The sequence below is a fragment of the Poecilia mexicana genome, unplaced genomic scaffold, assembly GCF_051168715.1.
Source record: "Poecilia mexicana isolate PSO_F unplaced genomic scaffold, ASM5116871v1 scaffold_16, whole genome shotgun sequence".
Classification (NCBI taxonomy): Eukaryota; Metazoa; Chordata; class Actinopteri; order Cyprinodontiformes; family Poeciliidae; genus Poecilia; species Poecilia mexicana.
This window is the reverse complement of record NW_028263385.1, coordinates 2,747,832-2,892,010: the sequence shown is the minus strand read 5'-3', so window position 1 is coordinate 2,892,010 and position 144,179 is coordinate 2,747,832. Positions and strand designations below refer to the sequence as shown.

The window sequence follows — 144,179 nt, the reverse complement described above, 5'->3', positions numbered from 1 at the left end:
TCCACCTGAATAATGTGTAGTTGCACCACTGGCCAGATCGATACTCCTCAACTTAGAAGCTGCATCATATGAGTTTGAAAACATTTCTCCGCCGTGCCTGCTGCTAGCATGTGCTTGTTCTAAATGAAAATTAGCGCGTTCTTCTTTGATTTCCAATTTTGACTTCCAATGATTGACTTCCTGCTAACGAGCCCCCTGGTGGTTGAAGAAAAATCCACATAAAGCTGCATGTTCAAAGTGTAGGAAAAAGGTAGCAGCTTATAGTCCAGAAAATACGGGAGGTGAAAATGGATAATTTCCACGGCACACCTGACGATCACTCACGGCGCACTAGTGTGCCGCGGCACAGTGGTTGAAAAACACTGAGTTAAGGGAACAAAATATTTATTTGCCCAAGTGTATGTAAATATACATTTGGGCAAATACATTTAAAAGATATTTTGTGTATATTTTAAAATATATGCTCAAAATAGAATTTTTTTAAATTCACTTAATGCTACTTTAAATTATTAATTTCAGTATGTTTTAAATTACATCTGAGTTAGCCACTTTAGGCTAATAGAGTATGCCTTTTTTGGTGCTTTAATAATCTTTTACTACTTTTGTCATTGAATAAAAAAAATATAATCCTGATGTAATGTTGTTTAACAAAGTAACTAATGTGTTCATGCCTCAAAATATCAAACATTTACAGATTAGTGACAGAGGTGCTACAACAAAAACAATATTTGTCCTCAACTGTAAATGTAGCAGGTATCCTCAGTTTTACATCTCTCCCAATATGATCTGTTGTTTTCAGTGTTTTAACTAAAACACGGAAGCTGTCTTTACCCAATCCATTTTCAGATATAAGGTCTATAAGTCAACGGCAGTAGCTCCAGTTCACACTCCAGACCAGATGGTGGCGGTGTTGCACACTCAGTTTTTTGAAAAACGTCATAAAAAGAAGAAAAGCCATGAAGCTGCTGAAGATAACAGATGCTGTTCAAACTTTTACTCTCATAATATTGCCTTAAAAGTAGAGCGGGCCTTGGCAATAGTTACAAATTTTGGTAAATTCAAGCTGGTGACATCCTAATCCAAGTTAGACGACAACACAACTGGACAACCGATGGAAATGAAATGAGGGTCACAAAAGGAGCCCGGAGGGACGAAGGATGCTAACATTGTATTGTTTTTGCATTTTTGTCAATATTTCAGGCTAATGTTGGTGACCAAGCTTTACAATAAACATCCAGTCAGAGAATGGTAGGTTTATTTGTTGGCATTGAATTACATTACTAACACATGCACCAATGGGCGGCAATTACACTTAAAAAAATTTACTCTAACATAATGTCACTCAAATAATATATATATATATATATATATATATATATATATATATATATATATATATATATATATATATAAAATGTAACATGTTCCTTTTTTTGTTCATTGCCAGATAGTCTAACATAGTCAGTATTGATGAAAATGTTTTTGTTCTGCAGATGCTGCTCTACAGCTTCGGAGGTGGCCTAGCTATCCATTGCAAATGTAACAATGAACACTTCATTGAAAAAAAAAATAGAAATGAGAGGTTCACATTAAAATGTTTTTATTTTAATTCTGTTTTTGAATTTTAAAAGTTCTTTTATTTTTGTTCTTTAAAATAATACATTTTTTAGTCACACTTAAATTTTCATGTTCATTGTGTGCACTTCTGACTTGTAAACTGATTATTTATGTAAAGTTTATAAAGTTGAGTAATATTGGACAATTTTAAAACGGTAATAAAACAAAATATTTGAATTACCTTGAACATCTTGTGTAATTAATCTTTCCATGCAATTGTAGTGTAGTTATGCATGTAATGTACAAAATAGGAAAGTAGGAATAAAGACCTTTGAGTAATTAAAATTGTACTTTATTAGCAATAGCAGTAAATCAAAAATAAAAATTAAGTGCAATTTAAATACATTACTAATACATTACCAGTATATTTAAAATTAGAGATGTGCCGATCAGGTTTTTTCCTGCCGATACCGATCACCCATGAGGGCTGATCACCGATACCGATCACCGATACCGATCACATTATTATTTATTTTTATCATAAACCCTACCAGTTACATTATATGGAAAAAGGAAGCATGAATTCACCTTAATTTAGACAAAAACTTGTTTTTAATAACTTTTTCCAAGAAGAAAACTAAACAAAACAGGCATTGTGCAAATTGACCCTTTTCACAGTGACGTCAGACAATGGCCGCCATAACTCAAACCTGGGTATCTTTACTTCCGGTGTGATTTTGCCTTGGGAACCAAGCTGAAAAATTCCCGCATTCTCATAATCTTAAGGATATAATAAAAGGTAAGTTTAATAATAACAGCATTTAAGTGTTAGATAGCTGTTATTAATTATTGTAAAATCACCATTCTCTAACTGTGTATAAAATAAACAGCCTCCGATCGGAGAGTAAACCACCTAGCAGCAGCTTTAGCCACATTTAGGAAAAAATATACTCTCTGTCAGCGCTGTAACGTTTAGAGGTTCACTTTCTGTATTTTATAAAACAGTGTTTACGTGTTAGATAACCGTTATTAGTCATTGTCCATTCACCATTCTCCAACTGTATTCAAAGGAACCAGCCTCCGATCATGACCAGCTAGCAGCAGCTTTAGCCACAGTTAGGAAACATATACACCGCCGCCTGTCAGTGATGTAACGTTTAGAGGTTCATTTTCTGTATTAATGGAAAATAAAGGACATAAAAATAACTTTAATCTGATTACTGGATTTGAAATACGAGCTCGTTAGATTATTCGTTACCGGAAAAAGTGGTCCGATTAGAGGAAGGCATTACAAAGCAGCGGCGGCACCGGACATCTCTGCTTATAACAAACAAACCCTATTTTATGGGATGAGTGGCAACTCCAGTCTATAATTTAAGAATCTGATCAAGATTAGAGCCTAAAACGTTATAGTTCAAAAACAGTAAAACGTTCTGGTTAAGGAACAGTTATGTCAGTAGTTAGCTAGCTAACAAAATTCACTAATGCTAAGCTAACGGTTACGCAAAACAAAAATACCTACCTTCATAGTCAAACAGGTTTTGTTCGGTGAAGAATTTCTAGCCTTTGTCTAATTTAGATTTTGTTGTCAGAGAAAATTGGTTTGCAAATCGTGATCTATCTTCAAATCTTATTTTAGGCAAATGTTTTAGAGACTGTAAACTCCATGCTCCGGTGTTCTGTCTGATCAACATATGCTGTCAGATATAGAGATATATATATATATATATATATATATATATATATATATATATATATATAAGGTCGTCCGCACAGAAGGGGTCTCACTCCCAGAGGGAACAATAGCAGACATAGAGCACAGCTACAAGTACCTGGGAATACCACAAGCAAATGGCAACCTCGATGAGGTCACAAGGAAAGGAGCCACAGCCAAATACCTCCAACGAATAAGGCAAGTCCTGAGAAGCCAGCTCAATGGCAAGAACAAGATCCGTGCAATAAACAGCTATGCCTTACCAGTAATCAGATACCCTGCCGGAATAATTAGCTGGCCAATGGAAGAGATAAAGGCCACGGATGTTAAGACTCGGAAGCTACTAACCATGCATGGAGGGTTCCACCCCAAATCCAGCACCCTGAGACTGTACACAAACCGTAAGGAAGGAGGCAGAGGACTAGTGAGTGTGAGAGCCACTGTCCAGGATGAAACATCCAAGATCCATAAATACATCAAGGACAAAGCCTTAATGGACGATGTGCTCAGCGAATGTCTCAAACAATGGGGAACATTGTAAGGTCAGGGGGGAGTTAACTACAACTCCCCACCCCGAGACTGGGTATGCAGCCCCAGTAATGAACGAACTATCAAAGCTGAACGAGACAGCAACTGACCTGAGAGACAGAATCATGGCCCGAATGAACACCAGGCAACCCCGACGCCAATTACAACGGCTGAGTGAAGTACCATCAGAAAGTCTCATTGAAGATGTGAATGCAGCATTGAGAACAATCCCTACCAACACCATAACAGAAACCCATGAGCTGATATACAACTCAGCATCAGTGATCCTTGAAATGCTTGGCTATAAGATCATCAAATGTGGCATATACCAAGGAGATGCTCTGTCCCCACTGCTGTTCTGCATAGGCCTGAACCCCCTCAGCCAAATCATCAACAAGACTGGCTACGGATACCGACTCAAGAATGGGGCCACAATCAGTCACCTCCTCTACATGGATGACATCAAGCTGTACGCCAAGAGCGAGCGAGACATCGACTCACTGATCCACACCACCAGGATCTACAGCACTGACATTGGGATGTCATTCGGACTAGAGAAGTGTGGCCGGATGGTTACAAAGAGAGGGAAGGTCGTCCACACAGAAGGGGTCTCACTCCCAGAGGGAACAATAGCAGACATAGAGCACAGCTACAAGTAGGGCACTACGAATAAGGCATCCAAGATCATCAAGGACAAAGCCTCAATGGACGATGTGCTCAGCGAATGTCTCAGACAATGGGGAACAGAGGACGAGGTGCTGGAGGAACCATCATGGGAAGACAAGCCCCTACATGGGATGTACCACCAACAAATAACTGAAGTGGCTGATATCAGGAAATCCTACCAATGGCTGGAGAAAGCTGGACTCAAGGACAGCACAGAGGCCCTCATCCTGGCCGCCCAGGAACAGGCCCTAAACACCAGAGCAATAGAAGCTCAGATCTACCACACCAGACAAGACCCAAGGTGTAGGTTGTGCAAGGAGGCCTCTGAGACAGTCCAGCACATAACAGCAGGGTGCAAGATGCTGGCAGGGAAAGCGTACATGGAACGACATAACCAAGTGGCGGGCATAGTGTACAGGAACATCTGTGCCGAATATGGACTGGAAGCCCCGAGGTCAAAATGGGGGACACCCCCAAAGGTGGTGGAGAATGACCGAGCTAAGATCCTGTGGGACTTCCAGATCCAAACAGACAAGATGGTAGTGGAGAACCAACCGGACATTATGGTGGTGGATAAAGAACAGAGGAAAGCCGTTGTGGTGGATGTAGCAATACCAAGTGACCACAACATCAGGAAAAAGGAGAAACTGGAGAAATACCAGGGCCTCAGAGAGGAACTGGAGAAGGCCTGGAAGGTGAAGACCACAGTGGTGCCTGTGGTCATCGGGGCCCTCGGGGCAGTCACCCCCAAACTGGAGCAGTGGCTCAAACAGATCCCAGGAACAACATCAGACATCTCAGTCCAGAAATGTGCAGTTCTAGGCACAGCCAAGATACTGGAGGAGAACCTGAAGGTCCCAGGCCTCTGGTAGAGGACCCGAGCTCAGAGGATGAAAGAGACCACCCGCGGAGGGTGAGAGGGGAATTTTTTATTTTTATATAAAAATATCTAAATCTCTCTTTCTATATATGTCTCTATATAGATATATATAGATATATGTGTCCATTTTACATATATATATATATATATATATATATGAAATAGACAACTTTATCGTTACTTACTATGTACACCGGAACTAAGGATACACAGCTTCGAGCCAAAACGGAGGTTGTGTGACGTCATGTGAAAAGGGTCTATTGTACTGCTATTGATAAAACTACCTTTAACAGACTGATAACATATGAAGGCTCTGAAGAGGCTAAATAATACAAAGAGCCAAAATTAAACCTCTCAACATTGCCAAGAAGTTGAAGTATAAAACTTAACATTCAAAGGCAAAAACAGGTTCCATTACAATAAACAATCCAGAGTTACTGAATGAAAACTTCCTGTTAGCATGGCGGCTAGCTGATTACTGCTAGCTCTGATTGGCTGTTTCTGACTGAGCGGAGTAATTATGCAGATCAGGGAGGAGATTCAGAGATTATCTGTCTCATGTTAGGACAGCAAAGTTTTAATACGTATGTAAAATTTATTTTTTAAGTTAGATGCTGCAGCTTTAAGCAGGTTCGGTGTGAGAGTCACCACCAGGTGGAGCAGAAGCGAAGCTCCGTCTGTCAGATATTACTACCTGTAGCGTAGCAGCGGTTCAACAGGAGAGCAGAACCAGCGTCTGACATCGCAGCTCGAAGACTTAAATAACTTTCCAGGTTATTTGTTTAGCTTTCTGACCGTCATGCTAATCCGGGTGAGTGTTTGTAGCTGTGCGCTGCTTTACCTGCTATCTGATCCTCCGTATGTCTTTTTTACTGCAGTGAGCCTCGATGTAGCCAAACTCCGTCCAGTATCTCATTGGCAAGTTTTTTGACCTCTACAAATCACCTTAGCTTCTGCCCAAACTTGAAAAGGGCTTGCTCCCATCAAGAAATCCAGGACCAACTCTTCTCAGTGTCATCTTTTTATTTTAAGTGTCATCAGTGTCATCTTTTCTCTTTTTTTCTTTGAATCACTGTACTTTTCAATACATGACACCCAAGCAGGTTGAAAACCTACAAACAAACAAAACAAATTACAAATTGCTTTCAAGTCATCAATAAATAAACAAAATAAACTTGGTCCTCTGAATGCAGGTTGAATGTTTTAAAGTTCAGTTCCTACCAGTGGTGTCTCTGAGGGAACTTGAAGATGAGGTTTCTTTGTCTGTAAAGGTCATACTGAGCACAGGTGTGCTGAGTTGCCTTATATGCTCCTGATGGGCTTAAGAAGAGACGGGTGAGTTTGATTTGCTGTGAGGTGCGTGCCAGTTGGGTGGAGACGGTAATACTCTCACAAATACACCATTTACTGCTTTAACTTGACACCTCCCACTTGAGCTCCTGGTTTTTGAACCCAAGGAGGTCACGCCTCTCTCTCTTCACCAGATCTTGTCCCAGCAGGGTTTTCTTGTTCTTCTATTGGCAGTAACACAACAATGCGCCTTACATCTCTGTGAAGTATTGTTGAGGGTATCTTCATTTGAAGTTCCTTCCTCGTCTTCCTCATTTGTCCTCCAGCTCTCACAAGTGGTACAGGGTAACTTGGATAAGTTCGTACATGTACATCTCTTACAGTCCCCTTTCCGTCACTGTTTACACTGATCACTCTGCCAAGTTTGTACTGACTTCTCAAAGCATTTTGGTCTGCAAGCCAAATAATGTCTCCGACAGCAACATTTCGCTTCTTTGAATGCCATTTACTTCTGACAAACAAATTTGGTCCAGCTAGTTGACTCCATTTTCTCCAGAATCTGTCCACTTCTGTTTGAATGAACTTTAATCTCTTGAGTGGATAACTTTTAAAGTCAAATCCACAGTTATCACTTTTTAGATCAGTTCTTCCAAGCAGCAGAGAGTTTGGTGTGATGTAGCTTATGCAATCTTCTCGACTTTGAGTTCTTGCATCTATTGGTCTTTCATTAGCCAGATTAGCTGCCATATACAGGAATGTTTGAAATTCACTCCATGTAAAAACTCCATCTGATCCTAGATTGTGCAATGCTTGCTTGACTATCTTTACAGCTGCTTCTGCTGCCCCATTCCTATGGGGGGAGTCTGCAGGGTGTATTTTCCAGCTCCATTCAGTTCCATGTTCCAAAGCTTTATGTTGAATTTGCTCTTTGTTTAATTGGTCCAAGAACTGATGAAGATCAGCCAGGACAGGTTTAGCTCCAATAAAGTTTTTTCCGCCATCTGACCATAACTTCCTTGGATGTCCTCTTAAGGCTGTAAATCTTTGGTATGCTAACAAAAAGCCTTCACTTGACTGATCGCTTACAAGATCTGTGTGAATAGCTCTAGATGACATGCAACAGAAGATGATGCCCCACACTTTCAGCTCAACTCTTTTCCGGGCCTCATCCCTCACTTCATAAGGTCCAAATAGATCAATAGTAGTAAACTCAAATGGTCTGGCAGGCAGTGTTCGTTCTGGTGGAAGATCACCCATTATCTGTTCACATCTTTTTGCCCTGATTTTCCGGCACGTCACACAGTTATCCACAACTTTTTTAGCCAATCTTCTGCCTCTCACCACCCATGCTTTTTTCCTCATCTGCAGTAATGTTCCAGCAATGTCTTCATGATTTACTTCATGAGCTTCAAGAGCAACCAATGTGGATATCCATGAGTCATATGGTAAAATGGGAACAGCTCTTCTGTCTTCATTAAAGGATTGAATACGACCCCCACATACCTGAAGTCCAGAATCTTGTTCTTTAAACACAACTAGTCTGTTTAAAGTTGTGTCATGGAATGAGATATTCTCTTGTGCAGCCAGAAAAACCTCTCTCAGTGCATTCTCACACTCTTTAACACTAAGCCCGGGATGGATGGTTGATTGTTTGATGTCTGTTGAAATTTTTACTTTCACTTTTCTGCCACTATGGTGGGTTTCTAAAGTGAGTTTCCAGTTTTCAACAGCTCTTCTCACCCATGCAATAACTCTGACTAGTTTAGAAAGACTGCTGTATCTTCTCTCTTGAATTAACTGCTTGGCAATGAATGTAAGAGATGAGACTTTGAGCTCCCTGACCCTTTCTTTACACTTTGTAACTTTTGGAGCATTCTTTGTCACCTCCTCATCACACAATTTTTCTTTAGTTTGCTTAGACTGTGCTCTAGTTATTACTGCTGAGAAAGCTTTTCTTTGGAGTTTTTCAACACCTTCTTTTGCACTCATAGCAATGTCTTTGGCAGATCTTTTTGGCCATTGGTCAATAGGTTGCAACAAAAATTTTGGTCCATTTTGCCACTGTGAGTCCTCTTGGAGGTGCTCAGGACCTGCTCCTCTTGATGTAATGTCTGCAACATTGAGCTCACCTGGAATCCACCACCAATCTGCAACAGGCCCAGTTTTCTGTATTTCACCAACTCTGTTAGCAAAGAAAGTTTGGTACCCATAGCTGTCACGCTGAATGGCTCCTAGCACAGTTTGGCTGTCTAGAAGATGGTACCAGCCACCAATTTCCATCCTACTGTGCTTTTCAACATACTTCCTCAGACGAGCTGCAAACACAGCACCACAAATTTCTGCTTTTACAGGTTCTCCTTTCTGGTCGAGTGGAGTAAGTTTTGCTTTGGATTCTACAAGTCTCACTTGGATCCCTTGCTCTGTCTCCCATCTAAAGTATAGAACTGCACCATAACTTTTGTCACTCCCATCAGAGAAAGTTATTCCAATGGGCTTTCCAATCCAACTGATTGGTGTTAAACTCCTGTGAAATTTAATTTGGCCCAGGCGCACATACTCCTGGAACAATTCAATGGCTTCATTTCTTAGCCCATCAGAAAGTGGTTGATCCCAAGTATCACCTGCTTTGCCTGCAGTTCTGGTTTCTTGAAAAGCCTTTCTTACTAGAATGGCTCCTTTTTGTTTGGTGGGTGTGACTAGCCCAATGGGATCAAAAAGACTAGCTACTTGGCTAAGGAGTTCTCTCCTAGTGAGAGGATTTGGAGTATTTACTCTCACTTCTCCTTCTTCTAGGTTTTGTCCCATCTTCATTTTTTTCCTCCTTTTTGAGAAGTTGATTGATGTCATCACATATAATTTATCCTCCTCCACCAGATATCCCACTCCCAAAGCCTTATTATCATCCTCTTTCAACTGATTAGGGAGTGTAAGGATTTTGTCTCTGCTAGGTAAGGACATTTTTTGCCTCCCACTTTGACCTGATAGGACCCATGGTTTCAAACAGAATCCCCCAGCTTGTAAGATCTCTTCCACCTTCTTAATGTGTTTATGCAAAAGTTCTGGGTCATTGTCAGATGTTAAAATGTCATCGACATAACAGTCTTCTTCCAGGATCCTCCGCTCCTCTTTACAGCTGTCAAACATGGGCAGTTTTGCCGTCTCTCGCATTGCTACTTGGGCAATACATCCAGCAGGTCGATCCCCAATGTTAACTCTGGTAATGGCAAACTCACCGATCTCCTCTTCTGAGCCGTCTCTCCAGAGGAACCTGTGTAGATGTCTCTCCAGGTCCTCTAGCCACACAGAGTTATACATCTTTTTAATGTCTCCCAGGGCAGCATGCAGTCCCCTTCTGAACCTGAGTAGAACAGCACGAATGGGATTTAAAACATCAGGACCTTTCAGCAGAATATCATTCATACTTAGACCTTCAAATCTTTGACTGCTGTTCCATACTAAACGCACAGGAGTGGTCACAGAATGAGGATTTGGCGCCACCTGATGGTTTACATACCATACTGGTCCTTTCCAGTTGTTTAGAGTGTCTTCTGTTAGTTTTATTGCTGCTTTTCTCTCCACCATTTCATGCACCTGGTTTGCATAGACAGTTTTCCATTCAGGCTCTTTATTTAATCGTCTTTCTGTTCTTAAGAAAGTTGATTCAACACTTTTCCTGTTATTGGGAAGACAAACGGGTTCTACAATCCAAGGATACTTTGCATCCCAGTGGGGAGCATCACTGTGGTTATCTGCCTGCACATAGGTAAGACCTTGTTTAATTATTTCAAGTTCTTTCTCCTCCATTAATGTCATATCTTTCCCACCTGGTTGACATGTCCCACAGCGACATCCACCACACTTTGGTTCACAAGCTGCTCCTATGCTCTCCCACTTCCACCAATCAATGAACTCTTTATTGGTAGTTGTGTTTTTGCTTTCTGCTTTAACTTCTTCGAAACTGCATACTTCTTTATACTTTACAGCAGCAATACGCATAGAACGAGCAAAGTGCGTTTCTGACCTGTGTGCTGCCACGTCGACGTCTTCACAAAGATCCGGATGAGCTCCTCCCACGGTCATGCCGAGTGGACTGTTCCACAGGACCAGGTCTCCAACAACCTTGACTCTTTGAGGGGCCAGTCTGCCTTCTCTGTGGCTTATTAGCAGATCAATGGTATCTGGTCTTTTAAGGTCTTCCAGGCCAACATCTGGGAAAAACTTTTGCAGCTGCAGTGGTTGAATGACTTTATGCACTTTAGCAATTTCACTAAGTCCATAACAGATGAGTTGGTGAGCTTTCACTGTGCCTTTGGGGGTTTTAACTCTCACTTTTAACAAGTATCTCTTTGTTCTAACTTTGACTGACATTCCCCCAACACCATGAACAACTAATGTTATGTTTTCACCTTCTAGGCTCAACTTTTTAGCTGCTTGATGAGTAATGTAATTAGTATCAGAAGCCAAGTCAATCAAAGTGCCAATTTTCTGGCCTGCGTTCGCAGTGACTTCCAATAGCATTAGAATGACAGGTTGCTCTTTCAGTCCATATGACTCCATAAGCCCAGGGACTTCACACTTTGTGTTCTTTGTTGAAGCAGTCACATTTGAAAAGGCTTTTCTGCATTCTCCTGCTAGTTCTAGCGAAAGTCCAGCTATGAATTTTTCCTGCTCTTGTGTCAGTCTATTTTCCCTTCTTGGTTTATCAGTCTCAACCTTTGTAAGCTCACCCTTTGGGCAAAGGAGGAAATGGTGATCTGAAAAGCTTCTTTTCTTACAATCTTTATTTCTACAAAGGTAAGTGTTGATGCAATCAGCATCTCCATGCTTTCTCAAACACCTTTTGCATATGTCCAACGTCTTTACAATGTTGAGCTTTTCAGGTACATTCATTGCTTTGAACTGCTTGCAGAAGAATATTTTATCTCCATGTCTTGCGTCTCCACACACAATACAGGCATGATTCTTTCTTGTGGATCGAGTAAAAGCATGTCGTTTCTCAAACTTCTTCTCAGCCTTTTCACTCACTCCAAGTTGCTCTAATTTCTCTAGAACTTCTTCCTGTGTTTTTAAAAATTTGAGAAGACTATCAAAATGGTTATCTGGTGTAACTGCATTGGCAGGATTAACCATAAAAACTAGCCAGTCTCTCTTTATAACATCAGGTAGTTTACTCTCTAGAGATTTAATAACCAGAGGATTTTTCATTGCTCCAATGTTACCTAACTCTGTTAAGTCAGCTAGAGCCTTTTCAATTGCTTGAATAAGATCTATCACTTTCCTTGGCTGGTTTGCTTTCAGGGGTGGAGTCTTTTCAAGCTCTTCAATAATTTCCAAAGCAATGCTTGACTTGTCGCCATACCTATTTTCCATCACTCGGAACATATCTGCAGCAGTATCATAAGCAGGCAGGTGTAATTCATTACAGATCCTTTCATCTACACTATCCAACAACTGAAACTTTTTCACTTCCACTGAGCCACTTGGTTCTCCCTGCTTCTGCAGACTTTCCCAGTCTTTTCTCCATCTGTGAAAGTTTCTTTTACAGCCATGAAATTTTGGTAGACAAATGGGTCTGATTTTTACACTGGGTGCAGGTTGAGCTAGTATAGGTAAAGATGTAAGGTCTGATTGAGCAGCATCTGATTTCCTCTTCTCCTCTGCAATCGTTTGTGCTATGGCAAACTGCGATTTTCTTGTTTGAAGTTTATTTTTCATCAATTTCATTTGTTTTACTCTGCCTTCTAAATTGTCCCTTTCTTCTACTGGAATCCACATTTCCCAGGTCACAAAACTTTTAATAGACTCCTGGATCACATTCTCCACAAAGGACAGCTGCACTTCATATGCGCTTTTGTTCACAGTTAAAACTTTTATGTCAGAAGCATCATTACATGCCTTTTCTGCCTCTTGGATTGCAGTATAGAGTTCATCTTGACCATATCTTTTCCACAAACTAGACTGAACTATTTGTTTGACTTCTTCTAATTTTGATTCACAGTCATTAATAGTCTTTTCCAAATCAGCTTTTTGCTGTTTATCAAGTTCATCAGCTTCATCTCCCACCTCTGCCAGTAGTCCAGCTTCGTAATCATCATTTGAATCACTTACATGTCTGGCATCAGAAGTTAGCTTTTTAAACTCCTCTCGCAGTTCCATCTCTGTCATGTTGGAAGCTTTTCTGCTCAGGAAGTTTGCTTGCTTGGTGAAGGAAGACTTTGCCATGGTGCGATCCAGCTTCAATTGTTTCACTGACTTTCCAAACATTTCTTCAGCCATTGTGGATTGTATAGATGAGATGACCTGATGTTCCTCCTTGAGTTGATTCGTCAAAGCTCTTTTCTCAGGACTTCACTGTCATCTGATCTTCAGTTGGTTTCCATCTGGTTCCCAATTAGTTCAAACGGGTTTCCAGCTGGTTTCCATTGGTTTTCAACTGGCAAGTTTTTTGACCTCTACAAATCACCTTAGCTTCTGCCCAAACTTGAAAAGGGCTTGCTCCCATCAAGAAATCCAGGACCAACTCTTCTCAGTGTCATCTTTTTATTTTAAGTGTCATCAGTGTCATCTTTTCTCTTTTTTTCTTTGAATCACTGTACTTTTCAATACATGACACCCAAGCAGGTTGAAAACCTACAAACAAACAAAACAAATTACAAATTGCTTTCAAGTCATCAATAAATAAACAAAATAAACTTGGTCCTCTGAATGCAGGTTGAATGTTTTAAAGTTCAGTTCCTACCAGTGGTGTCTCTGAGGGAACTTGAAGATGAGGTTTCTTTGTCTGTAAAGGTCATACTGAGCACAGGTGTGCTGAGTTGCCTTATATGCTCCTGATGGGCTTAAGAAGAGACGGGTGAGTTTGATTTGCTGTGAGGTGCGTGCCAGTTGGGTGGAGACGGTAATACTCTCACAAATACACCATTTACTGCTTTAACTTGACACTCATTGTTTTTATGTCGTATTAGCTTCGTTGTGTTGATGCATTTTGACCTGCTTCAATTTTCCGTCGCAACACGCAAACTTCCCCATTCACTCAGTGCGTTATAGTTCCACATCGCTTTGGATTTGTTGCTGCGCGTTTGCGCAGTGAAGGAAAGAGGAGACCAGCTGCACAGGCAGGCTGGAAATGAGATGATCGGTATCGGCAACAAGAGCCAATGATCGCTGATCACCGATCATGCACTTTTTCACGGATATCGGCCCGATTATGATCAGTGACCGATCGATCGGCACACCTCTATTTAAAATATACTTAAAGTATATTAAAAGTATATTTTTAATATAATTCTATGACATAATTAGTACACTGAAAATATACTAATCAAGCTCTTGAATACTACATAAAAAAGTATACTTAAAGTATACTAAGTACAACTTGAAGTTGTTCTAAAAAAGTACGTTTAAGTATACTAAGTATACTAAAAATTGTAAATTAATACTATTTAAATACTATTAAAATATACTAAGCACAAAAAAGTTGTTCCAAAATAGTACAGTTTAAGTACATTAATAAAAGTATGCTAATGTATGTTAAAATTTAATATATTAAAGTATACCTTTTTTTTTTTTACAAGAGCAGTCCTCAAGCAACAAGAGCTCAGAAATAAAAGATGAAGAATATGAAGCAGAAATCCCGACACGACATTCCAGGCATAGTGCACAAAGACTCAACAGGGTCACAAGTATTCAGCCCACACCATCAGTCCCATCATCCTGCTGCCTCCTCCGCATGTTCGCTTTTGTTTGGACCCAAATGAAGGCAGGATGTAAAATGAGGAGATTTAATGAAGAAAACAGTCCAAAACCTCCAAGCTGTCACAATGGGACCAGGAAATAAAGTGGAAACCAAAAAGGTAAGCAACAGTGGTGGGTGCTAGTACGCTAATGTGCTAATAGTGTTGCTAATTATTGTTTAGTGCCGTAATGTTTTTGATAACTTTGAAAACATTTAGTGCTATTAGCTTCCCCTAAGCTAATTTTCCCCCAAAAATTCTAATGCACAGAATTACTTTTGTAAACTTTAATCCTCTGGAGGGCGATGTAACACGTGTGTCACTGACACAAGGCGGGTAACAGGGTTGAAGTTAGCATACTAGCATTAGCTTCTACTAGGTATCATTATTAGTCCTTTATACAGGAAAATCTCTTCATACTGTCAAAACAGACCCGTTAACAAGAGATACCTGTTACTATGTTGCTTTAGCGCTTTAGCATTAGCTACCACTAAATAACATGTTGGTACAATGTCTTAGTTTTCACATGGCCATTGTTTATGCTCAGTGTTTTAAGTAAGTGCAGCTAGCTTTGCCGTTAGCGGTGAGTGGAGCAGAGGAACAGGAAGGAAGAAACATGGAGACAAAAACACATTCCAGGACTTCAACAGATTATGGTTTAAAAAACAGAAACTTTAACCCAGTTGTTGCCTCAGTTGTTTCAGTAAATCTTTCTTAATTAGAACAAAATAGGAAAATTCTGCTTTAAAAAAGGCATTTTAAAATTATACTGATTATATTGTTTACAATTATGAAGAAAATTTCCACATTGATCCATTTTCATGATTTATCTTTGGTTTGTGGTTGAATAACTATAAATATGATGTGAATGACACCAGGATCTTGATTTATTTCATGGCACTGACATAATTTTTCATATGAGTCGATGATCTCATTGGACGCAGATGTTAAAATGAAGATGAGTTAATTAAAGTCAGACTGAACCATTTTAGAGCCACATCTCCTGGCTGCTTCATCCCGTTTCCCAGCAGCGTTTCCTCCTCTCAGGTCAGGGGTCAGAGTGACGCCTTGCAGGAACCGCAGCTCGCAGAAACAACCGTAAATCTGTTGCAGTCACAGGAATCAGCTCACAACCACAGGAAGTGATGTGGGTCACACATCGCCGGAGGAGCCGGTCCGTCAGGCAGTTTAGTTTTGATTTGGGCGAATATTCCTGAGCGATGCCTGCAGAGAAGCTGCATCTCATCATTACTGTGGGCTCTGCTGCCCATACATCGGACCAAAGGCGACACATTTACAAATTACATTTAGATTCTTGAATCTGCTCCAAACAGTCACTGCAGGTTTTCCAGAGCCTCGAAAATCTTAAAATTAAAACTTTCAGCTGAAGCAGGAAGATGGAGGACAGACAGATGGGAAAGAGAGAGACAGCAACACCATCGTCACAAATCCAGCTTCGGTTCAGTGATTGGTTCATTTCTTTATTGGGGTCAACCACCCCTACTAATGGGGTCAACCACCCCTACTAATGGGGTCAACGACCCCTAGTAATGGGGGGTCAACCACCCTTAGTAATGGGGTCAACGACCCCTAGTAATGGGGGGTCAACCACCCTTAGTAATGGGGGGTCAACCACCCCTAGTAATGGGGGGTCAACCACCCCTAGTAATGGGGGGTCAACCACCCCTAGTAACGGGGTCAACCACCCCTAGTAATGGGGGGTCAGCCACCCCTAGTAATGGGGGGGTCAGCCACCCCTAGTAATGGGGGGGTCAGCCACCCCTAGTAATGGGGGGGTCAGCCACCCCTAGTAACGGGGGCCAACCACCCCTAGTAACGGGGTCAACCACCCCTAGTAATGGGGTCAACCACCCCTAGTAATGGGGTCAACCACCCCTAGTAACGGGGGGCCAACCACCCCTAGTAACGGGGCCAACCACCCCTAGTAACGGGGTCAACCACCCCTAATAACGGGGCCAACCACCCCTAGTAATGGGGGGTCAGCCACCCCTAGTAACGGGGCCAACCACCCCTAGTAACGGGGCCAACCACCCCTAGTAATGGGGTCAGCCACCCCTAGTAACGGGGCCAACCACCCCTAGTAATGGGGGGGTCAGCCACCCCTAGTAACGGGGTCAACCACCCCTAGTAACGGGGTCAACCACCCCTAGTAATGGGGTCAACCACCCCTAGTAATGGGGTCAACCACCCCTAGTAACGGGGGGCCAACCACCCCTAGTAACGGGGCCAACCACCCCTAGTAATGGGGTCAACCACCCCTAATAACGGGGCCAACCACCCCTAGTAATGGGGGGTCAGCCACCCCTAGTAACGGGGCCAACCACCCCTAGTAACGGGGCCAACCACCCCTAGTAATGGGGTCAGCCACCCCTAGTAACGGGGCCAACCACCCCTAGTAATGGGGGGTCAGCCACCCCTAGTAATGGGGTCAACCACCCCTAGTAACGGGGCCAACCACCCCTAGTAACGGGGTCAACCACCCCTAATAACGGGGTCAACCACCCCTAGTAACGGGGTCAGCCACCCCTAGTAACGGGGCCAACCACCCCTAGTAACGGGGTCAACCACCCCTAGTAACGGGGCCAACCACCCCTAGTAACGGGGTCAACCACCCCTAGTAACGGGGCCAACCACCCCTAGTAACGGGGCCAACCACCCCTAGTAACGGGGCCAACCACCCCTAGTAATGGGGGGTCAGCCACCCCTAGTAATGGGGGGTCAGCCACCCCTAGTAACGGGGGCCAACCACCCCTAGTAATGGGGGGTCAGCCACCCCTAGTAATGGGGGGTCAGCCACCCCTAGTAACGGGGTCAACCACCCCTAGTAATGGGGGGTCAGCCACCCCTAGTAATGGGGGGTCAGCCACCCCTAGTAACGGGGGCCAACCACCCCTAGTAACGGGGTCAACCACCCCTAGTAATGGGGTCAACCACCCCTAGTAATGGGGTCAACCACCCCTAGTAATGGGGGGTCAGCCACCCCTAGTAACGGGGGGTCAACCACCCCTAGTAACGGGGGGTCAACCACCCCTAGTAATGGGGGGGTCAGCCACCCCTAGTAATGGGGTCAACCACCCCTAGTAATGGGGGCCAACCACCCCTAGTAACGGGGGGTCAACCACCCCTAGTAACGGGGGGTCAACCACCCCTAATAATGGGGTCAACTTGTCACTAAGTTGGTATTTTCTGTCCTCTCCTCTCTGAGTCGCTCTCAGCAAATAACTGAATCTCTCTGAAGCTTCAATAGAAGATCTACGTGGGGAGATCTATGCAGGACTCAGACTTGGTGTTTACCGATCAAGAGGAACCCGCCGTTTTAATGACTCCTGACTGATGTGGGCCCAACTTGGGTTCCTGCTGGTGAGAGCAGGGAACTCTGTGGCTCCGACAGCTTAATGAGCCTTAATGGTTTCTCCATGGTGAGCGCTGAGCCTCAGCATCTGGCTGCATTTACTGCCAGGAAGCTCCACTTCCTGCCGAGCGGCTTCACTTCCTGTGGTCTGAGGGCATCAGGCGGCGTCTCGCCTTGGAAAGGATGAGCAGAAAATCCTTCCTGAGAATCAGCTTCATGGAGAAACTGCTGCTGAACATCTCCGCTGCTCTCAGCCGGCCGCTTCGCCCACACTGGGCCCAGTCTGTCCCAGTCTGTCCGGTTCCAGCGTTGGTCTGGTTCCGATCCGGTTCTGGCTGTGAGTCCTCAGCCTGTTTAGTCCTGGGGCCCCTTTGGGGGGTCCATCTGCAGCCAATCAGAGGCCTGCGGGCCGTTGGGGCCCCTGTGGGTCCCGGTGTTGTTTACCCATCAGCTCTGTTTACTAGAACCTCCAGAGGCCCGCCATGTTTACAGTTTGGACCTGAGTGTGCGTTGGCGCCGCCGGCCCGTTTAATCTCTGTTGGAGTCCCGCTCCGAGGATCTGAAGGACGTCAGGCGGTTCTGATGCTGGCCGGGTCCAGAACGAGGTGCTCTGGTTCTGGGCCAATCTGAGGCCGGCCTGCAGATGTTCCTCATTACAGCCTCATTATTCCTCCTGGTTCTGTCCTGATCCGATCGGCAGTGAAATCAGCAGGACCAGGAGAGAGGTTCTGGTCATCTCCCATAGTAACCGTTTCCATGGCAACCTGCTGACCAAACCTACAGGCTGCAGGTAAACGTTGGAGCCTCAGAGGGAAACAAGATTAGAAAGAAAAACAGAAAATTATTTCAGAAAAACAATAAAAAAAAACTGAAAGGAAGGAAAAGTTCTGAACCGGACCTCTGGGTCGGCTGGGTTCTGGTCCAGTCCAGACATGGACGTGGTTCTGATGGTAAGGAGAGAACCCTGTTGCCCGTTTCTATGGAAACAGATGCCGCCCACTCTGACGGGAAGGAGCGGTCCAGAACCAGAACCTGGAGGTGCTGTAACATCTGGAGCGGCGGTTCTGATTGACCCGTTGCAGTGCCAAATGTTTGCTCTCTGGATAATCCAAACACGTCGTATGGAAGGTATACGGGCCGGCCCGGCCCAGAGTAAACTGCTGTCAGGATGTGGTTTACATCTGAGCCCTGAGGCCCAACAGAGCCTTCGGACGGTCCCGATGACATCACAGCGATGACATCACAGCGATGTCACATCCAGGAAGCAAATTGTCAAAAATATAAGAAACAGCATTGAGTATAAAACGCTCCACCACACAGAAGTCCTCCTGACCACCAGGGGGAGCCGTCCACCAAATTGTATTTGACCAGAACCTCGGTGAAGATGGGACAGAAGCTGGAGGAAGAAAGAAATCAGCCTGATGATGACCGATGCGCCTCTGATGTTGTGAAACTTTGTGTGGTTCAGAAAAACATGGCAGACGTTAAAGAGCGCCCCCTGCTGGAGGTTCAGAAACAGATGGACCCAGTAAGAACACCAGGCTCACAGGCGAAGCCTCACTGTGTTCTGTGAGTGATGCGTTTCTTCCCCTGGAGTTCAGGAAGAAGCGTTTGTTCCTCAGCGGGGCTCACATGCAGAAACGGTGGGTGTTGTTTCCGGATGATTCCCAGCTTTTCCATGGAAGCTTCAGGAAAGACGTGGGAGGAGGAGGGAACAGCTGGCCGCTTCCCGCTCCGTCCCATCGCAGCGTTCCCCCCAACGACACAAAGATCACAGGCCCGCCAGGTTCTGATCGGGTTCTGGAAGAGGTTCTGGGCGGGTTCTGGAAGAGGTTCTGATCGGGTTCTAGAAGAGATTCTGATCGGGTTCTGATCGGGTTTTGGAAGAGGTTCTGATTGGGTTCTGGAAGAGGTTCTGGGCGGGTTCTAGAAGAGATTCTGATCGGGTTCTGGCCGGGTTCTGGAAGAGGTTCTGATCGGGCTCCGTTGGCTGAGATATTTTTGGTTTTTACTCTCTGCTTTGCCTGTTCCTGATGGAACGGACCAATTAAAGTCTCGGAACCAGGACCCAAAGCGGCTCCTTGTGAATCGCTGTGTTTGTTCTGGACTCTGTCGGTTCTGGTTCTGTTGGGTTTTGGATTTTTATCCCATGAAGAAGAAAAATGAGTCAGAAGAATAAAAACTAATCTCTGAAGGAAGCAGGACAGTCTGGTCCGATGTGCTGCTGCCACGCCGGCTCGGTCCACCTTGACTACAGAACCGGTTCTGATGATGCTCGGTTGGACCAGAACCAGGGAGATTTATTGTACCGAAGACCAGATGAGAGACAGGAAGTGATGTCATCTATCTGCCTGACGAACAAACAGATCTGAGCAGAACTGCTCCGGTTCCGCCGGTTCTGCTGAACCGGGATCAGTACGGCAAGATGTTTACAAATTTATTAGCCACAAATTATGGGCTGCCGTTTGGAACGTTACAGTGGAAAATTAACGGCAGTAATTTAGATAATTTAAAACACGGTTCATTCGTCCAACATTTAACCTGCTGGATTCATTAAATATCTAACTTGCAAGCTACATATTTAGCCAGCAGGTTGGATGTTCTGTTTGTAATTTAAATACTTAGTTGCAAGTTTAATGTTCAACTAAATATTTAACTAATTTTGACCCAAATTATTGCGATTCATTTTTGACGGACTTTATAAAACGGTTTTCTCCAACATGGTCCTGCCAAGCTAACAACATGAAGCTGCTCCAGCATGTTATTAAATATAAAACAGCTTGCCCTATGCTGCAGGCTCTTCGGTTCCAGTCCAAAGCAGCAGCTGTTGTAGCTGCACGGCGGCGGTTCTGTTCAGTCCAAATCCAAACCAGCAGCAGCTCCTTGTTTCTGACAGCTGGAACATCTGAGAACTTCCCACATCTCCATCCAGAACCATCAGGAGGTTCAAGGCTTCGGATCAGAACCTGAGCCAACCGGGAAGCCAGGAAAATAGTTTAACTGGTCTGAGAACCAAGAGGCGGTTCTGATGGAGCAGCTGCTGGGTGAAGAGGAGGAGGAGGAAGAGGAGATCACTGTGCGCTGCAGCAGGAAGGAAGTTTGTTCTGGATGAACCTCTAGTGAAGCAGCACATGGAGTCAGAGGTGATGTTTGCTTCAGATCTGAGCACACACACACACACACACACACACACACACACACACACACACACACACACACACACACACACAGCCTGTTGGTTTCCAGTCCTGATTTAAAGAGGCGCTAACCTCCAGATCAGCTAGCTTTAGCATTCGTAGCTGGAGCAGTGAGCATGAGGGTGATTGACAGCACTAAGACCCTCCTCCTGGCTCTGATTGGTTGTTTCTGACTCTGGTGGATTTCTGTAGTTACTACTGGGAGAAGCAGAGGAGCTCATTTTTTCCCACAGATTGTAATGATAATATTAACAAATATGTAAAAAACATATTTTTATACAAGTTAAATACTGCAGCTCATATTTCAATGTTTCTGTGCAGATTTTAACATTTTGTTCACATTTGATTTTGTAATATTTTGCCTGAAGCCGCCTCAGTGCTGCCCTCTTCAGGTTGGATGATGGTACTGCAATTGAGTTTTCTGAAGGTCCAGCTTTAGCGTGTGTGACTCAGAGGCGCCCCCTGGTGGCGAGCAGGTGCAACAGCTAGCATGGTTAGCATTGATCGATAGCGTCAGCCATGCTGTGTCTGCAGGTGACGAGAATGAAAACGGTACCTGGTGCAGGTTCAACGCCCGGCTCAACAGCAGCACAGCAGGAGCCTCCAACCGTCCTGCAAAACCAGAACGCAGCAGTGAACAAATGAGATCCTCCAACATCGGATCAGAACCGCACGGAAACAGCAGAGATTTCTGAAATATTCACTTTCAGGTGGAGATCAGGGATTATAAGGTTTTAATGTCCTGAACGAATGTTTTCTTTTTCTCATCCACCTGTGAAAGGATGAGTGCCAGCTGCTTCCAGCTGCTTCCTCTTTATGAAGTGTGGAAAGATGGAAACACAGCAGCAACGAGAGCGATGCAGAGAAAGAAATGAAAAGAGGAAACGTTCATCAGACGCAGATAAACGTGTAAAATCTTTTTCACAGAAACAAGATGGCAGCCAGTGAGGTCGAGTGAAGAAACGGGTAAAGAAAGGCTTTGCTTCAGGAAGCAGCGGCTTGTTGGGCCCAGATTGAGGCTGGAGGGATCAGACCGTCCCCTGAGGTCCAGCTCCATTTTCTGAATCGTTCTCAGACTGGAATGCGAGCAGCTGGACCAGAGCTCCCAGTAAGCAGCATGAAGAATTGGGACCTGGCAGCATAAACAGGAAAACACTCATCAGGTCTGGAGGACCCATAAACATGAGCGTGACCTCTGACCTCTGCTGCCGCACCTAATGGAGGAAAGAGTTCAGACCAGAACGACAGAAACAGATTCAAGGTGCTGAAGAGAAACGCTCCAGGTCCGGTCCGGCTCTGACCATCAGAACCAGGCACTCCCAGGAAACCTTCACCAGGGGCCCGAACCCAGGCCCCTGGGAGGACGGTCGGGGTGAAACCGCCAAAATAAACCAACCAATATGTTCATATTATTTTAAATAACTACGCAGGGCCCCCTGGGCCCCCTTTGGGAGCGCCTCTGCTCGTTCTGCTCCAACATTTCTCTGATCTAAACTTTCTGATTGATGTAGTTACCGAACAGTTTCAGGTTTTTTCTTGCAGTGGAAACTCTGTGGAGCAGAAAGATTTGAAGATGATGATGAAGGGAGGAACCTTCATCATCATCAGGATGAAGGGAGGAACCTTCATCCTGCTGATCCTAATCTGATTGGTTCCTGGCGCCGCCGGCTCCGGCTGACGACTGAGAGCTGGAAACGTAAACTCTGACCAAACAAGGCCTGCAGGAGGCACACACACACACACACACACACACACACACACACACACACACACACACAGGACAAACACACACACACACACACACACACACACACACAGGACAAACACACACACACACACAATGGCAGCAAAAATGTAAACGATGCAGGACTTGGGAGCTCGGAACGTTTCAATGACTTATTGAGGCGAAGCTTCTGCCTCAGGGCCGGTCCCGGCAGTGTGGGGCCCGGGGCCGGTCCCGGCAGTGTGGGGCCCGGGGCCGGTCCCGGCAGTGTGGGGCCCGGGGCCGGTCCCGGCAGTGTGGGGCCCGGGGCCGGTCCCGGCAGTGTGGGGCCCGGGGCCGGTCCCGGCAGTGTGGGGCCCGGGGCCGGTCCCGGCAGTGTGGGGCGGTACCAGTTCTCATCTGGGCCCCTGATACCAACATGTCGGCTCCAGATGCTTCATCCCTCCTCAGCTGCTCTGTGTGACGTAGCTCTTAGCACTACAGGGTTCCCCCACTGCTTTATAAGCCTGGCAACTGCCATGCTTTCCTGGCCCCCACCAGGCTGAGTGTTGCTTTTTTTTAGGAAAATAATTTTTAAAAATATATATTTTATCTTCTTTTAAAGCCGGATTGCAGGCATCTGTGTTGCTCTGAACTTTTCACTGGCGCAGCAGATTTATTCCTAAAAACAAATCTGCTCTGATCAGTTAATAGTTTATGCATTTAAAGCCGGCAGAGCGGACCAATCGCACCGCTGGAGCCTCAGCGCGCTGCCGCTGCTTGATCTTTTAAGTTTACCTCAGCGCGGATCAGGCGCTCCTCTTTTCACTCAAACTGGACCCAGGCTGACCTGTATGGATATTTACATCAACCACTGTGAGGAATTATGATTCTTTGGAGAACTCCACATCAAGGTAGGAGTTTAAACCCACCGTGTTAGCTCTGGTTGAGCAGCTCTGTGTGAACCACAGGAATAACGTGGCGCTGTCTGCCCTGTAAAGTTCATGTCTGTGATCCTGGTTGGTTGGAGCGTTAGCGGCTAACAAACCAGCGCTAACCCCATCTTGCAGGTTCAGCCCAGTGAGGAGCTTTCACGCTGCTTTTATTTTATTTTATTATTATTCTTCCGGTTACACGAAGCATCAAACCATATCAGATGCTTTGTCCACTTAGTCAGCCAGAGTTAATGAGCGAGGAGATCTGAGGAACTCGTCCCATAAACTCCAGCAACCAGAACAGTTTCTGTGACGCTTATTAAAACTCAACAGACATGAAATGTCAGAGCTGCTAAAGCCACATTAGCAGCATTGAATTAAATCTCCCGTTTGTTGCGCATCTCTGCTTAGTGCAGCAGATTTAACTCATCTCATAGTTGTGGGTTTAAATAGCGTTTCACTGGAGATGTTTTCCTGTAACATATAATTATCCAGTAATATTTTTATGTTTCCTGTCAACTTAACATCTTTAATACAAAAACACGGCGGAGCGCCGGGCTGAGCAGGTTTACTGGGGGAAACCCTGCTAAAACCTGCATTAGCATCTTTTCTAATTAGCTTACATCATGCTGGTGTTGTTATGATCTGAACCTTACAGGAGAAGCAAACTAAAAAATAAATATTTTGATTTAGAAATGCCGAATTGTGTTTCAATGTGTCGTGTTATTTACGGCAGGGTGTCAAACTCAGTTTCATTTGATCAAAAATCTGAATGTTCTTAAAGGGCCGGTGGTGCCAGAATGCTTTGGTAAAACCAATTAAACTGTGAAAATATGAAAAAATGGCAGCTCCTCCAAGATTTTACAGTTTTTGTAATCAAAATCACATAATTTGTGAAGCAAACTTAGAAATTGTTGTAAGGAGAAAATAGCGGCAGAACATCGTGTAGTGTGAACTACTGCATCAGGTGGTCGGATGTGCCCATTAAATCTACTGATTACTGAAGGCCAATACTGTATACAGACTTCATGATCTGCACTCTTTTGGTTGAATGCAGTTTTTATTTCCACTTTGGCTTCATGTTGTTCAGTTTTTATTCAAGTACGTTTTTTGTTAATGGAGACTGAGAATCCATTTTATTTTTGTTCCAGTGTTATGTGTTCTTTTGAAAATAAAGTGTATCTATGGCAGGAAATAGTGTGTATTATTAGTCATTTCCATTAAATCAGTGTCCAAAGGTCTTGAAACAATATTATCGTTTATCGCAGTAATTTTTTTAGACAATCGCTCAGCAACATTTGTTATCATGACAGGCCTACGTGTTATATTTCTCCAGCAGTGGCAGCAGGAAGAACTAAACATGATAAAAATAAAATGTAAACTGTTTTTTCGTGTGAGCATTTAGTTCATTTGATTCAACGATTTGTTAAATAGATTTCTTACAGTGTTGGAGTATAACTTGGGCCGGCTCGGATCAGCACTGATGATTCCCTTTAGATTCATAAATCTCCAGAACCCGAAAGCATCGCAGACACTGAATGAAACTGAATGAACGGAAATCAGAGAGAACATTTGCCTCGTCACCTGGGGAGCAAATAGAGCAGTGGGGGGCATTCGAGGGGCAGGTGGAGGGGGGGCAGAGTTAGAACCGCTTATAGAGAAACGTCAGAGATTAAAACCGAGCGGCTTTAATCTCTGATGGTGAATAATTTCTGGCTTTCAAACCAACATGAAGCTGCAAATAAAGACGAAACTATCAGAAACTGGAGTTATTAATATTTCTGAACATAAACAGATCAGAGGAATACGAGGGAAAACCAGATTGATATTCAGAGCTGCTTTGGAAATAATGATAATAATAATAATGTATGAAACTTTTCAGATTGGATGAAATCTCAGCATCAATCTGCAAATTCATTGTGTAAAAAGCTCCAAAATTTGCAAACATTTCTCAAGTTTATCTACAAAAGTCAAGAGACAACTTTGATTCTCCTTAAATGCATGAAAATAAAACCTTTAAATGCAAGAAAAGTTGCAACAATCTGCACATAAAATGATGCATATTTGGTTTTAATGCACTAACTTTGGGTTGAGTTGTGCAGATCTACAGCGAGTCGGGAACAAAGAGCTGCAGCGTTACTTACAGACGAGCCGCTCTGCGTCCGCTCCCTGCAGAATCCAGACGCCCAGTCCCACAGCCATGGAGGAGGAAACGGCTCCGGCCAGAGGCTCCACCCCCTGCTGGGAGGCCCGGCGCTGCAGAGCGACGGCCGCCGTCAGGTTTCTGATGTCTGCAACTCCGCACTGCAAAAAACTGCCGTGGAGTTTACATTAAAACTACGTAAAATCACAACAGAACAATATCATAAGGTGGAAAACAAAAATGTTTATGTTGTTTTTACAGCAAAAATAAGTGAATATAACCAAATTTATCAGTTAAAATTACAAATGGTGAAAGAAAAATTTCTGAGAAGTTATGAAAGTTTTGCAAAATGTATGTAATGTCAATGAATTTATAATCTACTGATTAACACATAAAAAAATACAAATGGTAGAAAAAACCCTGAAAAATATTGTAATAGTCACTCTGTGAATTCAGGGTTTCCCCCAGTAAACCTGCTCAGCCCGGCGCTCCGCCGTGTTTTTGTATTAAAGATGTTAAGTTGACAGGAAACATAAAAATATCACTGGATAATTATATGTTACAGGAAAACATCTCCAGTGAAACGCTATTTAAACCCACAACTATGAGATGAGTTAAATCTGCTGCACTAAGCAGAGATGCGCAACAAACGGGAGATTTAATTCAATGCTGCTAATGTGGCTTTAGCAGCTCTGACATTTCATGTCTGTTGAGTTTTAATAAGCGTCACAGAAACTGTTCTGGTTGCTGGAGTTTATGGGACGAGTTCCTCAGATCTCCTCGCTCATTAACTCTGGCTGACTAAGTGGACAAAGCATCTGATATGGTTTGATGCTTCGTGTAACCGGAAGAATAATAATAAAATAAAATAAAAGCAGCGTGAAAGCTCCTCACTGGGCTGAACCTGCAAGATGGGGTTAGCGCTGGTTTGTTAGCCGCTAACGCTCCAACCAACCAGGATCACAGACATGAACTTTACAGGGCAGACAGCGCCACGCAGTGGCGCAAAAAGTGGGTATGCAGCGCATGCAACGCATAGGGGCGCTGCACCAGAGGGGGCGTCAAAACCCCGTCTGGAGGGGGCGGCGCCCCGATGATGCCTTCACTTCACCACGCCCTTAAGCTCCTTCACCTCGAGCACATGTAAATGTAAATGTAGCGAGTTTTACCTTTCACATGTCTTCGTCTCGGGGGGAGGGTAAACATACGATCGCTCACACGCATACGGATAGAGCGACCGTATGTTTTCTACGCTCCTTCACCCTTGCGTACCTTCCTTTGGGGGTGGGGGCGCCGAGTTATGTTTTAGCATCCACGTGAATAATATGTAGTGCGTCCCTGGCGCCACGTTATTCCTGTGGTTCACACAGAGCTGCTCAACCAGAGCTAACACGGTGGGTTTAAACTCCTACCTTGATGTGGAGTTCTCCAAAGAATCATAATTCCTCACAGTGGTTGATGTAAATATCCATACAGGTCAGCCTGGGTCCAGTTTGAGTGAAAAGAGGAGCGCCTGATCCGCGCTGAGGTAAACTTAAAAGATCAAGCAGCGGCAGCGCGCTGAGGCTCCAGCGGTGTGATTGGTCCGCTCTCTGGCTAAGCAATAAAACTTTCAGAAATAAATCTGCTTCGCGAGTGAAACGCTCAGAACAAGAGTCTTGCAATCCGGGTTAAAGATTTATCTAAAAAAAAAAATTAAGCGAGTTTTTTTTTTTCATTTAGTTTTTCTAAAAATAAAAACAAGCAATGCTTAGCCTGGTGGAGGGCCTAGCAAAGCATGGCGGGCTGCCAGGCTTATAATATACTGGGGAAAACCCTGGACTTTGACATTCAAATACTGGAAAAATCTAAGTTATTTCTGAAAATACAAAACATATTAGTGACCTTATGCTGAACGTTTTACATGACATTTCTGCAAAATTAATGTTTGTAGATTAAATAGATTATTTCTGTAATTCACCTGGGATTTTCTTAGCAGCATTAATTACTTCCTATCTGTCATTTGTACAGGAAAACCACAGCTGCCAACAGTTTTTACAGTGCAGATGCTGATAAATGTGTGGAAGAGCCAAAACTTTCTCCAGCTGATCAGAAACTGAACTTATTATCTCAGACCTGAAGAGGAACGATCTGGAGTCAGAAAAAAATGTTATTCCACTGTGACACATCAACTCTGCTATGGACAATGTGTGAAAAAAAATCTAAGACTAAATTATTTTTATTTCATTACACAAACTGTGTTAAGATACTGAATTTGAAAATTCACAAAGTGTGTAGGAGCCACTCCCTATTTTCAGTTAAATCTTAGAATTTTGATTATAAATTTATTTTTATTTACTTACTTTCAGGTTAATTTATAATTAGCATTAGCTCTCTCGCATTAGAAAACCTGCAGTATGAAAAAAGTTAGCTAAGCCTATAAAATTAAAACCAGAGAAGTTACTTTAGGCCAATTTAGTTACATAGAAAATAATGCAAAGAAATTCTGCTAGTGAAATTGTTATCTTCTTACATTCTTACCTGTGAAAAGTAACGCTAATGGCTCCAGTCTTACTGTAAAACGGTTGAAACAAAACCACGCAGCACATGGAGGATCACTCTTCTGCCACATTTCAAGATGGCGGCGACGTAACGTAGGCCTCGGCGTCCAATGAGGCGTCGAGTATTCATGTCTGTATCCAAGCGGTAGGAACAAAACTATGATTTTTCTTCTATATATATAGATTTTGGGAGGAAAATATCACCTTGCAAATATCCCCAAAGTAGACCTGAAAAATCTTATTTGAACTGCAAAAAATAACAAAAACAATGTTGAAATCCTGGAAATTTCTAAAGAAACATCCATGTGTTTATCTTCAGTCGCATTTTTTACTGCAGCAGCACCTGCGCTTCCATTAACTATAGAATTGCGCAAATTGAAATTACGAAAATAAATTAGTGTAATGACTCACGTGTTTTGATAAAAGATTTACGCTGGGGTGAGATTTTTCAGCCGTGCGGAAAAGCTCTTTACGTCACACGAGTCACGTGCTCAACAGAAGAAGAAACGACCGGAAGTAGCAGGAGGTAGATTGTTTCTGTTTTGTTGTTTCTTTTTTTTTTTTGGACTTACTTACCGCGTGAACAAGCTTATTCACGTGTGATTTAAACGTAATGTCTTATTTAATGGAAACACCTTAATTGTGATATTATTTTTTTTTTTTTTTTGGACATTAGCAGAATTAAGACAAACATTTGTAATGATCTGGTTCTGGTTCTGCTCTGCATTCAGAACCAGAGCCAAACATGGAAAAGCATCATTCAGCTTCTATGCACCATAGATCTAGAACAAACTCCAAGAAAACTGAAAAAGTGCTGAAACACTGAGTTCCTTTAAATCCAGGTTCCTTTGACTAAAGTAATCCCAGTTGGTTTTAATGTTTTTATCTTTTTAAATCTTTTTTTTCAAAATCTCTTTATCTTTCTTACTGTTTATTCAGTGTCACATGCTGGTTTTTTATTATGTAAAGCACTTTGAAATGCCTTGCTGCTGAAATGTGCTATACAAATAAAATTTGATTTGTTCTGAGGCTGTTTATATTCAGGAAAAGCTGAGATGCTGGAAATATTAAATCAGATACATTTGTTGTTTATATTGAAATATGAAGACAACATTTAGATTTGATGTTTTCATGTGAGAATGAAGGCCGACCACAGAAACCTGGATCTGATCACATATTTATTACAGATTCATGAAGTCATGATGGAAGAGACAGGAATCTGGAAACTACATTCTCTATTGATCCAAAACAGATGAAGATCTATATAGTTGCTGCTGCATCTCAATAAGTTAGAAAAAACACTTCATTTGTTTCAGAAATTATATGAAACATTAAAGGAAAAAGCTTATTAAGCTCAGAGGGAGGAATCTGAAGCCTTTTACTTTATTAATGTTTAAACTCATGAATCTGTCATGAAAATGAAACCACATGAAAAATATATTCTGAAATTTAAATAAGAAGGGAAACTTTCAGACCTTCAAGGAGAACAAACAGAAACAAATAAACAAATTATGTAATTGTCTACCTGGATTTATTTTAGTTAAAATTGACATTTTTAGTTAAAATATATAGTTTGTGGACTACATATTTAGTTAGCAAGCTAATTATCGAGCTTCTGTATCTGTAGCTAAATATTTAGCTCACAAAGCTAAATATTCGACCTCAAACTAAATATTTAGCTTACTCACTAAATGTTAAGTTATCAGGCTAAATATTTACATAGATAATCCAAATGATTGCTGTTATTTTTTGACGGAGCTGCTCTCTGTGGAGAGCAGAGACTTGTGGCTCAGCAGCGACGGAGGCCTCCGGGTTTATGGCGTTCAGGGCGTTTTCCTGTCGAAGGGGCTTTAAACGATTTTTCAGGGTTCTCCAGGTCCGTTGTTATTATCATCCTGAAGTGAAATGAATCTGCAGCAGACATCATAGACACAATAATAAAAGACAGCGTCACATAAAACATAAACAGTTGTCAATTTCAGGTCCATGATCCTGGAGTCTTCTGTGTGGGATGAAGAAACTCTGGAGGAAACAAGAAAAACAGAAACTCGTCTTTTCAGGAGTTTGGTCTGAATTTCAGCAGGTTGTGTTCGGGTCGCATGGAGCTGTGGGAACCGCAGGCTGCAGTGATTTATGTCTGCAGTTATCGATGTGCTGTCGTTCCTCTCAGAAGAATAAAGGCTGTTTGAGCAGAGAGCGGTTTCCACTCCCTTTTAGGGAAACAACGAGGCCTCAGCAGAGAAACTTCTCATTTCAGCAGGAGGCCGGGCTGGAAGGTCGGGGTGACGTTTTCCTTGGACGCCTCTGACTCTGAAGTGACAGAGTTCATGTTTCTCCCTGCAGACACGGAGCAGAAGCAGCTGGATCGGAGACGGGAGCGAGTGGCCAGTCGGGTCGGTCACTGGGTCAGAAACCGACATGCTTAAATGTTGGACCTTCGGTCAGATCTGAGGATTAATATTAACTCTGGGAAACAAAGAAGATGTCAGACTGCTGCTGGTCCACCTCCAGGTTCCCATGAAACACTGAACCCAAAATGTTTCCATCTGAACTTTTTTTTTTAATACATTTTATTTTAAGTTTTCAAAGTTTAGAACAAACAGTTAAACAAGGCCCAGATGCACAGGTCAGAGCATAAGACATTGTGGTTGACATGCTGTACACACACACAGTAGTGGCGCACATTATTCAGGTGGATGCGAAGACATAAATCCCCCCGAGGTTTAGATTCACCTCATTATGTGCGAGAGGTGAAGGAGCGGACGGCGCGCTGAAGTGGATGGGAAAACATAATCGGCCCCCTCCAGACGGGGTTTTGGCGCCCCCTCTGGTGCTGCGCCCCTATGCGTTGCATGCGCTGCATACCCGCTTTTTGCGCCACTGCACACACAGCACATACCAGGGTACACATACACACACTGGAGGGCGACCGAGGGGAGAGACCATGGAAGAGTTTGATCAGCTTTGTCTTCGCAAAGTGTTCCAAGAAGGGAGAAAGTGTCTTCAGAGTCTTTCCGAAGTCTCTCCATCTGTATCATGGACATCATGTCCGTCTCCCACAGGTGGGTGACGTAAACACAGGACCTCCAGTCTCTTAGTCTCTTGGCAACAATCAGTCCCAGTTCCAGTGGCTGCTGCATTACAGCAGGTATAGACCTGGGCACCTGGGGGCATCCAAAGATTATGAGTCCTGGTTCAGGCTGTAAGAGAGTCTTATATGCCTTGGAGTACCAATCAACTATTTTTGACCAAAGACCAGTTAGTGAAGGACAAGACCAAAAAGCATGAGACAGTGTGCCGTCAGACATGTTACACCTGTCACACATTGGGGAGACAGAGGGGTAAATCTTGGCAATCTGACCTTTGAATAGTGAAACCGATGTGTGATTTTAAACTGAATTAACTGCCTGCTGTTTATTGAACAAGAGCTGATTTTAGAAAGGCACCTGTTCCACAAGGGTTCAGGGGTTGTTAACCCCAGCTCCTTTCCCCAGGCCTCCCTCATTTTTGTGGTGTGTGCCACAGTCCGGTCACCAAATAGATGTATAAATACATCATATGGAATGGGAAAAATGCTAGGATTTCTAGAGTACATTTGCAGAAGCCGAGTTAGGAGGGAGGCCTGGGCCTTCCTGTATTTAGCTGGCGGGCAGATGGCGGACCGAACTCAGTCAAGTTGCGGCACCTCCACCACAACAATCATTACACTGATAAATGAACTAAACGACTCTACCAGATAAGCTTAGAATGTGTTTTCAGAAAGAACAGACCCGGATCTTTCAAAATGCACTCAGGACGTCTGCATGTTATTAGAAAATATAGTTTGCCAGACGAACCACAGCTTAACGGAATTAGCTCGCCTTCAGACTGCAAAGAGAAAAAGCCAAAACTAAATAAATGTGCCACACATGCTCACTAGTCCTTTACAGTCGTGCTTCCCTTCCTGCCTCTGCCGAGCCGGGTCACTGAATCCCTCAGGGGGTCGCCATCCTGCCACTGTGCCAGCAGCCGGGCCGGTAGCGCAGCTGGATCCTGATCCCATCCCCTCTCAAGCCCAGCATCATGTTCCGAAAGGCGCCGCTGGCTCATTACTTGGCTGGTGCAGTCTGGGGAAACTTTGTCCCCCTTGTCCTCCATGGGCTGTGTCCTGGCGAGGCGTAGAATTGGCTCTTTGCTGTGAAACTGATGTATTCGGGCTGTGATGGTGCGTGGTTTCTCACCCGCCACAGAGCGGTGCGCGGCCAACCTTCAGTGGATGCGGGAAATGTTGTTGCCCAGTAGTTTGGGGACGAGCTTAGAGACAAACTCAGTCGGCCTACCTTCTTCTGAGTTTTCCTTGATGCCGACAATTTTGATGTTATGTGTTCGGGAGTGGGCCTCCAAGTCCAGTAACTTAGTTTGCTGCTGGGCTACAGGCTTTGTGAGCTCCTCACATTTCAGCTCCTCTGGTTGCTCATTCTTGGCCGGCCATGCGGGTCTGCAGGTCAGTCTGCAGCGAAGCGCTCATCCAATTTCTCAAGAATTAACGCCGACATACACAGCAAATCCAGCCGGCCCAAATTAACTCTGAGATTTGATTTCAACACCTTTAAAGTGTCTATATGGGTCCACACCAGAAAGTGTTAATTTAACTCTTTTTGGAGAGTTGGTACCTTAACTCTAATTAAGTGTCAAATATTAAATCTTCTGGAGTTAATCATTTAACACTTGCTAACACTACCTGAGTGTTGGAGCCTAAATATGAACTCTACAGGGAGTTTTTTTGTAACTACATAAGAGTTATATGTAATTATTACTAAAAAGGTGAAAATGTTATTGTTTTGAAATTTTAGAAATTCCTTATAAATTCATTGAAATAAACATTTAAGAGGCGATGATTTTTCTGAAATGCATTTATTCTAAAACAGCACCACACTTTAAACTTTCTGAAACATGTAACAATATGGAACAAAGTACATGTTCTCACCTTCATTACATTATTGTTTGTCAAAGGGTTTTATGTGAGTTGGTCAATGCAAATGTTCATCACTTTGTTCTGTATGAATGGATCATCAAAGGTTATGATATGAGCCCATGTTGTTCATGTACAATAATGAGGCAAATTTTCTTAAAGATCACTAAACATCCATTACGTAAGTAAAGACCAACATGATATTCAATGCCACACATTTTTACCCATTTGTGGTGGAAACATACTTAATAATAATAAATGTCCACCTTCCAAGGTGTTAACCGTTCTCAACTTTAAGGGACCAAACTCAAATCTTGTAAAACAATACTTTTCATAATTAAAGGCCAATTGATGCTGATGCTTCTTTACACGAGACTTTTTAAGGTTTTTAAAATTTTTTATGGACTTTTTAAAAAAGTTGTGCTTGGCTTCGAAACGCATACACCGTATGTGGATAAGAGGGCCAATTTTCTTAATACACCTTGGATAGTGAATCATTAGGTGGTGTTTAGGAATTAACTTTTGGTCAGGGTACAAGTTCTTAAACCTGTTATGGTGACCACAGATCAGATGTTTCAGATAACATCATGCCATCAGTAAGGATGGGGATAAACACAATGTCAACAATCTGCAACAGGAGAACAAGGTTCAGGTGGCTATCGTCGCTCAGCTATAACTGGGGAGGCAAAACAGCATTTAAACCTAAGTGCTTGCTGTTGTCATCTATTTTAACACACTTGGTTTATTTTGGGCTCCACAAAGCCATAATTAAAACTTTGGATCCTGTCTAATAATGTGCTAATAGAATATAGCCATTTTTGATCATGTATTGGAAAAAAAGTTTGAGCTCCTACTGTACGACCCCTTCTAACAAATCATGCATTTCAATAGCATAATTGTCAGTACTGTGAAAATATTCTAATGAATTGAGAACACAAGGTCTTCTACCAGAAGGGTCTTCACTTCATGCATCACAATGTTCAGAATGACGTTTTCTGGAGCGAAGAGCATTAAAAACAGGCTGAATTTCAAATCTGAACCAGTGTGTTGCACCAAATGACTCAACAAAACCCAACAAGCCATTTAAAGCAAGATTGTCACCTGTAACTTGAATAACAGAACCAAACACTGGAAGCAGGATTCCTTTGGTTTCTACAATTTTCAAGTCATCAGTCATCAATATGGTTTTGAAGTATTTCTTCAAAACCATATTTTTTAAATCTTCTGTGTAGAACAGAGCAGCCAAATGCACATTGATTAGCACAGAGTTTGGTTTAGTATTGTGAAATAAATGCAGCCCAATTTATGCATCCCTTTTTTGGGTTAGCAGTTTCAAAATCATCATAATAAAGCAAAATTTGTAAAGCATATTTCTGTTGTGAAAACAGAGGATGATTTTGGAAATATAATCCATCAGTAATGTCTTTGTATAAACCTGTTTGTCTTTGTTTCTCATGCAAGAAAAGTTCTCTAATTTCACTATTCTTAAAAATAATTTATTGGACCTAAAACAGGCACATGCATGTATTTGTCCCTTACAGGGATTTGGCTATAAACACCTGTAGTTCTACATGTATCCAATCTACACCAAGTACAAATTCTTTAGGCTCAGCTATGTCCCATTTTTTATCAGAATATTTTTGTCTTTTTTTTCAGTGTTAAAATTTGAAAAAGGGTTTTGTAATTGGTTTAAACTGAAAATGTTTGGAGTACTGCTTCACTGAAGACTCTGAACATCAGTGACAAGTTCCTCCACAGAAGAAATGACTGAACAGCACTTCCAGGAAGTGAGCGACTATAGAGCGAGTCCTGTGTGCGAACAGCAGGAACTTGTTTGTATGACAGCTTCCTGTTGTATCCCTACGCGCTTATCATGATGACTGTGCACATTGTGAAGATGTTTTCGAAAGCCATTGTAAGTGCAAAAAGATGAAACACAACCCTGCTCTCCACATTTTAAACGTAAACTTTTAGCAGGATATAAACCATGATGAAATGTTGACAGTTTTGTGGTGGATTTTACAAACACAGCATATGAACATTGTCAAATGGATTTTAAGCCGTCCTACACCCGTCTATATTCTGCGGCATTTTGACACTTTCAGCTCTTAAAGCTCTCGAGGAGACGTGCTCTCAGCTCCTGGACTTTCTCCTGTTCCCAACATCAATATTGTAGATTGTAGTTTGAACGAAGGTATAGAAACTGGAAAGAGCTTCATCATACGAGAGGCTGAAGACGAAGTGAGCTTTGAACAGTCCATCAAAAGCAGCCACTGAAGTTGGAGCAGCACATGGAATACCAACGATGAAGAACCTCAGAATGTTCTTCTTTTGTTCCCCAATGCCTGGTGGCAACTTTCTCCAGGAAGGTAGAGAGACTGACTGCTTCCTGTAATCTGGATGACAGGCATCAGTCATGAGTAAAATTCAACTGTTAACTTTACATATAATCTCTACAGGCCCAAGCAAGTGACCTGTCTTAACACAGTACAGTAAAAGATCAACCTAGTAATGCTTTTTTAATTTCTTTTTGAACAGCCTATGAGTTTACTGACCCCAGATCTGTCAATTAACTTTTTTTAAAGCAGAGCCATAATGGTATTTGTTGATCCCTTGTCTGATCAATAGATAAGACATCATTTCATCTTTCATGGGTTTATTTCAAGGCTTACCATTTTTACAAAGTCATGCAGATGTTACGGCCCTGGGCCTTGTAGGCTGGGCTGCAGGTGTTGCTTTTGTCTGTCTTTGTGCTCCTCCCCTTTGCAGGTGTCTCTGGTTCATTGATTGGGAGCGCAGAGTACTTGGGCCTGGCTGTCTCCGTCTTCTGGGTCGCCTTCAGCGTCCATCTGCCGATTGACACTAGTGGTGTTTGTTGCCAGGCCTCAGCTCCCCTCCTTTTTGCACATTTGAGTTTGTCTTTGTTTTTGCACTTCAACACTTCCATATGCACTCATGCAACACATCCAAGCATTTGCATTACACCACTGATACTGATATCCACAATCCATTGTTGTTTTTGTTAATAAATATTAATTTAAATGCACTTTAACCCCTGCATGGTCTCCCGTTTTGTTATGACCTTGAGCCAGTCGTAAACAGCATACAGGACAGAAATCATTCGCTACAAAGAGGTTTACAAAAAGGCTAATGGTGCTTAGCTTCAGGAATCTTACTACATGATTGGCTGCTGAGCTAATCTTTGCTGATTTTTGTGGCCTCTTGATGTGGGGGGGGTTGGAGCTGCAGTTACAGTATTAGAGCTGCCAGGTCACCATCTTTGAGACAAAAGTTTAAAAATGAACTGGAAAACAGAAATCTTGAAATTCAGGTAAAAGATCAAGTTTGACTTCTGAAAACAAAGGTAAGTATAAACTGAAACACTGTCCCAATTTACCACAGTGATTTGAGGGCTCTGGGTCAAAAGAAGCTCGTAACTCAACAGAAGGACTTGATGGGAGACTTTGGCTTTCTGCAATGACTTTTTGTTTCAAATATGAAGACCATTTGGAAAGAAATCTTCCCGAGACTTCGTCCCCAAGCATCATTGAGAAATCCTGGTCAATCTTGTAATAAGAAAAAACAGAAACCAAATACTGGTTACTTTAGTGTCCTTTGGGATATTTTCTTCACTTTTTAGATTTAAAGTGAAATATCTATAAATATACTCACCAGCCCAGGGGTATCAAGGAAACGAGGGAAGATATCCAAGACTGGTGATGCAGCACCGGGTCATGAACCATCTTCTGTCTGTCTAATGACAGACGGGCCTCCATGCACTCCTCCCCAAACAGCTGTCCACCAACGAGCAAAGATCCTCTTTCTGTTGTTGGGCCATCTGGGAAGTTTTGCTTGGGAGACCCTTGTGCTCCATCAAAGGTGTTTCTGTGATCCATTTCTCTGGATGACAGACATGGATGTACATCAGCCACACACACAATCCAACAAAAACCATACGCAATAAAAAATGGAACAAAGGAAGACCTTTTCAACTATCTTTCATCATCCATCAATAATAGAGACATTAGGTTTCATAGATATTAACACTTACGTAGCCATTTTTTGAGTACGGATCTTGGAGATATGGAAAAAGCGTTACGATCCCCAGTCCGAACACTTACAGGTGGGATCCTCCTATCAAAAACAAAAATAATTGCTATGCTGCTCACTCAACACTGCTTTCTGTCATCAAGAAGTCTTACCCGTGTGATTCTATCATATCTGCAACCAGCATGTTGACCATTTGTCGACGAGTTGCATCTGACAGTGTTTTAGTTTTGTATTCACTCATGATTTCCTCACCCTGTGGGTCTGACCCCAGGGCAGTGTGCACCTTCTGTGAGAGATTAAATCCAAACTCCCAAAATGTTAGTGCTTGTAATATTCATTTAAGCACTGGAAATAACTTTTGGCTTTTTGCTTCCTCATGACCAAGCTCTCCAAGTTCGTTCTTACAGTTCTTAGAACTTTTCAGAATAATTGTGGAATCTGGGGAACTGATGATGTTGGGCGGACGAGAGGGATTGTTACTGAGGATTGTGCTTCATCTTCCACCACACAGATCTCAAAATCTAGAAAAAAGACCATAAAATAATTTTTTTTTAATTACAGCAAAATCCATGACAATGCAAAACACCTGGAATAATGCCCGACAACACAAATTATGTCTGGTGAGCATTCAACATGTTAGAGGATTTTACAGTTTAAAAAAAAACTTGGGATCTTAATTGTTGTTAAATCTGACCAACATTCATCCAATATCAAGAAGAAGCCTAAACCAAATTATCATAGCGTCGTTTTACCTGAGGTTGGCTGCTTTTTCTATCCAACTTTGAAAGCTTATGTAGGCCCAAGCAGCTCACAAGACAATTTTAGAAACGATTGTATTCTCAAATTTAATTTGTTAAAATTGTCTTGTCTTAATGCACAATAGTTAGTGCCAAAATAAATACAAATCCTCAACCTTTTATTTTACTTAAACGATGTGGACAAAACTCTGGAGGAATTTAAATGTGAACTCAGAACCGAATCAGAACAGCTGCCCTGGTTAGCTTCGTGTTCGGAAAGTATCGACATGACTGTCAGCCTTTCACAATATGAAACTTGCATAAGATGAATTTAAGTTAGCACAAAAGAAGTCAGTGTTCATCTGCACGCATTTTTCAATGCTATAGTTTTACCTGCAAACAATGAATTTCAGCTACTGAATAATGAATTTATGCCGCATCACCGCCCGTCACATAGGTTAGTTACTAATTCCATTTTAACACCTTATTTTAACTACTAATATTACACACCCGAGAGTTACATTAACAGAATGTTAGAGTAAAATTAACTCTGCTTTTGAAAAAAATCTACTAACACCAAAACATTTAACACTTTTGAATTTGCTGTGTAGTTTTACATATTTCCTGGCACATCTCGAGCATCCGGGTCTTTCCCTGGAGCCAGTCTCTGGGTCCGCTTGTATGGCCACTACTTACATTAGCATTAGCCTCGGTAGCATTAGCACCGCCAATGTACCCGTCCATAGTCTTGTTTTTCCCGGAGTTTGTGGCTTTCTTCACTAGAGCCCCCCCCATCTGAACTTTTAAAAGAGGAAATAAAGTTCAGCTCGCAGCCAATAAAACCTGCTAGAAGGTCAAAAAGCTGGAACTCTGATCATTAGTGCGCCTACGAGGTAAACTGGGTCAAAGGTCAAAATTAAACCTCAGACTAGAAACCACTCCAGTCCTAAAATACTTTGAATCTGATTTTAACTCTTTAAAAACACACAACAGATTCAAACCTATTATTCAGTAAAAACTTTCAGCAGCCATAGAACCCGTGTTAAAGTCAAGGCCCGCGGGCCGAATCCGGCTCACCACGGCCACTTGTGTGGCCCTCCAGACTCTAGATGAGTTACAATTTAAAGGGCCAGTATCATGTAAAATCAATTTTTTAAAATTGCTCTATCATGTTTGAATGTTTTTTCCAGGAGTGTTGCCTTCATTCTTTCAGGCAAAACGCCTGGGTGGACCAAGCCCCGCCTCCGAGGCGCTGCTCCTCCCCCAATCAGCTCCTTCAGACTAGCCAGCAGCAATTAGCAAACAGCTGCTGAGCTCATTAGAGGAGCTGCTGCTCAGAGGAACGCTGGTAAAAACATTAAAGGGTTAATAGAGGAGCCATGTTGGGATGATTTCCTGGAGGCGGAGCTTCAGGAAGAGCAGGAGCTTCTTAAAGAGACAGAGACCCAATTTCAAGATGTTAAATCAGGAAATGAAATTTATTTAGTCATATTTTATATATTTAGTATTTTATAAGAACTGAATGCAACATAATTACTGGACTGTAAAATGGAAATATGTGAATGGAAAACAGAATAATGTTCCTTCAACACAACCAGAACCAGAACCAGCCAGAACCATAAACCAGCCAGAACCAGAACCAGCCAGAACCAGAACTCAGCCAGAACCAGAACCAGGCAGAACCAGAACCCAGTTAGAACCAGGACCAGAAACCAGTCAGAACCAGAACCAGAAACCAGCCAGAACCAGAACCAGAACCAGTCAGAACCAGAACCAGAAACCAGCCAGAACCAGAACCAGGCAGAACCAGAACCCAGTTAGAACCAGGACCAGAAACCAGTCAGAACCAGAACCAGAAACCAGCCAGAACCAGAACCAGAACCAGTCAGAACCAGAACCAGAAACCAGCCAGAACCAGAACCAGAACCAGAACCCAGCCGGTCCTCCTGAATCACGTTTGTTGGGTTGTTATTCTCCTTGAATTGTCAAATATTGAAGTTCTGGTGAAGCTGTTTACTGTCACCTGCTGGACAAACCGGTGCAGTGCAGCAGCTGGGAGAACTGGGAGAACTGGGCAGACTTCCCAGGTGCTGAGTGAATCAGCAGGACTCGGTTGAATCCAGAGAAGATGAACAAACATCTGGAGCTCTTCTACGGAGTGCCAAAAGGGACAAAGCTAAATGTCATCCTTAAATTATTACATGGAATAAAGAAATGTTTAATATTTTATGTTTCTTTAACATCAGATCATTAAAATGCAAACTGAAAAGAGCCGATATGGATAATTAAATGTGTTCCTGCAGCATCGCTTTGAATTTATCTGTCAAACTAAAGTAGAGGGGCGTGGCTATGGGCGGGACTAACGTCCTGGGATAAAACAATAGATCTAATCTGGGCTCTGATTGGCTGATGCCAGACGACGGCAAACCGAATCCTCCTCAGTGGATCAAAACGAACTGATCACCAAATCCGGTCTGCGTTACCTTCAGAAGTTAGAAAATAATACATGTAAAATGACTAAAGAAATCTGACTTTATAATTTAACACCTTAAAATTGGGCCTCTGTGTCTTTAAGAAGCTCCGCCTCCAGGAAGTCGTCTCAACATGGCTCCTCTATTAACCCTTCAATTAGAGGAAGTAGTAATTCACAAAATAAAGCTCTTCAAATCAAGAGCCTGGCAGTTACTGCAGAACTGAAGTGGTCCAGATGTTGGAATAGGAAGAAACCAGAAGCAAAACATGAATAAAGTTAAAAAGTTTATTAAAATGCAGCAAACAGAGGAACAGGAAGTTACACTTCATATAAATCATAGAAAACATTTGATTTGGCTCTGAAGAGCGACACGCCGATACAAAACAGGATCGTCTGACAGAAAAACCACTAGCATTTGTATTTTTACATGATTGTCTTTATTGGCAATAAAACAGATTCAAACGTGTTCAGGTCGATCAGGAAGAAACTAAACCAGGAGAAACAACTGCTCTCCTTTAACTTGCAGTCCTCTCTAGTCTACGGGCATAAAACCAACAATATGGAGATAAAACCAACAATATGGAGATAAAACCAACAATATGGAGATAAAACCAACAATATGGAGATAAAACCAACAATATGGAGATAAAACCAACAATATGGAGATAAAACCAACAATATGGAGATAAAACCAACAATATGGAGATAAAACCAACAATATGGAGATAAATCAACAATATGGAGATAAAACCAACAATATGGAGATAAATCAACAATATTAGCATAAACGGTTCAATCTGAGGGATTACTGAACATTTATAAAACAGCAGAAAAGGCTGAAGATCATCCTGAAGGCTGAAACTGTTGTTTTCTATTAAAAATCAGGAAGTGGCTCCCTCAGCCTGACAGGAAGTAGTTTCCTTTAAGACGATTAAAAGTGTAACAGCAGGACAGACGTTGAACCCGGACCAAACCGAAGATCCGATATGATCAGTTTCTGTCTAAGCGACAGAAACATTTAGAAACACGAAGCTGCTGGCAGCAGGATGGAGATAAATCCCGACGGGTCAGAGGAAATCCCACCGGCTGCAGGAACTTTACACGGTTCAGCGTTTCATGTTTCAGATCAGAAGAAACTGATTTCAGGGAAAATTGTGGAAAACGACTCAAATCAGATTACAGCTCCCCCTGCTGGACAGCGAAAGGCATTTCACTTTAGATCTTCAGGTTCCTCCTGATTTCAGTGAAACCTGCAGATGATTGACATGAAATTTTTCATTTGGACATAAACAGCTGAACAGTTTCTGTCCGATTCATTTAGAAAAATAAACATTCATCTTCTTTCAGGGAATAAAATAAACTTCCTAAAGCGATCCAAGTGGACAAATATACAAAAATCAGAAAATTTACAGAAAAATTCATTTTTTAAAACATTTTCTAAAAACGTCAAGAAATGGTGGCAAGTTAATAAGGAGCTTAAATCATTTCTACAAGATAGTGAGAATTTTAAGGCAACTGTTAAAATGCAAAGCTGGCAGAGCAAGAGAAAACCAGTCAGAACCAGTTAAAACCAGTCAGAACCAGTTAAAACCAGTCAGAACCAGTAAGCCGTGTGATTCCCAGTGGAGCAGAGTTTAGTGGTTTGGTTGTTTTAGTGTCTGCTGGTTCCGAATCTTCAGTAATAAAACCAGTTTGTGTCTCAGGCGGTTCTGATTGGCAGGCGGAGCGCCCCCTGCAGGCGCGGTGTCCTACGCCTTTCCATTGGCGTCTCCGTTCAGCTTCTCAGCCTCAGGTGGAGGAACGGCGCCGTTGGTGGTGGGCGGGGCCTTAGCACCCTGGAAGGGATTACCTTTGACCTTCAGGAAGACGAAGAAGTCAAAGATAAACGCTAACATGGCCAGGAAGCCGAACACCTGCAGACAAAGAAAATAATAAATGACAAGAAAAAAAACCTGAAAATTACAAGAAATAAAAATAGTTGATTTAATAAGAAAAAACAGATAGTTTCTAAATACAGAAACGATTTCAAGGTCGTCTGCAAGACCTGAGGTATGGAGGACCAAACCTGACGTAATAAGAAATAAAAGCATATATATATATATATATATATATATATATATATATATATATATATATATGGATCTTGGATGTTCAACGGACGATGTGCTCAGCGAATGTCTCAGACAATGGGGAACAGAGGACGAGGTGCTGGAGGAACCATCATGGGAAGAGAAACCCCTACATGGGATGTACCACCGACAAATAACTGAAGTGGCTGATATCAGGAAATCCTACCAATGGCTGGAGAAAGCTGGACTCAAGGACAGCACAGAGGCCCTCATCCTGGCCGCCCAGGAACAGGCCCTAAACACCAGAGCAATAGAGGCTCAGATCTACCACACCAGACAAGACCCAAGGTGTAGGTTGTGCAAGGAGGCCTCTGAGACAGTCCAGCACATAACAGCAGGGTGCAAGATGCTGGCAGGGAAAGCGTACATGGAACGACATAACCAAGTGGCGGGCATAGTGTACAGGAACATCTGTGCCGAATATGGACTGGAAGCCCCGAGGTCAAAGTGGGGAACACCCCCAAAGGTGGTGGAGAATGACCGAGCTAAGATCCTGTGGGACTTCCAGATCCAGACAGACAAGATGGTAATGGGGAACCAACCGGACATTGTGGTGGTGGATAAAGAACAGAGGAAAGCCGTTGTGGTGGATGTAGCAATACCAAGTGACCACAACATCAGGAAAAAGGAGAAACTGGAGAAATACCAGGGCCTCAGAGAGGAACTGGAGAAGGCCTGGAAGGTGAAGACCACAGTGGTGCCTGTGGTCATCGGGGCCCTCGGGGCAGTCACCCCCAAACTGGAGCAGTGGCTCAAACAGATCCCAGGAACAACATCAGACATCTCAGTCCAGAAATGTGCAGTTCTAGGCACAGCCAAGATACTGGAGGAGAACCTGAAGCTCCCAGACCTCTGGTAGAGGACCCGAGCTCAGAGGATGAAAGAGACCACCCGCGGAGGGTGAGAAGGGAATTTTTTTTTTTTTTTATATATATATATGTAGGGGACACAGAGGGACACAGAGGGACACAGAGGGACACAGAGGGACGGTGTCTCACCACGGCGACGGTCTCCACTGTTGTCTTGCCGTTGTTGGCTGCAAACACGCAGGAGGCGACTAAGAATAAGACGGCGATGAGGAGCGTGTACAGGAAGTCCTGCAGGACAGAAAAACTCATCACTTCAGTAGTAAGACAACAGGGACGGACAGAACCACAACCACAGCAGAACCAGAGCAGAACCTTACCACTTTGGGCCAGCAGCTGATGCCCACCCTGCTGTACAGCGTGGTGGACAGGAGGAAGAGGAGCAGCGCCGTGAAGAGGAAGGCTGTGCAGCTCACAAACTCAAAGAAGTAAAGAGGAGAGCAGCTCAGGCAGGTGGACACCGTCTCCTCCAGGACGAAGGCCACCAGGGACAGCAGCTGGGGACACACCACAACAGGACCATCAGAACCAGAACCACAGTTATGTGATGTATCCAGCCCAGAAAGGGCGGCCATCTTAATCTGTAAACTACCAGCTATCCACGGTGATGCTAGTTGATGACATCATCAGCCGGCGTTAAAACAGACAAGAAGAGGAAGTGTCATGTGGAGAGCGACAGGGACAGAGCTCGTTCTAATCTGGACCTGGTTCTGGTTCAAGCTGGGCTGTTAAGGCGTTTTGGTCCAGAAACAGGTGAAGGCAACAATTTTACACAACGCAGGTGAATCTGGTGGAGCTGCTGGCAGCACTGCTGCTTCCTGGGCTCGAGTCTGTCTGCATGTTCTCCCTGTGCATGGTTGTCTCTCTACGGGTTCTCCGGCTTCCTCCCAGTCCAAAAATATGACTGTCAGGTTAACTGGTCTCTAAATTGTCCCTAGGTGTGAGTGTGTATGTGGTTGTTTGACCCCTTTGTCTCTGTGTTGCCCTGCGACAGACAGGTGACCCGTCCAGGTGACCCGTCCAGGTGACCCGTCCAGGTGACCCGTCCAGGTGACCCGCCTCTCACCTGAGAGGCATCAACACCTCATGACCCACCAGGGACAAGGGTGGAAGAAAATGGATGATGGATGAATCTGGTCACCTGTCGGACCTGAAGCTTCTCCTGGTTCTGCATTGTGGAGAGGCAGAGCACCAGGCTAGCATGTAGCTGCTAACAGAAACTACTGATTACCCTTCCTGAGTTCATACTGAGTTTCGTTTGAAACTGCATGTTGGAGCCAACGATCTGGCAAAGCAGAAATCGGAGATTCTGAAAAAGGACTTTAATATTCTTCTGGACACTGCTGGGAAAATTAAAAACGAAGTTATTTCTCAGTTATTCCATCGCCTCAATGGGGAGACGAAAAACACTCCAGGCTGGGCATGATAAACAAATGGCTGATTAAAACCTGCTCTGCCAGCTCAGTGACCTTCATCGATAACCTCTGGATCTACTGGCAGCGCTTTCACCTCTAGGAAGAGGAGGACGCAATCTGAACAAACATGGGATAAGGCTGCTCACTGCAAACATTTTCATTTCATCAACAAGAACAGCAATGTGACCATCGCTTCAGAAGAACAGGCTCAGGGATGTCGACTAGGATGGATCCCTGCGCTCATCAGAAGCAAAGTGTCCCAAAACAAAGTGCTGGGGACAGAATGACTGGTTCCCCTCCTCCATCCCTCTCTGCTCCTACACTCACTCACAAGAACAGAGTTTCCCAGGAAGTCAATCACTAAAGAGAGCCGGGCTGCACCTGAGCCGCCTGAAGATGCTGGTGGAGGATCCGGGTCAGAAAGGAGGACGGACTCCTCCTCCTCCCAGCAGGATGAAATGGATCAACAGGTTCGCCTCGGCACGACTCTCCTTAGCGCTAACATAGCAGACCTCACTTCATCTAAGCCACCTGCCTCTGACCTCCCAGAGGATCCGGCACTTTGCGTCTCTGAGGTCTGAGACCGGGGTCCAGATACTATCACTACACCCGTCTTCCACCAGAATGTGTCTGGCCCCCCGACATTTCATAGCAGGACATTACCTGTCCGGATCACTACAAGAAAAATTACAAAACACAGAAATACAAAAAGCAGCGGTCTTAATTCAAACCTCAGACTGATCCCCTGCCTACAGAAACCTCAGATTGAAGAACTTTCAGCCTCCAAGTCGCTTAAACTGGCTCTTTTAAACACCAGATCTCTCTGTGCTAAAGCTCTATTAATTAATGATTTCATCACTGAGCATAATATTGATGTTTTATTTCTGACAGAAACATGGTTAAATGACAATAATGAAGCAATCGTACTAATTGAATCAGCGCCTCCTACATACAATTTTTTAAGTGAGAATAGAAAACACAAAAAGGAGGAGGCGTGGCTTCAATATTTAAGAATACCATGAACTGTAGTAAAATCTCTCTGGGTCATTTTATGTCTTTTGAATATCTTGGAATTGAGGTAAAAGGCCACAAACGAACTTTAATACTAACTTTATACAAAACCCCAACATATGAGGAAAATTTCTTTATGGACTTCAATGAACTTCTATCTCTCATATGCATTGATTACAATTGTTTGATAATTGTCGGTGATTTCAACATTCATGTTGACAACCTGAAGACCGAGGGGCAAAAAATCTGTTTAATATATTAGAGAGTTTTGGTTTAACACAACATGTCAAACAAGCAACACACACTCCTGGACACACACTGGACCTGGTTATCAGAGGGTGTGAATATTTCCAATGTCTCTGTAACTGATGTCGCCTGTCGGATCACTTTGCTGTTATCTTTGAATGTTCTTTATCTGTTAACCCACTTAGACAAACAACTACTATCACTAAATGTACTTTCACAGAAAACACAGCAGAAACATTTAATCAAATCTACTCTTCTTCCTCGTCCTTAAGCTATAATGACGTAGATAAGTTGGTAGATGATTTCAGTGCAAACTTTCAGATATCATTGATTACATTGCCCCCATTAAAGTAAAGGTTGTGACTGGTAGGAAGAAATCTCCATGGAGAAATGCACAAACAGTTCAATCTGCAAGACAACTCTGCCGTAGGGCCGAACGGAAATGGCGTAAAACTCAACTTCACGTTTATTATGACATCTATAAAGAAAGACTACGTAACTATCACTCAACACTAAAACATGCAAGAGAGGCTTTCTTTGCAGATGTCATAAACAAAAACATTAACAATGCTCCAGCTTTATTTGCTACTGTTGAAAGGCTCACAAACCCTCCTATGACGTCACCACCTGAACTTCAATCTAATGCCACCTGCAACAAGTTTTCCAGTTTCTTTTCAGAGAAAATTCAAAAGATCAGAGGATTAATCTGCACATCCACTCCAAAGCCAGTACCAATGCTGTGCCCAAACAAAACAAATGCAGGAACAATGACCCAGTTTCAACTACTTTATTATAAAACCCTAGAAGAAATTATAAGTCAATTAAGCTCCAGTTCCTGCTGTCTGGATGTCCTACCCACACATTTCTTTAAGAAAGTCCTGCCTGTCGTTGCTAATGATCTGCTCCATATAGTAAACACATCGTTGTCTTCAGGTGTTTTCCCTCAGGTTTTGAAAACAGCAGTTATCAAACCACTGATAAAAAAGAACAATCTGGACAAATCACTGCTGCAGAATTACAGGCCGACCTCTGACCTCTGACCTCCCATTCATCAGCAAAGTTACTGAAAAAGCAGTTTTTAAACAATTAACTAACTTCCTAACAATAATGAATCGCTTTGACTCCTTCCAGTCTGGTTTTCTTGCTCACCACAGCACGGAGACGGCCTAGTCAAAGTGCTCAATGACATCCATATAAATACGGACTGTGGGAGAACCACAGTGCTGGTTCTGTTGGACCTCAGTGTTGACCATGATGTTCTACTGAATCGACTGGAGAGTCGGGTCGGACTCTCCGGTCCGGTGCTCAACTGGTTTGAATCTTACATAAAGAACAGGGATTTCTTTGTTTCAATCGGAAACTTCTCATCAGAGAGGTCAAAGGTCAGGGTCAGGCGACCTTTGACCCCATCCAATCACTGAACAGATGCTTAGAACAGATAAATGTGTGGATGAGCCAAAACTTTCTCCAGCTGAACAGAAACAAACTGAAGTTATTATCTTTGGACCTAAAGAGGAGCGAACTAGAGTTAATGCTCAGCTTCAGTTATTACAACTGAAAACCAGCGATCAGCCCGAAACCTGGGAGTAGTGATGACCTCTGACCTGAACCTTCAGAGCCACATTAAGACAGTCACAAAGTCGGCCTTCTATCACCTGAAGAACATCTCCAGGATCAGAGGACTGATGTCTCAGCGCGATCTAGAGAAACTCATCCATGCGTTTATCTTCAGCCGCATTGATTCCTGCAGCAGCGTCTTCACAGGTCTGACTAATAAATCAATCCTCCAGCTGCAGCTGATCCAGAAGCTGCTGCTGTTCTCACTAAAACCAGGAAGATGGAGACATCACACCAGTTTTAAAGTCCCTACACTGGCTCCCTGTAGCTCAGAGGACAGACTTTAAAATACTGTTAGTTTATAAATCACTCAACGGTTTAGCACCACAATACATTAAAGATCTGTTGTTGCTGTACCAACCGTCTAGACCCCTCAGATCTTCTGGTTCTGGTTCTGCTCTGCATCCAGAACCAAATGAGGAGAAGCAGCATTCAGTTTCTATGCACCACAGATTTGGAACAAACTTCCAGAAAACTGTAAAACAGCTGAAACACTGAGAGCCTTTAAATCTCAACTAAAACCTGTTTAGAGTCGTTTATGGCTAAATTAGGGTTAGACTGTGGGTTTGATGTCTTCGATGTTTTTATCTTTACTTTTCATCTAGTTATTAACTTCTTTTAATTTCTCTTTCACACTGTCTATGTAAAGGCCCCCGGAAAACGTCCCAGTTCAACGAATCTATATCTAGGGGTGTGAGAATCCTTGTTAAATGACATTTAACTAAAGTCCTTCGGGGTTTAGAGTCCCAGTTGACGGCGTTTCAACTAAAATCCTGGAGGTTGGAGTCCTTGTCAAACGGTGTTTGTGACTAAAGTCCCAGAGGGTTGGAGTCCCAGTTAAACGACGTTTAACTGAAGTCCTAAAAGGGTTTTAATGTTTTTATCTTTTTTAATCTTTTTCAAAATGTCTTTCTCATTGTTTATTCAATGTCACATGCTGTTTTTATTTTAATGATGTGAAGCACTTTGAAATGCCTTGCTGCTGAAATGTGCTATACAAATAAAATTTGATTGATTGATTGAAACCAGTGAGATTAAACTGGTTTTAATGGGGAGCTGCTGACAAAAGTGGCAGCAGAAACTAAAACATTACAGACCAACGACATCCAGAGGCTTCCTCAAAACAAATCTATTGTATATATATCTATGTCCTCCACCTGAAGGGGGCGGAGCCTCTGCTCTGTGTTGGGTTAGAAGCTGCAGAACCGGTCTGGAGCAGAACCTTTGTCCTGCCTCGTCACATGACCAGCTGAGCTAGAGACATGTCCTCCGTGTCCTCACTGTCAGAACCAGGTCCAGTTTCAGACTCGCTGCTGTTTTTGTTGCATTAGTTTCCATTCCCTGCAGTGTTTATCGTTTGGTTGATTTTAGTTTTTCTGTTGAGTTTGGTTTTTGTGTCTGCAGAGTTTCTAATGTAAAAAACCTCCAGAACCTCCAGAACCTCCAGAACCTGGCCTTCTTTCCCCCTGAAGTCTCTGGACCCAGGATGTGAGGAAAGAGGAAGGATTTTATTGTGAAAGGTTGCGGCAGAAAGTGCTGACTCTGCAGATTTGATCGGTTTATTCTGATCCCTTCCTGAATCAGTCAGAGGTCCGGTTCCAATCCGGGCCCAGTGTGAGGCACTGCAGAGCCGCTAGAACCGGGTCGGGTCACCAAACATAGAACCAGAGGAAGGTTTTGGATGGACCGGTCCTCCAGAACCGGTCAGATGGAGGTCCAGAGCTCTGAACATCCTGTTTCTGCAGCTGGTTCTGTTCGGCCCGGATGCCCCCCCCAGGCGCCATTGCGACAGCCGGCGGTTCTGCTGACCACAGCCAAACGGTCCTGCAGAACTTTCACTTCTCCATCTGCCGCTTCCTGCTGAACAGCAGAACCAGAACCAGAACCGGACCTGAACTTTAACGGCCAGAACTTTGACTTGTAATCTGAATTTACTTAAAAAACCCAAACTGCTTTCATCTGGTAACCACAGAGGAAAACCAGAACTTTGACCCAAATTCTGGTTTAATTTCCAAGAAGAAATTTAATATTTTTCTTCAGATGAGCTCAGAATAAAAAAACTGGATCAGAACCACCACTAGTTCTGGATCTAGGATCAGGATTCTATTTTTATGAGTTTAGGTTTTAAAAATGATTTTTGGCCCAAAGTCTGGACTGCTCTGCTTCAGTGTTTTTTCCTCTTGACTCCCGCAGCATGATGCTGCCACTGCCTGGTCGCAGCAGATGTATGGAAGGCAACACGTGGTTCAGGACCAGAATGTTCTCTGTGCTTTATAGAAACGATCCTGAGCCGAACCAGAACCAATAAAACATGGCCGCCCGGGTCTTTGACTGGCTGTATGTAAACTTCTGGCCTCAGCGTCACTCTGAGCCGACAGATTCAGCAACTTGTTGCCAACTGGGAGAGGCGGCAACGTGTGAAACGAACCGCCGAACGGCAACTTCCTGTGACAACAACCAAGGATTCAGAGAAGAAGAAAAAGAAGAAGTGGCAGGAAGTGTGATTCAGGGGCGCCGACCACGGAAACCACGGCAACGGGTTCAGAGCATCATGGAGTGAACAACAGGAAACCAGCGAACCAGACGCAGACTGGGGACTGGTCCAGTACTGGGAACATGCACAGAACCTTTCACTGGAATCATCCAGACGGGATTATTTTAGATCCAGAATGAAACTAAAAGGTTTTAATTTAATCTGATTATCATTTTATTTCTGACAAAATTGGACCAATTGGTTCTGCAAAGTTTCTCCAGACGACAGTAAAGAACTGAAACAGATTCACAAAGCACAACTGAACCGAGAACTGAATCATGAACTGTAGGGCTGTATCGATTCTACGATATTTACCGATTTTTCATCCGCGAGTATCGATACGTTAGAACATAGGGGTCCATAGCCTTACAGCGTCTTTTTAACACGTCTGGTTTGTTACGGCGTAGCAGCCAGACTCCCACAGTCTCACTTTCAACTTGTGCTTAAAGAGCACATTATAAACTACACACCAGTTTTTAAATTGTGTTAATAGGCCAAATAAAACCGGAGTTATGCTAAAATAAGTCAACCGTATTTTTCTGAATGTCAGAGAAATGTCAAAAACTGTCTTTTCTGGTTATGTGACAGGAAATGAGCTTCCAAAGGTAAAAAACGAAACTTAACAGATTCCTTTGGTTTTAGAAATCTCAAATCTTCAACAAATAATTATGGGATGTATTTTGTTGCTAAGAAACCAAGTAAAGTTTCTTAGCAAAATGAATGCAAAGTTTGGATGCCGGAGCGATCGGTGGCATCCGCTGGGCGATTTGTTTTTAGCCTAGTGGTTTCTGTCTGTATGTAAAGGATTACCTGAAGAATCAACGCGCAGCAGCAGCGGCGCTCTGCTTGGAGCAGGAAGACGGAGAGGGGAAACCCGCAGCCGGAGCCTGGGGGGTGAGGGTTGCCATGACGACGATGGCTGATCGATCATTCATATTGGTAACTGACAAACAGTATCAGAGACTGAGAACGATGAGAGGCAGATACTCAGAGATCAAGCAGGGGAACGGCGGCGCTGCGCAGCTGCCAGGACTCGATCACTACGGGGTTAGGCGGAGCCGCAACCCCAGCAGTTAGTAGTAAACGGCTTACAGACACGGCCAACTCTGGGAGACAAGGTAGAAAAATATTTTCACTATAGTCCAAAAGACTTTATTTTACCCTCCTACCCCAATCAGAGCCAGGTATTGTGTAGCTGATGCTTTTAATCAGTTTTCAGTTAATTAAATCCAACTGAAAACTGATGAAATCCAAGTCTATGGAACACAAACCGTCACCAAAATCACTCTGTCCCTCTAAAATCTTTCAGAAAATCATAAAAGTGTATCAAAGCGTATCGATCGCAGAATATCGTGACATATATCGCATCGTGAGATTATTGTGTCATTACACCCCTAATGAACTGAACCGAGAACTGAACCAATGAACTGAACGGTTCTCGGCTCGGCTCAGTGATCCTGGTTCAGTTCCGGTTCTGTTCTGGTTCTGATCCAGCCGTGTTTATACATCTGGACCATTGGCACGGTAACCAAGGTAGCCTGATCAGAACCTGGGCGGTTCTGTCCAGACAGCATTAATCAGAGCTGAGTGAACTTTGACCTCACCACTTCCAGCATCTTCAGGCCGAAACGCAGCATGTCCAGATGCTCCGACGCCGGGCCGAGCCAGAACGGCGCCTTCGGGTTAGAAACCGTCGTCGCTGTGTAAACTTCGTTGGCCATGATGGAGCTGGAGACAGAACAGGAAGTCGCATCAGAGTCCAGATCTATGACCACTTCCTGTTGGAGCCAACACTCACCAACACTGACCTCTACACCATTAATCAACAAAGTTCTTTATTTGAAGCAGAAGAGACGCGTAACCTCCTGAAAATTCAAAAGTCAAAATAAAAGAGTGAATTAAACGATAAAACAGGAAAAAATCTAAACGATGAGTGGAATGTTTCTCTACATTGAAACCATTTTTCTCATGAAGTATTCTTCAGGGTGTCATGAGCGATTCATTTGCATAAACTTCATAAAGTTGTGAGCGCAGACATCAGGTCGAGCCCCAAGAGTCAGAGCGAAGCTTGACCGTGACGAGCGTTTAAGCACAAATTATTCTTCGTTCACACAGAATTAAGTCTCGCTGTACAAATATCACACGTTATTAGCAGCAGGGAGTCCAGGTTTTCTCACTGAAACCGTTTGTCTTAAAATGCCCACGTTACCCCGGGGGCAGGAGGGCGACGCCCACGTTACCCCGGGGGCAGGAGGGCGACGCCCACGTTACCCCGGGGGCAGGAGGGCGACGCCCACGTTACCCCGGGGGCAGGAGGGCGACGCCCACGTTACCCCGGGGGCAGGAGGGCGACGCTGGACCTGGCCGGTTGAGGCTCCTAGTTGGAGAATCACAGATGACTTTCAGAGGCTCAGGCTTCAGCTTTGCCACATTTTGTCCTGGTGACCAGCTGGGCCAATCAGAGGGCGGGAGGTCCCGCCCTTCACTGTGATTGGTTTAGACCTCATGTGTCTGTTGATGAACAGGGAACATTTTAGACTTCCGTTTTTCCTCTAATGACTGGACGCACTGCTGAAACTTGTTAGATTCTGGATGTTCCTGGCATGCCCTGAACGCACCACGGGCTGAAGCACGACCCGGTTCTGGTCCAGATCAGGAACAGCAGCTGAACAGTTGGACCAAGCACATTGGGACTAAAGTACAAATGTTAAAGTTTCTGATCCAGAACCAAAACGTTTGAGGCTCTTATGACCCAAAACCGGTTCTGAGACACAAATTACTCTTTTTTTTTGTTTCAATTCTATCTATAAATAAACCAGAAAATGTCAGAAAAACCAAAATGAAGATCAGATGAGACAGATTTCTAAATAAAAACATCTGTAGGAAGACTGGATTTTCACAATATCAGTATCAATGCATGTTTTGGGTCATATTAGAATAATGATGCATTTAAATGCGACAGGACTGCAGACTCTGAACACCCGCTTCCTGACTGGGCAAACTTTACTGCAATAATTATAACAATATTCAACATTTCAACGCCATTTATTCCTAATATCATGCAGCTCTACATGTTGAACTAAATGAGGCTGCAGGGAAAAGTCTGACCTCTGTTTGGGGATTTATGTGAGCATCAACATTCAGATGAAAACCAGAGTTTAGCTTTAATTTTCCAGATAAAACCAAAAACAAACATTTGAAGGGGATTTCTGTTTTCTCCGCAAGTGAAAGTGAAAAGCAGCAACCATGTGTTCAATTTCAAACTTTCCCATCATCTCGGGTTTAAAACACCAAACGTGATTCAGAAATATAAGAACAAAACCGTTTTTTTATCGCACAGGAACGAATCAGAGCAGATCTGAAACATTTAACCTCAACAGAACGTTCTGGGAAAATCGGAAACTTCATCTCCACCGAACTCCAACTGTAAAACTTGACAATTTAAATCAAAACGTTGGTAAACACCAAACTAAACAGTTAAAAAGATGGTTTATGAATTGTCTGTAAAGCAAGGAGTCCTGCAGGAAGTTCGGCCCTCATTTTATCCGGCAAAAGTTTTATTTTAATGGATCCAGCAGCTGTCTCTGGTTCCAAAGCCAAGGGAAGGGATCGGAGCGGATGTTGACTTTTTCAGAGAGGAGAACGGGATTAAACTCAATAAATGAAGATAGATTTTCTAAAACACAACTGAGATTATCAGAACTAAGAAAAAAAAGTACTTTTAAACTTTTAATTGTATGTCAAACAAGAAACTTTAAGACGTTTGGCATCAACTTCAGCGGCCTAAACGTGATTAACTTTTATCTTTCTGAACAAAAAGATAAGGAAATGACAATTTAAAAAATACGTGACGTCAAATGTATAAAACTCACGGTTGTGTTGTCTCGGTTCACAGGAAAGATGAACTTTACAGTTAAAATCTGACTCCGTCACCTCTAGGCTTTGTTTGTGAGCCACTTCCGCGTTTCAGAATTTTATAAAGCTGAACGTAACGCAAACTTAACTTCCGGTACCTACCGGAAGTTTTCGACGTTGCTTTATTGTGAAGTCTAGAACGATTAGTTTACCTTTAAGGTACTTTTGGTTTCAAACTCACATTAAGTCCGACCCATAAACACAAAAATCAGCACTTTTCATCCACAATAAAGGTTAAAGAGTCGAAAGAAAGTGACTAAGATGTTCAAGGCCGATTTCTGATGAGAAAAGCCCAGAGTTTGGTTTTTAACACAACACCGACATCTAGTGGTGGGAAACAGATGGAAGTTGAATGTTTGAAATAACCACTTTTTTCCCTTTAAAAGGATTAAACCAAAAACTTTCTGACTATTTAACTTTACATCAATAACATTACATAATTTTCTTATTTCTCCCAAATTCAGATGAAATATGTGATGGTTTACATATTTTCACCATGTAATTCAAACATTTTTAAGTGTCATAGTTCCAAACTAAATATATAACCTACAACCAAAATACGTAACTTGTAAACTAAATATTTAGTTAGCAAACTATATACTTTGTTCTCAACTAAATGTTTAGCGTCCAAACTAGACATTTAATTTCCAAACTTGGAACTGTGAGCAGTTAGACAGTCACCGAACAACTAATATAATATTGTTTTCCGAAGATCTTTTATAAGTGTTTTTTTTTGTAACTGAAGTACAACAGAGGAGAAAACATGCATTACTAATTAGAGCTGCACTGAAAGATTATAAAGCTCCACATTTGATCAACTGAAGAAACAGTAACAGATGTCTAAGTGTCGTTAAAATGCATAAAACTTACAAAAACGGGAGTTTTCCCAGGTCCATGGCGTAGAAAGTCCATTCAGAGCCGGTCTTATGCGAAATTCTGTTCCATTTTCACGGCACTTCTGATCGATTTCTCGGTAAAAACTACTCATATAATCATGTCAATGTTGCAACTTTCAGTTTAATCGGCAGCTATAAAAATAAAATAAATAAATAAACGGGGTCTTCTGTGGAGGTCTTTTTACGCTGCTTTGTGTTATTTTAAACGCAAAGAGAATCAATCATTTTTCAACTTTTCAGCCACCTGAAATAATCTGTTCCCCCTACATAAAATGGAAACAAATTAATTTACCTGCAAGTCCTTAACTGTGTCGATTCCTCTCTTCATCAACAACAAATTTTGATAACATTAGCTCTTTATTTCCCAAAGTTAGGAGGGGGGAACAAAATATTTTAGCTCTTTCAGCTGCCTGAAATAATCTGTTCCCCCTACATAAAATGGACATGTACAGTGAATTACTTTCTTTGTTACCCAAACTTTGAACCATTAAATGAAGCTGTTTATTTCAGTTTGCAGAAAAACTCCTAGCAAAAGAGGTTGTGGATTTTCCTGTTTCCACTGCGGCGTCGACAGCATGAGGTTTACGTTGCTGTGAGATTATTCTTAGTGCACTGAAAAAATGAGAACTGAGGGGATTTTGGATTTGCACAAACAAAATAAGTTAATACTACACAATTCAGTCATCTTTCTTGCATTTACACGATTGAATAAAGAACCATTTACTTAATTACCAACAATAATGAAACTACTAATTTTTCTTATGTTGATTTAATGTAATTAAATTAGATTACTAAAACCATTGTAATCACGTTTTATCATCACCGGAAATGATGCAATATAACAGAGACAATACTTAAATATGATTGGACAATAATAAGAGCGGGCTTTTGAATCTTAACCAGTAAGAAGCCAAACAAGATCATTTTAAAGATATCGCGATTGCCGCGCAGTTTCTTCTGACTATTCAGCTACAAGACCACAAGACAAACCTTTGGACGCCCACCGATTAGGTAAGTGATCTAAATATTATTTTTTGTAGTTGGGAATGTTTCCACAAAGATTATCGTTCTGTCTGAGAAGTCATTTGTAAATATATTCTTATTTTGAGTGTTAATGAAAACTTTTGTCATGATTACTATAATTTGTATGTTTTGATAAAAAAATATGTACTTAGCCAAAACTTAATACATCAACATGGAACATAAAAACAGCTTTTTAAGAAAATTGTTTGTCTATAACTTAATAAGTACAATAATTTCATTTTCTATAGTTATTAAAAGTAGATGCGGCTCTTCAAATCTGGACTAGATTATTCTCCTCTTCAAGAAGACTCTTTATAACCATGTTTGTGATTTGTGAAACTTTTATCTGATTAGTGAAACTTCAAAAAGGGAAACTTTTGCCCTTTTTTTCGGTTTCGATCACACAAGATCTGCTCTAATTCCAAAACTACGACACCTAGACTCTTCAAACCTGGACTGGGTTATTCTGCTCTAATAGCAGAATGTTTATAACCATGTTTGGAATTTCTGAAACCTTTTTCTGATTTTGGCTAAGTACATTTTTTTTTTTTATCAAAACATACAAATTATAGTATGTTTTATAGTGGGCGGCTGAAAGAGCTAAAATATTTGGTTCCCCCCTCCTAACTTTGGCAAACAATGATCAAATGTCACCAAATCCACAGGATTTGTTGTTGAAGATGAGGGGAATCAACACAGTTAAAGACTTGCTGGTAAATTAATTTGTTTCCATTTTTTAGAGGAGGAACAGATTTTATCAGGCCTCTGAAATATCCATTCTCTCCTCTCCTCCCCCCATAACTTTGGGAAATAAAAAGCAACTGTTTCCAAATTCTCAAAAATTATTATGTGTGATAGCATACTAGACATTTCCTTAATCCAGTAATCTGTCATATTTTACATTAGAACGGGATTTACCAAAAAGTTTACACTGATATTTTCAGGAAGTCTTTATTTTGGTGCCCTGCTATCAGCCAGCTTCCCTCCTCTTGTATCAGAAATGAAAAATTATAAATGCACACTACGTGTTGGGAACCTGTGTTTGTTGACTGACTTTTATTTGTCAGGCTTAAGAGACAAAAGTTGAAAAATGATCGATTCTCTTCGCGTTTAAAATAACACAAAACAGCGAAAAAATACCTCCACAGAAGACCCCGTTTATTTATTTATTTTATTTTATTTTATTTTGATAGCTGCTGATTAGACTGAAAGTTGCAACATTAACATGATTATATGAGTAGTTTTTACCGAGAAATCGATCAGAAGCGCCGTGAAAATGGTCAGATCCGCCGGATCCACCTCTCTGGCTGCAATGCGCGCTCCCGACACAGGGGGCAGAATTTCACAGGGAACAGAATTTCCCACAAGACCGGTGTTCTGACAACACCTGTTGCTTTCTCCTAACTTCCTCCATTCCTGTTGACACGCTACCGGAGAAAAATACAGCTAAGATAGTTTGCTGCTAAGAGCGCTCACTCGGTCGTATGTCTACAAATGCAACATGAAAACGGTCGTTTGTAACATATATGACACATTCTGATCAAATTTCAAACCCAAAATTTGCTTAACATGAATTTAGTCATGCAATTTGCCAACTATGTAGTTATTTACCAACTTATTAATGTAACTCATTTCCCCTATGGACGAATTTACTGCATTTGACCAAAGGGAATCACATTTATGCTCTATGTCTGTTAAATCTGGAAACATATGTCTTGGTCAATACAACTGGGGGGGGGGGTAGTTAAGAAGTCAAAGTTTGATTTCAGGTGAGAAAATGAGGCTGTGGTTCTGTTTTCAACTCAACACCGACATCCAGTGGCGGAAAAAGCTGAATGTTTTTAAATCGTTCGACTTGAGATTTTTGGGACGCTCAGGTCAAAAGTTCATCTGAGGAGGAAAATACAAATGAGCAGACTATAAAAACCCTCTGACATCAGTTTGTCCCGGTTTATTTTCCACTTAGTCACTTTTTAGAATAAAGGTCATTACTATTTCATTTGAAACATTTCCTGCACTACATCCACTTTAGTTTTTATTATTTTCCTATTTCTGATTTGATTTTTGTGCAATAGATAAATAAACTCACCTCACTTCCTGCAGGGCAGCAGCTCTGAACACACTGGAATGGCCTAGTGAAAGTCCAGCTGGGAATCCATGTCAGGAAGCTTGATGTTCAGAGATTCTCTGGCTTCCATACTTCTCCTCATGCAGAAGCATGCCACACTTTTCAGATCAGGTCTGGCTTGTGTTGCCCAGTTCAGCCAGTATGAATACTTCTGGACCTCTGGATGCTTCAGCTCTGATCTGAAGGATGTTTCATGAATAAAAGCTGATTTTATTTCCAACTCGGCCTGTAGGGGGCGCCGCGGCCCGCTCCTCTCCGGGTTTCCCCGGGTATAAATGCGGGAGGAGCGGCTGCGGAGCGGAGAGGCTCTCCAGCAGCCAGAGGAGGAGGAAGAGGAGGATGAGGGTGAAGAAGCGGAGCTGATCTCAGTTTGGAGCCGCTGAGCTGAAACCGGAAACTTCCGGATGTTTTTCTGAAGCTTTTCCTCATCCGAACAGGTAAAAGAGAGGAAGACTGATGCTGCTGAGGAAGAGTGTGATGGTGCTGTGGTTCGGGTCAGAAATCCTGAGGTGATCCGGGTTCTGTCTGCTCTCTGCCGGTCACAGGTTCTGTTTCTGGTTAGTTTCCTCCTGAGGCAGGTTGGTTCTTATGGAGAATCAGCTGGTTTGTGTCCTGTTGGATCTGATGATCCTCAGCTGATGATGATGATGATGATGATGAAACAACCCAAACTCTTCACATAAAGCGAAATCACAGCTAGCAGTCTGTAGACAGACATGAAGGAAAATGTCTAAAGGTCAGAAAAAAACCAAGAACTGGACCGAGTCACAGATTAGAAACCTTAAAGTGAGAAACATTTATAACATTTATAAAATAATTCATTTTGGTTTCCTTATGTGTTGATCTGTTGGCAAAATCTGGTGATTTTAGTTCAACAGAAAAAAGTTCAATCAGTTTAATGATCAGAGTTCCTCTGATGGTTGGATGAGCAGTCGGTTGGTTGGATGAATGGTTGGATGATGAATGGTTGGATGAATGTTTGATGAATAGTCAATTGGTTGGATGAGCAGTTGGATGAATGGTTGGATTAATGTTGGATGAATAGTCGATTGGTTGGATGAACAGTTGGATGAACGGTTGGATGAATGGTTGGATGAATAGTCAATTGGTTGGATGAGCAGTTGGATGAACGGTTGGATGAATGGTTGGATGAATAGTCGATTGGTTGGATGAACAGTTGGATGAACGGTTGGATGAATGGTTGGATGAATAGTCGATTGGTTGGATGAACAGTTGGATGAACGGTTGGATGAATGGTTGGATGAACAGTCAGTTGGTTGGATGAACGGTTGGATCATGATAACAGCTGCAGATATTTTGGTTCTCTTGGCTCTGGACGGGTCTGTTTCCATAGCAACAGCTGCTGAGGATGATGGGAGCTGTAGTCCATGGTGTGTGGAGCTTTTTAGAGTTTTATGAGTCCCTATGTTCTGTTTCATGTTGTATTTTTATAATACATTTCATTGGATTTAATTTATTCATAAATGTCACTTCCTGTCAGAAACAACTTCCTGTCTGACTGAAGCTTTAAACCTGTCAGGTGTACGAATAATTCTGATCAGAATTAAACAGGCGGCAGCGTCACGTTTATTTGGTGCCATTTGTAAAGTTACAGTCCAAAATTTGCAGCAATAATAAATATTTAACTGGCTAACTAAATAATTAGCTCCAAGCTAATACTTCATTAGATATTTAGCTCCAGCTACTTAGTTAGCTAAGAACTAGCTCTAGATAAATATTTTCTTTGCAAAGTGAATATTTACCTAGCTCAGAGTTAAATATTTAGCTAGTATGCAAATTCACTTGTTGATGAGTGGAAGTGGACTACCAAAATAAAAGCTGACTCTGATAGCCAGTACACAAACTTCTGCTGGTGAGGCTGACTCCTCCAGTCTTCAGGTTTTATTTTGGTAGTCCATTTCCAGTTATAGGCAAGTGCATTTGTATCTTGGAGTATTTTGCTCTTAGCTAAATATTTAGGTTGCTAACAAAATTTTTAGCTGGGAGCTACTTGGCTAACTCCATATTTAGCTTGGTAACTATTTATCTTCAAATTATTTATTTAGCTCAAATTAGATATTTAGAAATATGTAGCTAAACATTTGTTAGCAAGCTGCTTGCTAATGAAATATTTAATTTGGAACTAAATGTAAAGTAAAGTAAAGCTAAACTTTTACTTTTAAGCTTAATATTTAGCTTGAACCTGTGGCATTTATCAATGAATGAAAAATGTGGTGAAAATATGACTTTTAAAAATGAACCTCCATTTTTTTTCCTCCTGTACCAGACTAAATAATCCAGATTATTGCTGTTTGTTTCTGACAGTGTAGCTTTATTAACGTCCCGTTGCAGCGGTTCCGACTGAAACTGGATCCTGGACAGCTGAACACGCCTGCTCTGGTCCTGAGACGTATCTGCTCTTCATCCTGTTATCTGAGCCGGCGGCCTGGCGGAGGAAGAGGAGGAAACCGGACATTTCCTGCAGGCGGCTCAGTTAATCAGATGATGGAGGGCAGAGCGAGCTAACTGTCTGGTTCTGATCCAGACGGATTCAGCTCTGGTTCTGCTGATTCAGAACATTTTCATGTGAAACATTTATGGAACATTTATAAAATTATAAGTTTAACTCTTTTTAGACTTGTGTCACTTTGTAAATAAAAAATGTTCAAATAATCTTGGATTTTATATTTTAGAGGTTTTTTTTAGTTTTTTTTTTAGTAAAAGCATAAATATAGAATTTTCCAAAATCATATGAACTGGTCGTAAAAGAACAATTTCAGAAGCCTGGACGCTAAAATATGACATTTTATTTTGGAAAAACGATTTAATTCTTTTCTTAAGTTTCCATTAATTTATTTGAAAATGAACTAAAAATGCTGCGTTCAGCTCCAACATGTTCACGTCATTAAACATCTGGAGGAGAATGATTCATTGTTAAAACTATCGATGAATGATGGACTAATCGATTACTGACCTGATCATTGGCTGCAGCCCTGTCCTGTGTTTTCCTGTGAAGGTCGGAGGTCAGTGGCGACCAACAGGGTTGTCATGGTGATGTGAAGGTCGGAGGTCAGCTCATTCTGCTTTTCAGCCTGCTCCGTTTTCCAGATGATTTGGCCTCATTTCTGAAACTGGAGGTTCTAACCCACTTCCTGCCTGCCCCTGCAGACTTCCTGTCCCGCCTCCGCCATGAGCGACATCTTGGGGTCGGCGGCCGGCTCTCTGGGTCTGCTCAGCAGCTCCTGCCTCACCAAGGTGGAGCTGCGCCTCACCTGTAAGGGCGTCTCGGACCGGGACGCGCTGTCCAGGCCCGACCCCTGCGTCGTCCTCAACATGCAGTCCCATGGCCGGTGGATGGAGGTGGGTCACCATGGCAACCAGCGCCGCGTGGCGTTGATGGGCCGAGGTCGTCCTCCTGACACGCCGCCATCTTTGGTTCTGTGTTGATTTGATATGGGAAAATTTTGAGTTCAGGAGAAAATTCACCAGAAGAAAAAAATTTACTTAATTTATTTCTGTTCTAATCAGTGAAACCCGAACAGAGTCTGATGAAACTCTGACGTCACATCCTGCAGAAGCAGAACATCAGAACCAAAACACTCTGTTCTGGTTCTGCTAGCTGCTTAATTAGCGCCGCAGCCTCAGCGCGATCTGGGTGCTGCTGGTCCAGCTCCAGAACCATCAGGACCTGACCCGGTTCTGATGGCTGTCACAGGTTTACCTCGCTGTTCGTCCGCAGGTGGACCGGACGGAGGTGATCCGCAGCTGCGTCAACCCCTCCTACTCCAAGGTCTTCACCTTGGACTTTTATTTTGAAGAGGTGCAGCGGCTGCGCTTCGAGCTGTTCGACATCATCAACCACAACGGGCCGAAGGAGGCCGACTTCCTGGGCTCAGTGGAGTGTACGCTGGGACAGGTGAGACAAATTATTAGTTATTTTTTCCCTGTAACTTTGCCAACAGCGCCCCCTGTCATCCAGCAGCGGTTCATCATTGATCTACCATTAAATAAAAACTCAACCAGATGTTAAAGGCACATCTTTGATTTGGAAAAGATTCGACTCTGGAAGTTTCATTTTCCACCAGGATGATTTCATTTCCTGCAGAGACCAGAGAAAACAGGAGCGGGAAGCCTGGAGACGTGTGTGTGTGTATGTGTGTGTGTGTAGGTGTGTGTGTGTGCGTGTCTGCGCACATGTGTGTGTAAAGATCGTTTTCTCTTCAATAGCATTTATAACCAGGAAAAAAAAATCTAGTGAGTGAAAAATTGAGTACTACTAAAGAAACATCTCGTTTCCATGGTGACAGTCGGCTGGTCCAGAACCAGAACCAGACTGGGTTTTGGTGTTGATGTTTCTAAGGCTTAAAGTTTTGGCAGTAACCATAGCAACCGCAGCAACGCTTTCTGAAAGGGCCACAGACTCCAGAAGGCGTCGCGGAAGTGAAGTGGGCGGAGCCAAGAGGGGCGTGGCCAGGCGTGGAGGAATGAGGCGGTTCTGTGGACGGCAGTAGAACTGTTAGCAGTATGGAGTTAGATTTGTTTCACAATTATTCAATCAAAAAAAATCACGTCAAACAAAAAAAATCTTAAAAACTTTTTAATCATAAAATTAATTTTTTACGAAACAAAAAAAATTTAAAGAGATTTTTTTAAATTGAAATCACAAATTTTTGTTTGAAACTAAGTTTTTTGGTTTATTTATTTATTTTTTTGAAGCTCCTGTTTTTTGGTTGAACTCAACGTTTCTTGATTAAATACAACTTTATTTGCTTTGGCGAAGCTTACATGAACATTCTGGGCGGGGCTTAAGGACGAGCGATGTAAGACGTGTTCCGATTGGTTAGCGCTGACTAAAGCGGATGACTCCCTGAGATCTCAGAACTCCGTCCCGAACTGCAGGGCTTCGGTGACGGGACACAGAATGTGATGGTAAGTAATCTTCACAAAACTACACCGTTTAGCAGCTTCTAAAGTGTCCACCCTGTTTCAAAGAAGAAATCTTACACAACTTATGACGACAGTCACATATTTTGTCTGCCGCGGTCCCCGGTAGCATATTGTGCTAGCTAATGTTAGCACTAGGTAAAGTTCATAAACTAGGCTTGTGTAATATTCGCCTGTCTTTATGTTGAATTCATTAACCAGCGCACCTCTGTCGAGTGGCTTTAAGAGTGGAAAATACCAAATATATCTGGAGGAAATATGTGTTAAAAACTGTTGTGTAATCCTCCGTGTGTGTGTGTGTGTGTGTGTGTGTGTGTGTGTGTGTGTGTGTGTGTTTTAACTAGCATTGAAGCTAAAGTGGGAAAACAGCAGATCGTTGCTCCAATGTTATCAGGTCCACGTTAATCTGCACCACACGTCAAGTGACTGTGCAGATGATTTATTTACCAAGCACATAATCAGTGCTGTCGATGAGGGGAGGCAGTGTAACTCTTAAATATATATTTTCTTCCAGATTAAAATGTAAAACTAAGCTGGTAGGTCACAGGCCGAAGGAGGATATTCACATAATTTCTGTTTATTATTATTTGGTGTGTGTGTGTCTTGTACTTAGTTTTATTCCGAATTAGATGTAATATGCCTTTTGCTGTGTTATGATATTAAATTAAATTGTGTTCTCCTAACTCCCCATCCTAGTATGACCAGCAGAGTGCAGCTGAAGCAGGACAGGCTTGTAGGTCTTACTGATTCCTCCAGCTGCTAGAGACGATCAGAGCATGAGGATGGAGAGACCAGCAAGTGTTGAGTCAGAGAAGGTCAGGTAGGGAAGGAAGTGTTGCTTCTAGGGGCCGGGTGTGTTTGGCTAAATATATTTCTCCAAGTCAGTTTATTTATTGGTTTTAAAACTAATGCCTCTTCTTCTATGTTACATTTTTTTGCATTATTTTTAATAATAACAATAATAATAAATTTAATTTATAATGGACTTTTCATTAATAAAAATCTCAAAGTGCTACATGGTTCATCTAAAAACATAAAATCAACAATCAAAAACAATTAAAAAGACTGTCAAATAAATGTGGAGAAGGCTTGTCTAAAGAGGAAAGTTTTCAAGCCAGTTTTAAAATCAGACAATGATTGCGGGGCTCTCAAATAGTCCGGGAAAGAGTTCCAAAGATGAGGAGCAGCCACAGCAAATGCTCGATCACCCATAGTCCTTAGTCTTGATCGAGGAAGATGGAGAAGATTGCTGGACTGGGATCGTAGGGGTCTAGAAGTTGAGTGTGAAGTAAGGAGCTCCTTCAGGTAATCCGGTGAGGTTCCATGTAGACAGTGATGGGTGATAAGTGCAATTTTATACTGAATCCTATAAGTTACAGGAAGCCAGTGAAGCTTGTAAAGAGTTGGTGTGATGTGATCAAATTTACGAGCTCTCACTAGGATCCTGGCAGCACTGTGTTGAATGTACTGAAGCCTCTGAAGGTGTTTTTGGTGGACTCCGATGAACAGGGAGTTACAGTAGTCGAGCCTGGAGGAGACAAAGGCGTGGATGAGGGTCTCAGCATCAGAACGGGAGAGAGATGAACGCATTTTGGAAATATTGCGAAGATGAAAAAGACAGGTTTTAAACAGGTGCTTAATTTGATTTTCAAATGTGAGATGGGAGTCCATTCGGACGCCAAGGTTTGTAACAACGGAGGAAATGGGAATGTCTTGTCCAGAGAATGAAATACTCGTCAGAGTCGAGGATGAACCTGATGAGGCGTTCCGATCAGTATGGCCTCGGTTTTGGAACAGTTCAGCTGAAGAAAGTTATGGGTCATCCAAGACTTAATCTCCTCCAGGCAGGACGTTAGCGCAATAAGCGGAGGTGAAGTGGAAGGTGATCCCGTTCTAATGTAAAGTTGCAAATCGTCCACATAACAATGAAATGAAATGTTATGCCGAGTAATGATTTTACCTAAAGGCAGCAAGTAAAGAGAGAAAAGCATAGGCCCTAGAACTGACCCCTGCGGGACACCACAGGACACGCTAACGGCCTGGGACTTGGAGTTGCCAAGGCAGACACATTCCAGCCTGTTGGAAAGAAAGTACAGATAATCGGCGTACTGTACTGTCTGCTGGTGGTTTAAATTGATTTCAGCTACATTCTAAAAAGTATTCAGATTTTAACATGCATTTTCTACTTACTAAATATTTCACTTTTACTCTCAGTAACTTCAGTGTTAAACCTCTGCAATATTTTTTTGCAGTTTCTCTTATTGTGATATTTTAACTGTTTCACTTGAACATTTAACTTCCTGAGATATCGTCAGTTTATTTTCAATTAAAACTCTTAAAAGACTTTTGGGCTTATTGGGTTTTGATTATGTTGTCTAGGTAAATATCATCACTTACTCATATTTTTTTTATTTTTGTTTTTCAGGTTTGCGTCATAAAGCTTCTTGATGCGTTTCTGAGCCATGATTGAGACTCTCCATGATGTTCACCCAGGACAGAGAGGAACTCGTATCAACTCCTCTCCATCGACCCCTTGAGACCTTCCTGTTGTTAAATTGCCTTTCCCTTGGATCCAAGCACTGCACCTCGCTGACCAGTACAGTGACCATCAGTCCACAGTCAGCTGGATCATCACAACATTGACCAACGTTTTATTTACAAGTAGGATCTGAAAACCGGAGGACCAGATAGGCAAAAATCTACCTGCAGACTTTAAGCAGCTACCCTGACACTGCAGTGATCCTGGACTGGGCTGAGCTGCTCTTCCTCTCTCCTCTTCCTCTCTCCTCTTCCTCTCTCCTCTTCCTCTCTCGTCATAAGTTGAGTAAGATTTCTTCTTTGAAACAGGGTGGACACTTTAGAAGCTGCTAAACGGTGTAGTTTTGTGAAGATTACTTACCATCACATTCTGTGTCCCGTCACCGAAGCCCTGCAGTTCGGGACGGAGTTCTGAGATCTCAGGGAGTCATCCGCTTTAGTCAGCGCTAACCAATCGGAACACGTCTTACATCGCTCGTCCTTAAGCCCCGCCCAGAATGTTCATGTAAGCTTCGCCAAAGCAAATAAAGTTGTATAAGCAAGAAAACTACTTTTTTGTTTGACATGATTTTTTATTTTTTATTGAATAATTGTGAAACAAATCTAACTCCATATAGCAACCATATTTAGCAACTTTTTACTCAAAGAAGCAACTAGAGACAAATTTATCATCTGTGTTTCTGGAGATTCACTGCTACCGATCAACGCTATTGATCAATGCTAGCCACCAGGGGGCGCCTCTGAGGTTTTATACCTGAACCAGACAGAGAAAGATGTAAATAAAACATTGAACCAATAGGAAAATTCGCCTGCAGTACCACTGTTCAGCCCACAGAGGGAAGCACTGAGGCGTTAGCAAAATTAAACAAATTAACAGGAAAATGTTAAAATTTGCTCATAAGCATAAAGGCAGTGGCTGGTTGGAGGGTTGGAACATCCCATAATAACCTCAGTGTGAACCTGTGTGTGCAGATCGTCTCCCAGAGGAACCTGTCCAAAGCTCTGCTCCGACCCGGAGGAACCGTCGGGAAAACCATCATCATGGTGAGTCCGAGTGCCGGAGTGCTGGATCCGGTTCAGCTGGGATCTGGTTCAAATTGGATCCGGTTCAGATGCAGTTCTGCATTCAGTCACCTGAACCTGCTCCTTTGGGCCCCGTGTTACTGACTGCTGCTGGTCCCTTAGATCTTCCTGATCTGAATATTCAGTGTTTGATTTTCCTCACCTCGTAATCAGCCTCAGATCAAAGGGATGTGTGTGTGTGTGTGTGTGTGTGTGTGTGTGTGTGTGTGTGTGTGTGTGTGTGTGTGTGTGTGTGTTCAGATCACAGCAGAGGAGCTGACTGGGAACGATGACTACATCGAGCTCTCCTTCAGTGCCAGGAAGCTGGACGACAAGGTAGCAGCTTCAGTCTCAGATCTGTTTCCAGTTTCCTGGGTTTAAATGGTCTGGAGGCTAAGCTAGCTAAAACCAGCGGTGGAGACAGCTAGCTAAGAAGTTAGCTGCACTAACCATAAAGCACTGGTTAAAAATTAGCTTAGCTAATGCTAAAGCACTATGCTAACTCAGCTAAGCTAACTCTAAAGCACCAAGCCAGTGTAGTATTGGGTGGGAGCTAATGCTAAAGTCCTAAATTGACGCCTCCATGTGTTGAGGAGGAGCTCAAAACAATCCATACATGTGAATTTTCGAACCTCAACGCAGAGGTCAAACTGTATTCAGCTGAAAGTTTACAGAACAGATGAGTAAATTAGAATTCAAACTTTATCTGGTAAAAGTAATGTAGGGGAAGCTAAGGGTGCTAAATGTTTTCAAAGTTAGCAAAGCGCTAACAGAGGTTGTTCTGTTGTGATCAGAGGCGTTTCCTGAGGTAGAGAAATGGAGGGAATATTCCTCTGCAGGAAAATCTCTCTGCTGATCCCGAGTGTTTCTGGATGTTTCCCAGGACTTTTTCAGTAAATCGGATCCGTTCCTGGAGCTCTACAGAGTGAACGACGACGCCACCATGCAGCTCGTCTACAGGACTGAGGTAGGAGATCCACAACAGAATCCAAAAATACTTCAGAGACTCGTCTCAGTGCTTCACAAATACTTCATGTTTACAACATCAACGTTAATATTCATCAATATCTGCATTTCAGAAAACGTTTCATTTCCAGTTAATCTGGTTCAGTTTGGGCTCATCTGGTTCAGTTTGGGCTCATCTGGTTCAGTTTGGGCTCATCTGGTTCAGTTTGGGCTCATCTGGTTCAGTTTGGGCTCATCTGGTTCAGTTTGGGCTCATCTGGTTCAGTCTGGGCTCATCTGGTTCAGTTTGGGCTCATCTGGTTCAGTTTGGGCTCATCTGGTTCAGTTTGGGCTCATCTGGTTCAGTCTGGGCTCATCTGGTTCAGTCTGGGCTCATCTGGTTCAGTCTGGGCTCATCTGGTTCAGTCTGGGCTCATCTGGTTCAGTTTGGGTTCATCTGGTTCAGTCTGGGCTCATCTGGTTCAGTTTGGGCTCATCTGGTTCAGTTTGGGTTCATCTGGATCAGTTTGGGCTCATCTGGTTCAGTTTGGGCTCATCTGGTTCAGTTTGGGCTCATCTGGTTCAGTCTGGGCTCATCTGGTTCAGTCTGGGCTCATCTGGTTCAGTCTGGGCTCATCTGGTTCAGTCTGGGCTCATCTGGTTCAGTTTGGGTTCATCTGGATCAGTTTGGGCTCATCTGGTTCAGTTTGGGTTCATCTGGATCAGTTTGGGCTCATCTGGTTCAGTTTGGGCTCATCTGGTTCAGTCTGGGCTCATCTGGTTCAGTCTGGGCTCATCTGGTTCAGTCTGGGCTCATCTGGTTCAGTCTGGGTTCATCTGGTTCAGTCTGGGCTCATCTGGTTCAGTTTGGGCTCATCTGGATCAGTTTGGGCTCATCTGGTTCAGTCTAACGTCTCCGTCTCTGTCCTCCTCAGACGGTCATGAATAATCTGAATCCGATTTGGAAAACCTTCAAAGTGTCTCTGAACTCGCTCTGCAGCGGAGACCATGACAGGAAGCTGCAGGTAAGACGCCACCTTCAGACGATGATGTCAGCTTATGATGTCACGGCTCCAGGTTAAATGTGGACATCTGATTGGCTGCTGTGGCAGGTCGCACTTTAGCTAACAGTGACAGGAAAGCCTTCATCTTCATCTTCCTCCGTCAGTCTGTGTGGAGCCTCACATGTTTTTTTTAACCCAGGGGTCAGAGGTCAATCTTGTGGGTGTTCCAGTGAAACTGAACCATAAAGTAACTGGGAGTTTTAGCTGTGAAAACAGATTCTTGGGAATTTCCTTGAGCAGCTAGCCTGGTGAGCTAATGTAGCCGGAAAGCTAATTGTTGGTAGCAGCTGCTAGCCAGCCGCATTAGCTCGCTAAGCTAGTTGATTTCGTGCTGTGCACATGCGCTTGACTGCAGGGCAGGTGGCATTCTGAATAAGAACTGATCAGGAAGTGACGTACGGGGTGCCATTAGTGCATTTACATCATCAGAAACAACAGCAGTGGTTATTTAGGAGCAAAATGCAGGTTCGTTTTTATTTTCACCGTGTCATTCATTCGTTCATAAACGTTTAGTTATAAACAGCAGCAGTGGTGGAGAAAGTACTCAAAAAATGTACTTAAGTAAAAGTCAAAGTACCACATTAACATTTTACTTAAGTAAAAGTAAAAAAGTACTGGCTTTTAAAAATACTTAAGTATTAAAAGTAAAAGTACCTGCTGAATGCATAACCTAATCCCTAATACAATGTCATTAAGTGAACCGATCGTATTTAATTTTAATACATCAGAAATGTGCCATTTTATTGAACAATGCCACAGATAAATGTGGCAATAGCGGTGTCTACTATTAAATTTTAAAATATTACCACCTGAGATCTTGGCCCCAGGACTATTCAACGTCTAATATCTACAGAAAGCCACGACAGGTCGGGACAACAAAGAGAGGTGGATCATAATGTTTAAAAAGAGAATTTAATAATTTATTTTTTCCAAAAGTTTAAAATAGGCCTACAACAATAGAATATGTTAAAGACAGTTTACAAACTTCACAAAATACATACTGCACACATCAGCTCTTCAGCGGCAAGTTGTTTTCAAACCCAATTAATAACTGAACAAAAAGAACCATGCAGAAAACATGCAAAGCAAATAAACGAAAAGCAAGACAAGCAAAGCACTGAACAAACTAAATAAACCAAATCATGCAAGCAATTGACAAATTAAACTTCATGCAAACAAAGAAAAGAAGAAAAAAATACAAATTGTAAATAAACGTACTGAAAAATAGGGGGACTCACCATAAACGGTTGAACCCTGGCCAAAATAAAGAATAAATCAGTTGGGTAAATGACACCCAGCTGAAAAGGCATGAAGCAAAAATAAAGACAAAACAACGGCGGAGGCGTGGCCGTGCTCCCCTTGCGCCACGGACAATTAGGCCAGGTGCGCGCACCAGTAAGCGGCAGGAGGAGGGAGGGGGAAAACCACACAACAGTCCACCGCCAAGTCCCGAACACCTCAGGATCTAAAAAATAAAATTTAAGGTGAACTATGGCACCGAGCTCAACAAGCTGTCAATGAACCCACCTACCTCGGTTAAGAGCTCCCAGAGAGCAAAACGGGACCACCAGCACAATCTCAATCCTGAGCCCAAAGGAAGCACAATCACCACAAACTAATCTAAAATCCAACAGAAGGAAAATCACAAAACTAACCTGAAGACCATTACTTGATGCTTGAGGAAAGACAGGATCACACAAGCTCACAACGCCATCTCCACAGCTCACAACAATTGTGAGTGCGGACCCCACACCTGGCTTTAAAGGGGTACGTTGGTGCCGCCCACCACTCACCTTAAAGGTGAATCCGCACCAACATACCACATAAAGCAGCTTTTTATTATGTTTACTCTGTAACATAGTTTAGACTGAAATATGTGATTCTATGCATCATAATTTCAGGGATGGAAACATCTGGTCTCCTGTCCTAACATAACATGAACTTCACTTTTTTTTTTTTTTGCCACTAGTGGCTTTTATTTCTAAAGAAATCCAACAGAAAGGAGATGGAAAGAAGGTGGGTGGAGGAGGACATGGAACCAGGAGCCAGTAGCAGAGTTGTAGTCAAGACCAGCACCCGGCGCTACGCGACACAAAAACATGAAGTTTTACCTTCAAAATTGCTTCTCAAATTGATCTGAAAGATCCACGTTCCCATAAAACACCTAGATATTAAATACTTAGAGCTGAAATGAATTTAATCAGTAAAGATCCATCCAGAAGAATCGGATCGTTCCTGAATGTCATATCAATGCAGACTTTGGTCACAGCGTTGTTCCATATATGACACCTCAGTCAACACCTCCACACAATAATTCAGCGCATGAGTGACAACTTTTTTCATCCAGATGCTACATGTGTCTCCGTACAGCTAGCTTTGCTAGCATCACGTCCACAGATCTTACCTTTCTTTAAGCTTTCCTTCCCAGTGACGCTAAAAGTTGGACTCAGTCCCACCGTGAAAGCGAAGCGCTGCTGGTTTTACATGTCGCCATATCTTATGGTTTATGCAGCTATTATATTACTGACGATCACACAGACATCTTCTCCCGCTCAGAGGAAACCACTGCGCATGTCTGGAGCTCCGCGTGCGAGTAAAGGTGGAGGCGATGGGTGACAACAGACACTAAGTCACGTTATTGCTTGGATTTTACGGCGCCACCTTAAAACCCTGAACGTCACATTTTAACGGACAAAAAGCGCAACGCGACTTGGATGTAACGAATAACGTAGAAATGTAGTGAAGTAGAAAGTACAGATACACGAAAATTGTACTTAAGTACAGTAACGAAGTACTTCGTTACTTCCCACCACTGAACAGCAGAACTAAACCGAGTCGCCTCAGAGCTGAAGGACCTGCTGGAGACGGTCGCTGTTCACACAGCGCTGCATCACAGAGAGATTATGGAAAGTTGAGTGGAAGGAAAAACTCTAAAAAAATCTAACAGTTGTTGAGTAATGTTACCACGGTAACAGCTTTTCACACACAACCAGACAAAAGCTGAACCTCCAGAACCATCTGGTTCTGTCCCCGGGTGATAAAACCACAACACTTTGAATGTAATCTTAGAAACTGTTTTCACAGAACCGGGCCGGGTGGTTCTGACCCGGTATCAGAACCGGGTCAGGTGGTTCTGACCTGGTATCAGAACCGGGTCAGGTGGTTCTGATACCGGGTCAGAACCACCTGACCCGGTATCAGAACCGAGTCAGGTGGTTCTGACCTGGTATCAGAACCGGGTCAGGTGGTTCTGATACCGGGTCAGAACCACCTGACCTGGTATCAGAACCGGGTCAGGTGGTTCTGATACCGGGTCAGAACCACCTGACCCGGTATCAGAACCGGGTCAGGTGGTTCTGACCCGGTATCAGAACCGGGTCAGGTCTCCAGTCTGCTCTGTGTCCTGGTTGCAGTGCACCGTGTGGGACTGGGACTCCAACGGGAAACACGATTACATCGGAGAGTTTGAGGCGTCCTTCAAGGAGATGAGAGGCGCCATCGACGGCCGGCAGGTGAGACCGTCCAGGTCAGGGGTCATCTGCAGGTCAGGGGTCATCTGCAGGTCAGGGGTCATCTGCTGCTGGCGTTCAGAAAAACACTGAAACATTTAGATGAATAAACTCCAGCTTCATGATGAGCCTGAAGCCCAGTGTGTGTGTGTGTGTGTGTGTGTGTGTGTGTGTGTGTGTGTGGGTGCGTGTGTGTGTGTGTGTGTGTGTGTGTGTGTGCGTTTGTTTGTAATACCTTGTGGGGACAATTTTCCTGACATATACTACGTTGTGGGGACCAATTGCTCCTAGTGGGGACCGGAGCCTGGTCCCCACTAGGAGAAACCCTGTTTTTGGGTCAGGGGTCAGAGTTAGGGCTAAGGTATGAATTGAGTTTTGGTTGGTTAGGGTTAGGAAAAGGGTAAAGGTCAGGTTTAGGCTGTAGAAATGAATGGAAGTCAATGGAAAGTCCCCACAAAGATAGCAACACAAACATGTGTGTGTGTGTGTGTGTGTGTGTGTGTGTGTGTGTGTGTGTGTGGTTAATCTTTCTGCTGTTTCTCCTTCAGCTGCACAATCAATTTACTGAGTGTCAGATGAGCGACACCATGACCCAAACACTGTAGCACACACACACACACACACACACACACACACACACACACACACTCTTTCTTGGCGGGGCTCAGCAGCTGCTGCAGGTTTGTGATTTTTCCTCTAAGTGCTCCAGAGATCAGGATCGTCCTCCATGTTCTTCAGGGTTTCAGTTTGGATGTGGATTACTGGTTTTAACTGGTTACTGGTTCTAACTGGGAGGAGTCTGATGGAGACCATGGGAATCTGACTGACAGCAGGCAGAGGAACCAGGAAAACGGCTGAAGCCAGAAATAATCATAAAAAGTTTCAACACTTTATCTTTTTTAATGTTCTTCATAATTTGTTGCATTTCTGCAGGTTTTCTTCAAACCCTCACTGTGTGAAATGTTCTTAGATTCAGACACACAGGCCCGGTTCTCCTGACGGTCGGTCTGAACAGGAAGTGACCCGGAAGGACCTTTGATGTTCACATGGTTCTGCTCTCTAAGGGTCGGCTGTAAATATGGATTTATGTCAGAACCAGAGAGATCCGACCAGTCATTCACAAACATCCATATTCTTCTGGATGTTTCCTCTGCTGAGCTCTGGACCGGACCTGGTCCGGTCAGCTTCCAGGCGCTCTGCCGCTGGTTTCCATGGAAACACGACAGGATCCCTGAGCCGGAGAACAACCCGGCTCCTTACCCGACCTCTTCAGATTAATGAACCCTGAAGTGGGCCGGCAGAGTCCTGACGGCCGAACCTCTGGGGAGGCAGGAGGTGACGGGGCGACTGCCAGAGGAGCCGCCGCACCGCCACGCCATGCTGCACCACCACGCCGCACCACCGCGCCGCACCGCCACGCCACGCCGCACCACCACGCCGCGCCGCACCACCGCGCCGCACCACCACGCCGCGCCGCACCACCGCGCCGCACCACCACGCCGCGCCGCACCACCGCGCCGCCACGCCGCACCACCACGCCGCGCCGCACCACCGCGCCGCACCGCCACGCCGCACCGCCACGCCACTGCACCACGACGCCGTGCCGCACCACCACGCCGCGCCGCACCACCGCGCCGCCACGCCACGCCGCACCACCACGCCGCGCCGCCTCACCGCCACGCCGCACCGCCACGCCGCACCGCCACGCCGCACCGCCACGCCTCACCGCCACGCCGCACCGCCACGCCGCACCGCCACACCGCGCCGCACCGCCTCACCGCGCTGCCATGCCGCACCGCCTCACCGCACCGCCACGCCGCACCGCCACACCGCACCGCCACGCCGCACGACTGTGATTTATCTGCTTCCTGTCAGCTGTTCGCCTCTGGACTACAAATCCCCGGACCCGTTTCTCCATGCCGGAATGAAGCAGAAGCTGGTTTTCCAACTTCCTAACCCTCCTGACAGATGGAGCCGCAGGCTAAGTGCCGGGCTGTGCAGCTGGCGGCGACCTCAGGGCTGTCACCGCTGCTGGATGAGGGGCGGTGCAGCTTCATTCACCATAAATTCACAGTAAAACGACCTGAAGCTTGTAGGTCGGCGGTTCTAGGGGTGTGAATACTTTATTGACTGAATTGATTTGGTAAATAATGTGAACACGGCCAAACATCTGAACTGTTCACCAATGAATCGTTTGTTCAGACGGATCCATGCTGACGTCGTGTCACTGAAATAAAATGGATCAAAGATCCAGACGAAAACCTTCCAGAGGTCTGAGTGACGCTCCTGTTTCCTGTTTCCTGTTTCCTGTTTGTGTTCCAGGTCCAGTGGCCGTGCATAAATCCCAAATACAGAACCAAGAAGAAGCACTACAAGAACTCTGGGATCGTCATTCTGAACCAGTGCAAGGTGAATTCTGCTCCAGAGGTCCGGTTCTGTCACAGCACACCGGGCCGGAGCCGCTCCGCATGCTGACCCAAACCGAACAGAACCGAACCAAACAGAACCCAGAGGGGAGCTGGTTCTGTTCTCTTCCAGACTGACACCTCTGAATTTATTCAGTTAGTTTGGGTCAGAACCAGTGTCAAGTCCAGAACCTTTGGTTGTTCTGGTAACGGTTTCAGATCATACTTCTGGTTCTGAACAAAAAACATTTTCAGTTTTTCTGTTTCCAGGCCTGATCTCTTTTTCTGCTCTTCTAATTAGTCAAACTTAATTTTTCTGATCTTCTTCATCCTGGTTAGAAACTCTTCGGCGGCGTTCGCCTGCAACGCTTGCTCTGATTGGCTGCCTTTTGATCAGCTGATGGCGAAGCTTCAGTGATTCTGTTTTCTGTCTCAGATCATCAAGATGCACTCCTTCCTGGATTACATCATGGGCGGCTGTCAGATACAGTTCACTGTAAGAGCACACACACACACACACACACACACACACACACACACACACACACACACACAGACACTCCCCTCTGCAGACATCAAGACCCAGAAAATTTCCTCCAGAACTCTCAGAATTTCTCAAAGGTCAGATCCGGATCAGCGTCCTGCTTCTCATTGCTCTCTGGGTCTGCCTGGCATTGCCATGGCAACGGTAACCAGGACAACTGCACTGGCAGCCTCCGTGTCCCAGTTAGAGCCTTACGGCTCTAACTGCTCCAGTTGAACCAGTGGAGCCAGAAGAAGACAGGCTGGTCCAGATTGACTCCTCTGGCTCTGATCAGTCGGGCCGTCAGGGCGCCGGGCCATCGGGCCGTCAGGGCGCCGGGCCGTCAGGGCGCCGGGCCATCGGGCCGTCAGGGCGCCGGGCCGTCAGGGCGCCGGGCCATCGGGCCGTCAGGGCGCCGGGCCGTCAGGGCGCCGGGCCATCGGGCCGTCAGGGCGCCGGGCCATCGGGCCGTCAGGGCGCCGGGCTTTTGAGCTGGCTAACTAAATAAGATTACAAACTCAGCATTTAGCTAGCTCAGAAATATTTCACTGGTTAATTTAGTATTTAGTTTGAAACATGATGTTTATGAATGGATGAATAACACGGTGAAAAAGTGAAGTTCAGGCTACATAAGTGATAAGTTTGTAACTTTACAAGTGGTGTCCCATAAGGACCAGAACCGTAATCTGGACGGGAACCGGAACTGGAACCAGAACTGGGACCAGCTGTTTTATGTGGCAACAGCTTCCTGTCATCCCCAGAAGAAACTTCCTGTTTTTCTCAGCTTCTGTGACTGACGCTTCCTTTCTGATCGTCATGGAAACGTCTTCCTGGTTGGTAGCCTCTGATTGGCTGTGTCCTCTGCAGGTGGCCATTGACTTCACGGCGTCTAACGGTGACCCCCGGAACAGCTGCTCCCTGCACTACATCCACCCCTTCCAGCCCAACGAGTACCTGAAGGCGCTGGTGGCCGTGGGCGAAATCTGCCAGGACTACGACAGGTGGGTCAGAACCGGTGGCGCCGCCCGGCCTGCTGCGGTCTCAAACCGTCAGGCTGGGCTCTCAGAATCTCTTCTGGACAGTTCACTGAGCTTAACATCATGAAAATAATCTGATGGTTTCACCTCCAGGTTCTATCATTTCTATAAGACTCATTAGCTTAAACAGTTTAGTTATCAGTTAATTTCAGCCCAAAGTGATGATGTCACTTCCTGTCTCAGGTTAAGTTCTGCTCCTAACTGATCTGAAAGGAGTTAGCCTGTCACTGAAGATATGCTAACCTAAAGTAGCATCTGAATGCTAACATGTAGCTGCTAATGCTAATGTCAACGTCCACAGTCCAGATTTCTAAAGAAGCTCCATGAATGATCAGAGAAACTCTGGAAAGATGAACTTTGCTCCAATCTGTGAAGAAGTTGAAGATTAAAAACTATAAATATCTTTGATGTTGACCTCATATTATTATGTTTTGGAAATTATTTGACTTCATTCATTTTAATTTATCCTCAGAAACTTGAAAAGAAACTCCAGATGTTGGACACAGAAATGTGACTAAATCAGATTCTGATGGATTTTGTCCTGAACAGGAAGTAGCCTCCCCTCAGCCAAACAGAGTCTGTTCCTGAACAGGAAGTAGCCTCCCTCAGCCAATCACAGTGTTTCTCTGTCTCCTCTCTCATCAGTGATAAAATGTTCCCAGCATTCGGCTTCGGAGCCCGGATCCCTCCAGACTTCAAGGTAACGTCCCGCCGGGCCATCCCAGCATGCACTCTGCTTAGAGAGGTTGCTGCTGCATGTCAAGCAGCGCCCCCTGCTGACCTCAGTTCCCTTCCCATGATGCATTCTGATCAGCAGGAAACTGATCTGCTCCGCTTTGGGTCCAGGCTGTTACTTCAGATCTGAATGATCAGAAACAATAAACCCATAGCCGATGAGGACGATGATGATGATCTTCCTCTCTTGTTTAATCAAAGATTAAACGTAGCTTCCTGTTTCCTGCAGGTTTCCCACGACTTCGCTGTGAATTTCAACAAGGACAACCCCGAGTGTGCTGGTAGGTTCTGCTCTCTGATTGGTCCAAATGAGAGGAACGGTTCTGCTCTCTGATTGGTCCAAATGAGAGGAACGGTTCTGCTCTCTGATTGGTCCAAATGAGAGGAACGGTTCTGCTCTCTGATTGGTCCAAATGAGAGGAACGGTTCTGCTCTCTGATTGGTCCAAATGAGAGGAACGGTTCTGCTCTCTGATTGGTCCAAATCAGAGGAACGGTTCTGCTCTCTGATTGGTCCAAATGAGAGGAACGGTTCTGCTCTCTGATTGGTCCAAATGAGAGGAACGGTTCTGCTCTCTGATTGGTCCAAATGAGAGGAACGGTTCTGCTCTCTGATTGGTCCAAATCAGAGGAACGGTTCTGCTCTCTGATTGGTCCAAATCAGAGGAACGGTTCTGCTCTCTGATTGGTCCAAATCAGAGGAACGGTTCTGCTCTCTGATTGGTCCAAATCAGAGGAACGGTTCTGCTCTCTGATTGGTCCAAATCAGAGGAACGGTTCTGCTCTCTGAGTAAACTAAATCCTGCACACAAACAAATTCTTTGCCACCCAAAAACTAAATAATTGCCTTCAAATTAAAATCCTGTTCTTAAAATAAAATTCTGACCTGATTCTTCACTCATTCAAATTTCTGTGTCCATGACAACATGCTCTTAACTGAAGTGAGTATTCCAGAAAGAGAAGAAGAAAAGAGTCTCTGCGTCCTTCCTCTCCTCACTGACCATTGATCAGATTGATCAGTGGCGGCTTTGATCCGCTCATGGCTCCTCTGGCTGTCTGCTGACCTCCAGCATGAAGTTTCTCCGTCATTTTAATCTCAGGCAGCAAACACGAGCCGCAGGGTGATCGTATCTGAGTCAAGACAAACCAAACGCTGAGGGCCTGGAGTCACAGAATATTCACAGTAAAACTCAGACCAGCTGAAACACGCAGCTTTTAGGAAACGGTGAAGAGCTGCAGCATCACACCTTCCAGATAAATTAGCTGGCTAGCCGTTAGCTTTTTGCTGCCAGCGGCTTCAATCAGACTGGGAGGAAGAAGCAAAGTATTTGATTTAAGGAAACACCTCAGACATCAGGTTTAATTTACTAATCATGAAAATAATGCTTTTTAAATCCTGAACTTTTGGTTTCTGGAGGAGCTAGAAAGTGATTTCTGGATGTATGAAATGACTTCCTGAGGAAATAAAGCGCTTTAGTTACACTATCATGTTGAAGGTTTGAGTCTGTCAGCTGCCTAAAGGTCAACCTGAGTTCAGGAAGCGGCTCTTCAGCTCTGACTTAATGAAGTCAGAGTGTTTCCCTGCAGCCGCCGGCCGCTGCACTGTCATACCGTCAATCCAGCATATTGTATAGTAATACGCACATCGATGTTACGTCACATACCGCTTACTCAGCAGGTTTCTTATAAACCCGTCATACCTGTAGAACAGGGGTGTCAAACTCCAGTCCTCCGCTGTCCTGCAGTTTTTAGATGTACCACAGGTACAAAACACTGGAATGAAATGGCTTAATTACCTCCTCCCTGTGTAGGTCAGTTCTCCAGAGTCCTGCTAATGACCTAATTATTCTATTCAGGTGTGGCGCATCAGACGCACATCTAAAAGTTGCAGGACAGTGGAGAACTGGAGTTTGACACCTGTGCTGTAGAAGTTTCATTTTGTGTTTTGTTTCTCAGAAGTTTAGCTGCTATGTTAATCAAACATATTAACATAAATGACTTTTGCTGTTTCCAAACTGTAAACAAGACTTTAGTCCCGTTTAGCGTCACTATTACTACAAATACTGTTTGACTACAAATTTGGTCGGATATTTTGTCCCTATAGCTAATCTACCTTTTTAATATTTTATTACTTCTTTAGAAAACTGCACTGAATGTGTCCTAAAACAACATGAATAACACTGGATGCTGACCGAAGCTGTTGGGCAACCAGTAGAACATCACCTCTTTCTGGACTCGGCATGGAAATAACTGGACTTTTCTTATTTTATTTTTTTTATTTACCAGAGGAATAAAACACACAAAATGAAAATTCTACAGGTATGATGGCTAAGAAACGTAACATCGATGTGCACATTAAGGTATGCTGGATTAACGAGGTATGAGACAGAACACCTCCACAGTTTATTTTTTTATTTTTTGTTCATAGAAATAAAAATAAAAAAAATCAGGGCCCTGTCAATTACAAAATCAATCATATTGTATTTCAGAAGATTGTTTTTAGCAGTAAAAATTGAATGTTCCCACTCCCAGACCAACAAACACATGTCCATATTTGCCCTGAACCCCCCCATCTGCGTTAAATGGTTTGTTCCTGCTTGGAGCTTCACTGTGACGCTGTTAGCAGCAGACAGTAAGAAACAAGAACGACTGTGGCAGCTACTATGCTTCTAAGAAAAGTTATAAAATCAGGTTTTCAAATAAAAAAAAGGAGAGAGAAAAATGCAAGTGTGTTAATTTATAACCCAGTTTTTCTCCGAGAGAGGTGAGTAGACTGTGTGAGATTATCAACCATTTAGCATAGTTAGCTTAGCTACAGACTACTGTTTGCCTCCATTTCACTAGCGTTGATGAATTTAGGAAAAAAATTACCAACATATTCATATATTGAACTTGTCCTTTGTACCTTTTAACGCTTAACAGGTCAGTCAGTCAGCAGCAGCTCTAACCCACGTCCCCCCTGACCCGTCCCCTGAGTGAAATTAAAGCTGCAGTATGTCACTTTCATATAAATATTTTTTCCATATCTTTGTTAAAACTGTCATCATGTTGTGACAGTACGGTATGAGAGGTAATCTGTGAAAAATCTATTTCCTCTGCCTTCTCCCAGTGCTAGAAACAACCAGTCATAGGCAGGAGAGTTTTAGTGCTGTCAATCACAATCTCATGTGGTGCTGCTCATCCTTCCTCCCCCTCGATTTGTGCTATGCTGCAGCTAGCATAGCCTGTTGTGAATGCTCAGTCTAGTTAGCATAGCTACCAATGATGGCAGATAAACAGTTTCTTGTAATGATAAGTTTTATTCTCCCCCATTAGCTCGTTTAGCAGTGAGTGAATGAGCTAATTGACAGCGCTAAGACCCTCCTCCTGGTTCTGATTGGTTGTTTTGGTCAGAACGGTGCATGACGTTAACCAGTAATAGTAGTTCAGGAAGGAGATGGAGGAGATTGATTGTTTTCACAGATTATCTGTCTCATAACAAACTGCTACGACATGGTGACAGCTTTAACAAATATGGAGAAATCATATTTTTTATTAAAGTTATGTTCTGCAGCTCGAATAAAATGCAACTACTAGCATTTTTAGAAGTCTGGATTGCTTCATGTGTATTTTGCACGTTGCTTTAGACCACAGGTGTCAAACTCCAGTCCTCCGCTGTCCTGCAACTTTTAGATGTGCCTCTGCTGCACCACACCTGAATAGAATAATTAGGTCATTAGCAGGACTCTGGTGAACTTACCTACACAAGGAGGAGGTAATTAAGCCATTTCATTCCAGTGTTTTGTACCTGTGGTACATCTAAAAACTGCAGGACACCGGCCCTCGAGGACTGGAGTTTGACACCCCTGCTTTAGACTGTTGCTCATGGAGAGACATTTCAGTATCTAAAACTAATAGAAGAAATTTAAGCAACCTACTTGTATACCTGATGTGGACTGTTGGATGTAAAATTCATGAGCAGTAAATATTGTGCTAATTATCAGTATTGAACCAAAGAAAGCAAGGCAGATGCAAGCCTTTAAAACTGTGACGCTTTTTATGGGTCAAATAGACTCAAGAAATTGTAACAGCAGCTACGGGGGGGGACAAACAAATTTTTTGTCATGGGGCCCAAGATTCCTGGCAGCGCCCCTGCCAGTGGGTGAACAGCTTACACATGCTAGTTGTTAGAATATTTAATGCTAGCAATAGTGAGTAGCCTCCTTCTCATTTTCCAATGCCAGCATGTCATTACTCAGATCAGTAGCTAGCTTGAGAATGGACATAGTCTCCTGCTACTAGGAAGTAGCCACTGCTGGATGGACGGTAGACTTAATTTTGCCGCTGATCCTGCACCATAAACAGCAAGGAACATGAGCTTCACTATTAAAAAGTTTTGTTGCATTTTTCTCTTTATGTGTAGAAAGTTCTCAGATTTCTTGTTATATTTAAGTAAAATGATAAATTTTCACTTCTAAAATATGCTTCTTTTGCATATTAACATCAGAAGTTACTGGACTGACTGACTCATTGTATGCGGTTCCTTTTGGACCTGCTCAGGTATCCAGGGTGTGGTGGAGGCGTACCAGGCCTGCCTACCCAAGCTGCAGCTCTACGGCCCCACCAACATCGCCCCCATCATCCAGAAGGTTGCCAAGTCTGCCTCGCAGGAGGTCCACACCAAAGAGGCCATGGTGAGACGCTGCCTTCAGGAACCTCCGGTTCCCTCCGACCCGATCTGAACTGACCTGAACTTCCTGCTCCAGCAATACTTCATTCTGCTGATCCTGACCGACGGCGTCATCACCGACATGGCCGACACCAGGGAAGCCATCGTCCAGGCCTCCCATCTTCCAATGTCCATCATCATCGTCGGGATCGGGAACGCTGACTTCGGTGACATGCAGATGCTGGATGGGGATGACGGGATCCTGAGGTCGCCCAAAGGAGAACCCGTCCTCCGGGACATCGTCCAGTTTGTCCCCTTTCGCAATTTCAAACATGTGAGTTTCAGAAAACCAGAGGAATTCATAAAAACTCTTTCTGAGACTCATTATGCCTGTTCTATGTCCTTATTGCTCTGTTTCAGACATGTTAGACCACATTTTGAACTGAAGAAGTTTTGTTCCCAGAAAACTGATTAGTCCTTAAAATAGGGTCAGGAGTTCATATTAAACAACATTTTGTTTCTTCTTGGGTCCTCTCCAGGCCTCTCCGGCTGCGCTGGCGAAGAGCGTCTTAGCAGAAGTGCCCAACCAGGTGGTTGACTACTATAACAGCAAGGGCATCAAGCCCAAAGAGCCCAGTGAATTCCAGTCTTCCAGGCCGTTTGGCCCCTGAACTTCAGCACCACAGCAAACCAACCTCACAAAATGTTGACTGTCTTGTGTTTTTTGTCAAAGCGGATGCTAAAGATGATGCACGCAGTATTTACCCATGAGGCATTGGGGTCATCTATCCTTAAACCAGTTGGCCTTCACAGTTTTATTCTGAGGGACCAAGTGTAGGAACCCCTTGGTTCCTGCTTTTGCTGCTGCTAGTTTAGTACTTTTAATGATGTCATCAACTGAAACATTTGCTGCCTTTCATATCAAATAATAATTCCCAATGGTAACCCCCTTAAGCTACACTCGTCTTCCTCTCTGGATGAAGGTGGAGATGCTTTTCAGATCTCGTCGTTGATCAGAGAGCTGCTGTTCTCCTGGTAACTGCTGAAGATCATAAGACCTGTAGATCAAAGTCCATCTGGTCTACCCTAGATAGGAATCTGAAAGGTTCAGTCAGCATTTCCATTGATCATTTATTTGTTGAGAAGAAACCTCAGTGCATTGAGAGAGGTTTTGACAGAACCAAGAACATAGTTGAACAAAGAAGGCAGTTGAACCTTCAGTGAACCTTCAGAAGGAGCAGTTTGGTTTCCATCCTGGCCAGGAAACACTGGACCAGCTCTACTCCCTCTGCAGGAAGCTCAAGGGCTTATGGGAGTTTGCCCAACTGGCCCACATTTGTTTCGTTGACCTGGACAAGGCTTTCATCCGTGTCCCTCATGGGCCCCCGTAGGGATGGAGTACAAAATCCAGGGTCCTTTATTAGGGATTCTCTGTACAGGCATCACTGACACTAAGCCAGACCTGTTTCTGGTGCATGTTGGACTCCAGTGTGGCTGCTATTTATCACCAGTCCTGTTCATGAAGGGCTTGGTATGTGGAAGGCAACGTCGCTCCCTCTCCATTTATTTCCTGTGGAACTTGCGCAATGAGGCGACAATCACTTGCACTCGTCCAGAGAAATTTGTGCATGGGAAACAAGTAGACATGTACACCTGGGCTTTTTGCTACTGTTGCTATCATATTCCTCACATCGAGCCCATAACTTGTATAGTCAGGATTTATAGGCGTAGCCGAGTGCCGGGAAGGTCTAGTTTGTTGATCGGTGGATTTTGTTCCTTGTTTTATACGAATGATGTGGTTCTGCTCGCTCTTTCTGGCTTGGAGCTACAGAATGCACAGGGACGGTTCACAGCCAAGTGTGAGGCGGCTGGAAGTCTGAGACAATGGTTAGACCAGTTTGGCCTCTCCAGGTTGGAGGGACGTTCGTCCCCCAAGTAGAGGAGTTCATCCATCTTGTGGTCTTGTTCATTAGTAAAGGGAGGATGGATAAGGAGATTGATAAGAGAAATCAGTGCAGCTGCCGCTGCAATGCGGACAGTGCATGGGTCCACTGCGGTGAGGAGAGAGCTGAGTCGAAAAGCAAGACTTTCAATTTACCGGTTGGTCTATGGTCCAACCCTGACTCTGCAATGTTGGAGAAATCCTGCCTCTTCTTTACTTACAAGTCATCACAACCACAATGACTACAACGTCAAACACATCCTCAGAGTTTTGTTGGTTCTTTGTAAGTTGGTGTTGGTTCTGTTCGGTATGCCGGTCCGATGGAAGCTGATGGCAGAAGCTGTGAAAGGTCAGCGGTTTCAGAAATGACATGTTGGGTACTTGTAGCGCCTTGTCTGATGGATTTGACCAGAATCAGAACTGGACCTTGGAATCAGTGGACTTTCAGAGGACATCCCGGCAGGATCGTTGGATGGTTGAGCTGTTTCTAAGGTCAGGAGGCCATGACACCATCCACTTCCTTTGAGCCTGCTGGGCATGCCACTGTACAGGAAGTTATTGACCACCAGGTGTCAAGCTCCACTACAATTAGTATGATGTCACTATGTTGGTCCTGAAACTGTGGAAAACAATCTCTGTGGCATCTTCACATGAATCTATGTAGGACCATAGATTCATTCATACAGGTTTCGCCAGCTGAGAAAGTCTTTGCAGTCACCAACTGGTAGAACCTCCTGCTCCCTTTAGAGGTTCACAGGTTACTCCGTCTCACCTGCTTCATCAGATTCTCCTTCCTGCTTTCTCCAAATTCAGCCTTCACCTCGCTAGATCACTGCCTGTTGCTGTTGCTGGTTGACCTCCTCCACCTTCAGGACTTGAACTCCTTCAAAAGAAGGAGCTCAGAGCAGATCCCTGATGTATCCCACCCGAACCTCTGTGGCACTACCTCACACCTCACCACAGTGTCTCTGTCCTCACTTCCTCATCCAGGACCTCAGTTCCTGTCTTGGTTCTTTCTCTGTTTTCTGTGGATCCACAAGGACAGAGCAAAACCTTTGGAGCTTCTCTATGGTTCTTCAGATCGTTAACACCAAACATGTCATCCGTAGAGCTTTTCCAGGGACCTTCAATCACCCTGTAATTTGCACAGTGTAGCTGGATTAGCTCAGGAAGTTCTCATCACAGTTTTCATCCTTTGGAGTTTCTGCAAGTGACTCATCAGGTCAACGGGCTCCATGAGGTCCGTCAGCTTGGTGACTGTTGCTTTTTGGACCAAACCAGTCCAAGTACTCCAGAACTTGTAGGATAAACACACCGTTTGCATCTGACTCTTTACACTCTGATACGACTGGACTCGCAAGATCGATTATTCATGCCAGATTATCGCTCTTAGTCGGACACTTGGAGATACACTCACAGGGAATGCTAGCGTTCTGCGAAGCCCTGTTATCTTTAATGTGTGTCTATGTACATCATCTGATCTGATATATTTTGGTCTTTAACTTTCATACCTCAGGACTATTTTGGTCAGAACGTCATGAGTACGATAGGAAGCGTAAAACAAAAGCCACACAAATACCAACTAAAATCTTTTTCTATCAGAACCCATAGCATGCTTCTGCATGTTTGGAGCTCAGAAAAGGGTGAAACTGATCTTTTCTGATCTTTCCTAGTGTTTACGTTGGCAAGACTTCTGGTTCAAACTCTGGTCTCAATAATTGATCTGACTAGTCCAGTGGTCCGTAGATCGGCCGTCGAGTCAGAGACTTTCTGACAGGAAAAATCAGATCAGAATTTGAAAAGTTGGATGGAAGCGGTGTGTTTTGGCTGTCATCCTGTAGCAGGAACATTTTGGAGGAACCATCATGAGGTTTCTGTCATACTGCCCCAGTTCAGGGTCAGACTTTAGTCGTGTGTAAAAATGCTAAGTGCAGCACCTTGAGCATCCGCTGTGCATGCAGGGCCGACGACGGCTGACAGCAGAAGAAAAGCACACAAACACAACGTGACCAATCCAAGCGCCGCCTCCCTGCAGACAGCATGCCGAGCAGGGAGGCGGTCGATGAAGGAATGTATGAACCCCTCCCAACTCTCCCTGGTGTTTTTAAAATACTGTGTTGATGTTTTGCTAAACTTTCGTAAAGTTCGTATATTACAAAGCATTTTGCAGATGAAGAGCTGCCTTGAGAGACGTTTGCATCCTCAACTGTTCCCCTTTTCTAAAACACTGAGGCAGATGCATGGCGTGTTGTTTTGCATGCAGATGTCCAGGCAGGACCTGCTGGTCTCTGCGGTTCCTGGTAGTTTTCTTGCTAGTGAGTAAATATGAGGTAATAACGATGTTTACACTGACGAGCCCCTCTGCTCTCCAGCATGTTCATGAAACGATGTGAGTAGATTTAAAAGCACAAACTGAGTATCTCTGGAGAAACCTTCTGTTGGACTTCATTCATTTCTGTCTCTGTGCTCCACCAGGTCCGTTTAGACCAGAACCCGACCAGAACCCTTCACTGTAAATTACCTTGAGAAATAATGACAGTTGGTTGTATAAGGACAGGCTTTAATGCCGAAAAATGATCAAATGTTAAAGCCATACATGTCATCCAAATGGACCAGAACCAGAGTTACATTCACCGTCCAGCGCCGGTCCACTGAGCTCCTGATTATTCTTCTCAGTCTGCTCCCTCTCTAAAGGGTCTAATCAGTTTCAGTCTGTTTATGTCACACATAAACATGGTTATGTAAGCTGCAGGGTGTAAGCAGACAGAAGAGGCTAAAAGACACAGAGGGAAACAGAATCCGTAACACTTCTGTCTGTCCTCATGTCTCTGTTTGACTGAAACGAGTTCAGATTCGGGTAGTTGGGACATTTTTTTATCTCAAAAACCTTCCCACATTTATTTACATCACCAGTTCATGGAAATTGACTCTTTGCAGCCTCTAAGCCAGGAGTTCACAAACTTTTCAACCTGTAACCCCCAAAAATAGTGCCAGAGTGCTGATCCCCAACAGCTGACCTGGTGACTCCATTACATTATTTATCTGTATTTATGTATATTTAATGGATTTGTTTTTGAAAAATGAGATTTTTATCATTTGATTTCATCATTTAAAACAGGGCTGTCAAACTAAGTTTCCTTTGATGTCTAGAGGGCCAGAGAAAAAACTAAGGTGGGCCGAATTTGGCCCCTGGGCCTCTAGTTGAACACATAATTGAATAGTTAAAACCCTCAGTTTGGAAATCGCTGATCTGAGCTAAACCTGGACAGGAAGTCCTGCTGTCCTTCACTTGTGCTTCTTTTTCTGATTTACAGTCTGTAAAAAGTATTCACCCCTTGGATGTTTTCCTCACAGCCCACAGGAAAAACTGTGGAGATAAGCTTCTTTTTTTTTTTTTACTAATTATTTAATTAAAATGTAAAGTCTGCGGTTAGTGTCTCAGAGCTGTTGCCTTGGTTACTCACCTGCATGACGCTCATTTCTCACCTGGAATCCGACCAAAGGTACATATGAGACTACAGGTCCACTAACACAACATTCTTTGCTTGGATGAGACAAAATTTTACTTGTTGGTAAAAGAAAAAAAAACTGCACATCACCACAAACTCACCTCCTCCACTATGAAGCATGGTGGTGGCAGTGTCATGCTCTGGGAATGCTTCCCAGCAGCAAACCCTGAAGTCCTGGAGGATAATCTGAGTCAGACGGTAAAGATTAATGTTCCAGCTAAAACTGCTCAGAAACAGGGAGAATGTGCCCAAGTGGCCTAGTCAAAGCCCATATATCATTGTGAGCTGATTTCCCAAGGGAGGATGGAAGAAGCCCCATAATGTGTCCAGATGTCATCCCACAGACTCCATAACTTTGCAAATGCTTGTTAAAAATGACTTTGACCATAACTTTATGCAGAAAAGCAATAAGAGGTTCAAACAGCCAGGGGTGTGAATACTTTAAAAGCTTGTACCTGCTGATCAGAAATGATGTTTTTCTCATATTTTTTCATGTTAGTGATTATTTTCCGTTCCATGTTTTGGACGCTGGAATCAAAGATGGAGGACAGGCACTGAGTCACCTGACTCTTCTTCATGTTAACCTGCGAAACAAAAACACTTAGGATAATAAAAGGTGAGACAGCAGTGAGTGGGTGGTTCTGCTGAAGCAGAGACAGTCTTCCTGTTAAGGTTCTGGTTCTGGTTCCGGTCGTGCTCTAACCCTGGGTCATCTCTAGCGTCATGCGGGGTTTCCCAGCAGCAGCAGCAGGGTTCACAGCGCTCGGCTGAATGGCGGCGTGACGGATGGAAGAGAAGAAGAAGAAAAGCTAACTCAGCATCAGGAAAACATCCAGACCTGCAGGAGAAAACCGCTCGGCTTCCTGTTCCACACATCTGCTGATAAAATTACTATAAAATAATTAAATAAAAGCTTAGCAGTTCACAACACCCAGGTTTTATTTGCGTCCAGATATTAGCTAAACTGTTAGCTCTTGATCAAGCTAAATATTTACTTTTTAAGCTACATTTATAGCTCAAATAGATTTCATACTAAATATTTAGGGTTAACAAATTAGTTAAATATTTAGCTAGCAAGCTAAATATTGGCATTAAACTAAATATTTAGTAAACAAGCTAAATAATTTGTCAACTAAATATTTAGTTAGGTTGCAGCAGAAATATTTAGCTTGGATCTAAATATTTTTAATTTGAGCTAATTTTATATGGAAACTACAATTTATAAATGAATGAATCCATGGTGAAAATATGACTTATATTTTGCCTGCTATGATAGGCTAACTAAATTATTGCTGTTAAGTTTTGATTATGTAATTTTACAAACTATTAAAACAAGTTGAGGTAAAAAGTTTTAATCAAAAATGATATATCTTTTCACTTCATAACAAACCAATGAAACCCAAACAGCATCACTGTGCTAACAGTTTAGTGCCAGAAACAGTCAGATATCCAGGAGGTGGGGCTTTTGACCAGATTTAACTGATTCCACTTCCTGTTTACCGATTCTGTTCATTACTTTCATGGACAGAATCTCTGACCAGCCGAGGCGTTGAGGGGATCCGTTTTGGTGGAACTTAGGATCGCATCTCTGCTTTTTGCTGATGATGTGGTCCTATTGGCTTCATCAGGTCGTGATCTGCAGCTCTCGCTGGAGCGGTTCGCAGCCGAATGTGAAGCGGCCGGGATGAGGATCAGTGCCTCCAAATACGAGGCCATGGTCTGGATAAGGGTAGAGAGCCTTCTCCAGGTCGGGGGGTCATCCTGCCTCAAGTGGAGGAGTTTAAGTATCTGGGGATCTTGTTCACCAATGAGGGAAGAAGAGAGCGGGAGATCGACAGGCGGATTGGTGCAGCGTCTGCTGTGAAGCGGGCGCCGTACCGGTCCGTCGTGGTGAACAGAGAGCTGAGCCAAAAAGCGAAGCTCTCGATTTACCGGTCGATCTTCGTTCCCACCCTCATCCATAGTCATGAGCTTTGGGTCATGACCTAAAGAACGAGGTCCCGGATACAAGCGGCCGAAATGGGTTTCCTCCTCAGGGTGGCTGGGCTCTCCCTTAGAGAGAGAAGCTCGGTCATCCAGGAGGGACTCAGAGTAGAGCCGCTGCTCCTCCACGTCGAGAGGAGCCAGTTGAGGCTCGGCCATCTGGTCAGGATGCCTCCTGGACGCCTCCCTGGTGAGGAGTTCAGGTCCCACCGGGAGGAGGGGAGACCCAGGACACGCTGAGGGACGATGTCTCTCTGCTGGCCTGGGAACGGCTTGGGGTTCCTGGAGGAGCTGGAAGAGGCTGGAGAGGGAAGACTGGGCCTCCTTACTTAGGCTGCTGACCCCACGACCCGACCCGGATAAGATGGATGGATGGATGGCACTTCCTGTTTACCTGCAGCTCTTCTACCTATTTCAGTTTTCTAGTTGAAAGTTAGTCTGGATTTATTGTGAATTATTATTTAAGCAGTATTTAGACGCCTTACATGAGACAGACTTGTATATGGAGCCTAGTATGATTCACTGTCTCATCAGCGTAGACAGAAACCCTGAGGAACCTGGAAGTTGTTGGAAACTTCCCAGACGTCCTCCATGTTGGAGTGACTCAGCAGAACTTCCTGTCTGCTGATTAAAGCCTAATTAACTCTGTTCAGCGGGTCTTTAATCGCCTCTGCTGATCAGCGCAGGTGACGCTTGGCTCTGATGAGGAGGTTAATGAGGATCAGCCAATCAGGAGCCAGCGCTGCAGCTGCCTGTTGTCAACTCAGGAACTTTCACCTGAAACTGGTGACTTCTGTGGTGATTTGGTCAGTTTCCATGGAAACAACACTTTGTGAAAGCAGAAATCTGTATTAATTATGTCCAGATGTGAGAGAGGAAACCTGACGCTGAGCAGTTCAAGCCACTTGGACCGATGAATCGCCAGCAGCCATTATCAATCCCCAGCTTTTATTTTGACAGTCCACTTCCCCCTATTGCCAAGTGAATTTGCATGTTAGCTAAATGTTTAACTCTCAGCCTGCTATTTAGTTCATAAACTAAATATTTAGCTAGCTGAGAGCTAAATATTGAGTTTGGAAGTAAATATTTAGGTTACTATCTAAATATTTAGTTTGCTAGCAAAATGTTTAATTAGCTTACTAAACATTTAGTCTGAAGCTGTGAGATTTATGAATGAATGTTTTTCTGATAGCTCGTATTGCTGCTGATCATGTTTGTGTAATCTCATAAATAATATCTGCAGAACATGAAGAGTTGGTTTATTAGACATGTTGATGAGAATCTTTTGCATCTACATGATTGTTTTCTAGATTCATATGTGTGCTGCTGCAGGAATCGTGGTTCTGGTTCTGCTCAGCCCATTCTGCTGCTCTGCTCCTGATCACTGTCAGTCGTCTCCCTCCTGCTTTCTGCTGCTTCCTGTCAGATCCCTGTTGTCCCTCAGCGTCTCTGGGTGTCTCCAGGCTGTTTTGGACTCCTGAACATGTCTGAGTCCAACAACCTGTCAGCAGGTTGAATAAAGCTGGACACACAGAGCTGCGTTCAGGTTGAAACACACCAACATGCTGCTGTCAACATGAGAGCTTCACAGGATTCGGTTCTTTCAGAGGAAACAAAACCCGAAGCGGCTTTTGTTCTGGAGGAGACGGCTGACAGACAGACGGACATTCCTCATCTGTATGCTGAACAAAGCTGCTGAGCGCTGCTTCAGTTGCTATAAAAATGCTTTTTACATTAAAAATTACTTAAATAATTTGACTTCCTGATTTAATGGCTTGAAATTGGGCCTCTGTCTCTTTAAGAAGCTCCTTCTCTTCCTGAAGCTCCGCCTCCAGGAAGTCATCCCATCATGGCTCCTCTATTAACCCTTTAATGTTTTCACCAGCGCTGCTCTGAGCAGCAGCTCCTAAAATGAGCTCAGCTGCTGTGTGCTAATTGCTGCTGGCTAGTCTGAAGGAGCTGAGTGGGGGAGGAGCTAAGCCTTGGAGGCGGGGCTTGGTCCACCCAGGCATTTTAACAGCTGAATGGTTGTCATGGAGATTAAAGGATTTCTGAAACATGAAACAATCAAACAGGGAAAAACATCCCAATGTGATGCAAAGATAAAAAAGAGATTATCTTACCTGATACCGGCCCTTTAACACTGTCATTTTTTGTTACAAAAATGTTGAAAATAGATTAAACTCCTTAAATCTAATGGGGGCAGTAAGAGTGTACTTAGTTTCTCACTGTTTCTGTGCAGGACAAAGTGACCAGAACTCAGTGACACCATGAGCCAGATCACCAGAATCTAACTGAACGAGGTCGTCCTTCCACCAACTTGTCCTCAATATAAAAAGTTTTCCAGTAGATTGTCTCTGGACAACAGAAGCAGAGCCGCAGGATTAGAGATCAGAGACACACACAGCTGTCGGGTCGTTCACTGATCCAAACCTGGATTATCGGATCCTCCGACTGATCAGAGCCGCTTCCTGCAGACGGGATCAGAACCGCTTCAACCCTTCACAATAAAACCCAACAAACGATCTAAAACCGAAGCATGAAGGTTTAAATCATGAACAATGGGTTTCTACAGACACACTCATGAAATGCATAAAACATTTGCATGGAGGCTTTCAGCAGCAAAATAAAACCACCCTAGTGAAAAAGTATACTGTAGTATATTTTAAACATACTTACATCTGCAGAATTACATTTTAACTATACTATTAAGAGTACTACCTATAAATATAAACAAAGTACACTAAAAGCATTCCTGTAACAATGTTGACATTATAACTTTAAATACACTTAAATATGATTGTACCAAAATACACTTTTTACAAATATATTAAATAAAAATATACTTTAAGTGAACAAAATGTGTATTTGCTCAAGTAATGAAACAATATGCTTTTAAAGATATTTTGTGTATATTTTAAAATATATGCTCAAGATAGTTTTTTAAACTTCACTTAATGCTTACTTTAAAAGTAAAGTACTAAATATACTGAAATTTCAGTGTTTTAAATTACATCTAAGTGTATAATAAAGTGCATTAATAATCTTTTACTATTTTGCTAAAATGGCAAATAAAAAAAAATCCTTATAGTGGAACTTGCTGTAATGTTGTTTAACAAAGTAAATAATGTATTCATGCCTCAAAATATCAAACATTGACAGTTTAGTGACAAAAAAAACAAACAATATTTGTCCTCAACTGTAAATGTAGCAGGTATCCTCAGTTTTACATCTCTCCCAATATGATCTGTTGTTTTCAGTGTGTAGTGGCGATTGTTTGTCAAACCAAACATCCAACAAAGTTCCAATAAGCCACTGAGACACTGGGGTCAAGTATTTTAACGCAGGCAAAGAAGGTTCAGGATCCAACTTGTAACTTGTTCTTCATGATTTATTTTGACATCTTTGCAAAACAAACAATTACAAAGTTCAAACTTCCTTTTGTTTTCTCTGCTTCCTTGCACTGGTAAAAACCATAGGCCCCTAATCCAAATGCCTGCTGGTCCTTTACCAGGCCCCTACATTTATAGAAAGCGGGCCAACCCGCATCACTTCCTGTTTACTCAAAAAATATATCAATAAGAAAAATAATAAAACAAAAAATAAATGAAATCAACAATTATTAACTTACAAATAAATTCTGTAAATAATACAAAAAATGTACATTTAAGAACAAACTAACAAAATTCAAATGGATAAAGAATATAAACAATAAATAGCTCCAACACTCCGGCCCCTAATTGTGAATAATGTCACAATTACTTTGACAAGGAAAAAGGAGCTATTCTCTCAAACGTGCTCTTGGTTCTTCAGGGTGATGCTTCCAGTAGCAACAGAAGTTTGGTCACAGGTCTTTCCAAGACACTGGTCTTTGTTTGTAGTTGCACAGAACGCACCAAGCCTTTGGCATCCTGGTTTACACTCAAGACTTTGGCCATCATCCATGATCCTCTTGGAGCTGTAGAGTCTGCAATTAAGACAACATCTCCGGGAATGAGACATCTTTTAGTTCTTGTCCATTTCTGTCTTTCCTGCATCAGAGGTAAGTACTCAGAAAGCCATCTTTTCCAAAACAGCTCTGCCATGTATTGCACCTGTTTCCACCTTTTCCTGACATAAAGATCCCTTTGGTTGAACAGTCCTGGTGGCAAAACTGGTTTGGTTTTCAGCAACAACAAATGGTTGGGTGTGAGTGCTTCAAGATCATTTGAGTCATCTGAAACTTTGGTAATGGGTCTGTCGTTTAATATGGCTTCAACTTCACAAAAGATTGTTTGAAGTCCTTCATCATCTAAAACTTGTTCTTTAAGAACAGAGACTAAAATACCTTTTATGGAACGAATTAGGCGCTCCCAAACTCCACCTTGGTGAGAGGCTGCTGGGATGTTAAAGTTCCATTTGATGCCATCCTGCACAAAAGCATTTTGAATTTTAGCATGATTCAGCTCAGCCAAACTCTCCTTCAGCTCTCGATTTGCACCAACAAAATTTGTGGCATTATCAGATCTGATGGTGGAAACTGGGCCTCTTCTACAGATAAACCTGCGGACTGCGTTTATACAGGAATCTGTATCGAGGGTGTGTGCAATTTCCAGATGTACTGCACGGCTGGTGAAACAAGTGAACAGAACGCCATACCTTTTCAGGAGACTTCTTCCTCTTTTAACACTTACAGGACCAAAGTAATCCACTCCAACGTTTGTGAAAGGAGCGGTGGTTGGCAGAACCCTTTCTTCTGGCAGATCTGCCATCTTTTGTTCAACAAACTTTCCTCTGTTACGTCTGCAAACAACACAGTGAGAGATGATTTTTCTGGCAGCTGAGTTAGCATTTATGATCCAGTATTTTTGTCTTAATCTTGACAGCATATGAGCTCTTCCTGCATGTCCCAACTGTTGATGAATGTGGCGTAAAATCAGTGTAGACACATACATATCCTTTGTTAAAATTGCAGAGTGCTTTGCTTCAACAGGCATGGCTGTTTTATTCAACCTGCCACCCACTCTGAGGACCCCAGCATCCAATACTGGGTCAAGTTTGTATAGAGAACTTCTCTTGGAGACTGCGTTAAGGCCACTGGTGATTAAAGCCATTTCAGTTGTAAACTTCTGTTGTTGTGCAAACTGAATAATAGACAGTTCAGCCTTGGCCAAGTCTTCAGGAGTCAGATTTTCTTTCTTTAGAGTGGTCTTGAATCTCTCCATTTGTTTTTCTAGTTCTTTCTTTTGATTTTCTGGATCATTTTTATTCAGGTCTGCAGCAGCAAACTCTTTCCTTTTCTGTTGCAGCAACATCAGAATGTTTTTCAGCTTCAGAAACCAGGCAACAGAGGTTTTAAGCTTTGTCCAAGATGAAAAATAATGAACCAGATAGTTCGTAGCATTTTCTGATTCCTTCACAACAACACTTACTGTAAAATCCTTTTTGACCTCTGGGTCATCTGCAGGAATTGCATGGTGATCCACATCCAATTTAGGCCATTCCTCTTCTGGTCTGTGGAGAAATTCTGGCCCATTTATCCATCTCCTGCATCTGAGGAACTCCTCGGCTCTCATGCCTCTGGATGCATCATCTGCAGGATTCTCCTTGGAGGAAATATATTTCCATTGATTCACATCTGTTGCTTCTCGGATTACAGAGATTCTGTTTGCAACAAAGGTGTGAAATCTTCTGGTTTCACTGGAGATGTATTTTAGTACCGTTGTACTATCAGTCCAGAAAACAGGTTTTTCCAACTGTATCTGCAGCTCTTTTTGCAGCAGTTTATTCACTCGGACAGCAAGAACAGCAGCTGTCAGTTCCAACCTGGGGATTGTCGTTTGCTTCATAGGTGCAACTCTTGCTTTTCCTAGAATAAAAGCAACATGTGAGATGTTATTCTTTTCCAGTTTTAAATATGACACTGTTCCATAACCGTTTTGACTTGCGTCAGAGAAATGATGGAGTTGTGCTTTGTCTGGGTTTCGGATGCAGCTTGGTTTGATGCAACGCTCCACTTTAAAACTGGATATCAGCTGGAGATCCTCCAGCCAATCAAACCACTTCCTAGACAGAGAATTGGGAATAACTTCATCCCATTTCAGATTTTGTTGACAAAGTTCTTGAAGCAACAGTTTAGCTGGCATACTGAAGGGAGCCAGGATTCCCAAGGGATCATACAGTGAGCTAACCACAGATAAAATGCCCCTTCTGGTCTGTGGGCGGTCCCGCACAGATGTTCTGAACCTGAACTCATCTGTTTCAATGCTCCACTGTAAACCCAGTACTCTCTCAACTGGAAGTTGATCTTTGTCCAAATCCAGATTCTTGATTTCTTTTGCTCTCCTTTCCTCTGGGATCGACATGAGCACGGTGCGACTGTTGCTGACCCATTTTGAAAGCTTGAATCCTCCTTTAGAGCAGAGGTCTGTCAGCCTCTTCACCATGTGCACTGCATCTTCTTCTGTGGGAACAGATTTTAAACAGTCATCCACATAAAAGTTATTTCTGATTGTATCAATCACTTCAGCTGGAAACTGTTGTGCGTTGTCATCAGCAGTTCTTTGCAGAGCATAGTTTGCACAGCTGGGAGAAGACACTGCTCCAAACAAATGAACCAACATCCTGAACTCCTGTGCAGGTTTTGATGTGTCGCCATGACGCCACCACAGGAAACGGAGAAAGTTGACATGTTTTTTAGAGACATAAACTTGGTGAAACATGGCATCGATGTCGGCCGTTAGTGCAACAGGCTCTTTTCTAAATCTGATGAGGACTCCAACCAGAGAGTTTGTGAGGTCGGGTCCCTGTAGAAGCTGACTGTTCAGTGATGCTCCTTTATAAGTTGATCCACAATCAAATACGACTCTCAACTTGCCTTTTGTGGGATGATGCACTCCATGATGAGGAATGTACCACAGTTGTCCATCATCTCTCTGTAGCTCCTCTGCTGGTACAGCCTCAGCATGACCTTGTTGCAGCATGTTGTTCACACATGCAGTGTATTCCTCCTTGTACCGAGCATCCTTTTCAAATCTCCTCCTGAGGCTCTGGAGGCGCTGCTCTGCAACACAGATGTTATTTGGCAAGCTGGGACTTTCACTCCTGAAAGGTAAGTCAATATGATAATGACTCCCAACAAGTTTGGTTGAGTTATTAACAATGTTCATGAAATGCAGATCCTCTCTGGACATTTCAGTTTTCTCCTCTGATGATCTTTCATTAAACTCATGATTGTACTGTTTGACCAGCATTTCTTGGAGATGCTCAACAGAGATCCTGTTGGCTGTTACAGCAGTGCAAACATTTTTATTTTTGCTGTTGCTTCTAGTGCGCAGGGGACCATTTATGACCCAACCAACTTTAGTTTTTACAGCATAAGGCCCACCATCCACACTGTTTATCACCTCCCAGGGCTCTAAAACATTTGAAGCATCAGTTCCTATCAGTAGCTCCACATCTGCATTGATGTTATGAAGCTTAACAGATTTAAGATGAGGCCACTGATCAATGTCTTTCTGCTGGGGAATATTCAATGTAGAAACTGGCATGGTACTTTGAGTCAAAACATCTGGCAGCTCTATGAAGTCATTTGTTTTCAGACCAGAGACTTCCAAACCAGACAAAATTTGTACATTAACGATCTTATTTTGACTCATTGTTCTTAGCAGAATATTTGTCCTTTTGCCCTTTAAGTTCAGACTTTTTGCCAGAGTTTCTGTACAGAATGTACCTGAACTTCCTGGATCAAGAAATGCATAAGTTTGTACAACTTTGTTGCTCTTTTGACTTTTAACTTTAACTGCAACAATAGAAAAAATGGCATCGTCATCATGACCGGCCCCAATATGCCCACATGTCTGAGTGGTTGCAGTTGAGAAGTTGACGTGAGACCTTGTTGTCTGTTGGATTTGTTCTGAAGAGGCTCCTGGCTCCTTTAGCTCTATGTGAAGAACCCCTGGATGCTTTTGGTGACACACGTTACAATCTAAACGACTCCTGCAGTCTTTGCTTGTGTGACCAACCTTCAGACAACCGAAACAAATCCCCTTTTGTTTAATGAAGGTCAACTTGTCCCGATGCATTTTAGCTTTAAACTGCATACAGTTTTCCAATAGATGATTTCTTTGTGAACAAAACAAGCAGCTGTGAAGAGCAGTAGACTTTGTCTTGTTTTCAGTTGAGGGAGTTCTGGCTTCTGGGATTGTGTTGACATTAGTGGCAAAACTGCTTCCTTTCTTCCTTTGCTTGTTGGAACTTGAAACTTTAGAGTTGCTCCCAGTTGGTGGGTCTTGGATGTTGCCAAACACTGGATCTGATGCTACTTTTACTTCTTTTATTATAAAAGCAACCAGATCAGTGAACAGTGCTCGGTGGCCATTTTGCTCCTGCAGCTCATAAGCAGTAACTCTCCATTTTTCCCTCAGTTTATATGGGAGTTTCATAACAATTGTTCTCATATTTAAAGGTAAATCCAACTCTCTCATGTAAACAATTTGTTGTGTTAGATTTGAACATCCTTGAAGGAAAAGAGAGAATAATTGAAGACTTTTCACATCATCACCTTTAATTGGTGTCCAACTCATAATCTTCTCCATATATGCAGAAGCAATTTTATTTTCATTTCCAAAATGTTCTTCGAGAAGATCTTTGGCCTTGGAATAACCTTGATCAGGAGGCAAGTGCTGACAACTATGCACCAGATCTTTAGGCTGCCCCCTAGTGAACTGCTCTAAAAAGTGCAAACAGTCGCTCCAGTTGTCAGTTTTAGCTTCCACTCCGTTCTCAAAGGCGTTCATAAATGATCTGTACTGCAGGGGGTCCCCATCAAACACAGGGATGTTTCTGGATGGGAGAACAGACGATAAGTTTTGTTTTACAAGTAAGGCAGTGATGTCATTTTGTCTTTGCATGATGTTCACAATATCATTCTGACAGTTCTCAGAGATAGAAGGAGATTGAAATTGTGTTTGCTGTGTTGCTTGAGTTGAAGAATCAACTTTTACTCTCAGACGATCCATTTGAAGTGGTTTCTGCCTTTGTTTAGGTCTGACGACAGGACAGTCGGATGAAGAAGCTGCTCTTTCTTTCGGAACAAACTCATCAGCGCGAGGATTTAGCAGGGACGTGTCCTTTACTTGGGCTCTTTCAAAATAAGAGTTCATTCCATCAGATCGTTTAGAGCCAGCAACTGAATTTATTTTTAAGACATTAAGTTTTGCATTGGTTGCTGCCAACTCTGTTTCCAAGTCTAATTTTTCCTTTTCTTGTCTCAGTTTTTCTTCTTGAGCTTCAATCAGATGTTTTTTGTTCAACGCAGCGAATCTCTCCATGAGCGCTGCCTTTTCAGCCGCAGCTTTAATGCGAGCAGAAGAGGTGGATGAAGTCCGAGACTCCTGTGAAGATGTTTTTGAACGTGGTTTTACACTTGAAATATTAGAGACACTGTCTTCAGGATTTATTTCATCCAGATCCGCAACAACCTGATCATCAACATTAATTTTCTGTTCAGTATATGGATCTCCTGCTTCATGCAACCAACCCTTTACATTGTCCATAAAATCAGAGAATGTCGTCACCTTCGACTGAAAATACACAGTTTGCCTTTTCACTTCTTCTTCTGGTAACGACAAACTTAAAAATGATTCATGTAAATCAGTTGCATCTTGATAGCATTTAATAAACTTGGCAAAGTTAGAAGACACTTCCGGAACATTTTCTCGTGACGTCATTAATGCGGAGATTTTCTCCATAAATTTTGAAGCTTGTTTGCACTTTAAACTTCGTTTTTCTTGACATGTTTTGATGTAAAACTCCAAACCCTTTTGTGTAAATTTGATGGTTCTTTTCTCTTGTAACGTCTCGGTGTCATCCTCTTTGCTCTTTACATCAGACATTTTTAGCGATTCTTTGAATTATTTCACACATTTAAAGGCAGCATAGTCCAGGAATCCACAAAGCACAAACGTGTCTCTTTATTTAAAGAGGTTGATTCTTGGGAACAAACATTTCCATGATGGGCGTCGGCTCACGTCTGGATCCAATTAGGCGTCAACTTGTCACATCAAACTCATCTCATCAGTCTTTGCAGTGAAATGTCTTTTCTTTAAACTCCAGTAGTTTCACCGTTTTCCTTTACGGCTTGAACAATATTGCCACGTACCAGTTTAATGAATGAGTGACGTGTCAATCCAGGCTTGACGCAGCAGTCGCTTGATTTCATCAAAGACGATCCAAAACCTTTTGTTTGATGATGATCCTTGAAATCCTTGAATCCAGCATGTCAATTGATGACGAATTGTTCCTTTTAGTCCACGGGCATCTTTACTTGATCCATAGGGAGGTTTTTACTGATGTAGTGGCGATTGTTTGTCAAACCAAACATCCAACAAAGTTCCAATAAGCCACTGAGACACTGGGGTCAAGTATTTTAACGCAGGCAAAGAAGGTTCAGGATCCAACTTGTAACTTGTTCTTCATGATTTATTTTGACATCTTTGCAAAACAAACAATTACAAAGTTCAAACTTCCTTTTGTTTTCTCTGCTTCCTTGCACTGGTAAAAACCATAGGCCCCTAATCCAAATGCCTGCTGGTCCTTTACCAGGCCCCTACATTTATAGAAAGCGGGCCAACCCGCATCACTTCCTGTTTACTCAAAAAATATATCAATAAGAAAAATAATAAAACAAAAAATAAATGAAATCAACAATTATTAACTTACAAATAAATTCTGTAAATAATACAAAAAATGTACATTTAAGAACAAACTAACAAAATTCAAATGGATAAAGAATATAAACAATAAATAGCTCCAACACAGTGTTTTAACTAAAACACGGAAGCTGTCTTTACCCAATCCATTTTCAGATATAAGGTCTATAAGTCAACGGCAGTAGCTCCAGTTCACACTCCAGACCAGATGGTGGCGGTGTTGCACACTTTCAGTTTTTTTAAAGCACCATAAAAAGAAGAAAAGCCATGAAGCTGCTGAAGATAACAGATGCTGTTCATATTCGCTCTTTTTACCAGCATAATATTGAATTAAAAATAGAGACAGCCTTGATAATAGTTAGTAGTTTTGGTAAATTCAAGCCGGTGACGTCCTAGTGCGAGTTAGACGACAAGTAGGGTTGCCACCTTGCAGAAATTAAAATAAGAGACCAGTCCCTGGGGGCAGCGTGTCGGTTAGCATAGACATACTATAAGAGTAGACCCCGCATGGACCGCTCCGGCGCAGGAAATACGGCGGCCATCTTGGAGCGGTATACCCTCCTACTTTGCTCAACCAAAACAGCAGAAGATGCCTCAGCACTGAGGGATATTGTTGTTCTGGTCGATGGATTATTGATGTGAGGGCTCCACAGACAACATTTCACAAGTAAGATGGACATATTATTGTGTATATATTGTGATTAGAATATTACTTTACTGTATTTATGTCCACCGGCGAGATACCAGCTAATATTAGCTACAGTGCTTGGTGTAATACGGGTTCAGCCCCGCTATGAAGGCTAACTGAGATTCTGTTAATATAAAGAAATTAATTATTCTCTAACATTGACTTAGATTATCTGACACAAGGGCCTATATTAGAAATGAAACAATATAACACATATTATAAAACTTATATTATGTGTTATACAGGTAATAATATTATACACAGGTGGTAAAGACTATTATTTATATTCTTTCCCTCTGTCAAAGTAAGATACATCCTAAATCTTCTGCTTTTGTTTTGAAAGTTTCCTAAAGACACGATGTGAGGAAGAAGAGGGAGAAATCTATAAAGAGAGACGGATTCACTGCAGGATGGTTCGCCATTACCATCTTGTCTGTCTGGATCTGGAAGTCCCACAGGATCTTAGCTCGGTCATTCTCCACCACCTTTGGGGGTGTTCCCCACTTTGACCTCGGGGCTTCCAGTCCATATTCGGCACAGATGTTCCTGTACACTATGCCCGCCACTTGGTTATGTCGTTCCATGTACGCTTTCCCTGCCAGCATCTTGCACCCTGCTGTTATGTGCTGGACTGTCTCAGAGGCCTCCTTGCACAACCTACACCTTGGGTCTTGTCTGGTGTGGTAGATCTGAGCCTCTATTGCTCTGGTGTTTAGGGCCTGTTCCTGGGCGGCCAGGATGAGGGCCTCTGTGCTGTCCTTGAGTCCAGCTTTCTCCAGCCATTGGTAGGATTTCCTGATATCAGCCACTTCAGTTATTTGTCGGTGGTACATCCCATGTAGGGGCTTGTCCTCCCATGATGGTTCCTCCAGCACCTCGTCCTCTGTTCCCCATTGTCTGAGACATTCGCTGAGCACATCGTCCGTTGAGGCTTTGTCCTTGATGTATTTATGGATCTTGGATGTTTCATCCTGGACAGTGGCTCTCACTCCTTCCCTCTCTTTGTAACCATCCGGCCACACTTCTCTAGTCCGAATGACATCCCAATGTCAGTGCTGTAGATCCTGGTGGTGTGGATCAGTGAGTCGATGTCTCGCTCGCTCTTGGCGTACAGCTTGATGTCATCCATGTAGAGGAGGTGACTGATTGTGGCCCCATTCTTGAGTCGGTATCCGTAGCCAGTCTTGTTGATGATTTGGCTGAGGGGGTTCAGGCCTATACAGAACAGCAGTGGGGACAGAGCATCTCCTTGGTATATGCCACATTTGATGGACACTTGTGCAAGTGGTTTGCAGTTGGCTTCAAGGGTGGTTTTCCACAGCCCCATCGGGGCTGCATACCCAGTCTCGGGGTGGGGAGTAGTTAACTCCCCCCTGACCTTACCTTTGGGCTCCTCCCTTTTGCCGTAGCATTTGTGTTGTACCTCGTCAATCTCAAGTTGTGATAGCAGTTGCCGTTTGCGGATGTTGGAACACTGAGCTACTAGTTGTTTGGCAGTCATTGTAGACTGTGGGTGTCGAAGTAACCATTCCACCCTCAGTCTTTGCATGTAACCCCTCTGACTAGGGTTACTTGAGTAGTAGCATTCCAACAGATCCATGTTTTCGTCTCTCGCCCACTGAGCTATACAGTCAGCTATATATATATATATATATATATATATATATATATATATATATATATATATATATATATATAATTATATATATAATTCAGTATTAATCATTTATTTGTGTTTGTATAGTTATATAAATATATATTGATATTACTAAATAATTTATTAAATAAATTATGAACGGCTGTGTGCTTTGTAATATGCTCTTCATACATCGATATCAGAATATTCCATTCCTATTCTATTGTTATAGCCACTAAGCATATTTAAATATGATGAACTATGTATTAAAAACATACTTAAAAATACAATTGTTTATAAATGTAGCTTTGATAGATGTTTGAATATGATTTACAGTAACAAAGTGTGTTATGATCGATTAAATCCGCTGATACGTCATTGTGCTGCTAAACACATAACGCTGAGTGGAGTGGTGGACCGCTCCAAGATGGCCGCCCTAAATCTCGTCAGCTCCAATAGGCGAGAGCGGTCCATGAGGGTCTATCCTTATATTATGTCTATGTCGGTTAGTCTGTGTTACCCAGAAAGCATTTGGGCACAATATGACAACACCGTGAGTAAAACAATGACTGGGGCAGCCTACTGACTTAACTACTTGGGGACCATTTCTTTATTATTTATTACACATACACATTTATAGAAATATGGAACAAATCGCGTCCCGTATCGGTTTAATACGGGACGCGTAGCAATCCTAACGACAACTGGGTTAACTGGACAAGAACCGGAAGGAAATGGAATGTGGGTCACGAAAGGGTCGAAGGCTGCTAACGTGTTGCTAGCTGGTGGTATGTTTGCTTAAAAATGCTAATTATCTTCGTTTAATTATAAACAGGGCAGGACACATATCAACAAACTGATGTTGGTTTCAGAAATAATTATTTTATTATTGCTATAACAATCATTCTGCTTCGTGTGTTGGGACTTTCTATTGGTTCACGTTTTGACCTCTGGGTTTAGAGGTGCAGATTTAGCTCTGAATATTAAACTGTGGTCAGTTGGAGGAACGGCAATGTTTCAGGATTGTTTTAATAAAATATGAGTTCTAATCTCCTCTGTGTCGCTGCATATATAATTTTCCATTTTTGCTGACATGATGGCCAAGTTTTAGAAAAAATTGTGGTTTTAATAAAGAAGATTGTAAGTAAAAATGGAAAGGAAGCAAAGTTTCTGTGGTTCAAAGGCTAATTTCTGATTTGATAATCATAAATCGACAGAGTTTGGAAACAAAACAGATCTTCTCATTGATTCATGGGTTAAAGGTCGAGGCTTGTGGACCAGCCTTCATCCTGCTCATCCTCCGAGCCGCTGCTGGTAAAGCGGAGCTGTGGGTTGAGCGGCAGATAACGACTCGTTTACAGCATAACGAGGCGCTGCAGAACGACGCAGTAGATAGAGTTTTCTCTGCTCCACACGTTGTTCCCATTCTGCTGCTGCTTCATTTATGAAGACCTGACGCACTAATGAGTTCATCCGCTGTTGAACACCGGAGCAGGACGCTCGTTTGAAAGAGGGATCACTGAAAAACTGCAGCCGGTAGAAACAAAACTAACAGCAATTATTCATCCTGACATAGAGAAAACAATGGAGCCATATTTTCACCATGATAATCATTTATTTATAAATGTCACATGTAACCCGCAGTTAGTCAATTAAGACTTTTATTTTTGCGGGCCCACTTCCTGTTTTCCCCAAACTCCTCAACTTATTTAAAGCCCCGCCTCCGGCCAGGTTAAACAACATCACCTGTTCACTGTGATTGTGGCTGACTGTTGGCGTCCTGCTGATAATTTCACCCTGGAAATTCAACCCAAATCTCTGAAACTACTGATTTGCACTCTTGGTGAGTTTTGTTCATAGCATAGCAGTATCTGTTTAGCATCCAGTTCTGCTTGATTGCTCATTGGAGCATTGTTTTGTTAGAACAGTTGCCGTTGTACCTGGGCGGTCACAGCTGATCGCTGTTGGGTGCGCCCCACTCCCTGCTTTAAGGTAACTAAACTGCTGGTATTGTGCGTGTTTTGGCACTTTTGAAATGAAACGTATAAAATAGGATGTAGCTACATTTACATTTTAAATTGATATTGCGCAGCATATTTATTTAATTTCTTTTCCTCACACTGCTTGAGTATTTGAGTTAATTTATTTTCTTTGATATTTTGGAAGTTAACTTTGATTTCAACTTTTCAAGTTTAACCTTAATTGATTAGTTTGAAATTATTATTCTTTATTTAAATTATGGTTAATTTAACCTAATTGAAATGAAATGTTTAATTATTAGATATTTAATAATTGCATTTAATATTGTATTTGTATGTTTGTACATTGACAACATACTTAATGGGTTTTCTGGCCTTTTAGGTCGGGTTTTTTTTTATATGATGGATCAGATCCTCTTCTGAACCAAAGGATGGCGAGCTAAAGGAAAAGAACTCTATGATCTTTGCATTTATTTTGAATTGTCTCACTGTGCATTTGTAATTGTTTTGATTGTTTGTTCTTTTTCTCCCCTTATGTTTTCCCTGTTCCAAAAAAAAATTCAATACATTGGCACGAAACACTAACTAAAACAGTTTCCTTGTGTTTTCATTCACACCTCAGGCTCCTCAAAGAACCGGTTTCTGATATCGCAGTTAGCCGCCTAGCCCATAACTGTTACACACAGCATCAAACTAAATGTTTAATTGGCTCCAGGAATGCACCGATCCACGTTTTTCACTTTTGATACCGATACCTGAGGGTTAGTGTCAGATTTTTTCAGCTGAATTGACTTTAAACGTTTCCTTTTTAAACAGATATAAATATACTGAATTACAAATTTATTTGATAACTCTGCATCAGTAACTGAAATTCACCGACAGCTTCAAGAGCTGGCCAACATGGAAAAACAAGACAACTTTAATTTAATAATAGCTCTTAACGAGCTGCTCTTAACGAGCTGCTCTTAACGAGCTGCTCTTAACGAGCTGCTCTTAACGAGCTGCTCTTAACGAGCTGCTCTTAACGAGCTGCTCTTAACGAGCTGCTCTTAACGAGCTGCTCTTAACGAGCTGCTCTTAACGAGCTGCTCTTAACGAGCTGCTCTTAACGAGCTGCTCTTAACGAGCTGCTCTTAACGAGCTGCTCTTAACGAGCTGCTCTTAACGAGCTGCTCTTAACGAGCTGCTCTTAACGAGCTGCTCTTCACGAGCTGCTCTTCACGAGCTGCTCTTCACGAGCTGCTCTTCACGAGCTGCTCTTCACGAGCTGCTCTTCACGAGCTGCTCTTCACGAGCTGCTCTTCACGAGCTGAACATTCAGCTACTCGGATGGATGAAAGGAAATGGCGTTACCCTGTTTGCTAACTTTAAAGTTGTTCAGCATCTCCTAAATAAACTTTTCCAGATAAATGCTAAAGCGCTAATTTACTCGTCATCTGTTTTGTAAACTTTCAGTTAAATAAAGTTCAGTGTCTGTCTTGAAGTTTTATTAACTGTTGGAAATTATTCATGTAGATGTAGAGAAGTCTGGGCACAGAGAGCCTCCTGTCCTGAAGGGACAGACCCGGCGGGATTCACCCTGGATTTATTCATGATAACAGGATTTCTGCTGTTTGGAGCTTGTGGATTCCTGGATTATCCACAAATTTGTGACGGACTTGGTCGAACTGGCAAACACTCAGACTGTTGGTGTGGACAGAGATGCAAGTTGGATGTGAGTCTTGCTGAGACTCGCAGCCCAGCTGAGGACTCTAAATCTCACTAAAGGGATGGAATCGATCTTGGAGAAGCTGCTAGTTTCGGTTCAGTGGAACAACCAAACTAATTTGGATAACTGGGAACTGAGATGTATCGGAGAGACTTTAGGGAAGATTGAAATTTATAATCTATCTAAGACATTCTGTATCTGAATTGGCTTTCCCCGTGTGGCCTTGGAAGGGCTGCATATTCAATCTCCTTGAAGATATGTAAACATCACGCTCCTTCCCTCCTCACCCCCTCCTGTATCCATGCAGCTGTGGAGCTGAGCGCTCCCAAGGACATTCCTAGATAACACCTTATCGGACTTTGCCAGGAGGCTGAGCAACGTGGTTTCATGGCCCTGTGACGTCAACCGCCTTCAATCATGTCTTTGTTTTGCCCTTTGTTTTGTCTGAATGTTGCCATTTGCCCTAATGTCCTTTCCTTTTTTTTGTTTTATTTTGTTAGGAACTGTGGCGTACTCACTATTTAACCCAGAAAAGGAATTAGAACAAACTTGGAATCCAGAGATTCTAGTTTATTAGTCACTCTTTAGCTTATATTTTAGAAACTGTAGAGTACTTAGATGCAGAGAGACTCCTATTATTGCAACCCAGAAAAGGAATTAGACCAGTGGATACTTGCTTATACTTATCTACCAACCCTGAACAGGAGGAGTATCTAGTTTATTTACTTTGGATCAACATTATTATCTTTTTCTTCTTTTGGTCTTTCCTTTGGTTTCTTATCTTATTCGTATGTCCTTTTAATTCCTGTAAAGCACTTTGTATTGCCTTGTTGCTGAAAATGTGCTATATAAATAAAATTACCTTTAGCTCATGTTCTACTGAACCAAACAGGAAGAATATGAGATGGAGAGTAGAAAACACGATAAACGTCTGGTCAGGATGTTAGCTTGGAGGGCTGCGGTCTATTAAAGCCAGATGTGGTCTGAATTGAAGTTAGCGCTTCAGCATTAGCTTCTGCTAAACACTGTGGGCATAGCAGTTTAGCTTTAGCGCTAATGTTTATGCTAATTGTCCTGGTGCTGGGTGACCTGCTCTGCATTTGGGTCAGTTCTGGCCTTAAACTCCTGGTTAAAGATCCTGTCAGTTTTAGAATCATCAACTGGATCGTCTGACCCAGAACTTCATACAGAACCAGAACCTTTACTTTTACACACACAGGAAACATTATCACACCTTTAATAACTTATGAGCAGCTTCCTCCATTTAATGCCATTTAATATGAAAGTAATGAACCCCCCACTTCCTGTTGACCCCCCCCACATCCTATTGAACCCCCCACATCCTGTTGAACCCCCCCACATCCTGTTGAACCCCCCCACATCCTATTGAATCCCCCCCAAATCCTGTTGAACCCCCCACATCCTGTTGAACCCCCCACTTCCTGTTGAACCCCCCCACTTATTACATTACAGTTTTAGTGACGCTCCAATCAGGTTTTCTGCTGCCGTTTCCGATCATCCATGAGGCCGATCTTTGCCGATCACCTGGATTGGATGTTAGTAGCATTTACCCTAACCCTAAATGCTACTAACCCCTAGTAGCATTTAGGTATAAATGCTACTAAGTGATCTGGCAATAAATTCACCTAATTTAGACTTAAAATATACAAAATACTTGCAGGCAAAATGCAGCAGCTACTCAGTCCAGAGGACAACTGAAAAGCCTTCAATCAGTGAAATAATATTTAACAGCCAGGCTCTCGGTGCCATAAATTATACACGAGTCAAATAAATCTCACAACACAGATATGAAATAATGTCAAGAAGAAATGAAACATTCAAAGTCAAATGCAGGTTACACCAAAAAAAATAATCCTGAGTTACTGAACCAAAACTTCCTGATAGCATGGCTAGCTGATTAATGCTAGCTCTGACTGGCTAGCTGATTAATGCTAGCTCTGACTGGCTAGCTGATTAATGCTAGCTCTGACTGGCTAGCTGATTAATGCTAGCTCTGATTGGCTAGCTGATTAATGCTAGCTCTGACTGGCTAGCTGATTAATGCTAGCTCTGACTGGCTAGCTGATTAATGCTAGCTCTGACTGGCTAGCTGATTAATGCTAGCTCTGACTGGCTAGCTGATTAAAGCTAGCTCTGACTGGCTAGCTGATTAAAGCTAGCTCTGACTGGCTAGCTGATTAATGCTAGCTCTGACTGGCTAGCTGATTAATGCTAGCTCTGACTGGCTAGCTGATTAATGCTAGCTCTGACTGGCTAGCTGATTAATGCTAGCTCTGACTGGCTAGCTGATTAATGCTAGCTCTGACTGGCTAGCTGATTAATGCTAGCTCTGACTGGCTAGCTGATTAATGCTAGCTCTGACTGGCTAGCTGATTAATGCTAGCTCTGACTGGCTAGCTGATTAATGCTAGCTCTGACTGGCTAGCTGATTAATGCTAGCTCTGACTGGCTAGCTGATTAATGCTAGCTCTGACTGGCTCTGTTTGTTTTTAAGTTACCTGCTGCAGCTCTAAGCAGCTGTTTGGTGTGAGAGTTCACTGTCTGGTGGAGGAACGATCTAGAGCGATAGATCTGGAGCTGTAGATCTAGAGCTATAGATCTGGAGATGTAGATCTAGAGCTATAGATCTGGAGTCAGCTTCAGTTCTTCTAGCTGTAAAATAGAGATCAGGCTGACCTCTGACCTCTGTCACAGTCGGCCTCCTGTCAGCTGAAGAACGTTTCCAGGATTAAAGATCTGCTGCTGCTGCATCAGCCTTCCAGACCTTCTGGTTCTGGTTCTGGTTCCGCTCTGCATCTTGAACGAGAACCAAAGCAGCATTCAGCTTCTATGCTCCACAGATCTGGAACAAACTTCCAGAAAACTGCAAAACAGCCGAAACCCTGAGCTCTTTTAAAGCTAAAAGCTGATCAGAGTTTTTTTGAACCATAAAATTGGAAAAACAGAAAAGTGTTCTGATTGCAGCTTCTGTCTGCAACCTGATGTTTGTTGTTTTTATCATGTGAACGTTTTGCTAAATGTTTGTCAGCGCTGACGTTTCCTGAAGCTTTGGGAAGCAGCAGCAGGTCTGGAGGTAAACTGAGGGTCTCCTCATCACCCTCCTCATCCTCTCTCAGCAGGTTGCATCATGGCAGCCTCACTCTGATGACAGACGGCTGAAGCATCAGACGTCGTTTGTCTCCCTCGGTGATAGAGAGCCGCCTGGATCCCCGCGGGCGACCGCCGCCGCCGCCACCCGCAGGTTTCCGCTCAGCTTCCTGCTGACAGCAATCAGCCGCGGCTAACAGAGACCAGCAGAAAGCTGCAGGGCTTCATCCGCTGCAACAGGCTGACAGCTGCAGGCGAGAGTCCAGCAGTCAGTAAAACCAGAAACTCACTGCGTCTGAAGACAAACCGCCTCAGAGAGCAGAGCTGCTGTTTGTTACGACACAGACCAGATAATCTGCTTTATTGAGGCTGAGAAGAAACACCACATCCACCATTCATAACTGTTGGTTACAAACTGAACATTTAATCAGCAGGTTAATATTTAAACTAAATATTTAGCTTTGAACTGAATATTTAGTTATTTCTTTTCCTCTATTTTTGTCCAACATTTTATCTTAAAGCCACAGATGAGCCGCTATATAGGCGAGCAAGTCGTTTACCAGCTAACCTGCAGCGACAGTGCTGCATTAGCACTGAAGAGACTATTTAGCTCAGAGCTAAATGTTTGGCTAAAACAATTAACTCCAAAAAACCTTAGCTGTAGCTAAACCATATATTTAGCCCTGAGTGAGCTAAGTATTGAGCTAGCTCAGAGCTAAATATTTGGCTAGCTTACATCTAGCTAAATAATTGGTAATTATGTTTGCCAGATCTAGATTTGCTAAACCAGAGGTTCCCAAACTGTGGGGCGCGCCCCCTAGGGGAGGCGCCGTGTCATTGCAGGGGGGCGCGGGAAGCCGTCTGGATGAAAAAAACAAAAACAAAACATGAACACTGTATGCGCTGGGTTTTTACCTTAGAATGACCAACTCTCTGTTATTCCTGTCAATTTGATACAGTAGAGGCTTCCACACTTCCCATATCTGTGTCCTCTGTCACTTTTATCAGCAGTTAAAACTGTTTAATCCGTTGTTAACATGTTGTAACCTGTTTTTCCGAGCCGCCTTTAAACGCAACATGAGCGCTACGACGCTCGCGCTGGGTTTCCACCTGTGAAGGAGACCTGCTGCTGCTGTGCGGAGCTACGTAGGTTTGTGTTAGAATCACGGCAACAAACCAGCAAAACGCAAAGAACTTTTCACAGTTTTTCCCTCCAAACTAACCGACTGAGTTGAGTAAAGCTGCTGGATGAAGGTAATGTTAGCTAAAAGATGACTAGCTAATGTTAGCTAAAAGATGACTAGCTAATGTTAGCTAAAAGATGACTAGCTAATGTTAGCTAAAAGATGACTAGCTAATATCAATACAGAACCTTAAGCTTAACAAGTACCTTGTGGCTACTGATGTTGGTGTCTATTTTCAGCTACTACATTCATTTTGCCCCCCAAAAAGTCGATGCCCCCCCCACCTCACATGCGTCGTTTCAACCAGACAGCCATTTGTAATCCATAGGGGGGGCGCAGAAGAAAACGTTTGGGAACCACTGTGCTAAACTAAATATTTCACTTAATTATTAAGTAGTTTAGTTTGAAACTGACATTTATAGATGAATGAATAACAGGGTGAAAACATGACTTTGAAAATGAACGTCTTTTTGTTTCAGTCTGGTGAAATCTGCATCAGCTCCATATTTAATGAAAAGTTTCTCTGATTTTATTTGGTTGAGGAGCAAAGCCGGTTTAAGCAGCGATGGATCTGGGTTAACCTCTAATTAACCCGTCTCACTGCAGGTTAACCAGCTAACCTCAGCTGGTTAACGGAGGAGGAGAAAGGTTTTATGATCTGCAGATGTTTATGATCCATCAGCCTCAGATATACCCGCTCTGATCAATACCAGGGCGTGAGGATCAGCCTAAATAAAGAGCATCTGGTCTGTAACAAGTTTCTGTCAGATCCGGACTCAGCAGTTCCTGCTGGAAGTGGTTCAGTGAATCCATGAGGGGATTTACGTTTAAATCCGGACGGAAACGTCTGCCTGAGGAAGAACCAAAGGTCTGATTGGTTGTCCTGATTACAGAGCCGATGTCCTATTTAAAGGTTTTTAATTTGCTGTGGAACCTCCATCGATTGCTCAGAGGCGTTTTAGGCTGAATGTTTCTGTCTCCGCACCGCCAGCGGGTCCAGTTTCAGCTCAGAACAAACCCAGACAGGCAGGAAGACGAGAAACGAGCAGGAGGCCAGGGTCCAACACACCGGGTCCAACACACCGGGTCCAACACTGGGTCCATCACCGGGTCCAAGGGTCCAACACCGGGTCCATCACTGGGTCCATCACTGGGTCCATCACTGGGTCCATCACTGGGTCCATCACTGGGTCCAACACCGGGTCCAAGGGTCCAACACCGGGTCCAAGGGTCCAACACCGGGTCCAACACCGGGTCCATCACCGGGTCCAAGGGTCCAACACCGGGTCCATCACCGGGTCCAAGGGTCCAACACCGGGTCCATCACCGGGTCCAAGGGTCCAACACCGGGTCCAAGGGTCCAACACCGGGTCCAACACCGGGTCCAAAGGTCCAACACCGGGTCCAAAGGTCCATCACCGGGTCCAAAGGTCCAACACCGGGTCCAACACCGGGTCCATCACCGGGTCCAAAGGTCCAACACCGGGTCCAACACCGGGTCCAACACCGGGTCCAACACCGGGTCCATCACCGGGTCCAACACCGGGTCCAAGGGTCCATCACCGGGTCCAACACCGGGTCCAAGGGTCCATCACCGGGTCCAACACCGGGTCCAAAGGTCCAACACCGGGTCCATCACCGGGTCCAAGGGTCCAACACCGGGTCCATCACCGGGTCCAACACCGGGTCCAAGGGTCCAACACCGGGTCCATCACCGGGTCCAACACCGGGTCCAAGGGTCCAACACCGGGTCCAAGGGTCCAACACCGGGTCCAAGGGTCCAACACCGGGTCCAACACCGGGTCCATCACCGGGTCCAAGGGTCCAACACCGGGTCCATCACCGGGTCCAAGGGTCCAACACCGGGTCCAAGGGTCCAACACCGGGTCCATCACCGGGTCCAACACCGGGTCCATCACCGGGTCCAACACCGGGTCCAAGGGTCCAACACCTCTAAATATTTACCTTGCAAGCTAAATATTTTTTGTCAAGTTAAATGTTTAACCAACTAAACATTTAGTTGTTGATCTGAATATGTACTGTTAAGCTACATATTTATCTTGCTAACTAAATATTTTACAAATGTCACCCACAGTCATTTAACATCATTTATATATTAGAGCAAAATGAATTGAATTAATGAATAAAACGTTGTCCATTACTTAAGAAGCGTGAAGCCAAACAGAGCCAGGTTCTTCTGGCTGACTTGGTTTTACTCAGATACAGGTTTTAGTTTATGACACATTAACTCTCCAGATGCAGAGACTCGTTTCCTGCAGTCACTCGGACCTGATGCTGAGTGTTTTAAAGGCCATTTGAAATCTAGCAGCAATTAAAGTTCATAAATGTCCAGAAATTCAGATGAAGCTGCTTTGCTGCGATGTGGGAAAGGCCAGCGATCGGCTCGTTAACCTTTACTCAGAGCAGAGCCGGCGGCCGGCCGCAGCTTCCAGCACCACTTGGCTCAGAAACATGAGATATGCTAAAGAGATGCTGAATATAATATAATAACCTTCAGGGAGAGAGGAGGTTACAGATCCATCAGCATCAAGTCTGACTCTGTCATGAATGACGGATCAGCTACTAATGTCTGACTGCAGCAACACAATCAGGTATAAATCCCAGCTGACTATAATCTGTTCCAAAAACAAAATCAGTTTGCTTCTGAACGTCAGATTGAGTTCTGTTTTTGTGGATTTAAAATAAACTGAAGGAACATCTGTTGATGAGGAACAGAGATGGTTTCTGGAAAAACGGCGTCAGAGTTTTATCTGGGCAGGATGTTTACATCCATTGGAGGAAACAGCTTGGCTAATGTGCTGGTAGCAGAGCTAATGTTTTGTTTTGTGCTTTTGCTAACTTTGAAACTGTTTAGCGCATTTAGCTTCCTCTAAATTAATTTTTCAGCATAAATTTTAAAATGCTAATTCACTCAGCTGTTTTGTAAACATTAGCTCCTGCTTAGTGCCATGTTGAATTAGCAAAGCTAATATTTATGATAATTAGGGTTAGCACGGCTAACCAGCAGTTTCTGTTTCCTGGTTGTGTTTCTGGAGGTTTACTCCCTGCAGCGTATCAGTTACTGACCTCCATCTCTGATCTGTGTTGGTGCAGGCCTCAGCGTCTGGCTCCGGCTCTGCTCCGTTCCTCTGCCTGAAACTCAAACATGGCTCTGCAGATGGAAAGCTGCAGTGGAGCGTGAAGATGATGAAGCGCAGCTCTGATGGACAGAAGCTGCTTTCACAGAAAATATTAAAGATCCGCTGCTCTCTGAACCTGCTTTATGAAAACTGTTTATTTGGCCTCCATTCAGATTTCTAATAACGTCTCCAGCTCCAGAGGAGCTGCTAACTGGATCTGGATGTAATGTGTTTGTTTATTGCAGCTTTTCATCCTTCATCTGAAGGAGATGAAGACAAACAGGCAGAGAGTTTCTGCATATTTCAGATTCTTTCTGTGCAGAATCTGCTTCATATTTTCATGTTTTTGCTTCTTTAACGAGCATTTGTATGAAACGAGGCTGTGTGTAACGATGTGTGACGTTTAGTAAAGCAGATCTGTGACCAGAACGATGCTTCAGGTTGGACAGGACAGCAGCTGAGTTACAGACGAGACGTGGCAGGAGGATGAAAACTGAAGCGGGATGAAAACTGAAGCGGGCGTCCAGCTGTCGCTGTTTGCTTGGGGCCAACGGTCACAAAATGGAGGTTATTCAGGCAGAACAAACGGATGTTTGTTTTCCAGTCATGTGTTCATCATGTTATTCATTCATTTAGAAATGCCTGTTAAACACTAAATATTTAGATAACAATAACTAAATATTGTTAGCTGATGTTAGCTAGCAAACATCAGCTAACACATAGATGTTTGCTAGCTGCTTCAAACTACTGCTAGTTGTACTTGGTTCAAAACCTACAAATTAAGCTTGTTAGCTAAATATTTACCTTCAAACTTTATATTTAGCTTGATAATTAAATATTTCGTTTTAAATTGTGACATTTATAAATCAATATATAACAGGAAAAAAACATGGCAAAGAATGATTTATGTCTAAATAACACAAATTATTCATTTGTTGTTAAAGAAAACTTTCACATCACTTGTAGTTCAGCAAAATATAAAAATTTCCTTCTGTCTCTCTTTCTCTCTCTCTCTCTCTCCTCTCTCTTTCTCTCTCTTTCTCTCTCTCTCTCCTCTCTCTCTTTCTCTCTCCCTCTCTCTCTCTGTCTCTCTCTCTCTTCCTCTCTCTCTTCCTCTCTCTCTCCCTCTCTCTTCCTCACTCTCTCTCTCTCTGTCTCTCTCTCGCTCTCTCTCTCTGTCTCTCTCTCTTCCTCCCTCTCTCTCCCTCTTCCTCTCTCTCTCCCTCTCTCTCTCTGTCTCTCTCTCTCTCCCTCTCTCTTCTCTCTCTCTCTCTCTTCCTCCCTCTTCCTCTCTCTCTTCTCCCTCTCTCTCTGTCTCTTCCTCCCCCTCTCTCTCTCTCTCTCTCTTCCTCCCTCTTCCTCTCTCTCTCTCTTTCTCTCGCTCTCTTCCTCCCTCTTCCTCTCTCTCCCTCTCTCTCTGTCTCTCTCTCTCTTCCTCACTCTTTCTCTCTGTCTCTCTCTCCCTCTCTCTCTCTCGCTGTCTCTCTCCCTCTCTCTCTCGCTCTCTCTCTTCCTCCCTCTCCCTCTCTCTTCCTCTCTCTCTCTCTCTCTGTCTCTCTCTCGCTCTCTCTCTCTCTCTGTCTCTCTCTCTTCCTCCCTCTCTCTCCCTCTTCCTCTCTCTCTCCCTCTCTCTCTCTCTCTCTCTGTGCCTCTCTTTCTCTCTCTCTTCCTCTCTCTCTCTCTCTCTCTCTTCCTCCCTCTTCCTCTCTCTCTCCCTCTCTCTCTGTCTCTTCCTCCCTCTCTCTCTCTCTCTTCCTCCCTCTTCCTCTCTCTCTCTCTTTCTCTCGCTCTCTTCCTCCCTCTTCCTCTCTCTCTCTCTCTCCCTCTCTCTTCCTCACTCTCTCTCTCTGTCTCTCTCTCCCTCTCTCTCTCTCTCTGTCTCTCTCCCTCTCTCTCTGTCTCTCTCTCTCTTCCTCACTCTCTCTCTCTCTCTTTCTTCCTCTCTCTCTCTCTTCCTCCCTCTCTCTCTTCCTCTCTCTCTCTCTCTTCCTCCCTCTTCCTCTCTCTCTCCCTCTCTCTGTCTCTTCCTCCCTCTCTCTCTCTCTTCCTCCCTCTTCCTCTCTCTCTCTTTCTCTCGCTCTCTTCCTCTCTCTCCCTCTCTCTGTCTCTCTCTCTCTTCTTCTCTCTCTCTGTCTCTCTCTCCCTCTCTCTCTCCCTCTCTCTCTCTCGCTCTCTCTCTCTGTCTCTCTCCCTCTCTCCCTCTCTCTCTTCCTCCCTCTCTCTTCCTCCCTCTCACTCTCTCTTCCTCACTCTCTCTCTCTCTCCCTCTCTCTCTCCCTCTCTCTCTCTCGCTCTCTCTCTCTGTCTCTCTCCCTCTCTCCCTCTCTCTCTTCCTCCCTCTCTCTTCCTCCCTCTCACTCTCTCTTCCTCTCTCTCTCTCTCTCTCTCATCCTCTACCAGAGGTCTGGGAGCTTCAGGTTCTCCTCCAGTATCTTGGCTGTGCCTAGAACTGCACATTTCTGGACTGAGATGTCTGATGTTGTTCCTGGGATCTGTTTGAGCCACTGCTCCAGTTTGGGGGTGACTGCCCCGAGGGCCCCGATGACCACAGGCACCACTGTGGTCTTCACCTTCCAGGCCTTCTCCAGTTCCTCTCTGAGGCCCTGGTATTTCTCCAGTTTCTCCTTTTTCCTGATGTTTTGGTCACTTGGTATTGCTACATCCACCACAACGGCTTTCCTCTGTTCTTTATCCACCACCACAATGTCCGGTTGGTTCGCCATTACCATCTTGTCTGTCTGGATCTGGAAGTCCCACAGGATCTTAGCTCGGTCATTCTCCACCACCTTTGGGGGTGTTCCCCACTTTGACCTCGGGGCTTCCAGTCCATATTCTGCACAGATGTTCCTGTACACTATGCCCGCCACTTGGTTATGTCGTTCCATGTACGCTGTCCCTGCCAGCATCTTGCACCCTGCTGTTATGTGCTGGACTGTCTCAGAGGCCTCCTTGCACAACCTACACCTTGGGTCTTGTCTGGTGTGGTAGATCTGAGCCTCTATTGCTCTGGTGTTTAGGGCCTGTTCCTGGGCGGCCAGGATGAGGGCCTCTGTGCTGTCCTTGAGTCCAGCTTTCTCCAGCCATTGGTAGGATTTCCTGATATCTGCCACTTCAGTTATTTGTCGGTGGTACATCCCATGTAGGGGCTTGTCTTCCCATGATGGTTCCTCCAGCACCTCTTCCTCTGTTCCCCATTGCCTGAGACATTCGCTGAGCACATCGTCCGTTGAACATCCAAGATCCATAAAAAAAATAAAAAATTCCCTTCTCACCCTCCGTGGGTGGTCTCTTTCATCCTCTGAGCTCGGGTCCTCTACCAGAGGCCTGGGATATATATATATATATATATATATATATATATATATATTCAAGATTCAAGATACTTTATTGTCATTCACATCACGTATCACATGAGGTGGAACGAAATTGAGAGTCACAGCCCCAGTTACATATAAATATAAAAATATAAAATATAAAAATATAAGTCGCTACAAGAGCACAATATTATAAGTAGGAAAAGTGTATAGCTAAGAGCAGTGCAATAAGGGGGAATGATGGGAGTTTAAGAGTCGCACAGCTTCTGGTATGAAGCTGTTTCTCAGTCTGGTTGTCCTGCATTTGATGCTCCGCAACCTCCTACCTGAGGGGAGCGGGACAAAAAGTGAGTGTGCTGGGTGAGTAGGGTCCTTCATGATGCAGGAGGCCCTTTTCCTGCATCTGGAGGTGTAGATGTCTGTGGCGGTGGGGAGGTTGACTCCAACAGTCCTTTGCGCCGCCTTCACCACTCTTTGCAGAGCTCTCCTGTCTGCAACAGAGCAGCTGCCGTACCACACGTTTATGCTGGAGCACAGCACGCTCTCCACCACACATCTGTAAAAGGAGTTGAGGACAGAGCTCCCCAGTCCTGCACGCTTCAGCCGCCTGAGGAAATAGAGCCGCTGATTCGCCTTCTTGACCAAAACGGAGGTGTTTTTGCTCCAGGTGAGGTTGCTGGACAGGTGCACGCCCAAATACCTGTAGCTGGAGACAACTTCCACCGCAGATCCTCCGACTACCAGGGGGGAATGGACGTGTGTGTTCCGTCTGAAGTCCACGATCATCTCCTTCGTCTTCTTGACGTTGATGCAGAGGTTGTTCTCCCTGCACCAGGCCTCCAGGTTTTCCACCTCCTGTCTGTAGCTTGACTCATCACCGTTTGTGATGTTTCCAACCACTGCTGTGTCATCTGCAAACTTCACAATATGACAGCCAGGATGGAGAGGAGAGCAGTCATATGCGAGTAGCGTGAACAGGAGGGGACTCAGCACACAGCCCTGTGGGGAGCCAGTGCTGAGGTCTGTGGTGGAGGAGGAGATGTTGTGAATCTTCACAGACTGCGGCCTGTTGGTCAAGAAGTCCAGGACCCAGTTGCAAAGTGAAGTGCGGAGTCCAAGTGAGGAGAGTTTATGTATTAGGGTCTGAGGAATTATTGTATTGAAAGCCGATGTGAAGTCCACAAATAGCAGACGAACATAGGAGTTCCTCTTCTCCAAGTGAGTGAGAGCAGTATGGACCACAGAAGAAATGGCATCTTCTGTGGAGCGGTTCTTCCTGTAGGCGTACTGGTGAGGGTCTACGGTGACGTCAATAGTGGCTTTGATGTGGGTCATTACCAGTCTTTCAAAGCACTTTGTGACTATCGGCGTGAGGGCTATTGGCCGATAGTCATTCAGACCCATCACTGTGGATGTCTTTGGGACCGGGATGATGGTCGCGGTCTTCAGGCAGGCGGGAACAGCCGCTTGAAAAAGGGATAGATTGAAAATGTCTGCCAGGACCTCACAGAGCTGATCAGCACAGTCCCGCAGAACCCGTCCGGGGATGTTGTCCGGGCCAGCAGCTTTTCGTGGGTTGATCCTTTTCAGGGTCCTCCTCACTTCTGCTGGCGTCACACTGAGTGGCACTTCTCCAGGTGGAGGGATAAGACTGGTGCTGGGTGGGGTGTCATGGTCCTCAAAGCGTGCGTAGAAGTCGTTGAGGGCTTCAGGCAGAGTGGGGTCTGTAGTGCATTGTGCAGCACTGGTTTTGTAGTCAGTGATGCACTTGATTCCCTTCCACATGCTTTGTGGGTCTTTGGAGGTGAAGTGACCCTGGATTTTCTGTGCATATGAAGCCTTTGCCCTCTTTATTCCTGCAGTGAGCTCTCTTCTAGCCCTCCTGAGCTCCTGTTGGTCACCAGACCTAAAGGCAGCATCCCTGGCTTTCAGCAGAGAGCGCACCTCTGCATTCAGCCAGGGTTTCTGATTCGGGTGACAGGTCACGGTCCTGGTGGTGGTGACATCCTCCACACATTTGCTTATGTACCCGAGGACAGAAGATGTATAGTCCTCCAGATCCAGCTCCCCCTCAGTCTCAGCAGCATCCCGGAAGATCTGCCAGTCTGTACAGCCAAAGCAGTCCTGCAGCACTAGTCTCCATCGCAGGGCCACACAGTGATGGTCTTCTGTGTGGGTTTGAGGCGGCGCAGTGGTGGGTGGTAAGAAGGGACTATCAGGACGGAGATATGGTCGGAGGGTCCGAGGTGGGGGCGGGGGAAGGCTCTGTACGCGTCTCTCATATTGGTGTAAACATGGTCGAGCGTATTGTTTCCACGTGTTGGAATATTGACGTGTTGGTAGAACCTCGGCAAAATGTCCGTCAGTTTTACGTGGTTAAAGTCACCCGCCACCACGTAAAATGCCGTCGGATGCTTGTTCTGGAGCGAGCTGATGGCTCATGAAGTTCCTCCAGCGCGTTGTTAGCGTTAGCATCCGGTGCAATGTAAACAGTGGTGACGAACACAGCCGTGAACTCCCGCGGCAGATAGTGTGGCCGACACTTTACAGTCACATATTCCGCCGCTGCAGAGCAGTGACTTTTTTCCAGCACGCAGTTTGTACACCAACCTTTATTTACGTAAACACACAAGCCGCCCCCCCGCGCTTTCCCGGATCGCTTGTTACGGTCCGCTCGAAAGAGGAGCCGGCCAGCGAGCTGGAAGGCTGAGTCCGGCATGTTGTTGGTTAGCCAGGTTTCCGTGAGACAGATCACCGCACAGTTCCTCATATCCTCAGAAACACTGATCCTCAGCCGCAAAAGGTCCAGCTTGTTGTCCAAAGGGCGGACATTAGACAGGAAAACAGATGGAATCGGGGGTCTGCTAGCATTAGCCTTTAGCCTGACCAGCAGTCCCCCGCGCTTCCCCCTCTTCTTCCCCCGCTCGCACCTCCTCCTCCGGCTCTTTGTCTGGGAAGATCTGCTCCTCCACGCCGGTGTCCTAAAGAGCCGTAGTTTGCAGAGAGTGGTTTGGAGATCGTTGTCGATAAGAGTAGATCTTGTGGCCATACTGTTCCTTATCTGAGAAAGTTCAGTTCTGCTATAACTCACACGCTTGAAATGCGTGAAGTTATATTCAAAAACACCGGAAAAGTTACTAAAAGTCGGATTTACGCTGGGGGCGTGAGAAGCCGCTGCACTGCTGCGCGCCGCCATATATATATATATATATATATATATATATATATATATATATATATATATATATATATGCTGAGATTGTGTACAGTCTCAGCACCCTGAGACTGTACACGAGCCGTAAGGAAGGAGGCAGAGGACTAGTGAGTGTGAGAGCCACTGTCCAGGATGAGACATCCAAGATCCATAAATACATCAAGGACAAAGCCTCAACGGACGATGTGCTCAGCGAATGTCTCAGACAATGGGGAACAGAGGACGAGGTGCTGGAGGAACCATCATGGGAAGACAAGCCCCTACATGGGATGTACCACCGACAAATAACTGAAGTGGCTGATATCAGGAAATCCTACCAATGGCTGGAGAAAGCTGGACTCAAGGACAGCACAGAGGCCCTCATCCTGGCCGCCCAGGAACAGGCCCTAAACACCAGAGCAATAGAGGCTCAGATCTACCACACCAGACAAGACCCAAGGTGTAGGTTGTGCAAGGAGGCCTCTGAGACAGTCCAGCACATAACAGCAGGGTGCAAGATGCTGGCAGGGAAAGCGTACATGGAACGACATAACCAAGTGGCGGGCATAGTGTACAGGAACATCTGTGCCGAATATGGACTGGAAGCCCCGAGGTCAAAGTGGGGAACACCCCCAAAGGTGGTGGAGAATGACCGAGCTAAGATCCTGTGGGACTTCCAGATCCAGACAGACAAGATGGTAATGGAGAACCAACCGGACATTGTGGTGGTGGATAAAGAACAGAGGAAAGCCGTTGTGGTGGATGTAGCAATACCAAGTGACCACAACATCAGGAAAAAGGAGAAACTGGAGAAATACCAGGGCCTCAGAGAGGAACTGGAGAAGGCCTGGAAGGTGAAGACCACAGTGGTGCCTGTGGTCATCGGGGCCCTCGGGGCAGTCACCCCCCAACTGGAGCAGTGGCTCAAACAGATCCCAGGAACAACATCAGACATCTCAGTCCAGAAATGTGCAGTTCTAGGCACAGCCAAGATACTGGAGAACCTGAAGCTCCCAGGCCTCTGGTAGAGAGAGAGAGAGAGAGAGAGAGAGAGAGAGAGACCACACGGAGGGTGAGAGGGGAATTTTATATTTTTTATATATATATATATAAAATCACTTGAATTACTTTATTGTTTATTTGTTTATTTACTTGTGTTGTAATTTTCTTAATCTGGGACCTGAATCCTTGAATCCTTCCAGTTGGAACAAAGAGGCGGAGCTTAAAACCTTCAGAGCATCAGAACTGAGCAGACGTCGGGTTCCTCGGCGGACCGGCCTGTTGGGAGTCGGATCTGCTGATTCTGCTCACATCAGTTTTCAGCAGCAGCATCGTTCTTCTCTGAGAGGTTTGGAGCGGTTCTGGCAGGAAGGCGGGACGCAGCAGCTGCTCAGCCATGCAGAGAAATCCCTTCCCAGACAGCTGGATCCGTCTCGGCTTTTCCTCCTGGAGAGGACTGGTTCCCTGCGGGACGCCGGCCGCTGAGGACAGAAACCATCAGAGACATTTCACACACCAGCTAGCAGAAACACACTGCAGCTGCACCTCAGCTTCACTCTGTTAAAGCGTCCAGATCTCCCAGCATGCATCTGGACAACGGATAAAAGCTGCGTATTCATGTCGCCTGAGGACAGAAAGCCAGCAGGAAGAGAAATGACATCGATGTCTGACATCATTTCTGCATGAAACAGAGGCTCAAACTTCCGACCAATCACAGCGTACCTCAGCTGTGATTGGCCGGTTCACTGGCTTCCTGCTTTCTACAGCAAACACAGATGCTCACATCAAGAACCGTCTGCTGGGAAGGAAACCAAAATGAGTCCAGTAGAATCGGTTCTACTGGAACCAGAACTTCTAGTAGAACAGAGATGGGAAATATTAAACTAATACAGGATCTATAACTACTGTACAGTAAAGGAGGCTTCATAGAGAAGTAAAATAGAGAACTGTATCTGGAGCTTGAATCTATTTCTATATTCATGTGAATAATTCATCTGAATCGTTTTAATGAGAAATCAAATTTTATTCCATATTAAATAATAAATCAGTCTCATTCTGCAGGATCATTTAAATTAGCGGTTCTCAACGTGGGCGGTACCGCCCCCTGGGGGGCGTTCAGAGGACTGCAGGGGGCGCTGGGATTCCTCTGGGGGGCGTTTGGTCGAAGGTAAACTTTACATCTTATATGCAGAACAAAAGCAGTTTAGACTTTGATCAACTTGGTAAAATTGTATTGTGTAACATTAAATCATGCCTGGCTGCAACTGTATCGTTGGCAGCTCTTCTTCTCCTTCTCTTCAGTGTTTGTAGCTTGTAGCTCCTGCTACTAGTAGCTTCACCGCATCAGTTCAGCGTTAAACCAGCTGATGACGTTGCTGCGATTCACTTTATCTGGTGTCTGATTTTCTAATATTTAATGTTTTATTGAGGATTTTTGAACATATGTTTTGGCAGTTCTGTGATCATGTCAAAGCAGCAACTTATATTAAAAAGTGTTTTATTTCCGTTTGAAAGCTGCCCGCTTCCATGGAAGGACAACAGAAAATCGCTCTTATAAACATGTAATTACTAAAATCACCTCACTGTGTGTCCCTCTGAAAAATGAACCCATTTAAATAAAGAAATCCCTCCATGGTGACACCAAGACAGAGAGCCTTCATTTTATAGCGTTAACACCGAAGCTGTAAGTGGTCCGGTGTGAAACGGGGTGATAGAACAACACAGCACTTTTAAATTTCAATAATCAGAATGCAGAAATTGTTTCAGTTGTTTTAAAAGGTTTATGTCAGTCTGCCTTTTCCCCATCGATATGCTTCCCGACCGCCCTGCACCTTAAGGGGTTAAAATAATAAAGACGCGCAAAACTGAAACAGGAGAAGCGGGACATAAAACGGAGCGACGAACTAGATGTGAATTATGGCATAAAAACAGAGAATCTGACGCTGAACAGTGAAAAATCAGCACATGATGTGAAACATGACCATTAGGAGGCGCAGCAGGTGATGAGTGAAGATTAATGATGATGAGCGACAATAAATGATAAAATAAATGTAGCAACAGGAAATAAACTAAAGTCGACATAGCAATAAACCAAGAGAGGATAATACTAATCAAAGGAAACTAAATGGAAATGAATGAAGAACAAAATGCAAGAATAAACTGGTATGGCAAGACCTTTCGATCAATAATTAATACAGAGACTGTATGGCAAGAATAAACACACTATTTCCAGATAAAAAAGTAAAATAATACTGTTGAAATGTCATGGGTTTGTTGAGACCACATCTAGTACTGAGAATAAATATATCTTACAGACCATAACAGTAAAGAACTGATCACTTATTCATGTTTTGAATTAGATTTGATGAAGAACCAGATTTGTTCTTTGTAATTTCTGTCCAGTAAAACTATTAATCTATAATCAATAGACAGGTCTATATAAATATATAATCCATGTTTCTGTCTCATATTTGTATGGCATTTAAAGGAACTTTTGTTTTTCCTCTGAAAGCTCTGGTTTGCACAGTAAATGCCATGTGGGTGAAATTTCATGGATGATACTCTGATGTCCCATTCTCCTGAAGGCAGCACAGAGCTGCGCCACCAGAAACCTACAAGAAGATCTATGATTAATGTAGTTACAGTTCTATCCATGTTTTAATGCTGCAGAGCTCAGTCGGTTTGCAAACAGATCAGAGTTTAAACTGGCATGTTGTTCATCTTTTATCTGCTCATTTTGTGGAACATTTAACAACTAGAAAATGGCAAAGAACAAGAATATTTTTCCACTCTGATTGGCTGCTGTTAGGCCTACAGATTTTAACTTGAATGTTCATAGCATTTGGTAACACTTTATTTGAAGGGAGTTGAATAAGACTGTCTTGACACTGTCATAAACATGACATAACACATGTCATGAACATGAATAAGCCTTCATGAATATTTATGACTGTTGTCATAAAGCGTCATTCGGTAAATTATGACACTTTTAATACAAAGTTGACATTATTCAAAATGTCTTTGTTATGACAACTTGACATTAACCAATAAATCATTACTGATATAAATTTGTTATAAAAGTATTACTGATTGCACTTTAAAAATCAGGTAACTTTATGTTATTAAAGGTAAAGTTTAAACAGTAATGATTTCCTGGTTAATGTCAAGTTGTCATAACAAAGACATTTTGAATAATGTCAACTATGTATTAAAAGTGTCATAATTTACCGAATGACGCTTTATGACAACAGTCATAAATATTCATGAAGGCTTATTCATGTTCATGGCAGGTGTTATGACATGTTTATGACAGTCTTATTCAACCCCCTTCAAATAAAGTGTTACCCATTTTTTGTAAACACCTGTGAAAATAATTTCTATTCTCATGGTTTTTTTGTTCTCTGGGAAATTATTTTTGATGATAAATACAGAAACAAGCATAAAAATCAAAACATCTACAATAGTGATAGTATTAATAATAAAATAATAGTCAGTGCAAAGTAGCCTGCAAATTATTTGGTGGGGGCGGTGAGGGACCTGGATAAAGGCTGGGGGGCGCTGGCCCAAAAAATTGAGAAACACTGATATAAATGATTTGTCTCATATTAAAACGTCACCACATAACGACAGTTTTTATCTAACCAGGTGAGTCTGACCTGCAGCTTCTGGGCTTTAAAGGTCCGGAGTCCGGGTCGGCCATTTTGTTCCGTCAGACACAAACTGAGCCAGTTTCACTCCGACAACAGAATCAGAGTCCGAGCGGCTTCCACGTCTCTGTCCAGGTGGACATGTGTCCAGGTGGGCCTGTGTCCAGGTGGGCCTGTGTCCAGGTGGGCCTGTGTCCAGGTGGACGTGTGTCCAGGTGGGCCTGTGTCCAGGTGGACGTGTGTCCAGGTGGACCTGTGTCCAGGTGGACGTGTGTCCAGGTGGACGTGTGTCCAGGTGGACCTGTGTCCAGGTGGGCCTGTGTCCAGGTGGACCTGTGTCCAGGTGGGCCTGTGTCCAGGTGGACGTGTGTCCAGGTGGGCCTGTGTCCAGGTGGACGTGTGTCCAGGTGGACCTGTGTCCAGGTGGACGTGTGTCCAGGTGGACCTGTGTCCAGGTGGACCAGTCGGCCGTCCGTCGCCTTCAGGAGGTTCAGATCTTCAGCTGCTTTTCTCTGTTTTCAGCTTTTTGTTTCCTGCTCCTTCATACAGCAGCAGACATAAATGTTCTGATAACAAATGTTCTATACCAGAAAACATGAGCTGAACATCTGAGTTCATGGCCTTCTGGAGCTTCAGGACAAACAAAGAGTCACGATAACGAATCATCAGGAAGTTCAGACACAAAACAAGAACTGTTAGGGATTTTTTGGTATTATCATTTTGTTATTACTTTAGTTCATATTCAGTCTACTGTTAATCAATAGTTAATCAACATTCAGTATTATTGTGATTTTCAGTTTAAAGTGTTCTCTTCCTCATGTGTGTATAAACTGACCTGGAGGTCAGGACTGTCTGTTCATCTTCCTGTGAGACAGTTAACTCTGTGTTTCTCAGATCTTAAATTCTTATCAACCAGAATACCTCCTAACTTAGGTTGTCTTATGTTTATCTTCCCTCTTCTTTATTGACAGTTTGACCGAGATTTGAACCGGGCTCAGACCGTAGATCAGATATCACACCTGGAACTGGGTTGCTAGTTGTTTGGGTTAAATGTTTTACGACCTCTGTTGTTTTTCCTGGTTGCTCCCTGTGGCTGTTCTGCTTTGACAATAAAACAGGGGCTCACGCGGAAGCAGACCAGAACGCTCTGTGAACGGCTCGGAGGAGCAGTTGGCGGAGTCTTCTCCTTGTGCAAAAGCTTGGTCATAAAATTCATATACGTTGTCTGTGGTTCTTTTATGTAGGTTCGAGAAAAATACCCATCAAGAACCTTAAAACGTCCAAACTAAAACCAACAGTTCCTGGAGAAACGGGGCGGCTCTGCTCACTTAGCTGATTCTGTCCAGGATATTTCTGTGAAAATTACAGCAGTTTTCCCTCCTGATGGTCCAGTTGACGCGGTTCTACTGGATCCAGAACTTCAACATCTTTCTTCTACAAAAAAATCTTGTCCTTCCAGCTGAACAGTTATTTGTCTGACATGATGAACTAAATGTATTGCAGACGTTTAAAGTTCCAGGTGAAACTGGAAGTTCAGGTCTGATTTCTCTGTTAGCCGTCTGTTAAGTCCAGCAGCAAGTCACCATTTATCTGCATGGTTCTGATTAGCTGATCGGTTCTGGTTCTGCTGAGGCGACCTGACCGAGGGTTTAATCTGATGAGCCTCATCTGCTGCGGTTGATCCAGGGAGACCCCACAGATTCACTGATGGTGAGACCAATGAACTCATCCTGGGAGTAGGACTCACTCAGATCTGGGAATCACTTTTTAACAAAATCAGGAGTCAGAAATATTTACCATAGTTATCAGCTGGTTTAGACTAAATAATCTCTTGTTCTGCAGCTTTCAGTAAGGCTGCATCAATCTCACTGCTTTGACAAGACTCCAGTCCGCTTCAACAAGACTCCAGTCTGCTTCAACAAGACTCCAGTCTGCTTCAACAAGACTCCAGTCCGCTTCAACAAGACTCCGGTCCGCATTGACAAGACTCCGGTCCGCTTCAACAAGACTCCAGTCCGCTTCAACAAGACTCCGGTCCGCATTGACAAGACTCCGGTCCGCTTCGACAAGACTCCGGTCCGCTTAAACAAGACTCCGGTCCGCATTGACAAGACTCCGGTCCGCTTCGACAAGACTCCGGTCCGCTTCGACAAGACTCCGGTCCGCTTCGACAAGACTCCGGTCCGCTTAAACAAGACTCCGGTCCGCATTGACAAGACTCCGGTCCGCTTCGACAAGACTCCGGTCCGCTTCGACAAGACTCCGGTCCGCTTTATCCCGACTCCGGTCCGCTTCAACAAGACTCCGGTCACTTCAACAAGACTCCGGTCCGCTTTATCCCGACTCCAGTCCGCTTCAACAAGACTCCAGTCCGCTTCAACAAGACTCCGGTCCGCTTTATCCGGACTCTGGTCCGCTTCAACAAGACTCCAGTCCGCTTCAACAAGACTCCAGTCTGCTTCAACAAGACTCCAGTCCGCTTCAACAAGACTCCGGTCCACTTCAACAAGACTCCGGTCCATTTCGACAAGACTCCGGTCCGCTTCGACAAGACTCCGGTCCGCTTCGACAAGACTCCGGTCCGCTTCGACAAGACTCCGGTCACTTCAACAAGACTCCAGTCCGCTTCAACAAGACTCCGGTCCGCTTCAACAAGACTCCGGTCACTTCAACAAGACTCCAGTCCGCTTCAACAAGACTCCGGTCCGCTTTATCCCGACTCTGGTCCGCTTCAACAAGACTCCGGTCCGCTTCAACAAGACTCCGGTCACTTCAACAAGACTCCAGTCCGCTTCAACAAGACTCCGGTCCGCTTTATCCCGACTCTGGTCCGCTTCAACAAGACTCCGGTCCGCTTCAACAAGACTCCGGTCACTTCAACAAGACTCCAGTCCGCTTCAACGAGACTCCGGTCCGCTTCAACAAGACTCCGGTCCGCTTCAACAAGACTCCAGTCCGCTTCAACAAGATTCCGGTCCGCTTCAACAAGACTCCGGTCCGCTTTATCCCGACTCTGGTCCGCTTCAACAAGACTCCAGTCCGCTTCAACAAGACTCCGGTCTGCTTCAACAAGACTCCAGTCCGCTTCAACAAGACTCCGGTCCGCTTCAACAAGACTCCGGTCCGCTTTATCCCGACTCTGGTCCGCTTTATCCCGACTATGGTCCGCTTCAACAAGACTCCGGTCCGCTTCAACAAGACTCCGGTCCGCTTCAACAAGACTCCAGTCCGCTTCAACAAGACTCCAGTCCGCTTCAACAAGACTCCGGTCCGCTTCAACAAGACTGCGGTCCGCTTTATCCCGACTCTGGTCCGCTTCAACAAGACTCCGGTCCGCTTCAACAAGACTCCGGTCCGCTTCAACAAGACTCCGGTCCGCTTCGACAAGACTCCGGTCCGCTTCGACAAGACTCCAGTCCGCTTCAACAAGACTCCAGTCCGCTTCAACAAGACTCCGGTCCGCTTCAACAAGACTCCGGTCCGCTTCAACAAGACTCTGGTCCACTTCGACAAGACTCCGGTCAGCTTCGACAAGACTCCGGTCAGCTTCGACAAGACTCCGGTCCGCTTCGACAAGACTCCGGTCCACTTTATCCCGACTCCGGTCCGCTTCGACAAGACTCCGGTCTGCTTCGACTAGACTCCGGTCAGCTTCGACAAGACTCCGGTCCGCTTCAACAAGACTCCAGTCCGCTTCAACAAGACTCCGGTCCACTTTATCCCGACTCCGGTCCGCTTCGACAAGACTCCGGTCCGCTTCGACAAGACTCCGGTCAGCTTCGACAAGACTCCGGTCCGCTTCAACAAGACTCCAGTCCGCTTCAACAAGACTCCGGTCCGCTTCAACAAGACTCCAGTCCGCTTCAACAAGACTCCGGTCCACTTCAACAAGACTCCGGTCCGCTTTATCCCGACTCTGGTCCGCTTCAACAAGACTCCAGTCCGCTTCAACAAGACTCCGGTCCGCTTCAACAAGACTCCGGTCCACTTCGACAAGACTCCAGTCCGCTTCAACAAGACTCCAGTCCGCTTCAACAAGACTCCGGTCCGCTTCAACAAGACTCTGGTCCACTTCGACAAGACTCCGGTCCGCTTCAACAAGACTCCAGTCCGCTTCAACAAGACTCCGGTCAGCTTCGACAAGACTCCGGTCAGCTTCGACAAGACTCCGGTCCGCTTCGACAAGACTCCGGTCCACTTTATCCCGACTCCGGTCCGCTTCGACAAGACTCCGGTCCGCTTTATCCCGACTCCGGTCCGCTTCAACAAGACTCCAGTCCGCATCGACAAGACTCCGGTCCGCATCGACAAGACTCCGGTCCGCTTCAACAAGACTCCGGTCTGCTTTAACCCGACTCTGTTTACGTCATAGGTGGTGCATTTCTATCCTAAAGAAAAATATATAAATCTTCAGATATTTCATAATGAGATATTAACACATGGAAATCAGCTGGTCGTCTGGAGTCCAGACCCGTCTGGTTCTGGAGGTGTGATGATCCCTGCCGCCTTGTTTTATTCTCCTTTTCTCCAAACATTTCCTGGTTTCTGGTCCTGAAATGTGGAGCAGCATCCTGTCTCTCCTCAGGAATGTGCAGCCAGGATTTGTCCCACAGTTTCTGTTTTTCACTATTTCTCCTCCTCTCAGCTTTCTGTCGCTGCTATAAGCAGAGACAAATAGCTTTAATTTCTGCCAGCTCCCCTACCAGACACACACCATATTGGACTCGGCCCGTTGGATATGAATTGGCTGTAATTGTCGCGGGATGCAGAGCTGCTGCCCACAGTAAAATGGATGTGAGTGGTTTGGCTGAAGGCCGAGCGTCTCTGGTTCTGTTGGTGATGATCTGCTCGGTGCCGGATCCTGAGCAGGAAATAAAGTCCAGTTAGTTCACTAACAGGACGACGGGAAGATTAACATTGAAATGAAATCCAAACTGAACATTTCATTACAATCTGTCGATTTATACTTCCATAAATTAATAAAAAATAAAAACACACTTCAGAAAGCTTTATTGTATTTATTTTTAATAAGCAATTTATGGATAAACATCTGTTATTTATTTGGATAAAAGACAGATCTATGGAGAGTGATGAGTTTTAATAAGTCAATGACAAATTTAAATAATTATTGAATCAGTAATTTATTGTCATTTGGCACTCTTGTCTCTCCATAAGGGTCAGGACTGGAGCAGCAGTTTAGTGTTAAGGAATCAAAATCTACATTTTTCTAAGAACAAACCAGTTTGTCTGCAGAGGTTATCCAACAGCGCTACAACTTATTTAAACATATTTTTACTCAGGTAAAAGTAAAGGAATAACTCAAGTAAAAGTATAAGCAGTACAAATGATCCTGAAGGTACATTTTTCCAAAAAAGTTACTCAAGTAAATGCAAATAGTTACTACCCAACTTTGATCCCTAATATAGTTTTAGGGATAAAATGTATATTCAGGATATAATATATACATAAAAATGTTTATATAAAAAACTTTTTAAAAATCATTCAGTCCTACATTACCAAATATAAATATACAACATTAAATTTCACTGTTTTGGTCTAAAATCACATTCGGCATAAAGTGCTGTTAACATTGGAGATTGAGATCTGGACTGTTGTTGAGGGTTTTACTGGAAACTGACAGATCTGGCAACCATGCCTAACGGCGCCATGTTTGTTATTTATGAGCGTGAGCTGCTGCGTGATTGTTTAAAAAAGAGCGGCTGGCCGCGGTTTGATATTCATGAACTCTGGATTAACAATGATCTTTTCTGATCTCCTGAAACGCCGAATCTGGTCGCCCAGCCTAAAAGACTCAAATGTTTTTGATTCCGACTGGAATCGTGTCGGTGCTGACGCGGCCTCGGCTGCAGAGGGCGAGCAGGCCGCGGAGCGCCATGGTTGAAATCGCTGCGTTTGTTTGGAAACCATTTTTTGTGTTTAAACAGAGCAGCAGAAAAAATGGCGTCTGGAACGAGCAGCAGATCGATTATGGATATTAAGGGGATCTATAATCAAGCTGAGGATCCTTCAAGCTGCCTGGGGGATCTGCCCCATAGACATAAGAGTAGACCCCGCATGGACCGCTCCGGCGCAGGAAATACGGCGGCCATTTTGGAGCGGTATACCCTCCTACTTTGCTCAACCAAAACAGCAGAAGATGCCTCAGCACTGAGGGATATTGTTGTTCTGGTCGATGGATTATTGATGTGAGGGCTCCACAGACAACATTTCACAAGTAAGATGGACATATTATTGTGTATATATTGTGATTAGAATATTACTTTACTGTATTTATCAATCAATCAATCAATCAATCTTTATTTCAGACACAAAAGAGGTCCATAGTAAAACAAAAGAAAAAGAAAACAAAAAGAAACATGACATAGTCACTGAGCCACAAATAAATGATGACACCAATGTTTCCACAATCTTGAGAAAAATCTCACTGTACTAAAAACAGGGTTTACTAAAATTGCTATTATATTATTGTATGACACGGATAATCTACACATACATTTATACATGAGATTCCTGAGCGCAGCTGCACATGTGGGAACAGCGTTATGTGCAAACATGTGGCTAGCACTGCTCCATCTAGGCACTTTGAGTAGGAGCCTCAGGCCATCATTGTATGCCACATAAAGTTTGTGCAGGCTACTTTTTTTATATCTTCGCCATAGATGGCCTGTGTAAAATGAAGTGCAAAAAACTTTAAAAAGAGCTACCTTCACAGAGGATGAACACATACCAAACTTTCTGATCAGAATATTAGCCTGTGCATACATCATGCAATACTGCCTACAAATGTCACGATCATCAGATAGGTCATCAGTTATGTAATGTCCCAGATATTTAATTTCATTGCATATATTAAGGTCAATGCCAGATAAAGAGAAGTCAGGGGTTATCAGATGCTTATCTGCTCTACTTCTAACAATCATGACATTGCTTTTCTTAGCGTTATATTTGACATCAAAATCACATCCATATTGGGAACAGACCCTTAGTAGTTGTTGAAGGCCAGCACTATATGGGCATAAGATTACCAAATCATCCGCATACATTATGTGATTGATTATGTGGTCACCAACTACACAGCCTGTTTTACAACAATTCAGGCGCTTTGATAGTTCATCCATGTAGATGTTAAAAAGGTAAGGGGACAGTATACTTCCCTGCCTTACTCCGTTACCAACATTAAACGAGTCAGACAATGAGTTACCCCATTTGACATACATTAGTTGATGACCATACCAATAGACCATTATTCTAATTAGATATTTGGGTACACCTCTGCTTTCTAACTTGCAGAACAATTTTTGATGATTCACGCGATCAAATGCTTTAGAAGCATCAATAAAACACATAAATACTGTGGTGTTGTGCAAATTATACAAATCTAAAATCTCCTGTAGCACAAAAATACACATGTCTGTACCATGTTTGGGTTTAAAACCGAATTGATTTTCAGAGGTCAAAAGAAACTCTTCCAGCCTATTTAGTAGGACTCTTTCAAAAACTTTCGACAAACTACTAGCTATAGCTATGGGTCGGTAATTCTCCAAGGAGCTAATCTTACCCGCTTTGTCTTTAACAGTGGGTACCAGAATGACAGATAACATTGATTTAGGTAGCAGACCATGTACTAGACAGCCAGTGAAACACATAGAGAGTAATGCACAGAGTTTTTTACTTGCATTTTTCAAATGCTCAGTGGAAATGTTATCCATCCCACAGGCCTTATTGTCTTTCAGTGTCATAATTGTATGATATATTTCTTGTGGGGATACAGTCACATTCTCATTACTGTGAATGCTTCCTATGTCAGAAATGTCACTTTTGACACAATTAAACAGCGCACTGTAGTGCTCTTTCCATAACTGAGTGATTTCTTTTACACCAGTAACACCGTCAATAGTAGATGGAAGTGACGTTTTACAGTTATTTACTTTCTTTATTTCTTTCCAAAAGTCCTTAACATTATTATTTCCTAACTTTCTAGCAAGAGAGTCAGACCTCATAGTATTTTCACGTCTCCTTATGAATCTTAAAAAATGTTTAAAATTAGCATTTGCTTGTTTTTTGTATTCAAACAAGGGGCCATGTCTCTGTTTACCTGCATCGGCCCATGCTTTAAGAGCCTTTATGTCCACCGGCGAGATACCAGCTAATATTAGCTACAGTGCTTGGTGTAATACGGGTTCAGCCCCGCTATGAAGGCTAACTGAGATTCTGTTAATATAAAGAAATTAATTATTCTCTAACATTGACTTAGATTATCTGACACAAGGGCCTATATTAGAAATGAAACAATATAACACATGTTATAAAACTTATATTATGTGTTATAACATTCACCGGCAAAGTTTACACAGGTAGTAAAGACTATTATTTATATTCTTTCACTCTGTCAAAGTAAGATACATCCTAAATCTTCTGCTTTTGTTTTGAAAGTTTCCTAAAGACACGATGTGAGGAAGAAGAGGGAGAAATCTATAAAGAGAGACGGATTCACTGCAGGATGGATCTCACTGGATTTTGGACTCGTCGGCTGAAAAACATTATATATATATATATATATATATATATATATATATATATATATATATATATATATATATATATATATATATATATAAATTCAGTATTAATCTTTATTTATTAGTGTTTGTATAGTTATATAAATATGTATTGATATTACTAAATAATTTATTAAATACATTATGAACGGCTGTGTGCTTTGTAATATGCTCTTCATTCATCGATATCAGAATATTCCATTCCTATTCTATTGTTATAGCCACTAAGCATATTTAAATATGATGAACTATGTATTAAAAACATACTTAAAAATACAATTGTTTATAAATGTTGCTTTGATAGATGTTTGAATATGGTTTACAGTAACAAAAAAGTGTTATAATCGATTAAATGCGCTGATACGTCATTGTGCTGCTAAACACATAACGCTGAGTGGAGTGGAGTACCGCTCCAAGATGGCCGCCCTAAATCTCGTCAGCTCCAATAGGCGAGAGCGGTCCATGAGGGTCTATCCTTATATTATGTCTATGACCTGCCCGACCCATCAGAGGGAGGTCAGGTCAAGCAGCTGTTTGGTGGCGAGTCCATAAGATGTAACCGGAAAAATAATAATAAAATAATAAAAAAACCAGCGTGAAGCATGACTACGAGGCGAAAGCTCCTCACCTGAACCTGCATGAGGTTAGCGCTGGTTCATTAGCCGCTAACGCTCCGACCAACCAGAACACAGACATGAACGCTACAGGGCAGACAGCGCCACACGCTGGCCAGCGAGTTGAGATGGAAACGGCCCACATCATTCTCATCGCTCCTCCTCTGAAAGCGACTACAAGTTATTCCTGTGGTTCACACAGAGCTGCTCAGCCAGAGCTAACAGGCTCTGTTAGCTCCTGATTCCTCCAAAGAAACATTATTCCTCACAGGGAGCTGCCTGGCGGTGGGGCGAGTAAAGCATGGCGGGCCACCAGGCTTATAATACTCTGGGGGAAACCCTGCATTTGATTAATCAATTAAAAACATGATAAATTAAAACAAGATCAATAATTTCCATTTGCATGATTTATTGATTTTTCTCCTTTTCTACCAAAAACTGGATGATAAAAGTCGTCAGTCATGTTTTGGTCTCAACTAAAACTTTTATTTTCTATTTATTTTAGATATTTAAAATGTCTTCCAGTGTTTAATGTTTATTACAGTCTAAAGTTTCCTTCAGGTTGTGTTCTTGCTTTATTATGACATTATTGGAAAATGAATTGAAAACAATAATACTGTTTATCTTAACTTGTGTAATGATTTATCGTCACATAAATGTTGCTGGATGATAAATCCTTATAGAAGTTATTGATAAATAAACCATTTCCAATAATGCCATTCTGAAAGACGAACTTTTAACTGTTATGAACATTAAACACTGGAAGACATTACAAATCAACAAAAGAGAGGAAAACGATAAATCATGAGGATGGAAATGAAAGAGTTTGTCTTAAAGTATTATGTGATTAATTGATTTATTGTGACAGATTCAGCTCTGACTTTAAATACGTTTGATTAGGATCAGAAGAAGAGGAGGATTTCCTCCTCCAGCTCCCTTCTTCACGCTCCGCCGGTTTTTATCTGCTGAAATAATTCATCTGTAAACAAGTTTCAGCTTCTCTGGATGTGCGACAGCAGTGGGAGGTTTCATCATGCGTCCCACAGCAGCTGGATGCCATCAGACCGTCAGCAACGAGCAGAACGGATCGGCGCCGCTGGGAGAGCTGGCATCACACGGCTGGAACGACCGAGGTGAGAGTCTGGAGGAAACGGGGAATCGGTCTGCTGATCCATCCATCATCATCATCCATCCATCCATCATCATCCATCCATCCATCATCATCCATCCATCCATCATCATCCATCCATCCATCCATCCATCCATCCATCCATCATCATCATCATCCATCATCATCATCCATTCATCCATCCATCCATCCATCATCATCCATCATCCATCCATCCATCATCCATCCATCCATCCATCATCATCATCCATCCATCCATCATCATCCATCCATCATCATCATCCATTCATCCATCATCATCCATCCATCCAACATCCATCCATCCATCCATCATCATCATCATCATCCATCATCATCATCATCATCCATCATCATCATCCATTCATCCATCATCATCCATCCATCCAACATCCATCCATCCATCCATCCATCCATCCATCATCATCATCCATCCATCATCATCATCATCATCATCATCCATCATCATCATCCATTCATCCATCCATCCATCATCATCCATCATCCATCCATCCATCATCATCATCCATCCATCCATCATCATCCATCCATCATCATCCATCCATCCATCATCCACCCATCCATCATCATCCATCCATCCATCATCATCCATTCATCCATCATCCATCCAACATCCATCCATCCATCCATCCATCCATCCATCCATCATCCATCCATCCATCCATCCATCATCATCCATCCATCCATCATCATCCATCCATCCAACATCCATCCATCCATCCATCATCATCCATCCATCCAACATCCATCCATCCATCATCATCATCATCCATCATCATCATCCATTCATCCATCATCATCCATTCATCCATCCATCCATCATCATCCATCATCATCATCCATCCATCCATCATCATCCATCCATCCAACATCCATCCATCCATCCATCATCATCCATCCATCCAACATCCATCCATCCATCATCATCATCATCCATCATCATCATCCATTCATCCATCATCATCCATCCATCCATCCATCCATCATCATCCATCATCCATCCATCCATCATCCATCCATCATCCATCCATCCATCATCATCCATCCATCCATCATCATCCATCCATCCATCCATCATCATCCATCATCCATCCATCATCATCCATCATCCATCCATCATCATCCATCCATCCATCCATCATCATCCATCCATCCATCCATCCATCATCATCCATCATCCATCCATCCATCATCCATCCATCCATCCATCATCATCCATCATCCATCCATCCATCCTCATCCATCATCCATCCATCCATCATCATCCATCCATCCATCATCCATCCATCCATCATCATCCATCATCCATCCATCCATCATCATCCATCATCCATCCATCATCATCCATCCATCCATCCATCATCATCCATCATCCATCCATCCATCATCCATCCATCATCCATCCATCCATCATCATCCATCATCCATCCATCCATCATCATCCATCATCCATCCATCCATCATCCATCCATCATCCATCCATCCATCATCATCCATCCATCCATCCATCCATCATCATCCATCATCCATCCATCCATCATCCATCCATCATCCATCCATCCATCATCATCCATCATCCATCCATCCATCATTATCCATTCATCCATCCATCCATCATCATCCATCATCCATCCATCATCATCCATCATCCATCCATCCATCATCCATCCATCATCCATCCATCCATCATCATCCATCCATCCATCCATCAATCATCCATCCATCCATCATCATCCATCCATCATCCATCCATCATCCATCCATCCATCATCATCCATCCATCCATCATCATCCATCCATCATCCATCATCCATCCATCCATTCATCCATCCATCATCCATCCATCCATCCATCCATCCATCATCCATCCATCCATCCATCCATCCATCATCATCCATCCATCCATCCATCATCATCCATCCATCATCCATCATCATCCATCCATCCATCCATCATCATCATCATCATCCATCATCATCATCCATTTATCCATCATCATCCATTCATCCATCCATCATCATCCATCCATCCATCCATCCATCCATCCATCCATCCATCCATCCATCCATCCATCCATCCATCATCATCATCATCATCCATTCATCCATCATCATCCATCCATCATCCATCCATCCATCATCATCATCCATCCATCCATCCATCATCATCATCCATTCATCCATCATCATCCATTCATCCATCCATCCATCATCATCCATCATCCATCCATCCATCCATCCATCATCATCATCCATCCATCCATCATCATCCATCCATCATCATCCATCCATCCATCCATCCATCCATCCATCCATCATCATCCATCCATCCATCATCATCCATCCATCATCATCCATCCATCCATCATCCATCCATCCATCCATCCATCATCATCATCCATCCATCATCCATCCATCATCATCCATCCATCATCATCCATCCATCCATCCATCCATCCATCATCCATCCATCCATCATCATCCATCCATCCATCCATCATCCATCCATCCATCATCATCCATCCATCCATCATCATCCATCCATCCATCATCATCATCCATCCATCCATCCATCCATCATCCATCCATCATCATCCATCCATCCATCATCATCCATCCATCCATCCATCATCCATCCATCATCCAACCATCCATCCATCATCATCCATCATCATCCATCCATCCATCCATCATCATCCTTCATCCATCCATCCATCGATCCATCCATCCATCATCCATCCATCCATCCATCCATCCATCCATCATCATCCATCATCCATCCATCCATCCATCCATCCATCATCCATCATCATCATCCATCATCATCCATCCATCATCCATCCATCCATCCATCATCATCTATCCATCCATCCATCATCATCCATCCATCCATCATCCATCATCATCCATCCATCATCATCCATCCATCCATCATCATCCATCCATCATCCATCATCATCCATCCATCCATCCATCATCCATCATCATCCATCCATCATCATCCATCCATCCATCATCCATCCATCATCATCCATCCATCATCATCATCCATCCATCCATCATCCATCCATCCATCCATCATCATCCATCCATCATCATCATCCATCCATCCATCATCCATCCATCATCCATCCATCCATCCATCATCATCATCCATCCATCATCATCCATTCATCCATCATCATCATCCATCCATCATCATCCATTCATCCATCATCATCCATTCATCCATCATCCATCCATCCATCATCCATCATCATCATCCATTCATCCATCATCCATCCATCATCATCCATTAATCCATCATCATCATCCATCCATCCATCATCATCCATTCATCCATCATCCATTCATCCATCATCCATCCATCCATCCATCATCCATCCATCCATCATCCATCCATCATCATCCATCCATCATCCATCCATCATCATCATCCATCCATCCATCATCCATCCATCCATCCATCATCCATCCATCCATCCATCCATCATCATCCATTCATCCATCATCCATCCATCCATCCATCCATCATCCATCCATCCATCCATCCATCATCATCCATCATCATCATCCATCCATCATCATCCATCCATCCATCATCATCATCCATCCATCATCATCCATTCATCCATCATCATCATCCATCCATCATCATCCATTCATCCATCATCCATCCATCCATCATCCATCATCATCCATCCATCCATCCATCATCCATCATCATCCATCCATCATCATCCATCCATCCATCATCCATCCATCATCATCCATCCATCATCATCATCCATCCATCCATCCATCATCATCCATCATCATCATCCATCCATCCATCATCCATCCATCATCCATCCATCCATCATCATCATCCATCCATCATCATCCATTCATCCATCATCATCATCCATCCATCATCATCCATTCATCCATCATCATCCATCCATCCATCATCATCATCCATTCATCCATCATCCATCCATCATCCATCCATCATCATCCATCATCATCATCCATCCATCCATCATCATCCATTCATCCATCATCCATCCATCCATCCATCCATCCATCCATCATCCATCCATCCATCCATCATCCATCCATCATCATCATCCATCCATCATCCATCCATCATCATCATCCATCCATCATCCATCCATCCATCATCATCATCCATCCATCCATCATCATCCATTCATCCATCATCCATCCATCCATCATCATCCATCATCATCATCCATCCATCATCCATCCATCATCATCCATCCATCCATCATCATCATCCATCCATCATCATCCATTCATCCATCATCATCATCATCCATCCATCATCATCCATTCATCCATCATCCATCCATCCATCCATCATCCATCCATCATCATCCATTAATCCATCATCATCATCCATCCATCCATCATCATCCATTCATCCATCATCCATCCATCCATCCATCATCCATCCATCCATCATCCATCCATCATCATCCATCCATCATCCATCCATCATCATCATCCATCCATCCATCATCCATCCATCCATCATCATCATCCATCCATCCATCATCATCCATTCATCCATCATCCATCCATCCATCCATCCATCATCCATCCATCCATCCATCATCATCCATCATCATCATCCATCCATCATCATCCATCCATCCATCATCATCATCCATCCATCATCATCCATTCATCCATCATCATCATCCATCCATCATCATCCATCATCCATCCATCCATCATCCATCCATCCATCATCATCATCCATTCATCCATCATCCATCCATCATCCATCCATCATCATCCATCCATCCATCATCATCCATCCATCATCATCCATCCATCCATCATCCATCCATCATCCATCCATCCATCGTCATCATCCATCCATCATCATCCATTCATCCATCATCATCATCCATCCATCATCATCATCCATCCATCATCCATCCATCATCATCATCCATCCATCATCATCCATTCATCCATCATCATCATCCATCCATCATCATCCATCCATCATCATCATCCATCCATCCATCATCCATCCATCATCCATCCATCCATCATCATCATCCATCCATCATCATCCATTCATCCATCATCATCATCCATCCATCATCATCCATTGATCCATCATCATCCATCCATCCATCATCATCATCCATTCATCCATCATCCATCCATCATCCATCCATCATCATCCATCATCATCATCCATCCATCCATCATCATCCATTCATCCATCATCCATCCATCCATCCATCCATCCATCATCCATCCATCCATCCATCATCCATCCATCATCATCATCCATCCATCATCCATCCATCATCATCATCCATCCATCATCCATCCATCCATCATCATCATCCATCCATCCATCATCATCCATTCATCCATCATCCATCCATCCATCATCATCCATCATCATCATCCATCCATCATCCATCCATCATCATCCATCCATCCATCATCATCATCCATCCATCATCATCCATTCATCCATCATCATCATCATCCATCCATCATCATCCATTCATCCATCATCCATCCATCCATCCATCCATCATCCATCCATCATCATCCATTAATCCATCATCATCATCCATCCATCCATCATCATCCATTCATCCATCATCCATCCATCCATCCATCATCCATCCATCCATCATCCATCCATCATCATCCATCCATCATCCATCCATCATCATCATCCATCCATCCATCATCCATCCATCCATCCATCATCATCATCCATCCATCCATCATCATCCATTCATCCATCATCCATCCATCCATCATCATCCATCCATTTCATTTCTTTACCAGAATGTTTTCACCATCAACATGAATTTTTCTTTTCTCTGATGTTTATTGTAACATGAAAGTTTTCTGATGTCATGGAAAAATGTTAAACATCCGAGGTACGAAAAACATGGAGGATAACGAAAAATGGATGAATTAAATCTGGGACAATAACCATCCTGGATATTTAACCACCAGAATAACGAAGGACGTCGTGGATAACATCAAGTTTGGGGAAAACTTTATTCTGCAGACTTGATTTGATTTCAAGTCTGAAAATTTGAGGAACAAATATGTTTAGTAGGGTAGGGTTAGCAGCCTGTCAGCACCATGTTAGCAACTTGTCAGCTGCTTGCTAGCAGCCTGTTAGCACCGTGCTGGCAACTTGTTAGCTGCTTCCTAGCAGCTTGTTAGCACCATGCTGGCAACTTGTTAGCTGCTTGCTAGCAGCCTGTTAGCAGCAGGTTGTCACAGTGCTGAGCCATTCACACTTCATCACCCAGAGCCACAGGAACGGTGTTGCCTTGCTGGAGGAGGGTAAATGATGAACCTGGATGATTTAATTTGCTCTTGCTCCTACCCCTTCACTGACATGGCTGGAGGTCAAAGGTCGGAGTCCTGGTGGAGGGACAAGTCGTCCTGTTGCGGTGTTTGTCAGCCGCTAGCGCGGTTAGCGGATCATTCAGGGCCAATCTGGGCCAGCAGCAGAGCATTCTGGGATTATTTAGGGAGGGAGATTCTCACCTGGGTTCAGTGTGCTGTAAACATGTCTGACTGAGAGGCTGCTGATCCAACCGGAGCTGAAGGACAAATCAGAAAAACTGTTTATTCTGCTCATTCATTATTGATTCAGATTTCTGTGTCTGTTAACCTGATGTTCTGTTTCTCTAAAGCTTCACTCCGTTTCATATCAGATATTTAAAGCTGAAGAAGCCATGGCAGAAACCTCACCACGTCCAGGCTCCAGCTGGTAACTGCAGGAAAAACTCCGATGGAATCAGCAGAACTGGCCTCTTCAGTGCATTAATGCTGCGTTAAACCAGCTGGTTTAATCCAGCTGGTTTAACCAAACCAGCTGGTTTAACCAGCTGCCCCCTCGCTCGCTGCTCTGCTCCAGTCTGAGGCATCTGGATTTAAATCATTTCCACAGGAAAAGTTTTTCTGTTACAGATCAGAGTGCAACATTCACTGTGAGACATAAGTTGGAAAAAAGAGGAAATATTAGAAAATAAATTGTTTGATTTAAAAAAAAAAGCTTGGTAAATAAAAAAATACAAATACAGACAGAAACCAGTGAGCTTTGTCTGTGCTTGTCCTCCGTAGGAAGGAAAGCGGTTTATACGGGTCGGGTTCTCACTGAGTTCTGACAGAACTGGCCCGATTGAACCAGAACCGATCTGATTGAACCGAGTCGGTAGGAAACGGACCCAGAGGTCGTTTGTCCTGCAGCGGTTTGGTGAGGAAGTCTCTGATTGGACAGATTCTGAATCTCCAACAGGGAAAGCTGGAGTTGGGCTGAAATCCCGGAGAACAGGAACACCGACAGGGAGTAGGAGAGAGGCTGGCCGTGTGAAGAGGTAAAGAGGAGCGCTTAGAGGAGATCAGTAATTAGAGGCAAACAAACACACAGAAACATGTTAATAAAGCAGCAGGAAGTGAACGGGAATCACTGCAAGATGAAGCTGCTCTTTGTTCCTGTTGGTAATTAGAGCCGGCTGATGGCCGATCTGCGGTTTGCACAAAATACCAACAGAGTTCATTAAAGCAGCAGATGGTAGACAGAGTCTTAATTAACTCAACAGATCTGAGACGAACTGCAGAACAAAACAGATTTTACCTTATTTTTATTCTTGTTTGGAGAGAGAGCTGTGATGAGAAACAAGAAAAACACAAACTGCACAGCGGCTGCAAAAAACAAGGAGAAACTAAAGCTGCTTGGTTCACAACAGACCAACTCCGGTCCGGTTCGGTTCAATCCGACTCAGGTCCGGTTTAATCTGACTCCGGTCCGGTTTAATCCGACTCCGGTCCGGTTCAATCCGACTCCGGTCCGGTTTAATCCGACTCCGGTCCGGTTCAATCCGACTCCGGTCCAGTTTAATCCGACTCCGGTCCGGTTTAATCCGACTCCGGTCCGGTTCAATCCGACTCCGGTCCGGTTCAATCCGACTCCGGTCCAGTTTAATCCGACTCCGGTCCGGTTAGTCTGGTTCTTATTTTTTGAGCCAAGGTACATTGCTTTAATTGAAAAAATCACGAGGCACACCACCAAAGATGCTCTGTAGTCGTCTATATTACATATATAGTCATTTTTATCAAAGTGTCTTGAATAGGAATCAAATAAACAAAAATTTATTTTTTTTATCACATTTTACATTTCTTATTTCAAATTGCACATAACACTTCAAAAATACACCTGAACACCTGAACAGCCACAACACTGTGGTCTTAAATTTAAAGAAGCTGTAGAAAACTTCAAAGTGTTTTACAAACTAATCCACAAGCATTGTTATAGCCAGAATAAAGAAAATAATTCTTATTCTGAAAGAAGCAATAATATTTGGGAAAGATTTTACTTCATTTTCACTGTTACATTATGAAGATTTGCATGTACAAAATGTCAATATCTGTATATTTTACCTATTTAGTGTGAAACCTGTGCATGTTTGGATGAAAACAGCCGATTTCCTGGCAGAAATTGAAGAAAGACAAAGCTCTTCCTCAGCAGCTCTCAGTCTGTCTCTGGTTTCAGTTTTTATAGTAGCCAGGCTGAGAAGCTCACTTCACACAGACATGTTGTGGGAAATGGACCCATGTTATTTCAACTACTGCTGAGCTTCACTGTCTTTTCCATCACTGTCGTCACAGCTAGATACGATGCTCTCACTGCTACCTGTAACATTCATGCATCACTAATTCTCTTGTTTTAATGTAAAATGCTCTGTACCTACTGCCATCTAGTGGTAAGAAAATTACATGATTAGTGGTTCCCAAACGTTTTCTTCTGCGCCCCCCCTATGGATTACAAATGGCTGTCTGGTTGAAACGACGGGGGGGGGGGGGGGGGGGGTTTGAGGACATCGACTTTTTTGGGGGCAAAATGAATGTAGTAGCTGAAAATAGACACCAACATCGGTAGCCTACAGGCTACTTGTTAAGCTTAAGGTTCTGTATTGATATTAGCTAGTCATCTTTTAGCTAACATTAGCTAGTCATCTTTTAGCTAACATTAGCTAGTCATCTTTTAGCTAACATTACCTTCATCCAACAGCTTTACTCAACTCAGTCGGTTAGTTTGGAGGGAAAAACTGTGAAAAGTTCTTTGCGTTTTGCTGGTTTGCTGCCGTGATTCTAACACAAACCTACGTAGCTCCGCCCAGCAGCAGCAGGTCTCCTTCACAGGTGTAAACCCAGCGCGAGCGTCGTAGCGCTCATGTTGCGTTTAAAGGCGGCTCGGAAAAACAGGTTACAACATGTTAACAACGAATTAAACAGTTTTAACTGCTGATAAAAGTGACAGAGGACACAGATATGGGAAGTGTGGAAGCCTCTACTGTATCAAATTGACATAGGAATAACAGAGAGTTGGCCATTCTAAGGTAAAAACCCAGCGCATACAGTGTTCATGTTTTG

General features: G+C 43.5%; 4 protein-coding genes and 1 pseudogene across 7 annotated transcripts in view; 1 reads left to right on the top strand and 4 right to left on the bottom strand.

The window, feature by feature from the left end:
• col6a4a (collagen, type VI, alpha 4a) overlaps positions 1-25,808 on the bottom strand; it is a 71,890-nt gene extending 46,082 nt beyond the window's left edge. Inside the window, exons 1-2 of one of the 2 annotated variants that reach the window (XM_088013538.1) lie at positions 25,720-25,808; positions 21,495-21,550 (exon numbers count right to left, since the gene is read on the bottom strand). The gene's annotated coding sequence lies outside the window, so the exon portion shown is untranslated. The remainder of the gene's footprint in view (positions 1-21,494; positions 21,551-25,719) is intronic. The other variant, XM_088013539.1, reaches the window with a different exon arrangement.
• A 9,069-nt stretch (positions 25,809-34,877) lies between these two features.
• LOC106909066 (uncharacterized) lies at positions 34,878-38,791 on the bottom strand (annotated as a pseudogene).
• A 1,949-nt stretch (positions 38,792-40,740) lies between these two features.
• Positions 40,741-54,289, bottom strand: cmtm6 (CKLF-like MARVEL transmembrane domain containing 6). Of its 2 annotated transcripts, XM_014975376.2 has the most exons (6): positions 54,159-54,262; positions 52,095-52,151; positions 51,891-52,014; positions 43,785-43,961; positions 43,597-43,695; positions 40,741-42,382 (listed from the first exon to the last, which is right to left on the bottom strand). In XM_014975376.2, exons 3-6 carry the CDS (start codon positions 52,005-52,007, stop codon positions 42,218-42,220), a joined length of 558 nt encoding a protein of 185 aa, XP_014830862.1. In that variant the 5' UTR covers positions 52,008-52,014; positions 52,095-52,151; positions 54,159-54,262; the 3' UTR covers positions 40,741-42,217. The 2 variants fall into 2 exon arrangements, with proteins under 2 accessions (XP_014830862.1, XP_014830861.1); XM_014975375.2 differs by lacking the exon at positions 52,095-52,151 and having other exon boundaries at positions 54,159-54,289.
• Positions 54,290-58,215: 3,926 nt separating this feature from the next.
• Positions 58,216-88,038, top strand: LOC106907978 (copine-4-like). 2 transcript variants are annotated; one of them, XM_088013659.1, is made up of 16 exons: positions 58,216-58,685; positions 61,417-61,608; positions 61,988-62,164; positions 66,703-66,774; positions 67,054-67,128; positions 67,676-67,759; positions 68,673-68,762; positions 72,215-72,313; positions 74,633-74,719; positions 75,152-75,211; positions 76,106-76,239; positions 76,921-76,975; positions 77,240-77,291; positions 81,549-81,682; positions 81,755-81,991; positions 82,197-88,038. In XM_088013659.1, the coding sequence occupies exons 2-16, from the start codon at positions 61,438-61,440 to the stop codon at positions 82,326-82,328; spliced, it is 1,659 nt and encodes a 552-aa protein (XP_087869785.1). In that variant the 5' UTR covers positions 58,216-58,685; positions 61,417-61,437; the 3' UTR covers positions 82,329-88,038. The 2 variants fall into 2 exon arrangements, with proteins under 2 accessions (XP_087869785.1, XP_087869784.1); XM_088013658.1 differs by lacking the exon at positions 58,216-58,685 and having other exon boundaries at positions 58,907-61,608.
• LOC148154926 (uncharacterized) lies at positions 86,337-99,852 on the bottom strand. Its single transcript, XM_088013949.1, has 5 exons — positions 97,736-99,852; positions 95,948-96,133; positions 95,358-95,533; positions 87,564-87,692; positions 86,337-86,372 (listed from the first exon to the last, which is right to left on the bottom strand). Exons 1-5 carry the CDS (start codon positions 98,964-98,966, stop codon positions 86,337-86,339), a joined length of 1,758 nt encoding a protein of 585 aa, XP_087870075.1. The 5' UTR covers positions 98,967-99,852.
• Positions 99,853-144,179: the final 44,327 nt, after the last annotated feature.

Excerpts from the sequence above, each read along its gene's own strand:
- cmtm6 (XM_014975375.2), bottom strand. The coding sequence starts at position 52,007 with ATGGCCAACGAAGTTTACACAGCGACGACGGTTTCTAACCCGAAGGCG. Across the intron at positions 43,696-43,784 it reads TCAGCTGCTGGCCCAAAGTG|GACTTCCTGTACACGCTCCT; the intron begins GTAAGGTTCTGC and ends TCTGTCCTGCAG. Across the intron at positions 42,383-43,596 it reads CAGTGGAGACCGTCGCCGTG|GTGTTCGGCTTCCTGGCCAT; the intron begins GTGAGACACCGT and ends CTTTGTCTGCAG.
- LOC106907978 (XM_088013659.1), top strand. The coding sequence starts at position 61,438 with ATGAGCGACATCTTGGGGTCGGCGGCCGGCTCTCTGGGTCTGCTCAGC. Across the intron at positions 62,165-66,702 it reads TGGAGTGTACGCTGGGACAG|ATCGTCTCCCAGAGGAACCT; the intron begins GTGAGACAAATT and ends CTGTGTGTGCAG. Across the intron at positions 66,775-67,053 it reads TCGGGAAAACCATCATCATG|ATCACAGCAGAGGAGCTGAC; the intron begins GTGAGTCCGAGT and ends GTGTGTGTTCAG.
- LOC148154926 (XM_088013949.1), bottom strand. The coding sequence starts at position 98,966 with ATGTCTGATGTAAAGAGCAAAGAGGATGACACCGAGACGTTACAAGAG. Across the intron at positions 96,134-97,735 it reads GCACTTGCCTCCTGATCAAG|AGCAGCGCCTCCAGAGCCTC; the intron begins GTTATTCCAAGG and ends TCTGTGTTGCAG. Across the intron at positions 87,693-95,357 it reads ATCAACTTCCAGTTGAGAGA|GTTAACATGAAGAAGAGTCA; the intron begins GTACTGGGTTTA and ends TTTGTTTCGCAG.